At 39.6% G+C, this 114,175-nt stretch overlaps 7 protein-coding genes across 11 annotated transcripts; 3 read left to right on the top strand and 4 right to left on the bottom strand.

Annotated features, from left to right (window-relative positions):
• Window positions 1-701: 701 nt before the first annotated feature.
• gls2b (glutaminase 2b (liver, mitochondrial)) lies at window positions 702-12,708 on the bottom strand. The gene is made up of 18 exons (XM_079341555.1): window positions 12,246-12,708; window positions 11,373-11,466; window positions 11,139-11,260; window positions 9,416-9,545; window positions 9,031-9,110; window positions 8,154-8,317; window positions 7,166-7,224; window positions 6,119-6,151; window positions 5,952-6,010; window positions 5,733-5,799; window positions 4,902-4,952; window positions 4,581-4,757; window positions 4,307-4,438; window positions 3,846-3,938; window positions 3,681-3,742; window positions 3,338-3,414; window positions 1,850-1,913; window positions 702-1,341 (listed from the first exon to the last, which is right to left on the bottom strand). The coding sequence occupies exons 1-18, from the start codon at window positions 12,422-12,424 to the stop codon at window positions 1,185-1,187; spliced, it is 1,800 nt and encodes a 599-aa protein (XP_079197681.1). The 5' UTR covers window positions 12,425-12,708; the 3' UTR covers window positions 702-1,184.
• Window positions 12,709-13,866: 1,158 nt separating this feature from the next.
• rdh5 (retinol dehydrogenase 5 (11-cis/9-cis)) lies at window positions 13,867-18,853 on the bottom strand. Its single transcript, XM_079340645.1, has 6 exons — window positions 18,237-18,853; window positions 16,836-16,909; window positions 16,394-16,716; window positions 16,034-16,292; window positions 15,244-15,407; window positions 13,867-14,440 (listed from the first exon to the last, which is right to left on the bottom strand). Exons 2-6 carry the CDS (start codon window positions 16,865-16,867, stop codon window positions 14,220-14,222), a joined length of 999 nt encoding a protein of 332 aa, XP_079196771.1. The 5' UTR covers window positions 16,868-16,909; window positions 18,237-18,853; the 3' UTR covers window positions 13,867-14,219.
• Window positions 18,854-19,690: 837 nt separating this feature from the next.
• bloc1s1 (biogenesis of lysosomal organelles complex-1, subunit 1) lies at window positions 19,691-23,313 on the bottom strand. Of its 3 annotated transcripts, none has more exons than XM_079341785.1 (5): window positions 23,058-23,313; window positions 22,845-22,917; window positions 21,703-21,835; window positions 20,061-20,145; window positions 19,691-19,960 (listed from the first exon to the last, which is right to left on the bottom strand). In XM_079341785.1, the coding sequence occupies exons 1-5, from the start codon at window positions 23,116-23,118 to the stop codon at window positions 19,950-19,952; spliced, it is 363 nt and encodes a 120-aa protein (XP_079197911.1). In that variant the 5' UTR covers window positions 23,119-23,313; the 3' UTR covers window positions 19,691-19,949. The 3 variants fall into 3 exon arrangements, with proteins under 3 accessions (XP_079197911.1, XP_079197912.1, XP_079197910.1); XM_079341786.1 differs by having other exon boundaries at window positions 20,075-20,145; window positions 23,058-23,307; XM_079341784.1 differs by having other exon boundaries at window positions 19,691-20,145; window positions 23,058-23,311.
• Window positions 23,314-25,298: 1,985 nt separating this feature from the next.
• itcha (itchy E3 ubiquitin protein ligase a) lies at window positions 25,299-39,676 on the top strand. The gene is made up of 24 exons (XM_079342244.1): window positions 25,299-25,418; window positions 26,552-26,621; window positions 26,950-27,091; window positions 29,055-29,179; window positions 30,219-30,350; window positions 30,922-30,970; window positions 31,090-31,268; window positions 31,403-31,643; window positions 31,853-31,948; window positions 32,173-32,347; window positions 33,306-33,375; window positions 33,467-33,551; window positions 34,239-34,367; window positions 34,707-34,779; window positions 34,958-35,029; window positions 35,197-35,285; window positions 35,498-35,657; window positions 36,021-36,154; window positions 36,446-36,586; window positions 36,804-36,924; window positions 37,049-37,153; window positions 37,446-37,542; window positions 37,645-37,717; window positions 39,147-39,676. Exons 2-24 carry the CDS (start codon window positions 26,597-26,599, stop codon window positions 39,244-39,246), a joined length of 2,613 nt encoding a protein of 870 aa, XP_079198370.1. The 5' UTR covers window positions 25,299-25,418; window positions 26,552-26,596; the 3' UTR covers window positions 39,247-39,676.
• Window positions 39,677-42,360: 2,684 nt separating this feature from the next.
• On the top strand, window positions 42,361-44,102 carry pxmp4 (peroxisomal membrane protein 4). Its single transcript, XM_079341570.1, has 4 exons — window positions 42,361-42,547; window positions 42,803-42,865; window positions 42,972-43,170; window positions 43,299-44,102. Exons 1-4 carry the CDS (start codon window positions 42,435-42,437, stop codon window positions 43,566-43,568), a joined length of 645 nt encoding a protein of 214 aa, XP_079197696.1. The 5' UTR covers window positions 42,361-42,434; the 3' UTR covers window positions 43,569-44,102.
• Window positions 44,103-48,837: 4,735 nt separating this feature from the next.
• Window positions 48,838-54,402, top strand: tgm5l (transglutaminase 5, like). The gene is made up of 14 exons (XM_079342382.1): window positions 48,838-48,917; window positions 49,051-49,233; window positions 49,328-49,561; window positions 49,912-50,030; window positions 50,531-50,659; window positions 51,074-51,251; window positions 51,431-51,566; window positions 51,738-51,841; window positions 51,943-52,182; window positions 52,300-52,362; window positions 52,460-52,657; window positions 52,751-52,908; window positions 53,301-53,437; window positions 53,980-54,402. Exons 1-14 carry the CDS (start codon window positions 48,911-48,913, stop codon window positions 54,131-54,133), a joined length of 2,040 nt encoding a protein of 679 aa, XP_079198508.1. The 5' UTR covers window positions 48,838-48,910; the 3' UTR covers window positions 54,134-54,402.
• A 296-nt stretch (window positions 54,403-54,698) lies between these two features.
• eya2 (EYA transcriptional coactivator and phosphatase 2) lies at window positions 54,699-80,986 on the bottom strand. 3 transcript variants are annotated; one of them, XM_079342689.1, is made up of 16 exons: window positions 80,662-80,986; window positions 70,673-70,754; window positions 70,144-70,185; window positions 69,583-69,710; window positions 69,004-69,120; window positions 66,077-66,153; window positions 65,652-65,835; window positions 65,075-65,211; window positions 64,837-64,920; window positions 61,282-61,371; window positions 58,750-58,808; window positions 57,838-57,998; window positions 56,704-56,818; window positions 56,418-56,539; window positions 56,181-56,281; window positions 54,699-55,828 (listed from the first exon to the last, which is right to left on the bottom strand). In XM_079342689.1, exons 4-16 carry the CDS (start codon window positions 69,683-69,685, stop codon window positions 55,748-55,750), a joined length of 1,431 nt encoding a protein of 476 aa, XP_079198815.1. In that variant the 5' UTR covers window positions 69,686-69,710; window positions 70,144-70,185; window positions 70,673-70,754; window positions 80,662-80,986; the 3' UTR covers window positions 54,699-55,747. The 3 variants fall into 3 exon arrangements, with proteins under 3 accessions (XP_079198815.1, XP_079198817.1, XP_079198816.1); XM_079342691.1 differs by having other exon boundaries at window positions 65,075-65,208; XM_079342690.1 differs by having other exon boundaries at window positions 70,677-70,754.
• Between the last annotated feature and the right edge of the window lie 33,189 nt (window positions 80,987-114,175).

The following is a 114,175-nucleotide window of genomic DNA, read 5'->3' as shown; positions in this document are numbered from 1 at the left end:
TGTGTTTCAAAGATATAATATGCAAAGCAAATTATTTTAATTACATTTAAAACAATTTAGTTTTCTCAACTCTCTCCTGCTGCTTCTCCATCACCTATCACTACAGTCAACTGATTGAGAACATGCTGCTTATAATTTAATTAATGTATAATTTGAAAGCTGAAAGCATGAGTCACTGAGTAGCATTGGTAAATATAAACAAACATGAAACCATGGGTTGCAGATATATAAAACATGTTTAATAGATTCCTTTCAAGTCAAAACATTTCTAAAAATACATCCCTTGTTTTCTTGACATGACATAGAATCACATTTTTCCATTTAGGGAATCAAGGGTCCTTATTTACAGCTAAAGAACATCATATATAGTGCTTGAATTTCCCTCGGGATCAATAAAGTATCTATCTATCTATCTATCTATCTATCTATCTATCTATATACAACATATTTAAAACATTTTGATTCATGGCTGTATATAACATCCTTCAATTTTTGTACATTCAAAATGATTTGAGTTTTGGTTTGCAGACATTTCAGACCATGGAACATCTTGAAAAACGTTTCAACAAGGCACTAAAGCCTGATAATAACAGACATATATATATATATATATATATATATATATATATATATATATATATATATACTGTTCATAACACATTTCGTCTCGAGTGATGTTGTTCTCTCGCAGCTCTTCTTTCAATTGTTCAATTCAATTAAATTTTTGAGGCTGTTTTTTTTTTTTTTTTTTTGCCTTTATTTAAAGCAGAGCTGAAGAGAAACAGGAAATATTGAAAAGTGGGAGATGACATGCAGTACAGGGGCCGAGGTCGGATTTAAACCGAAAGCTGCTACGGCCTCTGCACATAAACAACAAAACCGCCGGGCTATCTGGCGCCCCCATGTGTCTGATCATTTAAGCAGCAGAGTTTACAATTGAATCTCTTGGCATGGTTTAGCTTGTTCCCTTTTTATAAGTTACGGTCTTTACGTCTAATTTAAACATTATACCGTCTCCACAGATGAATGGTGTCCTTTACTATAGTTCAGTTATTTCATGTTTTACCATATTCTGCTCTGTTATGTGCTACAGATGGACCCTCACATTTCAAACTTGACAGATTGCACAAATGCCCTGAAGTGTTACAGAGTGGGGACTCTATTCTATTTTTAAAAAAGAGACTTCACACCATTCCCTCGATGGTGTCCAGCTTCGGGGTGTGCTCGGCCTCAGCGCGCTGTCTTTCCAGCTGACTGAAGACCTGCTGGTAGTCTTTCAGCATCTTCACCACCTCGTCACGAGCAAACTGCAGGGCGTCATCGATGGGAAGGTTCCCCCACCTGCTCAACAATGAATGAAACAAAAGGGAAAGAGAGGAGAGATCATCAATTTGTGTTTTTTAAACTTTGACTCTGAGACATCCCGCAAATGTTCTGAATCCTGATGATACAATAGCCCTTGACTAGAGCCACTAAACGGCTCATTAATAGGATGTTTTCGTTTTTTATTTCGCACCTTTAAATCAGTTAACAACAAGAGCTGTGACAGTCCAGGCGAACGCAGGACGCTCATACATGCATATGATTAAGCTAACACGTTTTTAAAGACGCTTATTTGGCGTTATAGTCTTTACATAAGATGATAAATCTCATTTCTAAGAGATAAAAAAGAGGAAAAACATTCCGACTAATGTGTGTGACTGCTTTCATCAAGAAGACAAAGAAAGAATAACTACAGTTCAGTGATTTCATTTTAAAAAGGTTCAGCATTCAGAGCATTGAAAAAAAATCTCAAGGTCACAGAATAAAATAGAGACTTCTCACAAATCAAAGGAACCACTGATCTCACCTGTCTCGAACAAACGGATCAACTTTGCAGGTTTCGGTCAGAAACTTCACCACCTCTACGTGACCTGAGGATAAACACGAGATGACAGTTTATAGTTTTTACAACTTAGACGCACAATTTAGGGTGAAAAAGAACCGCAACGATCTGCCTCGATCGCACAGCTTCCGAGCCAAGATTTTAAACGCTTACTGTGGTGGGAGATAAAAAAAAGCTCCTACAAATATCATCAGCACAGCAAAGTCAACTGACGTATGTCTTTTTTCCCTCCAGCTTTTCCTATTTCACCCAACAGAAGATTTCTCCCCATTTGTTTTTGTCTTCTAAACAAATGGCTTGCTTACTGGCCCCTTCTTGAAAAATGTTTCAGTTAAATAAGCTGCAGCAGAGCATTAAATCTGTGCTGGGAATAAACGTAGATAACAGCAGAGGGCGAATAATGGACCATATGGTTCTCTGCGAGGGTTTGTTGAGCTGATTCATTAGTGGTTCAGAGGAAAGTGAGCCAAAAGGTAGTGTGTCTGCATCTACAGTTAATCATGAAAACAAATGAAGTGAGGGCTAACTTGGCACTCATTACGGCTGCGAGTGTTGAAACAAATCCTTTAACAAGTGTAAGAGCTGTCGTGCCTGGGTCGTGGATCAACACACAATCTCTTATCTCTGTCACCGACAACAGATAAACGCAAAACACTTTTGTTTACGCTCAAATAATGTGAGTGCAAACAAAAGGCAGAGAGGCATCATACAGGAGTAAGAGTCATTTTCTGTGACTGTCTTGGGGTTTAACGGAGGAGTTCCTTTTTGTGCCTTCGTTGACCTTTAAAAGCTGGTGATGATATTTTCTCGGTGGTCTTGCAGATATCTCACCTGACTGCTTATGGTGTGCCTGATTTAGGGACTGACGTAGCGAGTTGCCCGTTAAATAAATATTAGAACAGAGTGTGGCGGCCCTGCTGGTTGTTTTTGTTCGCTTGTTTGACTGGTTGCGCTCTCTTTGTGTTTGAGGTGTCGCTGGGTCATCATGGACGAAGAACAGCTGGGCTCCTGTGTTCCTAGTCCACGAGAGCAGGCCCCACTTCCTCGCTAACAGCGTTAGCCAGCAGTCAGCGAGAGTATCGGGAGCGCAGCCTGCATCGACAACAACGTCTCCCTGAACAGCTCCCAGACTGTCCGGGTCAACCGGCGATGTCACCGAGAGCGGTAAGAAGAAGGGCGGTGGGCTCGGGGGGGGGGAGACAGGGAGAAGGAGAGACGAGAGACAGGCTGCTCCCCAATCTAACCTGCTAATGACTCTTTCATGTTGAGTGTTGTTTCACTCATCACACCTTCACTCACGCATACACACCTACACAACTGATGAACTGACTTCCACGTGTCATAATGTTTGTTAAATAGAAGCAGAACATATTTTTTTGAGGTTTCCCTCCCATTATTTGTCTCGGGTTTTGAGTCGGCCATGACAGAATAAACACATCGTGTGGAGCTCACCCTCTGCTGCGGCGATATGAAGCGCTGTTCGAGAGTCGTAGTCTTTCAGGTCCATGTCCATGGAGGAGAGAGCAAACCTGAAGGAATACATCCACGTACACTTCATCATTTATTACCTCTTTGAGAATACGTAAACACAAAGATGTCAGGGGCTTTTAACATCACTGCCAGCATCACACAGATGAGGAGACGTCCTTCGGCAACATGGTTTTCATCTTACCAGCAGAGTTCCAGAGACTTAAAACCATCCATCCCTGGCTGTTACTTAGATAGCCACTGATGTTTCAGGTTTTCAGAGCAATGTTAACAAATCCAACAATTATCTGCTCGGCCGCTGATGTACCTTCTCAGGGCAGACACGTCTCCGCTGTAGGCTGCGAACATCAAATTGACAACAGACTTGTTCTGAAAATAAAGAGAAGCAACATAAAATCAGAGGGAGGAAACATCTCGAACTTTACAAAACAGAAAGGAAAAAACAAACAAACGTATGAAGCAATAAACGAACCCTCTCCTCTCCATCCTGTCTGCGAGGGTCCTGCTTCTTCACAAAGTGCCTCAAGTTGTCGTAGTTGTGGAAATTGAAGAGCGATACAAGCTCCTGGGGATGATATTAAAAAGTATGATTCATAAAAGAAGGAGAGCAGTGGTACAAGTCTTCATATATTCTATCTTACTATGGAGATGCTTAACTTTATAGTCACTTGGATGTTAAATCTAAACCGGTGAAAAAAATAAATAAAAAAAACTCAGCTAATGTGATTTTTGTTAACTTCTTTTTTTTTAAATAATATTTTTGCCTAATGAGCCAATTTTTAATTTTCATTTTCATTTCAATAGACGTGAATGGAGCAGAAATCAAACAGGTTTGGCACCATCTGGTGGCAACATAAATAAATAAATAAATAAACATAAATTTAAAAAAAAATCTCAGGTAATAAATAAATATAAGTGGCTCTTTGGTCTTGCCTGACAGAAATGGATTCCTCTGACGCTGTTTCCGACTCTGTCCAGCGGAGGAGACCAACACATCACTCCCATAACGTTGGGGATCACCAGCAGTATTGCACCAGACACCCCGGATTTAGCTGGCAAGCCCACCTGGGAAAAGATGTAGGATTTGTTTCAGGCCAAAAAAATGTACCAAATTTCAATCGAACAGAAGAGTAGACCGTCGGTCATCCTGTAGAAAATGTTACTTCTGTTATGCAAGTGAGGTATATTGCCTTCTTGGGTTACTCACATGAAAAGCCATCTGTCCAGAGAAGTCATACATGCCACATGAGTGCATCAGACTCAAGGTATTTCTCACTGCCTCTGCGCTCAGCACACGCTCGCCTGTGATTGGACAGATCCCTCCGTTGGCCAGAGTGGCAGCCATGATGCTCCCCGACTCACAGGTCACCTCGATGGAGCAAAGCTGAGGCCGAAATGGGATCAGTTCATGGTCAAAGCTAAAGGAACTATTTATACTTCAGATACATCGATACCAAGCCACGATAGAGAAACACAACAAAAACAAAAACATGTTTAAGGATCCTTCATTCATGGCAGAGGTGTTTACCTGGAAGTAGAAGTCCAGGGCATCGATCATTTCTACTCCCGGGGGGAAACACTGAGGAATGAAAACATGATCATCAGATTCATTTCATTTGATTGAGACTAACAGGCTCCCCGTTAGTCTGCACTCTCAAATGAAATCTCCTCTTTCACGAGACCTGTGCAAGGACTATTTCTCTCATAAAACACAGCGACTCATAACCGTCTAACATGATCAAGTGTAATACACACAGAGGTGGGAGAAATGCCTGAGAGGGTCACAGAGAAAGACCTCAACTGTCCTCAAAGGATGTGGATCACTAACTGATGGCAACAGCAGGATTCAAAGATGAAGGTTTTTTTACTGGAAACCTAAATATAAAATATACATGTTTTGTGTTCAGCGATGAGGTCCAACACATCAAGAATTTGTCATGAAAGCAACATACAGGAGTAATTTAAAGCGCTTTTTTCTGCTTCCATGAATGGAAAATATTTTTATTTTATTATGAAATCTAAATTGTAAAAAAAATATTGGCTTTTCATTTCTGGTTTGAATTGTGGTTCTACAATTGACAGAAAATGAACAAAAAAAATCTATTCAATCTCTGATTGTTCAGGAAACCAGTTTAAAGTTTCCAAATGAAGGATCAACTGGGTTTCAAAATATCTCAATCAAGAAGACACAAACTGACTTGACTTTTCAAATAGTATTCTGAGGCTTCAGAAATGAAAATAAAGCCAAAGTTTTCTTCGGCCCTACATATGTAGGTCAAACTCCTTCACTTCACACCAACACTTGAAGACAAAACTCTCAGCTTCATCTCAAGCAGCTTTCCAGCGTGCTGCTACTGACCTTCTTCTCTTTCATGTAGTATCCGATGGCAAAGTTTCTGTTGCCGGTTTCTTTTTCTGACTGAAACCTGAGACACAGAGGCAGGAGGGCTCAATATTGTAACATCAATAATTCAACAGGGCCAAATTGTCTTATACTGTGCTTCCACTTAGATGTGTTCCTAACAAAGATTTATTATCACAAAAGAAACACCTGACATGTATTTAACAGGACCCTCACATGGCATTGCTGAATCCCACAAACTCTTGACCCGCCATCTTTTTCACAAAGTCCATAACCTTAGGGGGGGAAAAAGACAAAACGTGTAAATGAGTGAAGTTACTGCAGCATAGCTCTGATCATATTCATGGTCTTACTGTATGAAAAGAAAAGGAACGGTTACTCACATAGTCAAACTTCTCGGCCTTATTTGAAAGAGGCTGGAAACAAAGACAAAGTTATCTTCCTCTATGCAAATGAGCTGACTGTGATTCTGACTCTCACATTCACGAAGACTGAACAAGACTTGAGCACGACTCAAACACAGGAGTGGAAAGTGTGAAACAAGGCATGAATGTGTCACTAAATGCATTATTTAGTCCCCTATTATCAACAAGCAAAGGTCGCCCATAAAGGAGGAAAGCGGTTTGTTTTAAAATGTATTTTGATTTAGTGACCTTAAACTTCACCGTTAGCTTAATGTCGGCTGGGTGCACAGTAGCTACGCCAGGACCTGCACAAAGTCAGTATGTTAGAAAGAAAGGAGGCGTTTGACCCCAAAACTGACGTGTTCACAAACACTTTGCAGTCAGCTCCAAAAGCAGATCAGAGCCAGGAAGAGGAGGCAAATGTTGGCAAGGTGACTAACGCTGCTGATCCAACAAGCCTGACATGATATTAACTACTGTTCTCTCTCATTGTATCTCTCTCTCTCTCCCTACTCTGCTCTCTCTTTTTGTTCTGATCCTTTTAATTTACAAAGAAGCATTCTCTATGAACACTACATGATTACTACTTTGGATTACTGTTTTCAGTTTGTCTGTGTATATCTGTCTCTATCGAATGAACAATAAAACATACTCAAGCAGATACAACTATACCCAGAAACATTTTTAATGTTTTAACATTTGTATTTTTTTTTTTAATTAAAAAAAAATGCTTCAGGGTAACAAGGAAAGTATTGATCGAAGTCTATAATTACAAATTAATTAACTTTCATTCATGCAATATAATTCAGTTGCACCAATTTACTGAAGACATTTCATTACATACTGTTCACACGTTCAAGGATTTGAGCTGCCGTACAATTTGAAAAAAAAAAGAAAGATTTTCTTCTATTACACAAACTGTTTGACCTGTATAATGGGATCCCTGGTAAATGTGAAGCAATTGACTTCACAGTAGAGTTTCTGCTCGGTCATCTTTCACACACACACCAGTTCAAACAAACTTACCTTGATAAGAGAGCTGATCACGATGGCTCCAGCGTTCACCATGGGGTTGTGGGGCTTATCTGTGAGAAAGGACAACAAGATAAGACTCAAAAGGATAACTTTGTGTTGAGGCACTTTGATAAAGCAACTCATGCATGAACATAGTACATCACCTTTATTTATAATAAAGTTCAAAATAAATGACATTATGTGTGTGTAGAGGTCGGTTTAAAGAAACATGCCTGTATGGTTGGACAATAGTTTAAACTGAAAATACATGTGATACAAGAGCAACTGTTGACGCATGAACTCAAAACACAGCTTCTTTTTTTTTTTGAATGTTTCTTGAATGTTAAAGGTCCCATATTATTACTTTTTGGGTTCAGATCTAATTTATGTGTCTTCTAAAGTACGTTCACAGTCCCTAACGTTTGAAAAAAAAGAGGGTCCGTTTTCATGTTCTGCCGCTCCATGCAGGCTCTCTCATCTGTCTGTATTTCTAACACTCAGAATCCCCCATGAAGGAAAAAATAAATAAAAAACGAGCAGGGTCCCCACGTGTGTCAAGTCTGATCTGATTGGTCGCCGATCTGCTCTCTCATAATTGATCAGTCATTTGGCTTTGTTACCGGATATGTCCCGCCCCTTTTACCATATTGGGAATGTTATGATCAGTCTGAGGGAAGCTTGCGCTTGCTACAACGAGCCAATAGGCTGTCTCTATCTTGTGATGTCACAACACAAATTTTCAGCAAGGGGGGGGCCAAGGGGCTGAGCGTTTCACGCAGCTATTGCTACTGCTAACAGGAGGAGGGAGGAGAAGCTGCGTTTCCGCTGACTTTGAATTTTTGCCAATAGATGTCCCTAAACATGCACAAAACACCTGGAAAACACGCTGAAGACAAGAGCATATAAAAGCAGAAAAAGAAGAATATGGGACCTTTATTTGAACTGCGCTCGTGTTGATTTGCGGACAGGAACAAAAGCTATAATATAATATAATAAAAACCATCATCATCCAGTGAGAGCATGTTGAACTTGAACCCGCTGGGCTCCATGCCGACATAACGATGAACATGTTCTGTCCCCGCCTCGTGGGCGGCGATGGCGTACTGCAGCGGCTTCACACAGGACTGCAGGCAGAACGGCTGCTTGGTGTCGCCCACTGAGTGTCTGCGGGAGATGAGAGGAAACACATCTTAAGCATTAAAACTCTGGATGTTTCCAGTCACACTCGGCACATTCACTTTGACAAACACACCTAGAAGGGGGTCAAAACAGTCTGGCGGCACGAACATGTTCACGTTGACTAATCAGGTGAAACGGTCTCGCTTACAGACATTTAAATGTTTTTCACAATAATGGGAAAGAGTGAGCACAACAGATGAATCTTCTTTTACCTCACGTTTAAAAACCTCATAAAGTCATAAACTGGAGTCTGGAGGAAAACAGGTTCGGCCTTTATTTCAGAAACTGCAGTTGACAAATCAACATCACACAGTAGGGAATCTTTCTCAGCATCAGTCAAATAAAGACAATCTCAGTTTTCAGAGGAAGAAGGATAGTAAGTCTGTAAATTGCTCCGGTTTGATGATTTAATTGTATATGGACTCGAACTTGCATTCATCTCCCATTCATACATACACATTCATACGCCACCAACGAAGCAGCAGGCGCATCATGTGTCTCGCCCAATGACATATCGGACAAGTTGCCGCAGGAGTTGAACCCCCGACCTCCTGGTTGATAGACGACCGACTCTACCAACTGAGCCACAGCCACAAGCATTTTAAAATGTAATATTTAGGAACACCATGTTGTACAGGTTCACAATAGCTCCTGAATGGTTTTTGATGTGAGTTAGTTTTGATCTAAGTAAGTCTTACCTCTGGCCGTCCACTGTACACAGAGACACGCCCCACAGTCTTGGGCTAAACTTGGCCAGCTGGGGGATGTAGTCTGCAACCTAAGATTAGACACAATCACAGTGTCAGAGCTTAATGAGTTTCATACGAAGCAATAAGATACACAGACTATGTATGAGTGTAACATTTCTTTGTATGGTCATTATTATCTTTTATTTCAAAGGCAGCCAGTGTTTCATTAGATGCATGCAGTATTCATTTACAGAGAGCCATGGCGTCCATTAAGTAAAACGTGTTCTTCGTTGTATGTACATAAATATGTATGAACGTGTCACTTAATGAAAACAGTTGTAACTATCGTCTACCCCAACTGTGCAAGGCTTGAACAATTCTTTGACCGACCTACCTTCCCATCACTGTGGCTTTGTACAGTGTGGTAGATTTCATTTATTTTCTGTGCAAACACATCAAACTCAGGGATGATGAATTTCTTTCTGAAGGCTTGGATCAGCAGGATGACATTTCCACCAACACACCTGAAGAAAAAAAAATACATAAAGAGAGTTGTATGTGTGTGTGTGTGTGTGTGTGTGTGTGTATGTGGGTGTGTGTGTGTGTGTGTGTCGGGGGGAGGCTGGTGACAGACGAGAGCAGCAGCTGTCTGTGATCAGTCTGAGACCTTTGCTTTGCTCAACATGACAAGAAATAAATCTGACACATCCTGTCAAATGCCACACAACACTCACAACATAACATCGAGGAATCGCATAATGTAATCCAACCTCTGAGTCAGTCGGAGTTTAACCTTCACAAACAATCGTATTTAACCTTTGAATGTGAATATGTTGACTGTTTAAGCCTCCTGTGGTCCCGGAGTCTACGAGTTACCACGCTTTACCGAAACCATAAATGCCTCGAAATCAGTCATGTTAAGTCGGCTGTTAAGAACAAAGGGAGAGAGTGAGACAAGCAGCCGTTCACTTACAACAAATCCTGCATTAAAATGGATGCTGGTGGGAAGGTCAGACTAAAAATAGTTTGGTCTCATGCCTGCACCGGTTGGTAAATGGAAAACAAACAGCATGGGAAGAACGTCAGGGTTGAGACACAAGTCTGTGATGACACGGGCAACAAAACAAGACGTGAAAAAAAAAAAACACACTGTTCAACTCAACTAATATTGTATACGGCACCGTTCATAGATAAAAGCCTGCAGCCCAGCGTGCTTTTGATTATGAAATCTGCCTGGAAGTTGCCTCTCTCTGCCTCAGTTGCTGATCTGCAGTACTGTCACACATGCACAAAGTACGGCTTTAGAGAAGGTGAAAAAAAAGGGAAAAAATCCCAGTCACATCAGTCGAATTTGAATTTACTGCTTTACATTGTCATCATAGGTCAGTTCAAAACAATGGCTGTATTAATCATCATTGGATCGATACCAAGTTGCCAAATAAACTGACACAATTACTAAAGAAATCTCTCTTTCTGTTTTGAGCTCTACTTTCCTCCATAAAGCAACCCCAAGGACGGCTAACCAGTGAAGAACATTTATTGTCCTTCAGGAAAAAAAAAATCAATTGCACTCTTGGAGTAGCTTTGTAGTTGAGAAAATGTATTAGTGAATAAAATGTGTTAAACTGCTGTCTGGAATTGCCTCTGATATGTGATAAAGTTTACTCAAGGGGTGTTAAATTTAAGTGTTAATAACTTGATAAGATGTTTGGGTGCCATTCAGTTGGATAACACCTCATTGCATTTCCTTTAAAACAATGTGATGCCCTTCAGAAGACAATTCCAGCAGTAAACACTTGATCAGGATGTCTCTCCAGTGCGAAATGTACAATAAAGGTTGCCCATGCCAGGAGATGTTCTGCGTGCTGATGTTCCAACAAATACAACAGGTGCAAATTTTCTATTTTCTCCCCCTGTCAGACAGCCTGGTCGACCGCTATTTCAATTACATATTAGTTCTGAATCTAAGAGTTTACAGTGACTGTGGATCATCGTGTGGAGCTGATACGGTGTGTTTTTGGGGTCAAACTATTCCTTCAAATCTGCCTATTCACACGCCAAGTCTACAAACTGCCAGAGTTTGTTGTTATCCGTTGATTGCTTATCGACCGGCTCACCTGTGGAAAAGGTCTCTGTCCATCATGACCTCACCATCTGATTCATTCACAGCCTTTTGAAGCTTCTCCATGCAGTCCTTTAGGCGAGGGTCAGATGGGTGAAGGCCAGTTCTCTTCAAGGCCTACAGACAACAAGCTAATTCATTATTTTACTGAATGGCTATTAAAATTGTGGACACTCAGCAGCTAGCTATAGATCAAATGTGTCTGCCGTGGATTGCTTGAAGTACTTACTGATGTAAAGTATGACAGAGGAACTTGCTCTTTTCCCTCTGTGATTGTGTAGAACAGCATGTCCTCCACTCCAGAGCTGGGGGACTTTACGTTCCTGATAAAGTAAAGAATAAGTGTGTTTTGTTTTTTTTTTACTCACATGGACACATACAATGTAGATACAATGATACCTTCCTATTCAATTTTGACTTAATTATTTTTTTTAAAACTGTCATTATCATGGTTATCCTTAAGTTAACTAACATCAAACACAAAGATAATGATTACATATCTACCTTATGATAACATTTGCAGACAGCTGTTTCTTTCTAAGCAGGGTCAATCTAAACAGACTGTAGAGCTCTGCATGAAGTTTTAAAAATGAACAGAGAGCTATATGTTCAGCTTAGGGGGAAGATCAACCTATTTCAATTATTTGGCAATAGAGCTTTGTGAAAATGTATTTTGCAACTATTTGGAGAATATCTGCATCCAGTCATTGACAAAATAACTGATACATTTAACAAGTGTCTGCACGTGCTCATTTAAGTGGTATTTTTTTAGAATTTATGTCTCTTTTTTACAACCATAAAGAGAATTTTAAGTGGTATCCAATGTTATAGTACTTTAAATAGCCTGCCTTTCCTTATTATCCTTTTTTAAGTAAGAATGTCAAAGCAGGACTTTCCCTTACACAGGACTGGAGGAGGCTATTCTTAGAGTGTGGTCAAATTACTTTAAAAGAGCAAATGAATATTTACCCCATTACTACTTTACGTGTCTGAAGTCTAATGTACAGTATCCTTAACTGAGAGTAACAGGAATTTATTAGGAATAGATGGCGTCTGTATCACAGCAGCACCAATCTGTTGACACTCGGCTTATCAGACTCACGTTTTCACATGGACGTGATCCAGGTGCGTTGGAGTTGTAGCGTGTTGCTGGGACGACGACGTCGATTTGGTGCACTGACAACATGCCGGCTGGATGAGGAAAACTTTACTCACAGCGTCTGTGTTTTTGACGAAAACGTGCGCAGAGGTCCACAGACGCAGAGCTTTAAAACAATGCATGACTGCTACAAAAATACAGCCCAGAAAGTGTGACTGACGCCGAGGAGTACAGTAGACCACGGCAGCAGTCGGTTAGGCCTATTTTACAACTGTTTACTGGCGGCTCCTGCTGGGGTCACTTGCTTTGAAGTTTTGATGCCTTCAGGTGTAATAGGGAATTTTGCTCTTTCAACTTACAGGAGCCAGTCTTCTTTTTGTCCCCCGTCAAACGTAACTAAAAACACATGCCTTGTTTTAATCAGTGACAAAGGTGGAGGCTTGGCCCATCTGAAAGTCCACTTGAGTAAATAAAAAAGCCCTGCTGTCAAAATGCAAGAACGTAAAAATAGTCTGTTACTAAATGTACTAAAGGAGTACTAATTTATTGTCAATGGACAATTATTATTGTTATTGTCAATGGACAATAAATTACTATGTAAACAAAACACTGGAACAAAATATTTTCATTATAAATCAATAATGTAAAATATATAAATAGCCTATTTATAATAATAGTCATCTGCAATGTCTAACCATATTGTCATGCAATGGTACTGTGTTAAAATTCAATAGTGCAGAAGAAGCAAGCTGTGTGATTCAATGAATAAAAAACAAATACATCTACCTTAAAATAGATTTCAAGTATAGGTCTAACTGTCTTGATTGTTAAAAACATAGTGATTACATTCAATGCACTTAAATGTGTATTGAGTATAATAAAATAAGCTTTGTTTTCTTGACCCCTTCATTGCTATAAACTAGAGACAAAACGTGCACAATATTCTGTCCCTATTTTAGAAGAAAATTAAAAATATATATATTACGAGGAGCACTTGAAAGCCTCAGGGGGGTCTGTAAAGATACACGAGTCACTGCCGGCCCACCACCTCCGGTTATAACTCAATTGACTGACACATACAGTAGCCAATAAGAGGTCAGGAGTGTATTTTGAGAGGAAAGGCATGCCACGAGGACTGAGTGGGTGTCAGTCAATATTGATGCATTCATCTTTAATACCTTATATCTAATTATAATTATGAATTAAAGTCCAAGCATCATATGAAATTCTTACTAAAATTATTAAATAAAATGTTGCTGCCTTTTCAGAACTGTTAGAAATTGCTTGATCTATTATGTAAGACAGTCGTCTGACTACAACTACTTTGTTCATTATTATCATGGTTTACCACCTGCTCGACATGAACAGTACACGTTCTTCTTCTGTGAACTGATAATTTACTGAACTGATAGCTAACATGAACTATTGATAAAAGCTGTTAGTGAGTGAGGTCATTTCAACGTGTGACTTTTTTTTTTAAACAAACTCTAAAAAACTAAAATGATTGTATACTGTCACTTCATGGCATTTTTTTTTTAATGTCAGAGCTTTTACCAACATTTTTTCTGTTGCCTTTAACTGTAAGCTGATCATGTCATTCTGTAAAACACTCCTGATAGTAAACTGATAGTAAACTTCTGTTTATTGAGCCTCTGGTGGTTAGCAGCCTCCATATCGAGGAACATAAATAACAGCATCAAAAGGCACAGCAGAGTGTTAACAAACAAACAAACAAACATAAAATATACAATTACGCTATGCAATTTCATAATTTTCTTTCATATTTTGTAACTGTGTCAATCAGATATTAGAAAGGATTTTTGTTGATCACATGGCAAATTGTGCACATAAAAAATAAAATAAAATGCATCATCTGATCACTGCATGGCCAATGTAGATAAGGAATATGGGCATGTTGATAGGCAAAAACTGTCCTGCATCAAACTGAGAGACTGACAACTTTGAAGACAGCACGAGTTACACACTCTTTAAAGGCCGAGGCAGCACCAGCCTCAGCCCGATATCAACCACACAGGAAGGCATGTAGGACAACGGGATCCACAGCAGCTTGGCGTCCCAGCCGGCGCTGTATCTGGTGCGAGGGTATGCAGAGGTCAGAGCGTGCTCCATGCAGTTGGTCACCTTGCTGAGGTCGGAGTCGCAGATAGCGTTCATGATCAAACGTTGGATCTTGATGTCTGAAAATGTATTTATGTTCAACATTAATAAATTAACTCAAATACATTTATTTTAACCTCATAAAGTATGTTAAACTGCATGCTAAATGATATTCATAGTCTTTGATTGTTACAGTCAACCTTCATTTTGACACTGTCTTGCAACTCCAATTGTGTGCACCTCCTAATGTACTTATTCTTTAAGAACACTAGTTATTGTGAGACAGCAGTGTTGATTGGTTGCCTTTGTATGCAGAAGACTGGCTACGACGTCAGTCGTTGTTTTTCATGTGGAACTATATGTTTTTTTTCTGGTGAGGCAGCTGTGGCTCAGTGGTAGAATAGGTTGTTGTAGGGTTATATCTATAGTTTCTGTCGTGAGATGATGGAGTGTCCCTGTACAAGGCACTGAGCCCTTAACTGTTCCTGCTGCTGCATCAGCGGCGTGTCAATTTGTATGAGTAAGTTAACATTGATGGACACTTCACAAAGAAGCTTCTGCCATCAGTGTGTGAAGGTCAGAAGTCTAGAAGACTGGAGAAGAAGTATGCATGCTCAGGACTTTAGCATTTTACAATTAACCAATCCTAAACAAGTGACTTTGTTTAATTATGCACACCAGCCCATTGCATGGTGAAGTTTGATCTGTACTCAAAAAAATTCCTGATTGAGAAAATTCTTTAACCATTGTTTCTTTGGCTTCTCTGGGAAAACAGATTGTGAAAGTAATCAAACTCAGATAAGAAAACAACATCTTTAAGTCAAATTTCAAGTAAAAGAAAACAAGAGAAACTAGGCCCAGTTCAAATGTGCATTCTACTCACACTTATCCAGGTATTTGTCTCCATAGCTGGCTTGCACTTCAGGGCTGAGCTGGTTCCAGAGGCGATGCAGCTCCCTCTCGAGGGGATCCAGGCTAGTTACCGCTGTCTTGAAAAACCCTGGCTCAATGATGCACACGTTGATTCCAAAGTAGTTAATATCTCTCCTGGAAACAGAAATTGGATGCAGAGTGACAGTTAGATCATAATATTATTGTTAAATCAACAACAGAGCATAAAACACATTTAAAACATGTTTTACTTCAATGTAATAAAAAGGAAGACTGTTGGGAATGACAGGTGGAAAAAGAGCCACAGATTGGACTTGATCCCAGATTGTACTTGGAGGATACAGTACATAGCCTCTGTGCATTGAGCCAACATAACCACTTGGACGTCAGTGCCCCAGCCAGGAATGGCCTGAGACTCATCCCAGGGACCGGGGACAATTATATACAGCTAACTTTGACCCAACAGTTGTGTTGGACTTGGCCCCCGTCAAATAAACTCAACTACAGTAAACTTTTACATCAAAGGTCCACTCACTACCTATGAGACTGGCTTCTTTCTTACTTAAGATGGTAAAGGTAAACTCTGTGCCGACCTACCTGCTGAAATCTGATTTACGAGAGATGAAGGATTTTGTCCCTGCTCTTAAATATTTTCTTCAAACATTCAAAAAGCTTCCTTCTTTGTGTGGATATGTTTTTTAATCATTTTGAAGGGGTAGCCAAAGTAATATAGTTTACCTTTAACAAATAATGCAATGTTAAGGACTCTGTGTTAGTCTTACCTGAGGCAGTCAGAGAAAGACTCCACTGCAAACTTAGAGATGCAGTATCCGCCCCCGTTTGCTGCCACCCTACCAAGCACTGAGGCTACATTCACAATACGTCCACGAGCCTTTTTGATGAGCGGCAGGAAGATCATCGTCATGGCAATCACTCCGTTCATGTTGACTTTCAGTGTGCTGTGGAAATCTTCCACTTTCATCCACTCTGAAGGGCCCATGGGTAATGAACGTCCAGCATTGTTCACAATACCCCAAAGCCCTATAAGGAAATAAAGACAGAGGATGGAAGAACATTTTTGTTGTGAGAGAATTTCTCTTGTCAAATAAGAGATTAAATAATCGAACGTGATCATCTCTCACCCTTTTCGCCAACCTCCTTCTTGGTCCACTCCATGGCTTTCTCGATGCTGTCCTGATTAGTCACATCCAGCAGAACGGTCTTCAAATGAGGCCCCGCCACCCTCTTCAGGTCATCTGCTCCCTTTTCTGTGAGACAGCCAGCAAGCACTCGGAAACCTTTGCGATCCAGCTTCTTACACAGCATGTTTCCAAACCCGGAGTCGCAGCCGGTTACAAAGACGTACTTTTCAGAGATTTGGTCAATCTCAATACTGTCTCTGTAGAGCCAAATGAGAATCCACAACACCACGAAGGTACCACTGATGTATAACCAGGCATTTTCCCTAAAAAGAGAACAGATAGGAAACATTGGATCTCGATTAAAAAGCTCAGAGATTAAATTGTGAGGCAACAGCGGACAAATTGCTGCCAAAAAATGTGGTGGGGTTTATGAATTTCTTACCCTAAAAGGTCGTAGACAACCTGCATATCCATGCTGCTTCAAAGATTAGAGTTTGGTTTTGATCACCTGGAGGACTGGAGGAATGAAAAAAAACACACAATGAGCGACTGTTTGAAGGTTCTACATGAGAAAACTAATTTTTATTTTGGATTGGAAAGTAGAGGACAAATACAGAGACTTATTTCAGGTATCCTGATAGGAAAAACCCTTATCAATTTTAAAATATTTGAGTTTTCCCTGAGTCACTGTCAACAATAGGACACAATGAGTTTGTTGTTGGAGGACCTGGAACAGAGGTGCCTGTATTACAGCACTGCTGTGGGCACATGAGAAATCTTTGGATAATACTCTTATGGAAGAAAGAATGGCATCTGACCCCCAAGGGAGGGAGGGGTGCATTGTGCATAAATTTAATGCCTGTGACAGAGCTGCTTAAGCTGCTCTTTGCTCAAAACCAATTAGTTTTTCCGGCTTATTAGATAGAAAACAAAAAAGACAGATACAAAAGATAATAACATCCATGATATTAAACTGCCTGCAGACTTCAATCACATACAGCATTCTTACTTTTGTCGCCTGGATGAGAACATAAATTATGACTGAATGATCCTGTAGAATTAGAACTCAGGTCAAAATGATTAAATTTAGTTTTACAGCTCTATTCTGCTAAACCTTGAAGGAAAACATCAGAATAATTAAAATATTCAAGTTCATACAATTTAAGAAGGTAACACACATCAAACTAAGTTTTACTTCATTCTAGAGCTGTCACATTAATTAACGAAGTATAGTTAAGATCTGAAATGAATCCATACATTTTTAAATTGCGATTGGTCACATACTATTTTGTCCCTTTAGGCGCACCGTGAATACTTGTCCGCAGTGTCTCCCTGTAGTCACAGTGATGGAAAAGAACGACACTGCTGCATTTTTGAAGGTGTCATTTCACTTGTCACCTTATGACATCAAACACTTGTACTTCTTTCCGTTCCTTTAAGCTGTTTTATTTTAGTTGCAGATTTGTAACCAGTTCCTTTTTCTGTGCTTTAGTTAATGTCATGACCTTCCATCTACCAGAAGCTCCATAGTTTATATCAGAATAAAAACACGGCTTAAGTTAAACACTGAGAACTAAAACAAAAAGCTTCAAGATTGATATTTATAATGTAAAATAATGGAGCTTCAAACATGCAATTTAACATTTGAATTGTTTGACTTAATTTATACTAATTTGTTCATGAATTAATTTGCCCTGAGATGTATTTGCAACAGGACAAGCTGACCAATGTCAGAGTTATAAGGTAAATCAGTGAAAAAGACAATCAAACTTGATTGAAAGACTGAGTAGTATAAACATGAATTAATAGTGACAGAGATCTTTATTCAAAGATATCATCCTACCTTTACCTCTTCTTTTTTTGTTATTGAAGCGATTGATCTCCAGACGTTTGCGGTCCTCTTCCCTTTCCCTTTCTGGTTATTCCTCTGTATTAACTCGGAGGGACTGGTCAGCGAGAGGCTTTATCCCTGCAGTTTATCCCTTAAGACAAGTCGGCAATTGGTAATCCCCAATCCGTAACCTCTTGTTTGTTTTTTTTTAAACATGTGTATGTGTTTAAGAAGAAAAAAAGAGTTGGGAGTTATGGGGGGAAAAAACGCTGAGAATTTTCTGTACACAATGTGAGCTTAGATTTCAAAGAGCTATTTTTAGAAACTCTTAACTTCTCACAAGCATTTTATACTTTCATATTACATCAGGTTCTTTAATTATTGGACTAGAAACTCTGTCCATTTGTTTTTTAGAAACTGCTTGTGTGAACAGGCATAATACTGTTAAGTGCTTTATGTTGTAAGATTGTTAAAAAAGAAACCTCACGTTGAGGCTTTGTGCAGCACTTACAAATGAATGTATGCACAGTCATCTCAATGGCTCATTGCAGTTTACTTATATTAGCTCTCAAAGAATTAACACTATATACAGTATAGTGTATGCTAAACAGTACACGATGCACATGTAGGTGCTGTACTGCTGTTCCATTTCTTGATAATGGTCTTCTCATATTGCAGCCATGTTGACAGTAAATAAGAAGTGACACTTGAACAGTTCCCTATATTGTAGCTTATCCAGGTTTTACTACAAAAAAAGAGAACATACTTTGTATTAAAATGTCTTGCTGAATGATTGACTTTATTGTTTTCAAATTATCTTTATCCTGTCAAAAGATCATCTTACATTAATACTGCAGACATTTATCTACAGTGATATGAGCCTGGAGAGCGACATTTCACAGGAAACGGGTGGGGGGGGGGGGGGGGGGGGGGCACTTGGAAGGATCATTTTTAATTCTTAATAGTTCACAGTCAATTGGCCGTGTAATTGCTTACCAAATACACGTTCTTTCACACGAGCGAAATCCGCAGCCTCGTGCAACATGACATAACTTCCCCTTCACATCACACATTCCCTCAATCCTCCAATCACTTCAGCCGGGAACATTTTTATCCAGTTGCAGTATTTAGAAGCTGTTGCGAAACTATATCCCCCATTTAAGACCTTAGAGGTCTAAATGTATTAGTCAGGGTGCTCACATATTAACCAGCTGCTGAAGGATAAAGTTTACGATGAAAAGTCGACTTTTGAAAGTTGTTTACGATGGTTACTTTAACATTTCATTTTTGCCTTGAGAAACTACTTTTCTTTTAAATGACGTGTACTTGATATTCCTCTCTTTTCTTTTGTAATGCGTCTCTAGTGAGCCTCTATGTATTACATATTTGCATTTTATAGAAACACAAGACGAAACAGATTGAATCTATTAGTCACATTTCAGGAAAAACAAAAAATAAACACTTCAGATTTTTTTCCCACTTTATTTTAAATAATGTTCCAACAAGTAACTTCAGGGTGACTAAAAGTTAAATTGTTTTACAAAAACAGTTCAGTCACCACTGCACATAAACACACATTACATTAACACCGACATGTCAGGTACCAAGTGAGTAGAAGAAGTCTTTGGCCCCTTAAGCCTACAACAAGAACATGAGCTAGGTTTCTACATGTGATGTCTTCAGATTTAACTGCACTGCAGAGATGTCTCTGAACAAAAGTAACCTTCAGCATTCACCTGATCAAAAGGGCATACAGAAAAACAAAGTCAACAGGATATTTGTTTTTCCAGTCTGCATCCCACCGTGTACTTCATGAGGATGCTGTCTGAAGCTGACCCTTGTGTACATACTCCAGAGCTGTGGCGATGGTCCTCATGTCCATCTCTATACTGCGGGCCCAGTTCTCCACATCGCCGATTTCCTTTCAAAAGACAGGACCAGAAACAGAATTAGACCAACTCTGTGCACATCTACAAATCTGACCTGTCATCCGGACCAGCATCATCCAACACGTTTTTACTACTTAAAGGTATTCTTTCACCCTGATTCTGCCTGTGAGGATGATAATGGCAAAGGGACAGGGGGCTCTTTATGAATCGCTTTTACAGAACCACCTTTAATATCTGCTAACATCCAGGACTGGTGTCATGAGCCTTTAATGAAACTAATGTGATTACTAGTGTATCTGATAGATCCATTGTGATGGTTAATGAGTCATTGCAATGACACACTTTAAGGTCTATTTGTATTAGGACAATGAAAACGGTAAATGAGATGCAAGAAGGTTCGTGCTAAACTTACTCATAGCAGCAAGTGAGGCTACGAGGTCGCCCATCACAATGATCCCATCGTTACTACAGAGTCGGACTTTGCACGTCACGATGCAAACTTTTTGCACACTTTTTAGATGATAATGAAACAGACATAATTTACTGCTGATGCCTCCTCATGAGCTCAGAAAGCTAACGAGACCATCATTAAAAATATGGATAAATTCCTATTATAAATGCCTGAACTCGCTGCAGGGGGGGTAGGAGTCAGACTAAGTGGTTTACAGCAGACTACAACAACAGCTTTTTTGAGAAGAACACAGGATGATCATGACGTTAAATCTAGAAGAGAAAATACATCAAATCCTTTCAAAACACCCAACACTATGAGAGCACTTCAGAGATATGTCAAAACAACTTCAGGAGGAAACGAAGGGGTCTTTGCTCTATCAAACCTCAACAGAGCATGCTTGTCTAATGTCTTAGAGGTAGACTGTTCCATAATGTCAGAGCACTGCATCAAAGGGACACTCGAAGGACCAGTGCCTGTTTAGGTATAAATGGGTTCACCAGGTCAGCCAAGTTCAATGGTGCACTACCAATTACTATACCATTAGGTAGCTGACAAACATTAAAGTCTGCTCTAAGGTGATAAGAGTATTATGTTCACATTTACATGACCCGGTCAGAACATCAGCTTCAGCATTGTGTACTGTCTTCAGACCTCGAAAACTCGTCATTGACAAAGCTGACAGATGGACGTTACAATAATCCAATCTAGCTGACATAAAGATTGATCGATAAGGACATTAGTGTCCTTAATTGACAGGATTGTCCTAATCTGTGCAATGTTTCTAAGGTGAAATAAGGTGGCTCACGTCACCTCGCCTCACATGTGAATCAGGGAAGTGTTCGATCGAAAAGCAAGCCGTGATGCTTAACTGTCAATGGAATGAGTTACACGGTCATCCAAAGTAAAATGATCATACAGATGACTCTCTCTCTCACTGAGAACAATTCAAGCTCAGAGGAGTTAAACTGTGAGACGTTTGATGATAACCAGCCTGCAACAGCAGCGGGACAGTTCCCAAGCTCAGCTAACTCACCTGCTTAACGTTTTGATTTGACAGCTGTAGGCTCAAACCATATAACCAATGAAGATCACATCTAAGACAGTGACATGGACTTATTTGTTGATTATACATTACCTTTAGGGCCTGATTGAAACCCTCCACCATACTGATCCACTGTGCAGTTTGTTTGGAGAACTGGCTCGCCTGCACTTGAAGAGTCTTCACCTCATGGTCCAGTTTACGTTGATTAACATACGCTTGGGCAACTCTAAACACAAAGGACAAACAATAGAAAGCAGTTATACGGGTACCAGATTAAACAAAAACAAAGCATGAGATGTCAGCTCAAGCACGAGAACACTTTTGTCTTCTTCCCTGTCACAGTTAGAGTCTTCACTTCTTTATTTAATACACGCAGGACAATTATTTTACATCTTATTTTTGTTTTAACAGTTTATTATGTGTGTTCATAGTCATGTTAAACATGCCATATCGACCCTGCCGAGAATAGGGTTCAGATGCCATCCTTTCTTCCATAACAGTATTATCCAAAGTGGATGAATTTGTTTGTATGCTTGAAATAATTGGGTAACTAAGGAATCTAAACACTTCCAGCAGTGTCGTCTTGAGAAGACAATGGCCTCATTTAGTCTTGTACATATTAATCTTTAATTAATTGTTTATATTTTTAGCTAATTGTTATTATTGAATGTTGACATTGTACAGAGAGAGCACAGTCTGCCGAAGTTAAATTCCATGTGTGTTAAACATATCTGTCCAATAAAACTGATTCTGTCAAGTTTTCACGTTTCAATTCGTCAAAAGTATTTTTATTTTATTTTTATTAAATGTATTCTTTGCTATTATTATTTATAAACTTTTTGGCTAATTGGTGAAACAGTAAAAAAATACATTTTCAACTCAAACTTTAAAGCTTATCAATATTTTGTTCTGTTTTCTGGTGTTTCACACCATCTTATAAAATTATAAAAACGATAGAATAATTTGTAGAATAATAGTAAATTCAGTCATTATTAGCAGGTTTAAATCACCGCGGGCTAAGCTACTTATGTATTATATTCGTCTCACAGATGGGGCACAGCTACACTCAAACTAAAAGAGAGACTACCGTCTTCTTCTTAAAAACCTGTAAGTCAGAGGTTTTAGATCTGAGTGCAAAAGTTTGTCTTCAACTCGCACACAGCTTTTCAATAACTAAAGGATACCAGGATAACAATCAAAGTCAAAGGAGGATGCAGGTAGCAGAACATTTGTACCCAACATTGAGGTGGTCGACCAGGGCTTCTGTCAGACAGGTAGCTGCTGTGATCGCTTCTCGCCTGCGTCTCTCTGTGAAAACAAAAACAACACATTGACACCAAAAACTTAATTATGTCGACACAGATAAAAATATCAAGCCCCCCCCCCCCCCCCCAGCTTTGTTTTTAGCATATGTTAGCACGTAAGCTAAGTAGGTAGCTGTTCCTCACCCTGCTGCTCCTTCCTTTCACCCTGCTTCGCCTGGTGCTCTTTCAGCAGACGAGACAACATCTTAGTTGGCCTGTGAGCTTTTATTCACATGCAAATACAAGTTGTTTTTTCCCGCTATCGCAATAACATGGCCATTATCCGCGAAGAGGTCGGACAAGCTAGCAGGTGACTAACGTAACGGCTATCACAAGACAGAGCTCGAGAACGAACAGGAGTGGGCGTGGCCAAAATGGCGATTCTCCATTTATCATCACTTTATAGTTTTAATGACGGCCTTATTAATGAACACAACACCAAGTGGGATAATCTGGTGAGCTCATAGAGTGCTCAAAGACACACGTGCTTTCGATTTTCATCATTTTTTTATTTTAGATATTTGTTTAATGGTGATGTCAGTATCAATTTCAACCTCTTTCCGTTTGAACCTTCAAAATAAAAGCTTAAAATGAGTGCTGATACTGTTATCACCACGTCCACTGATTCAGACCTGTCGCCAGACCTTAGTCTTAGGGGGGGAATATGAAATGCATGGGGGAACTTAATATATCTCATAACATGTATTCAATATAAATGCGTCCTTGATTTTGTGGCAATTATTTAAGCAACTTTCAAACAAAAATGTTTAAGATAGTATCTCATTATTTTGGTTGCATTAAACATCTTTATTTTTCTGTAATTCTAAATTAAGAGATTTTTTTTAATGAATTCAATTCAATAGAATTAGCCAGTTTTTAGCTGACGAGCACTTCATGTTATTTTGCGCCTTTTTTCTGCTTTTGAATTCAGCTATTGTCTGGTCACAAGACATAAAGAAAGTGTGAATAATTTAACTCAACAATTTCATTTGGTTGACAAAGGAGAGGTTTTTTTTATAATGTAATGTTAATGACAACTTGTGGGTGTATGCTGCGCGTAATATTTACAATCTATGATGCTACATTACAAAGCAAAATTAGCAAGCAAAGTAATCCAGAGAGACAGGGACACTGTTGAGGTAAATTATGCATGTTATGTTAATTCAGGCTATAGTGTGATGGTATTGCACCATGATATCTTTCTGATATCAAATATTTGCACTAAGAAAACAATAAGCTTTATTTGAAAGTTACATTGACAGCAATTGCTGTTAATCTACGACCAATTTTCAACACGAAAATACTGTTTTGATCTAAAACAGTTAAGAACTGTAATTAGCAATGCATTGCGATGCTCACCCTTAAGCAAACTGACAAAAGGCCATACACAGTATACTGATGTTTTAAATTGCAGGACACGACAGATTTTTTTATTTATTTTTTTTAAAAAGAGGGTGTTGCATTGAGAAGTTGGAGCGCGATCACTAGTGTGGTATGTTAGGTTGTTGGTTTTTTGTTTCTAAAAATAGGCTACTGCTTATTTTTCTCAGTTTTCTTTATTAAAATACCCAAAGCCATCAACTCCTGAATTGAGAATCTTTGGAGGATCATGTGAGAAATATACTGAGAATTGACCAGAAAATTATTATTGATAAATAGAGCGGAATGACCAGGTGAGCGCACACTGTTGACAAGATGTAGCATGACGCTTTTTGCATCACATGAAGAAAACTTCCAGGCAAAGAAAAACATATTTTTCTTGTCTCAGGGCAAAATGAGGGCTGGATTCATGACCATTCAACACTACTACCATGTTTCTAATGATACACAGCTTCATGCAAATGGGTGAAGTATCCCTTTAAGTTTTGCTGCTAAGAATTTTTTTTTTTTTTTAGTACTGCTATTTTTTTATTGCTATTTTTTATTTAATTGTCATTGTTTGTTTTTTTAATGCACTGCACGTTTGCACTGTGGGTTGAGGGGCTTGAAATTTCATCTGTGCTGTATGTTTAACATACAACATCAACATATTTGACAAATAAAGCATACCTACCTAGCCTAGCCCGAGCCGATCTGGTACCTACACCGGCAACCACCACAATGATTTCCAATAAACACGCCCACCACCAGAAATAATAAGATGACAAACAATAAACAAATCAGTAAACAAACCAACCAACTTACATTTATGGCCCCTACGATCTGTTTTGGTCATATTTGTCGACAGTCTCATTTTGTAAAATACACCGTGAGAGAATCGTGTTGTAAAACCCGGTATCGTGAGGTTGTATCGTGTCTTGAGTTGAGTGAACGTTACATCCCTACAAAGATTCAAGTGTCCCTTTATTTTACGCTTTTATTGTGAAAACTTCTTCCGGAAGAACCTGTTCTCCGTTGTGGCAGGCGGAACACGGGTCTGCGCTGATGGCTTCCTTCTGCCTGTCAACAACATAGGAATACCTGAAAGTGAAGTCTGTGTTGCCCTTTGTCGTCTGCCCCTGTCAGGTGAGGACGTGTAGTCATTTCCTGAACGACCTTCGTACAGATTAATCTTCCTGAGCGCTTTGAAGCAGCTCGACTGACCGGGCTGTGTTAGCATCACTAAACCATAGTTAATGCATGGTTAGCTAATCCCACGGTGTTACATTACGTTACGTAGGAGAATAAAGTTGCTCCTGGCAGTTAAACTTCTCACCTTGTTTTAGTAACTCCCATCAGCATTTACACACTAGTCAATATTACATCCTAGCATAGTGTCGTGTTGGAAACCCTTTCAATTGTGTAGGAAGTTGTCAACAGATGCTGGCTAACCCTGATGCTAACAGTACAGAAGCTGTGCAGCTAACTTTTGAGCCACACTTTAGCTACCTTCATGTTTTTAAGTTAACAGACAACACGTCGGCTCGTAGACAACGTTTTCTTACAGGTAAACAAACATTAGTGTGTTAAAAAAAATAGAAACGTATCTCCCCTTACCTTCATAACTGTCTTCCTGCCTCGACATAGATTATTGTCAAAGATTAGTAAAGTAGGTTTAGTGATACTTAATTTAGCAAAGTTAAGGATGAGATTTCCTCTTATGGAAGCTGCAGGGTGGTACTTTGAAATAGCTATGGTTAAATTATAGCTAAGACACTTGGGAACATTACGTTTCATGTAGTTCTCTGGGGCCCGAAATAATAATAATAATAATAATAATAATAATAATAAAAGATCTCAACCTACCTTCACTGTATGACATACACTTCGATGCAACTCAGTCGTGGATGTCAGTAGTTACATATGTATAACATGAATCAGGCAACACAGTGCACATTATGTTAATCTAATTTGATGCATACAAATATATCAATGTCATTGAGGAAATATGCCCTGAAATATCAAGCTTTCCTCAGGAGTCTAAATTACAAAGCTACATGTTAAAGTTGACATCACAATAATTATTATTTTAAAAGCTTTAGATACATGGAACTGTCATGCATACTGTAGATAGCCTCCTCCTCAATCATTACTTGTAATTATATGCAAAGCAGAGTTTTGTTTTCCAGTGACTGAAGCCACCTCACAGTCTAATCACTCCGTAAGTGGGTTAATTGAATAGAGTGTCCTGTGTTTACATCTGACGTCACTGGTTTCAGGTCCTTCAGTGCAGCCAAACAAGGCTGCAGTGTTATGGATGAACCATGAAGGCCCAGCTACAAGTCACTGGTAAGTTATTGTGGAACATTTTTATCAAATGTTTGAAACATTTGAATGTTCTATCAAATGTTTGATAAATGCATCAAGTGTATAAATGTTTGACTCTGAGTTTAGGGAACTACAGACTATGTGTCGTCACGTTTCTGGAGCAATATCCATACAGAAAGTGTTTGTCACAGCTGTGCTGCAGCTACAGGATGTGGTGTTTTACGTGTGAAGTTTCTGGTATTAGTTGTTGAAGCATCTTTACTACTATGTAATCTATGATACAATAAAATACTGAGAGTTGCACAACACAATCAGTTCACCATGTTTTTTTCTTCATTCTCTTCTTTAGTGCTTTCAGCCAAGCTGAAGGAGAACAAAAAGAACTGGTTTGGTCCCAGTCCTTACGTGGAGGTGGCCGTGGATGGCCAATCGAAGAGGACTGAAAAGTGCAACAACACTCACACTCCCAAATGGAAGCAGGCTGTTACAGTGTAAGTGTGACCGTTGTGTTTGTCAAAGAGGAGAAAGCACTCAAACCACAGAGCAAGTTTTGATTGATGGAGTTGTGGATGATTTAAATGTCATTAATTAAACTATGTTTAGTAAACGGTGTACGTTGTTTTTGGTGTTCACACATCTGTAACTCAGTCTGTTGTTGTTAGTGTAAGTCTGTTTGTGTAGATGTCTCAGAGTGTCTGCAGCATTAACTTACTCAACTGGGAATGTGTTGGTTCTGTCAACATGAGAACGATGATCATTTAAAGTATATCTCTGAAACAACATTAATCTTGTTGTTTCTTCTTTTTTCTTTGTGGATTTATGTTGTCCTTTTTTTGATGCATGTTCTTTTCTATGTTACTCTATGTTGTTTGCAATATGAGAGTAACTTCAAACTGGAGTTAAATGTCTTGTATGTGAAAACAAACTTGGGCCACTTCAGCTAATTCTAAGGGTGTATTTACACCAGAAAAGTCCTTTCGTCCGCTTTCTTTGGTTCGGACCAAATACAATGTTTCTTTTTTGGTTTGGTGCGGTTTGTTTTCACATTGCACTTTTCGCAAGAGGCCCAGAATTCATAAACAAAACCATGTGTACTAAGATCGTTCAGTCATTGGATAAAAAGGTTTAGGGTGGGGTAAAGCCGTAATCGCAAGTAAACAATCATTGAGAACTTGCATGCTGCACTCGCTGTCCTGGTATTAAACATTTTAGCAACAATTTCATCCATTTAGTACAGGTACGAAAATATTTAATAGTGTAAAAAATGTAGATCTATGTGTGGGCAATCAACCGGTGTTATGATGAATGTGGCCGAGGTTATAAATGAAGTATGTGGCGCAGGGGAGGATCAGACTGCCGTGGGGGAAAAGCGCCAGGAAAACTCTGCTGCAGCTACTGTTCTGTTCATAGTCCGTATGATTTAAATGTATTGGATAATAAAAGAAAAGAGCGATGAAGCACTAGTGAAAGTGTCAGAAAGATAGACTAAAGATTACCTTTAGAGTTTTAGTTCATTTCAAGCGAACCAAACAAGTTAGGTGTGAATACACCCTAAGTCTTGAATGAACAATTCCCTGTATATATAAATTACTAATGGGTAGAGCCAGTGGCCCACCACTGGGATACTTCATATAAAAGCTCTTTACCTTAAAACATGAGCACTGTGTCTTAAAATGTGAGACAGCATGGAATTAAAAACAAGTCTACTTTTACCGTCCTTAATTCTACACGTCTTGTCTTGAGCGTGTGAGAGGAAGAGCAGCAGTGATGATGTAACAAGGAGCGGTGTGAGTGAGCATCAAGCAGTGTTTCAGAGAAATGATTTACTTAATTTCCAAATAGTTTCAGTGCTACTGTGTGCTACATGGCAGTATATCTGCACAGCTGTGCTTTGGCCTCCTTATGATAAAGACTAACATCAGTATAACCAGCTCACTGTTTATTTTGAGTGCATCTACCTGCATGATGGAGGTAACACACTAGAGACTCAATGTTAGACTGAACCACACCAAGGTAACTAAGAAAGCACAGACGGATGGCACAGCCTGTGCAAATACAGACACCGCCACACACACACACACACACACACACACACACACACACACACACACACACACACACACACACACACTCGTGGATCAAGAGGGATTATTTTTAGTATTAATGTGTTCAAGAAAAAGACATTCACACTTTGTCTGCCTTTTTAAAGTAACTTGAAATGCTCTTGATTAACACACTGTTGAAAACCTAACTATGTACAGATGTAAAGAGAAAGGTTAAGACGTCAACGCCTTGCAAAGTAGATCTTCCCCCAACTGAAACTTTCAAAAGCACCAAAACAATCTTATTTTCTCGCTGCAGCTTTGTCGACTTCAGATCATTCCCGTTGAAGTGATGATTACACTTCATCGTTTTCCTTGATCTTTACTTATTTTCTCATTTTCTAATCTGCAGGATTGTGACTCCTGTCAGCAAGCTGATCTTCCGTGTTTGGAGTCACCAAACCCTGAAAGCAGACATCTTGTTGGGAATGGCTACACTGGAGATCAGTGAGACTCTAAAGGCTAACAACTTGAAATGTGAGTTCATCCCACATTCTTTCAACGTCATGTATTTTTTTTTTTTTTTTTAAGATAACAGACAAACAAATTTAGTTCATCCCAAACTTGAGACTTACTTTTCCGTTGAACAGCATTAAAAACTATGAACTTCAGGGCTAATCTAATCTTTGGACTAGCACGACCTGGACGATGAAAAACCTTCACAGAGATTGACACACACAGGTTATTTGTCATTGAACTCTGAAGTTCATATTTTCAGGCTCTACGAGTTGATTCTCACAAACTCATAAAAGTTATTCAAAAAACAGCGTTTTTTATTTACAACAAACATAACAAGGTTAATCCCTTGTGATCTTCCGCTCATATGCCTGTAGGTAGAATATGACACTTGGAGGTTGAACAGTCTGTAGACTGGACACACTTTCTTTTCAGGAGTACATATCTACCTGTGTTTGTTTTGAGAATGTTTTAATAAGCCTAAACATTATAAAGCACTCTACTAGTTTTGTTATTCCTTCATCTTGGACCCATGCCTCACCGAAGCGTATGACCTTCTGCTTGCTCCTAGTATGCCTTTTTTTTTTTTTTTTTTTCTTCAGCCTAATACAATGCCTCCCCTCATCCCCCGGTCAGCAACACTAAAGTACCATGTGACATGAAATGTTCTATGCAGCGGCTCTCTAAACTTTGCATGCCGCTCTTGAGACCATGGTGGTTGTTACACCTCATGTGACTGAGCTGATAGAGTGACTGACACAGCCATCACCAGGGCCCCCACTCCTACGAGCTGGGCTAAAAACTGCACCCAACAAACTTGAGCTGGAGGTTGTTTTGAATGACTAGAAAGGGGGCGGGTCTTAAAGGAAAAATGTTGTTTCATTTAATATCCTTTAAAAATATAAGTAAGGGTAAATCGTACTTCTCCAGGGCAGATTTAGAATAATCTGTTTTTTAATTTGACGTTATGCTTATATGTGGCTGTTTTTTTTTTTTTGTGATTCTTGTTATTTGTTGTCATTCAATCTCGTTGAAATATGATCCTCTGTGTCCTCTTCAGTATCTGAGGTGGTGAAGACACTACAGCTGTGCTCTGACAGAGACCCCCAGGATATTGTAGGTGACCTGTCAGTCTGTCTCGACGGCATGCAGGTGGACCCGGATACCTTTGCGACAGCTGAGAGAGAACAGGGTAAGAAAGGAAACGGAGACAGGGTCCCACGATACGAGGTCAACCACAGCAGAGAGACGAAACAACGTACAGATGTACTGAAGCCAACTCTCAAAATGTTGGGCTTTGTGGTCAACTCTTCAGATAACAAACGGATACTCAGAGGCCTTCAGACTACTTTTGATCTGAGATTCAAAAACTGTACAAAAGAGTGTTTCAGTCAGACCTGATTAAAACACATGACCCCGTATCGCAGGTTCGATGCTGTAAGCCAGCCTTGACATGCATATTGTGGGCTGGTTTCGGCAGTGGTTGGCCTACAAGCAATTCAGGTTTTAAAGTAGTGAGTGGACACATTTTGAGACTATTTGAATGACTGATCAGTGCTGATGTGTATTGAAATGAATGTAAAAGTCAGCTGTTGTAAGGAATCATTTCTTTATTCTTTCACAAGAAGGCAACTGAAGCCTTTTCCTTTTTCAAATCTCAAGATTTTGTTTTAAAAATGTTGAATGGGTGTTTTGATGTTGCAGCAACATCCAATCTTGTTTTCAAAGTGGATTTCACTGTCCTCCTTTTCTCCCTCTCGTAGCTTCTGTTCCCAACGGGAATGCCAGACAGAACGGAGACACTGGCAACAGGTCGAGTAAACTTTTCTTTATTGACCTACATGTGCCTCTTTGTTGAACTCTTGTTATGGATTTGATAAGCCAACGTTTTTTTTGTGTTGATGAACTAAGGTAAATGTTTTTATCCCCAGGTCAAGCAGAGACACTTCCCCCTCTAGTGACTCGGAGGAGTGGGTGATTGTACCCAACGGTCCTGCTGTTAACGGGAAGGTTTCACCTTCCCGATCTCCAGGGGGCTCCAGCGCCCCGCGTCCTCCCAGACCAGCTCGACCTCCTCCGGCTACTCCTCGCAGACCTGCAGCCTCACCAAGTAGGAAAAGCACAAAAGTGACACCAAGGGCATTACAGTATGACGCTGTAACCACATACCTTACATTTGTTGGAGAAGTCTGCAGATTTTAAAGCTTCTCTAATCCCTGTCTTTTAAACCTCTCCTCTCCACAGCCTCTTCTAGCAGTTCCTCTCCAAGTGAGCTTAGTGAAGGTCAACCGTCTGATGGCTCTTCTCAGGCGTCGGCGAGTGGATGTTCAAATCAGCCGGATGACTCAGGTGCAGGAGGAGCAGCAGCGAGTGCAGGCTCTTCACAGACAGCAAGTGGTCCAAAACCTCCAGAAACCTCCACCACAGCAGCTCTGGCCACAACGCCCAGAATCACTCCCATGAGCAACGGCCCCTTACCACCAGGGTAAAAAGAGCCAGGCACTATACTTTATTTTGCATTTTATGTTTATTACGCATATTGGCCTGCAGCTTTATTTGAAATAGTGTTTAAAGTGTAGAAAAGGTTTCGGTTTCTTAAAGAATTTCCGCTGACAGGATCTACTTCATCTTAATCCTGTTTTTCTTGGCTTTTGCTTCGCTCACTCATTTTTTATCATCATATGGTTTCTTTAGGTGGGAGCAAAGAGTGGACCAAAACGGACGGGTCTACTATGTAGACCATATTGAGAAAAGGACAACCTGGGACAGGCCTGAGCCTCTTCCTACAGGGTACAGAATCCTTTCATCGTCGACATTATTTCAGTCACCAAGCTTTGCTCTGAAAGAAAATTCAAAGATAAATCCCTAAAAATATACTTCAGACCACTTTTAACAGGAGCTGCTCTCTTTTTAAAAAAATTTTTCATTCAGAATGTTTTGTCATCACATTTGAAGGCACTGATGTGTGTAAGGAAAAGAACTCACCAGTGAGCACTGCCTTCTCTTTTCTCTAGGTGGGAGCGAAGGGTGGACCCCATGGGAAGGGTGTACTACGTCGACCACATAACCAGGACTACGACATGGCAGCGCCCCACGCAGGAGTCTGTGCGTAACTACGAGGAGTGGCAACACCAGCGTAGCCAGCTGCAGGGAGCCATGCAGCAGTTCAACCAGAGATTCATATACGGGGTAAGAGCCGCGCCTGTTGCAGCTCTTACAATCACTGCACATTTAGTCCATCTATTGATTGTTTTTTATAGCTTAAAGTCCCTTCCCAACACAATTCTATTAATGATTTATTTCTTATTACAAAACTATTTGCTTTTGTACGTCCTCCCACTCCTCGTGTCGTGAGGGAGTCGGGATGTAGCCGCTGTCTGGTTATGGTTTTCTTACAGGCAGTAATCAGAAAGCCAAAGAAATAAACATTGAAGTGCTCAACCATACAGCCAACTTTCCCAAAAATATAAGTATGAAACTCAAATGGTATTTTCTTTGTAAATATGACTTCCAGAGTGTTGTGGATTTTTTACCTGAAACTTGTTGGACAGTCCTGAAATGTTTCCAGCATTTTGGATCCTCTCCTGTAAGATCAGATCATGTAAGATCTTTGTTTTGGAGTGATAAACAAACCTAACTAGACACTTCCATCCAAATTCTCTCCATGTATGTGAGTTAGGGAAATTGCCTTCTTGTTATTTTTTTTCTTTTTGTGTTGAATATATTTTTTTTCATGAAGCCTTTTTGATTCTGACTCGAAGGCTTTTATTTACAAGTGTAATTATAAATATCTGTAGAGGTGTGGTTGTTCAAGGGCATATTGTCTCTTCAAAGTCTGAAACGTGTCCCTCATCAGTCTCTGACCGGGTTTGACACTTTGCATTATTGACAAGGGGCGTCCTATCATCAGTTAGTTTGTGGAATGAATATTTATTTTAATTGTCCTAAATGAACTCAATGAAAATAGAATAAAGAATATCCATGTTGAGGATTCTCCTCCAGTATATGAACAGTTTTTCTAAACAGTTTATTTTCTTCTCTCAGACGTCTTTGAACAAGTGACATGACATATGCTTCAACAAGTTTAAAAAAAAAAAGCTGTGCTTAAAACTCCATCAATGTTTGTCCCTCTCTCTCTCTTCCTCAGCTCCAGGACCAGTTGGCGGCCACGGCAAATAAAGAGTTTGACCCGCTGGGACCTTTACCTCACGGCTGGGGTAAATATCACTGACGAGGAGGAGTTTCTTTTGATTTCAGTTTGAACGCATGAAATGAAATGAAATGACTCTCTTTGTTTCTCAATGTCAGAGAAGAGAACAGACACGAATGGCAGAGTGTATTTTGTTCACCATTCGACTCGGACAACACAGTGGGAAGACCCGAGGACGCAGGGGTGAGTTATCTCTATAAGAATAAAGGACTCTTACAGACTTGGCTGTGATTACATTTAAATGCCTGTAGGAGGCGCTCACGTGTAGGCATCCTGCTCAGCTCCAGGTTTACTAAAACCTTTCTGAAGGGAATCCGTTCTTTATTCTGGGGAATAGAGTGAGACAGGTTTATCCCTCCTGCTAACCTCAAACAGGCTTTAGGATTGTCTGGATTCCTATCTGCTCGTGAACTGTGATGAGTAACTTACAGTTTAATAATGAAAGGACACATCCATGCCAACAATAGAGAGGAAGTGAATTTAGAGGAAGTTTAATGTTACTCAAATCCAAATGAGTGACAGGTTAAACTCTGTGCTATGAATTCTAATGAACCTGCGTATGATGAGGAAGTGTAACTGGAACATCTGAAGAAACAGTCTGTTACTTTCACTAGTTAATCAAAGGAGTCTCTTCTTTATCCATACAATTCATCTGAGTGTGTGTTGTTATGATAACGAGACAAAAGACAACCATTTCTTTTGTCCATTTGTCCAATATATAAGATAATAACCTATATGTTCAGACATTAGATCATGGATTTAGATTCTCTTGTTTTGTCACAAAGTCTTTTATAAATGGTTTTCATTCTTTCATTTTATTTTGTTGATAACGCGTTTGATGTCTGTTCTTTTTGGATTTCCTTTCTTCAGGCTGTTAAATGATAAGCCCTTGCCTGAGGGTTGGGAGATGAGGTTCACTGTGGACGGTATTCCATATTTTGTAGACCACAACAGACGAACCACGACCTACATTGATCCTCGCACAGGGAAATCTTCACTGTGAGTTCTTGTTTAAATGTAACGTTACTCTCAAGCAGAGGACAACAACTTGAAGTCATCCAGCTTCTTTTTTTTTTTGTCTGAGAAGGAAAGTTTTGTCCCTGAATTCAAACCCTTTCGAAAGGATTTGTCAGTCCAGTTTTTAAATGCCTGACATTAAGAGACGAGAATCTTTTCTGAAGGATTCTTACTATTATTTATCGGACTGGAGATCGGGAGCAGGAGCATGAGTTTAACTAATGAGTGTGCACTCTGCAGAGTCATCAAGTCCACACATGAACTAAAAGCTTGTTGCATCAGTAGACATTGAGTATTTTCTTCTGTGTGTTTTCTCCACAGTGAGAACGGGCCTCAGATCACGTATGTCAGGGACTTCAAAGCCAAAGTGCAGTACTTCAGGTTCTGGTGTCAGGTGCGTGTGCTGCCAAAAACAGGTGTTAAAATGATTTGTCATCACGCTTGAAGAACAGACGCATCACCATATACAGTCTGTCATCATAAGCTGCCTTAATGTGGACACTCGTGTCTCAAGGGTTCCAGTTGATTCACAATATTCACACACTGCACATGTTTGTTTTTCTCCCTCGCAGCAACTGTCGATGCCTCAGCACATTAAGATCAACGTCTCAAGAAAAACCTTGTTTGAGGACTCATTCCAACAGGTTATAATTATTCTCAATGATAATAATATGAGTAATGTCATTGCCGTGTTAGTGTCTGGGGTGTGACACTTTCTTACTTAGTCTCAAATGTTAACAAAGATGTTTGTGACTAAAAATCATCATCATCAGTGAGACTGTCCTAATAATAATTATGTCTGCATTCAAAGATCATGAGCTTCCACCCTCAAGATCTGCGGCGGAGACTGTGGATAATATTCCCTGGGGAGGAAGGATTGGACTATGGAGGTGTGGCCAGGTAATTATAACTGATTTAATTTTGTACATTTGCATGTTATTGCAGACAGGTTTGAGGTGTGTTTAGTTCTTAATTGATTATTTATTTATTTTTTATTTTTTTGACGACACCTATGCATTAAAAAAAACAAAAAAACACGAAACCTGTATTTCGAGCTGATTGATTGATTGATTCATTATCCTTTTAATGTCTCTCTGTGATTCCATTTCCAGAGAATGGTTCTTCTTGCTCTCCCACGAGGTGCTGAACCCCATGTACTGCTTGTTTGAGTACGCTGGCAAGGACAACTATTGTCTACAGATCAACCCGGCCTCCTACATCAACCCTGATCACCTCAAGTACTTCAAGTTCATAGGACGCTTCATTGCCATGGTACCTGCATTGTTTGTCACCGCTATTACTTCATGTGGCGTCAGTTATTTGGAATAAAGGTGGCGGCGTCACTTCTTTTGCCAACAGGATGAATCACACGTGTTTCAGATTGCACACAGTTTGTTATGTGGAACTATCACCTGCAGTCGTCTATACACTCTAACACTCAGGATCAGGTTAAAAAAAAGAAAAAAAAAGAATTTAAAATCCTTATTTCACGTAAAGGTTCACAGAAAATCTTTTATTCACTAGACTTTGTGAATCATCTTCTGATAGTGTTACGTGTTTTCTGTTCAGCTGATAGAGGGCTGTGGTTTTAACACATTTGTTCACCTGGCTCCGTCTTTTTCTTTGTCCTGCTAGGCTTTGTTTCACGGCAAATTCATCGACACTGGATTCTCCCTCCCCTTCTACAAACGCATCCTGAACAAACCTCTGGCTCTCAAAGACCTCGAGTCCATCGATCCAGAGTTTTACAACTCGCTCATCTGGATCAAGTAGGTTTGGCGATACAAACTCGAATGTATGAAGTAGAATGTGGCGAGCTTCAGGACAGGGCCGCTCGTGATTGGTTGGAAAGCGTTGAAAGTATTTATTGTATTTCAGTCCTTGTCCAAATGTTCTGTCGCTGCCATACAAGCAGTTTTGACAAAAGTTGAAAGAAATGTAAAAGACATGAGTGAATCTTTGAAGAGATAATCACTTCTTCTTTTTTTTTAAAATCTAATCACCAACCTGTTCGGTACAAAACAAACCGATGCTCATAATGACTTTCTGGCGTTCTGCAGGGATAATAACATCGAAGAGTGTGGTCTGGAGATGTTCTTCTCAGTTGACAAGGAGATCCTCGGGGAGGTCACCACCCACGAGCTGAAACCAGACGGAGGGAACCTCCAAGTGACTGAAGAAAATAAAGAGGAATACATCCGGTACGGCTGAATCCTCTGCTGCTTCTCATCCAGCATCCGTCTCAAACATTCATGTTTAACACGAGACGGTGATAGTCTGGTCCAGAGCTTTTTACAGACCCTGACAACATAAAATGTGTTTTGGTCTTCAATGAGGAGAGGCCTTTAAAGGAGAGAAATACAGTTATTTACCTTTCAAAGTGATTCATTCTGTTTTTCTTCGCATCTTTGTCTGCAGGTTGGTGGCAGAGTGGAGGCTCTCCAGAGGCGTGGAGGAGCAGACTCAGGCATTCTTTGAAGGCTTCAATGAAGTTTTGCCCCAGCAGTACCTTCAGTACTTTGATGCTAAAGAGTTAGAGGTATCTAATCCATGAAACATAATCTGTACAAGATTTATGATTTACAGGAATGTTTTATGCCTGGAGACCATGCTGGGTTTTTTTTCCCAAGAGCTCTGAATACTGTGTCCTCTCTCGCCTGTAGGTGATGCTGTGTGGGATGCAGGAGATCGACCTGGTGGACTGGCAGAGAAACACCATCTACAGGCATTATGCCCGAAGTAGCAAACAGATCCTCTGGTTCTGGCAGGTGGGTGAAACACAGCTGCAAACTTCACACTGCCCTGTTAGTGATCCATCCATGATGTTAATCCTGCTCAATAGTTTGAGTTCAGTCTCATGACTACAGTTAGTATTGAAGTTTGTAAATAGTGTACTATTGGTGTACACCAATATTGGTGACCTCGTGCTGATGCTTCAGAGTGTAAAGAGAGACTCGTGAATATGAGAATACGTCACATTACTGAAACAATAACTTCTATCCTGAAGAATGACGTGTCATCGGTGTGCTGAGTCCTTCTAACAGGGTGTTGTGTTGACAGTTTGCGAAGGAGATGGACAACGAGAAGAGAATGAGACTGCTGCAGTTTGTCACAGGGACTTGTCGTCTTCCTGTCGGTGGCTTCGCTGACTTAATGGGTACGAGGAAAGAGACGCAACACTCGCGCTGTGATCCACGCGTGTAAAAATTAATCTTTGGGATTAATTTTTTTTTTTTCATTCTTCCATTGGTTCATACAGGAAGCAACGGCCCCCAAAAGTTCTGCATAGAGAAAGTGGGCAAAGAGAACTGGCTTCCACGAAGCCACACATGGTAAGACCAGTTTTTGTAACCCGGCCCTCATGGAAGTCTCAGGCCGCAGGTATTTGACTAGATGTCAGCTCCCAATTTAAGCAGGATTTAACTTTCATGACCAAACCCTCTTAGTCAGTTCTTAATTAACCAATCACCAGCCTTTCTCTATTGTGAGTCTTTATTTGGCGTTTGACGTTATGTAATACTGTGGGAGAAGACATGGTTATTGTTAAGTAATACAGATTACCAAATGTTTACACAGCAGATTCATTCATGCAGCAGCGTGTCAAAGAAGTGCAGCAGTCCGATACGGCTTCGACTGCGGCGACACACTTTTGTATGAAAAAGCGTTTTTTTATCAAAACAATCTCTGCCTTGATGATCATTTCTCAATCCTTTTAAGAGTATACTCCAAGCATGCACCACACACCTCGATAAAATGGATGACACAACCTTTTACATTCCCATTCAGTGACACAGAACATGCTCATTCTAGTCTATGCTGGAAGCACGTTGTGTAACCTGCAGGGGGGTCTGAGTTCCAGGGAACATGAGGAACAAAGCAGCGAAGGCTGAAGAAAAACAAACCCTTCTTTCTGTGAACAAATTGCAGGTGTTTGCTGCAGGTTACCACACGACTATAATATGTTGTGCTTCATAACATTTTGAAAAATGTCTCTTTAGTTAACTTTTATAATGCATGTGAGTGTGAGCATCAAGTTACACTGTATCTGTACGTGTACAGTTAAACATTTAAAGGAAGAATGTGCGACTTCTTGTAGATGTGGCTTTTGAGCACGAGCATTAAACCGAAACATTTTTCTGTTTGGCGACACCTCCGCAATTCTGAAGCCTCTGATCTCCTCCAGTGACACACCTCCAAAGCCCTCTCCACGCGTGTTCACACAAAGTTATCAGCATCATAATTAAGCTGCATTGTTGTGCTAGCATGCTAATGTTAGCATACTTAGTTTAGCTCATAGCTTCATCTTGTACATACTGTAAATTGACACAGAATGATTTTGATCTAAAGACACTTGCATGACATCCTAATAAGCAGTGAGTAGCCCAAGTTATTGTTCTTTTCTCTCGTCCTTGACTGTTTTTATACACGTGGCCGTCCTGTCCATGTAAACGTGATGTAAACACGGCTCCACTGACAATACAGCTGCTGACTCGTGCTCCTCACTCATTGCAGACAGTCCTGACTCAGAGAGACATTCAAAGAGGATATACTTGATTTCTGCTGTGTTCATGTTTAAAATGTCACACATTCTTCCTTCAAGTCAGAATTGTGTATATTACACTAATTAGGAACCGAAGCAAAGTGTTCTGTTTGTTCTCTTTCTTTCAAGGGATTCAACGTAAACACGTGCCACACTACACATTCAATCACATCTATGCTACTTTGCAAGGTCCCTTAGTTTCTTCTTTGTCGTCTTTTCAGCTTTAATCGTCTGGACCTCCCTCCTTACAAGAGCTACGAGCAGCTGAAGGAGAAGCTCATGTTCGCCATTGAGGAGACGGAAGGTTTTGGTCAGGAGTAACAGAACTCAAGCAGGAGGAGCGATATCCATTTCACACTAAAGCACCTTTCACCAGATTTTCCTCGCAGCCAGGAGCTGCTTTCAAACTGGTAGATGGACGTACACTGTCAAACACAGTTCCAACTTTTCCCGTGAATCCTCCTCATCCTGTTTCACTCCTCACATGTGTGATCAGTCCCCACCCTCATTACTCAACCCTGCTAAGCCCTCTATCAGGCTTTGGAGGCCAAAGGGGACGCCTTTCTCACCCTGTCGTGTCTGCACTCGCTGTACATTGCATAAGTGCAGTTTCTACACGTAAATCAGTGAATCTGTGCAGTAGTAACTTCATAGGAGCTGCCTTGTCGAATCTTTACACTAGAATTATTATTTCAGAAGAAAACACAGATTTGTGCATTTTTAAAAAAAATAAAAAGGTTCATTATTTTAAGCTACAGCTTGACACAAATATGTTGTTTGGGTGAGACTCAAGTTTAGTTTGTTTAAAAATACTTTTTTTCCCTTTTTTTCAAACGGATGACTGACTCGTGTAGCACATATATAGTTACTTTAATAACTTTGATAAATAAGATCATTCTAATTCAATATATTCTTATTTTGACAGGTTGATTTCTTAATTTTATAATGAGTTGACAATGTTGAACTTTGCACATAATGAAGCGAACGGTTAGACGGATGTGATTGTTCTTAAGAGAGGTTGTATTTTTTATGTGCAATAGTTTTGTAGAAAACTTTCTTCCCTACGATAGAGCCGAAACAGTGATTTGTTTGATCATTTTGTAATGTCATGGTTTATGTCATTGATTGAGCATTTACTAATAATTTAAAATTCTAAACGTTGTGCTTTTAAAAGTGTATAAAAATGCAATTGGTCTGGTTTTGATTCAACTAACTTTGACTTCTCAAAAAGGTCTATGCTGTTCTCAATGTCAGCCTGATGGAACATGGATGGACTGAGGACTTGTTACTAATGAAGTGGGAGCATCAGGATGTGTTATGTAAAACAAAGGAAAAAAACAAAACAATATGTTGAAATACAATTGGCTGTTCCCACTGAATGGTAGCCATTTCTAGATGACAAGGACAAAGTATTATGCTCGATCAATTCTGAAGATATAGAATCCTAACTGTTAAGTTACTAATGAAGTTTGTGTAAATACTCTTAAAAAGTAGGACATGTGTTTCATATCCATAAACATTTAGTTCATCAAAACAGTGGACCCCTTTGATTTGATAGTAAGGATTTCAATTAATGTTGTATAAAATGACCCTAGTTTTATAGGGTGATAGGTTTCTGGATTTGTACAGTACCCTTCCCTCCAGAAATAGCTGCACTCTCATTATTATCTCTTAAGCTTCATTTAAGTATCAGGTAGAGTATGACTTCAAGAAAAACTAGGGGACCTATCTACCAAAGTCTTCAAACAAAAAATGCTTTTTATGACTAGTAGCTGTCCAGGTGTTGAGCTGTTCATTCTGGCGACGTTGTGTAAACGATGTATCATTTCAGTGTGCAGCTGAGATCATTGAAAACTGCAATTGTAAATTTTGTCTGAGCGACTTCCCTTTATTGAATATCAATGCCAGTACGACATTAAAGAATATACTGGTTGTCTCGTCAATGGTCTGAGCTCCACGTTGAGACGATGATGTACTTACACTCAGTCGATACCAGTTATTGATCATTTCATGAACATGCAAGATGTTTCACAATCCTCCACATTTTTCCTGTACTCACAGTGATTGAATACACACATACGAGTGAAAAGATCTTTGTAAGACTTTAAAAAAGAAACCCTGTTTATACTTAAAAGATACAAACTCTTAGTATAGCACCTCTACACTCCAAATGTGTTGAATAAACCACTTCACTGTTTTAATCACTGATGTGTTCCAGATCATGGAGCAATTAAATGTATAGAAATATGCAAACTGGTGTTTTGTTTTGATGTATGGATTGAAATGTAAATCATGTTGATAGTGTTATCACTGTTTTGTTTTGTTTTAGGCTCTTGACATTTTTTAATCAGGCAAAGTCAGTGGTTGAGGACTATTTATTTGGAAGATGGGCTTCGTGTAACATACAGTGGACAGGATTGATTGAGGGAAAAAAATAACAATAAAATGATCGAAACACTGGGCTCCTGCAGAAAACCTGAAAATTGTTCATTCCTTACCTCTGCAAGTTTATGTGACACTTTACAATATACAGCACATATTACTTTTGTTTTATTTCTTTTAGGTAAAAGGCAAATACGTTGTGTTTTTGCAGATTGTCCTTTTAATACATGAAAACACATTGAGCAGGTAAGTCAGTCTCACAACTTTAAATAATCACTGAGAGAAGGGCTTGCGGACAGATCGTGATGATAGGCCCTACACAAGTACATGGAAATACATTTACATTGTAAAAATGTATTGTACATTTTACAATACATTTTTTTTTAAATATTACAATAAAGATTGTTTTTAAAAAAATGGTCGGATGTGTTAAACGTTCTGTTTATCACCAAAGGCTGGTTTTAAACACTTATTATTCAATGACAGTAATAGAAATACTTTATTAATTACAGGGAGGAAATCATTGTTACAGTTGTACTAACACAGTATAGAGGTAGTATTTATTAATGTACAATCGAGATATGAATAAAATAAGGAACGTAAATAAGATATAAAGCAATAAGTACAAGAAATAGTGGGGACAAATGGGAAGATATTTCTTCTATCTAAAGCACAGTATCAACAAGCTGGTATTTCAAGAATATTGTTTCAGTACATTCGTTTCACATGTTTTTTTTGTGAACAACTTTTTATTGTTTCGAAGTTTCACATGTGATTAAATCTGTTTTCACTCTTTAAATATGACACAATGTCGTACACCCTCCAGCCAGCTTCTGTTTATGACTCATGTAGGCTGCTATCTGAATATAACAGTCTGTGTGTAATAATACAACCATTATTAAGCATCATAGTCTGGTATGAGACACAAGTATCAAAATACCCAGTTTCGTCTTAAAAACATTATTCATTAATTTATACAAAAACAGAATACATAGACTGTAACAGCAGTAAAGTTAAGATAGGAACCCGATGTATAATGTAGCAGCACGGCGAAGTTTAACTGTGACACACGATACGGGAATGCGGGTGCGACATTGTTTTATGTCCCGTCGGCTCCGTTGAAAGTCATGGCAGGTCCCGAGCTTGTAAACACTTTGCTGTATACTGTAAATAATCTACTACAACAGGAGAGATATAAAACGGCGTTGGCAGTGTTGAAGGGATTCAGAAATGGCGCCGTGTGAGTTAACAATATTCTTTCTAAAACCTTGTATCTAGCGGAACTAGGAGAGAGGGGGACAGAAATGACTTTTGCTTATCAGCTTGAAGTTAGTTTTACAGTGGCAGTCACCCTTTGGCTTCATGGAGCCAATAGGGTGACTTTATTCATGGCAAATGTTGATGTTGGCAGAAGGTCTGAGTACTGCACTGACCCTGTGTTGTTGCCAGTTTTGTTTCCATGCAGCATTAACACCTGTTTTTTTTAATTTCTCAGATATGGGGCAAAAATCCGAGCACCACATGCCCTCGTCATGACATTTCTTTTCAGAAGCGGCAGGTAAGAGCTGGAAGCTGAATTTAGACAGCACGTTGCTATGACAACACTCTCCCCCATGCCCCTGTTCTTGTTTTTCTGAACATGTGTTCATCTCTTTTTTTTATAGTTTGAAGGACAAGCTCAAAGCCATTCTGAAGGCTACCTACACCCACTCCCGCAACCTGGCTTACTTTGTGTTCACATACAAAGGACTGCAAGCCTTGCAGGAAAAGGTCCAGGGAAAAAGTTTGCAGTCTCACACCTTCCTGGCTGCCTGTGTCGGAGGATGGTTAGTTTTCGGAGATAACAACAACATCAATAGTCAGGTACGATGAGCCTGTTGTTCATAAATCTCCTCTTGTTATGATGGCTCTTCCTGATCACATTGTTCAAATCTCAGCCTGCTTTTGTGAAATGTCTCCATTTAAACTCTCTTTTTTCCCCCCTCTTCCAGATCAACATGTACCTGCTGTCTCGAATCCTGTTTGCCTTGTCTCGCTTGGCTGTGGAGAAAGGTCTCATCCCGCAGCCTAAACACGACCCTTTCCCACTCTTTGCCACGTTGGTGTGGGGCATTGTCTTGTGGCTGTTTGAATATTACCCACACACCCTCCAGCCGTCTCTGCAGTCCTCAATGAACTACCTCTACCACGACAGCAACGTGTGGCATGACATCTCGGACTTCCTTGTTTATAATAAGCCAAGAACTGCTGCTCAGAAATGAAGCCTTCGTTCTCCAGCTCTCCACAACACAATAATGCATCATTATGTATTTGTTAATTATTCCAATATTAATTGTTGCCTTTTGTAATTATTGCCAGAATTAAGTTTCAACTTTACTTGTTGAATGTTTAATATAAATAATGTATGTTCAGCAGCACACTGCTAAGCTGTGTGATCTTACAGCTGTATGTAGCAGTGTCCACTATGATTCCTGTTGATCTTTGAGTGATTGTGACATTGTGTGATTTAAATTACAGGAGTATGTTACCAAAAACAACAGACAAAAACAACATTTTTTTCCACAAGAGGCCAAAATGCTTTTACGTCTTGTGAACCTGCCGCTACGCAACGATCAGCCAATATCCGCACCATCATTGGTTAACAAACTTCCTGGGTTCCTTGTATGTAAATTAAAAAGGTTGAAAACTAAAATGACTGTAGAATAATGGCAGCTGTTTTATTTTCATTAGAAACAGTGATGTTCAAATGTAGCACTTTTCTATCAAACAGAATAAAGATTATAAGAAGACCTTGATGATTTATAGGAGTCTGAGTTCTGTTAGAGTTGAGCTTTCCTTTTGTGTGTTGTGACTAATAACGTCGGACTTTCTCTCAAACACCTGGAATCCTGCCCCTGCACAGGAAATACCGGACATGCATGTTGGAAGTTTTTGTGAAATTACTAATGTTTCCAACACTAAAGGTGTGACATTATTATATAATAAATGAGGGCTTAAGGAAGTCCAACTTCATTCCGGCGTGTAAGGTTCATCGATTTCATAATATCTATCCAAACTAAATTATGTAACATTGTGAAAACATATGTTATTTTAAGGTTTGTGCCGACACTAGTATGTAGTTTTAATTTTAGATTCAGATTCTTCAATTTGAGTTTGTTGGTTCGTGTGCATCCTCATTACTTCATCCCCCCATCCCTCTACCCAAAGCTGCACCTCTTCATCACTGAACCTTGAGCCTGTGCTTTCCTCCCGGAGCCTTGTCTGTTGATCAAATGTTTTAGAAACAGATACATCGTTCTTTTCATTTTCGCTCCGCCAGAAGTCATCATTTCATTTTTGACTGCTGAGAGTGCAGTTGTTATTTACTTTTTCAACTGGCAAAATAGTGTAGTATCTCATATTGCCCTGCTGAGAATGCGCTAAATTTTGGCTCAAAGGTGTGTTGAGGCTTTTATAAATGTAAAAAAACCCACATCCATTGTGTTTAACTGTTTTCCTTACTTTACAAAGTCTTGGAAAAAGTTTTTTTTTTTATTCGACTTCAAACTTTTTAAAAAACGACATGCATCCTTGAAGAGTTCTCATCTGGTTGTATAGCGCTGAAACTGCACTTTTTAATTACCTTTTAATAACTGCAGATTGTGGGGAATCAGCCATTCCTGTGTTTTTAGATCTCACAGCTGCTTTCAACACAATGGACTATAACATTTGAATTTATTATCTAGAGAGCTGTATTTGTTTTAAAGGAACCACTCTGCTCTGACTGGCCAAGTTTTCCATCCTCCCCGGCTGCTCTCCCATGTTAAGTCCCCCAGAGCTCCATTTGTGGACCTTTTATTCTCCATTTACATGCTTCCTGAATCTAGAGGTTGTATTCCAGTCAATTCTAAAATTGAATGCAGAGCTGAATCCCAGATCAAAGCATGTTTAAGGCCTCTGAATGTGTGTTTGGTGTTTGAATGTTTGTCAAATGTGGTCAATGTTTGACATAGTTCTATCAATCAATCAGTCAATAATAGATAGTGATTTTTAACTGGATAGAAAAATAACACTTTAATTAAGGGTAGATTCTAGTTTGGGCTTTGTTTTGGTTGGATACCAATCTCTCTTGAGTCTGCAAAGCAGAAAAAAAGGTCACGTTTTAGGCAAGATGAGCTACTGAATGACGCATCAGTCAAAACACCCTGAAGAAATTTACAGTGAGTAAGCCTTCAGCCAACCAACTTCAGCCAACATCGGTGTTTACGCACTAAGAATAACATCCTTTCTGTCTAGAATAGAGATAGATAGAAAAACTAGCAGGGGTGGTACACGAATTTGATTGCCCACAAACATTCTCACTGTAGTGTGTTTTTTTAATCACTTGTGGTTATACCTCTTCAACAGGCAGCTTTTATGGAGGAAACATTGTATTGGATGAATAATAAAAAGAAGGCAATAAATCAAAGCTCACATTTGTGACTGTGTAGAACCCCTATCAGCCAACTTCCTGTTACCTTGATGTTGATCTTCCAGAATGGGCGCAAAGTAAACATGGAGCTAATTCCTTCACAGTATCAATAATCTTGTTCACCAAAAGCTTGATTGTGCAATTCAAGTTCAAGGGGTAGGGCAACTGAAGACGCCGATAACAGGTTTGTATAGTATATCAAAGGGATCGCATTTTTGGAGGATGACCATCGACTGTGTCACACCAGGAGTGGTTATAGAACATCTGTCATATGTCTCTATATCATTGGGTTAAATGTCAGACTTTGTTACATGTACATTTTAAAGAACATTACTGAGAAATGTAATACCAAACTTTAGCTGCAGTTATCAATGATCAGTTGGCACAATGGACAGTTTCAGTCCATATTAACTTAAGAATTATTGAATGCACAGCCATGATTGTTTTTAGGCATTTGTCATCCAATTTGCCAAAGACATCCAGGATTAACTCGAATGACTTGGCATTTCTTTTGGCACCACCAGGGACAAATCTTGAACTCATCTGGTGAATGACTTTACGTCTACTTCATAGCAGATAACATCTGTTGTTTCACCAACATAGATCACACCAATAAAGATAGTTTTGCATTTAGCATGGTAAAGATCCAAATAATGAGCAAAGGGAATTGTGTTATTTAGTGTTGCTGTGGCAGTATGAGAGAAAGCGATTCTCCAATTTAAATTAACTTTAAAGTCATTACCACTATGGTGAAAGTAAGTAAAGGAAGAGGAGTTTCAAAATTGGTCTAAAATTGGAGAGTTTTTCTTTTTCTTTTTTTTTTAACTGGCTGCAGGATAACATGCTTAAAATGAACTGGATCTAAACCACAGGCATGGCTACTGTTTAAAATTGCCTTGATGTTTCTTTGGTGTTGGCCTCCAAAACTTCTTTTGGAGGCTTTAAATGGTTTAAAAGGTTTTACTGTGGATGATCGATTATTTGTTTCAACTGTTTAAAAACAGCAGAACAAGGGAAAGTGACGTAATGCAAAGAGAGTGAGGTGTGGGTCCCCTAAAAGTCTCAATCTTGTCACTAAAAACCTGAAAAATTTGTCAGCAGACATTAGAACCTGCAGGTTGGGCAGCATTAAAACCAGCATCTGAAAGATATACTGTATAGCTTCGATTAGTTATCATATCAATGATGCATTTCTTTGCATGTATGGACTTGCAGACTCTATTATCAATTCCAGGGTGTGCGTGTGGTTTGTTTTAATTTGCATATTTTATACACGCTTCATGAAGCATTATTTCTTGCCAAGAACGTGACCTGGTGACAAAAGAAAAACTGTCATGTGAACCAAAACAATGTTAGTTTATTGCACAGTATGTCTAAAATCGTAGAGGTTGAACAGCACATGGAGTAAAATGAACTCTACAGTAAAAGTATGTGAGCTTTTTAGATAAACATACTGTATGCCAGAAAAACATTGTCAGGTTTGTTTTTTCTAACCTTGAATGATACTACTCCTGCTGGTTGCCATATATGGCAAATAAAAAAAAGTGAAAAGTTGTGCATCATAGATCTATGATGCACAACTTCTCACTTTGCACGTGAGCTCGGGTGCCTTTTCTTTTGGAGAATATGATCGGCGTCTGCACACATCATCATTAAATTGATGGACATCAGCCAATGGGCGTTGTTCTGTGTTGTTCTGTGTTGTGCTGTGTTTTTTCCTCCATGCCTCAGCTCATACAGCACTACTTTGCCAATAACGTGACCTACAGTATACAGTATTTGTTGTCAACTTGAGAGAGACAGATGTTTGGCCCAATCAATACCTGAAGGATAAAATGTACTTATAACTGTGGAGTCTTCAGACCAGTACTACTATACTGTGATTCTGAAGTAGGTCCTGTTCAAAGTGTATGATTTGCTGTCATCTCAACCTGTCCGCCCAGTATATGTTCACTTCGCCTTTGACTTTGGTGTTCTGTGATGGTGTCTACTCAGGACAAGATGTTCTCTTCATTGAGAACTTCATGAATCAGCCTTGAATGTTTAACCGGACCCATTTTTGAAATTTAACTGGTGAAACCTAAATACACCCTCAGTAGGCTTGACTTTGGAACACCCTTGTCTACCCTGCCCCTCTCTTCCATTTTCAGAAGAATTGTAGTTTACTTATTCAGATTTAGTTCACAGTGATAGTTTGAAAGAACAAACCGGAGAATGTGCGGATGCTTAGTCCAAACAAATTGTGATGGTTGGTTATTGGTTATTAAGATTTTTTGCATTTTTGTATTTTAAAGTCTTAATTTTTTCAGACCTAGTTTCCCAAGTCATGATCATCTGCATCATTTCAACTGACTTCTTATGCATTATTGAAACAATCACCCGACAACAGACCAAGTCAAAAAGTCTGTTGAGATAACGAAATTCATGTCTGAATTAGCAAATAAGAACGAAAAAAAATGCAGGACTAAATGAGTCATTTCAAGCTTAATCAAAGGTAAAGGTGAAAGTTTAACAGGGTTGAGTGTCAAACAAAAGCTTTGATCACTTCCTGCTACATTTTTACAACCAACTTAAATGATATCAAGTTTTTATAAGATCAAAAGTGCAGATTTATGTTTCCATACGCTGAACTAATAACTCACTAATAGTGACACAAAGAAACAGAAAATATTCAATATGTATTATATATACAATGTAAAAGTGTTCCTGCTGGTTTCTATGTCAATTGTTATGAATTTGGGCTTTACAAACTAAGATTGTTTGATTGATGGATTGATTGATTGATTGATTGATAGATTGCTTGATGGATTGATTGATAGATTGATCGATGATGCAAATATTTTCATCATGTTACAAGAGTTTCCACTCACCAGATTAACGCAATTGCCTGCGGTTACTGTTCATCTGTTAGCCTGGGTGAGTCTGATTACTCATGCAGAGTCTATGCTTTTTTTTTTTTTTTTTTTTTTTTTTTTATTATGACACTGAACACCATGAACAAAGGAGAGGGGTTTGTCCTTAGGTGGTGCGTGCTTTCAAAACCAGTTCACTTTCACACCACCTGCTTTCAGAGGGCGCAGCAAAGGTTTAAATAGTTGGAGAGGGCAACAGAAGCGACATTAGCAAAGACACAGCCAAAAGAAACACTAACAGATGGAAGGTGAGGGTTTTTTCTTTTCTTGTTTTGTCACTGAAACTCAATTTATTTCTCTTTGATTTTCCAAAGAGGGATGTTTCCTACTCATTCATTTGCACTCTCCAGAAATGTAATTATATTTTCTCTTCTCTTGCAGACTTAATCATTAAAAATGTCAACCTGGAAACACTGGAGAACCTGGGGAAACACAGGACGGAGGACTTCGGTAGCTCCAAAGGCCTGGTGGTGCGGAGAGGAGCACCGTTCAGAATCAGCCTGCAGCTGGAGGGCCGACCCTTCAACTCTAAGACTGACTCCATTAGGATCAAAGTTATGCTAGGTAGGTAGACCTTAAAAATAACGTGAAGTTTTAAAAGCTAAAATGACATTTTAAGTTCCTTTGCCTAACTCTCTTTCTGTTTCCTTCTCCTCAGGACGACTGTTTGTAGTAATGCCTGTCACCTCCTCCAAAAAGCTGTCGTCCTGTCATTGGAAAGCCTACATGGACCCAGAGGGCCTGGACCTCATGAACCCCTCCATCTTCCTCTCCCCTCCTGCCTCCGCCGCGGTGGGCTGCTACAGATTCCAGCTGTGTGTGTTCACCCAGAGCAAACCGAAGAGACGTGTGTTTGGCAGATTCAACCTGCTCTGCAATCCCTGGTGTCGAGGTAAGGACGAGACCCTTTTCATTCATCTGACAGCTTCTTAAAGTTCATGAAAACGTTTAGTTCAACTTTTTTAGTGAGCTTACCAATCAGAAATATACTGTGGAATACAGTCTGAGAGGCAGAATGAGATCATGATGATGCTCTGCATTTATTTATCACCTCTATATGATCCTTTTATGAGAGTCAGTGTTGATATGTGCAGCTTAATGAGTCGTATACCTGAGATTTAAGGATTCATCACCATTTCTCAAAAAAGGGGGACAAAGTAAAAGTGTGTATGGCAGCAGAAGTCTTTGAAATAAATATAAGTATTCCTTTTGGATGAACAACGTTTTGGATGTTTCTTGCAGAGGACTCCGTGTACATTCCCTTTGAGGACCAGAGAGAGGAGTACGTCCTGAACGACTCGGGGTTGCTGTTTATGGGGACAGCTATGAACCCTGTATCAAGACCATGGTCCTTTGATCAGGTATGACAATCTAATCTGTCGATCACGTTTGTGAAAAAGCATTCAATGAGAAAGAAGCGCGAGAGGTAAATTCTGCGGGGATTTGTTTTTACTCTTGCTTTATTCAGCCTCTTTATCGTATTATTGTAGAGCTGTACGGAGGCCTGCAAAGCTCAGGTAAAAAAAAGAAAAAAAGAAAAGTGATTTCCCACGGTTTACAAATCCATGTGTACCAACAGAATAAATAATACTAGGAATCCACAGTTACGAAAAGTTTGCATTCATGTGTCCAAAGATAGTAAATCTTTGCACAGAGATCTGAAAACCATGGGAATGGATTTGCAAACAGCTTTTTTTTTTTTTTTCTACCTGAGCCTTCGGAGGCCTCACTATTATTTAAACTTTAATAGGCCAAGCCCACCTGGATTTACAAGACACTGAGAAACAAAACAGTCCATAAAAAAAAAATCCTCAAACATCAGAATTGTGAATTAATTTCTCTCTTCTCTTTCTGTCTGAAGTACGAGCCTGGTGTTCTGGAGGCGTGCATGAATTTGCTCCAAGTCAGCCCTCAGCACCAAAAGAGCAGACGAAAGGACTACCTAAAGCGCAACAACCCAGTCTACGTCAGCCGGGTCGTGTCTGCCATGGTGAGAACAACCACATTCAGAGCAGAATGATAATAACATTTCAGACTGACAAACAACGTATAAATCACGACCTCTCAGAGTTCAGTTTCGCATGTGTTTTTGTTTTCTCCACATGGAAACACAAGCACTGCTGCTTATTAAAAACATGCTGTGACTTGAAATGGACAGTTTGTTCTGCACATTGAAAAGACTGAAACACGCCTTTCTGCGATCTGAACTCAGAGTACACAGTAACCTGAAGGATCACTGTAATTGTTGCACTCTCACAGTGAAAAGAAGTGGCAATAAAGATGTCAGGGTGAATCAGAATCATCACAGGGGATGTGCGAAGTGTCCCTGACTGTTTTATGATCTTATGTGAACTCAAAGATGACTTTTTTTTTTTTTTCTTTAAAAAAATCCCCAAATGTTCAGATCAACTGTGAAGACGATCGAGGTGTTCTGAAAGGAAAGTGGAGCGGTAACTTTAAAGATGGGGTGAATCCTTCCCTGTGGACTGGGAGTGGGGACATCCTGAAACAGTGGGCTGAGTCAGGTTACAGCCCAGTCAAGTATGGACAGTGCTGGGTGTTTGCAGCTGTCATGTGTACAGGTAATTAAAAAAACCTTTTTTTTTTATCAGACAGTAAGAACAAAATCAGTCATTAACCTCAGCTTGAACTTTACGTCTCATCGTCACAGACATGTTCATTCTTTCCATGATGTAATGTTCAGATATTAACGGCATGTATACGCATGTATCTGTCTGGTTTTTTTTTTCACATCAATCAGTCATGAGAGTTCTTGGCATTCCTTGCCGCGTTGTCACAAACTTCAACTCTGCTCACGACACGAATGACAACCTGGTTATTGAGGAGTACTACTCTGAGCAAGGGCAGAAGCTGAAACGCAGCAACGACAGCATCTGGTACGTGGGGATTTTTATTTTGGATCAGTTTTTTTTTTAAAGGGAATCATCATCACATTTTAAGCCCCTTTGAAAACATTTCAAACACATACATTTTCTTATCATATAGTAGGCCTGTTGTATCATCGTCTATATGCCCTCCAATGTCTTAATGTGGTTTCTTTTCAACAGGAACTTCCATGTCTGGGTGGAGTGCTGGATGAGCCGCCGAGATCTTGGACCAGGAATGGATGGATGGCAGGTTCTGGACCCAACCCCCCAGGAGAGGAGTGGAGGTGTGTACAATAAAATCCTACCTCCTTAAGTCATCTCTGTGCTTTTTTCTTGCACAAACACTTCAATAAACGTTTTTTTTTTCTTCTCTTGTTTGTCATAGGCGTGTTCTGTTGCGGCCCGGCCCCGGTCAAAGCAATCAAAGATCGGTGTATAGACCTGCCGTTTGACGTGCCGTTTGTGTACGCTGAGGTGAATGCCGACATCCACATGATCATCCTGAGTGGGGATCAAGTGGTCGGATTCAACAAAGACACACAGAAGGTGGGATCCTTAATCTGCACCAAGGCGATCAACTACCCAAGACACCAGAACATCACAGGAGACTACAAACCAATCAGAAGTAAGAGGAAAACAAACAAACAGAAACATCTGTTTATCTCTAAATCAAAACACTCGTTGGATTAAAAGTGGTATAATCTTTATTTAGCTCATTTGTCTTTCAATTTTTTCAAATCAGGTCCAACTTCAACACTTTCATCAAGAAGTTCCTCAAGTTCAGGCGACTCAACTTCGAGTGAAGGTAATTATAATGTCTGAATACACTGATCACTCTCTGTATCTGTTTGAAAACACTTTTAATCTCATTCAAATCCCCCCCCCCCTCGGTTGTTTTACAGGTGTGCGTGTATACCTGAACCTGGAAAAAAACCCTGTTGCAGGAGATCCCATCCGCTTCACTGTGAGAATCATCAACAAGCTGAATGACATAAAAATGATGACTGTTCATCTGAACGCCCAGGCAAAGGAATACAATAACAGCCCCTTAGACACCTTCTGGGAAACCCACGGTATCATCAGACTGGCCCCCATGGAAGGTAAATCCACTTCCCACCTACCCCCTGACCTTAATGTGCACCTTTGAATCACTGTTGTTGCTTACATATCCGTCCTCTTCAATCCTTTTCCAGAAAAAGTTCTCCACCAGCAGATCCTCCCGGCCGAGTATGAGGACGTGGTAGGAGATGACCTCATAAACCTGGCTGTCGTCCTGGAGGACATGCACAGCGACAACCGAGTCCTTGCCTCAGAGGAGTTCAACATCGGAAGTGCGCAGCTCAACATCCAGGTACTTTATAAACCAAAACAGATCAAGACATTGTGAATAGTACTCACATCACTGATCTCCTTTTAAAAAGAGTGTATGATGAAGTGAAAACACATCTAGTCTTTGCCCTTTTTGATCCTGAATTATATCAATTATGTCGGGTTGAAACAAAGAACACAGACAACCAGCAAAGCAACAGAAATGCATCAAAATTCTGATGACAAAAGTACTAATAAAGATGCTGTTTTTTTTTTCAATCAGACTGGTAAGCATTAAAAGCTAACAGCCTTTACAGTTCAGAAGTGCATCTTTGCTTTTGGTTAATTTTCCAAATCACATAAGCACAATACAAAAAGTATTGACAGTTAAATTAATCTGAGGTGTCATTTCCTTTTCCTTTATTTCTCTTTCAGATTGTCGATGAGGACGCCATCGTGCCATACAAAAAGCAAACTGCCACAGTGACCTTCACTAACCCATTTTCCCACCCTGTGAGTGGAGTACTGACTGTGGTTGGGGCCGGGCTGATCCAGGGCAAAGTTCTGTTCAGGTAACAGCACTCGTCTTTTTTATCAAGTTTTTTTTTTTACCTTCTACGTCTCAGATACCCGGTGATTCATGCAAATCAATAATAGCTGCACAATGAATGAACGAAGGAATGCAGTCATTCAACAAGTATCAATGTGCGTTACAGGGCAGCACAGAGTGTCTTTGTTGAGGAATGTTACACTTGTATTGTTCTGTTGACGTTCTCGTTGAGTGTTTAAGGTGTGGCTATGATAAAATGTTCCCCCGCTGCATGCAAATTAGGATCAATGATTCTTCACAAAAGGGTCATGTTTAAATGTGTGCTAAGTTAAGGCATTCAGAGGGAATGATTTTCTCTTGACTGCCATGAACTAAACTGGGACAACATTTTCAATTGAATAAAAAAAGGAGCCTGTTTCAGTCATTAAACAGTATATAACTTAAATGGTTCCTATGTTTAAACTATCTATAAACCATTTGATTTTTAGCTAAACTAAAAGTACTTTTTTTTTATTGATCACGTTTTTTAAACGCTCTTCCATTCGTTTTTGTTTCCTCCTGTAGGATGCCTCCTCTTCTTCCAGGTGGAGGAGTGATGCAGAGAATCACCTTTGTCCCCACCATGATGGGAACAAGGATGCTGCAGGCGAGTCTGTCGTTGACAAACATGAACTCCACCATCAGAGGCTTCAAGATGATCTCTGTCAACAGAGCCTAAAGATGTTTTTTTCACGTTTCTGTACCTTTTTATTTGACTCACAGGGTCACATTTAGGAACATCAGATTTTTTTATACAGGATGTTGTCAAAATGTAAAAAGTCTTCAAACCCTTTACGCTAATACTGCTGTAATGGCAGCAGATGTGAATGTAGATTATATTTATTTGTGTTTTTGTATTTGTAATTTGCCATTTGTTTGAGCTGTTGTATTAAACATTGTAACCGATTATCTGGAGTTATACTTGAAATTTAGACGCTGCTGCAAAATCATGTAAAGATTACTGTACTCTTTCATGTGTGTGAAAAATAATAAACTAATTTTTCAAGATTTAAAAAAAAAAACTTTTGCATACGTGATTTTATATTGTTGCAATTCCTTTCCTGCCCTGAGGAGGGAGACATTTCCACAAAAAAAGATCATTTTCGTTTGAGACCTCTTGATAACTGCTATTTCAGAAGGAATCATTCAACGTTTTTTGTTAGTCACTTCGTCTGGTTTCATATTCCTCTTGGAGGAGTAGCGCTGTGAAATCAAATGAATCACCACACACATTTTTCCCACAATGCAATTAACTTATCTTTATTAATCTATCTTAACTGTCTGTCAAAACAAAGGGACAATGAAGCATTATATACAAATCAAAGCTAAGCCGACAGGCAGTGTGATCGGGCACATTCACGATCAGTTCATCTATTTTACAAACCGGTCATCAGAGAAATGAAAGAGGGACAGAAGAAGATGTGGAAACATGACAACATTTACAAACAGGAAAGTAAAGGAAGGATTCGAGTTCCAGTCATTAACAAAGCATCATCAACACAAGCTCTAATTCTTACAACCACATACTTTTGGTCTTTTCAAAGAGATTTTTATGGGGTTTTTTTATGCAGGGAACTTTGAGACCGTTTGGTGCTGTGAATGAAACGCATAATAAATAGATCACATTTTCATGGTGAAGATCATCAGGCTATCTTGAAAAGGAGAAAGTTATCTGACATTTGTCTCGAGAGTTATCTAATTTATCTATTACATGTTACAGTATTTCTTTAATTCCTGCTTCTAATTGATTCTTTAAAATACTAATCTCTCGGTGGAATATGAATAAAGTCTCATAAAATATAAAAATAAACAACGCACAACAATTAACCAACAATTTGAGTTTTAGTGTACAGCACTCTCTGTGTTCAAGAAACAAATCAGTGCATCACTTCTCTTGCATAAAATGTGGAACAAATTATGAAAAGATTTAAAGCAGAAAATAATTTTTAAAATATGCACTAATAGCCATAGTTCCTTGGAGTTAGTTGTGAAGATGTGTGAAGATTCGGTCCTTTGTGTTACTTTGGTCTCTTATTTCGGTCCTTTTTTGGCTCCATGTTTACGCGTCCTGAATGCAGACTTCAAAATCCTCTCATTTCTTTTGGCTTTGGCGTAAAAAAGGTCCACCTGGGTGCTCATAAGAAATCACCAGACCATAAAAAAAAAAAAAAAAATCAATTCTGACTCTGAATCAGTCTCTTCTGGCGCACACTCATCTAAGAGCTGCACTCATGAGTTCAGAAGCTTCTCACGTTTCTGGGTTGGAAGAGCAAAGAGGGACAGCTGGCGCCCTCTAGAGGTAATCTAGCTCCAGTGCATGGCTCAAAGCCTCCAGATCGGCCCGACAGGAAACTCTCCAGAACGGCATGTTCTTCTGAGAAAACAAAAAAAGAAAATCAAAGTCAAACACAGCTTTGATGTAAAACATGCAAACCTAACACAACATTCTTCAGCAGCTTGTTGTGCTCCTGTAGATGCACTGCAGATGTGAAATATGGGTTGTGGTTTGAATGGGGATTGTAGTATTTGACAAAGTATATGTGTTAGATAACATGTTGGCTTATAATGTACAAGGAGGATTTGCTGAACTGCCAAACCCAGGGAAAACTGTGTTTTAAAATATATGGAAACCTCAGACAGAAGCTTTGAAAACATGTCTTTAAGTTAACTCATCAGCTGAGGCCCATTCTTTACACAGATCACTAAATCGTGAGATTGAGTTGTACCTTCTTGGCCACAGCCTCTTCTTCTGCTCCGTCTCCTATCACCACATACACTGCTCTCCGACCAAACCGCTGAGAGACTCGCTCAAAACAGCTCTCCTTGCCTAGAAAAGACAACGTTTAAAAGAATCAATATTAAGTCATGAAGAAAGGTTTCATATCAGTTTACTTATTTCATTGGAAACGGAAACAGTGAAGAGATCGTCATTTTCTTTCTGAAAAGTTTTTATTTTTCCCCACCTGTCTTTGTGGCGCTGTAAATGTTCTCTATGGGGAACGCTGAGCCCAGACCGTACAGTAACACTTTGGAGAGTGCTGGGATGAGCTGTGTGGTGGACACCAACACGTTCACACAGTTCGGCCTGCAACAGGACAGGACACAAAGGTGTAGTTGAGTCATGACAGCTCAGAAGACAGATTGAGCTAAAGATTCCTTCAACTCATAGAGAGACATTGATTAAATGAATAGAAAACGTTTTACAGCTAATAGTTCACTTTAAATTAAGTCACGGTTGGATGAACACACCTGGAGTTGATGAGAGCCAGAGCTTTGAGCGCCTGAGTGAGCCACAGGTCAGTCAACACCTCCATCTCCCTCCTTAGCTGTAACCACTCCTCTCTCTTCGGGCTGCCCAGTAAACCTGCCCATCAGGGAGAAACACACACGACTCAGCATCAGTCTCAGTAAAATACTTGATCGATCCTTTATAATTCAAACATAAAGATCTCATATACTGAGCTCTTATTTTGAAGGCAAGACTGTCTGCTTTCCTTGGCAGGATAATTCTCAGACAACATTTTCAAGCCAAAACCTCGAAACCTTCGTAACAAAACCTATATTAAGGATCGGCTGAAAAACAAAGTGGGTGCTCTTCTCAGGGTGTGAACTGTAAGGTTGAATAGTGTTGTGAAACAACAGGATAATCTGGTAAATAATAGGCTGCCCTGTTTGTGCTTAATTCTGTTATAATGAATTCATCTGGGTTGATTTCTTCAGCATACAGTAAATAAGCATATACTGTATATCTCACTGTCGTCCCTATATATATTGAACAATTAAATGTAAGTTTGTTATTGTATTATAAAGTTTTTTGGTTGTCCCTGCCCAAAAAATGAAATGCCTGGCCACTTGCTTTCTTCTGGCTGGGCCCCTGAAGGCCCGCTGAATGGGTCCTCCCAGGATATGATTTAAATCAACATCTGCACTTTCACTCTAAGAAGAGGGACTTTACATAGAAACAATTAATGGACTCAAAAATAAATAAAACATGTTTTGCTGCTTCAACACGAAATAATCAGTATTTAAGTGTAGCATTTTATTTGGTCTTTATTGCCTTAAATTAGGAGGGACCATGCTTTTTTTTTTTTTTGCTAAGCTTTATGGGCCCTCCACATAGGCTCGGCTCAAAAAGCTTTCCACTTTATCCCCCCCTTTAGAGGTGGCCTTGACCAGGAGTGTTAGATTGTCTGGCAGGTGGAAATAAGAGTAAAGCTAGTGATCATTCAATTTAAAAAAAGATTCCCAATTTAAACACACACCTTCACTTTTAGGAAGCTAGAATATGTTTTATTATTCACTCAATTATTTGGAGAACATTTAGAAAAGCTCAGACAAAACAACTTACACAGATGTCTCACGTGAAACAAGAGCAGATCTTACCTCCAACGTTGTTCTTGTACGTGTTGTAGATCTCCTTGACTCTGCGATATCTAAAAGCCAGTTTCCTCATCCAGTCCACCCCTCCATGGACCCCTGACCCCAGGCACAGAGAGCCTGCCCCCGCTGGGCTCTGGAAGCCGTCCGAGCCAAAGTTGTAAGTGCTGCAGGATCACAATACAGGAAACAGTCAGGATATACATCATATAGACACGAGCTGCATTTTTTCCAGGGCTTCTTACGGTATCATCTGCGTTTCAGAGGGGACGCTTGAATAATCGCTGTAACTGCATTCATGGATATAGTTTGTAGCTCTAGGAATTTATTCAAACCATTTGGGTCGAGAACAAGAAGGCTTTGCTTAAACCATTCATCAAATGTAGGGGCTTTTGCCAGTGCTACCACAAACATTTCATGGACAAGAAAGGGTTTCAAGTTGAAAAAACGTAGACACTGACTTTCAGCTGTGATTAAAACTTTGTCAGTAAGATATCATACAGTATATACACCAGAGAGACATGGGTAAATATCGAAAAAGGCCCAGTTTAATAACATAAATACTTCAAAACAGTACAATCTGGTTCTTTCAAATCACTCCTAAAATATTCCAAAAGTGCTTCAACCAGTTTATGTAATAATAAAACGTCTGGACCAAGGGAGACAGAGGGAATGATAAAGAGAAATTTTGATGAGGAATGAAAGCGTTGGATAATCCTGTGACATATTATACTGCTGTGGAAGTCGAGGGGAAATAAAAGACATGCACATGCTTGCATGCATGAACACACACAGACGCAGAGAAACCCACACGCTCCTCGTCTCTCTCCTGTGCACTCAAACACCCAGAGGGCAAGTCTGGTTCATAAGCCGCAGCACAATCTGTCTCGAAGCACGGCAACACAGGAGAAGCTTTACCTCAGGTCCTGCCCGTTGTCGTCTGATGCCACGTCATCAATATGAACCTGGTCACATTCCTGGGAAATGAAAAGAAGAGCGGATATGTTAAGAGATCTGTTTCAGAGCGGAGCGCTGCACGGGCAGGTTGCTGCTCTTTAGGGGAGCCTGCAGGAGCGAGAGCAGCTATAGAAAAAAAAAAAAAAAAAAAAAAAAAAAAGCTTATATAAAAGTTAAGGAAGGCGAAATAAGGTGTCAGGACACGGGACAGTGAGGCGCCACAGACACAGGACCGTCAACATGGCTGTGAGACTGAGCTCAACCCTGTGGTACATTAACAAGGAGCATTTTTCATTGAGGGTCCGAAGAAAGGCCTATTGTTTTTGACAAGCACAACTGTGTGCGTGTTGTTCCTCTCTATTGGTGTAAAATGCATCGAACCAACACGACCGCAGGGCGAAAAACCTCAGTGAAGCTGAAATGCGTACTGAAGCTACAGAAAAAGCTGAAAACAAAGACGGGATGTGTTTAAATAAAAATAAAAAAAAAAACAAAACACAAGGAGCGGGGCAAAAAGAAACAAACACAAGCACGTCTACAACTTTCTCCTTAAAAAACATCTCCTCTTTCGTCGTCTTCATCCAGAGTCAAGTATGAAGTCAGTCCACACACATGACCATGCACACACATGTGGGAAAGCAAAGTGATAGTATAACTCGTAGTTGTCACACGGTGACCCTGGACAGAAAGGGTCTCCTATCCTCTTTCAGTCGTCTTGAGCCAGATGGAGACGCTACCTCATCTTCCCTCCATCTCCACATAACTCAACTCTCCTGGGCTTTCACCCTCCTCCCACTCAGGTGCCATCCGCCCCCACAGAGCCGCTACAACTGACCACACAATACACAACGCCCCTGCGCTTCTTCTACATACAGGATATAACTGTAGTAAGAATAAAAGGCATAATAACATAAAATACAAGCTGCAAATTAAAACTAGTGCAAATAGTGTGTATGCAAAGAAAGCAATCAAATAAATCATGATAGCAAAGGCAGCATGCTGTGATCACTAAGTTTTGTTAAACATGTGAAAAATAAAAAACACACTAAAAGGAAAGTAAATAAAATAAATAAAGGAACATTTGCAGTTAATGCAGTGAATTGTTGCAGAGTTTTGCTGCCAGATTTTTATTGAGTAAATTATTTGATTTGAATTTAGAAAACCAGCAGGCAGAAGATCCGAAACACGGCGACGGATTCTGAAACGCAGACAAAGATTTACCACCGTTCACCGGTCCCAAATCATTAAGAGCTTTATCAAAAAATGAAAAGAAGATTTCAATCAAGCGTTAAAGAAAACGAGAGAGTTCAAAGTGGACAGATGGGTTAGCCCTTTCTCTTGTTTTAGTTAAGACGTGACAGCAGAGTTCTGATATTATGTCGCTGATCGATGGATTGTTTTTTAAGATCTTTGAAAGCAGAATTTGCAGTAATATAATCTACTTAAATTAAAGCTGACACTTTTTTTTAAAAGAGAACCCTAAACGATTGAGTTATTGTTCCTGTTCTGTAATTAAATAAAGTTACAGAAGTTACCTTGTGACTTTTTCTAAACAGTAGAATGTCAATTCGAAGCTTTGACTTTGATTAAGCAGCCACAAAAATTACAATTATGCAGCCGTCTGATGGTATTACAGTTATGACAGCAGGAACAGCACTTGCAGCCACTGTGTGTGCTGACATGGGAAGGACAACATAATTGTACCTCCAGATTTAACAGCCGCTGTCAGCCCTCTGTGGCTGACTGCTTTAGAGATTTACTCAGCCCTGACAACAAAAGAGGGGATAAGGAGCGGGTTTGCAAATGGCTTCGTTGGCTCCTTTCCCTCCTCTCGACTGTTCCTCCTCCCATTTGACTAATTTTCCTCTCCGATACTCAGACACACACATATAATTACGGCACAATGTGTACTTGTTCTCTCTCCGCGTCCCCCTGTAATCTGTTTTTTTTCTTTGTCAGAACACTGTTGAGGAATGCAGCCTGGGAGACTTTTCAGTCACTCGCAGGTAGTAAAACTGCTTTTTAAAGGACTTCTTCATGAGTCATTCTTTTTAGCGATTGCATCGACGTCCATGTCAACAGTTTGGGCAGCAGGCAAGCTTCTACTGTAAGAGCGGTCTAGCTCCTTCTTCAAATGTTATTGCTCATCTGAGGAGAACAAATTGTTAGGAAAATGCTTTAGTCAGAGCAGACACAAGATACATTTGTGTGAGGGGATTTCTACAAAGACCGCCACTGTGCCTTATGCCAGGTTAGAAAAAAGGCAAAATGTCCGAACTCTCGCTCGGCTGTTTGGTTCTCTGCTCAAGAATATGCAAATATGTACCATTTGGTAAGTTCTCATGGCGGGAGAGTATTTTCACAATTATTCCAAAGAAACGCTGGAAAAGTGCTTCAAGGGGTAAATAAAGTAGTAAGATTTCTTTGGAGGGGAGGCATGATTCCTGAGAAATGGTTTAAAGAGAGGAAGAAAAAGACATTTTCGACACTTACCTCCAGGTCATTGAAGAAGAGTCTCGAGTCGGCCAGGTTAAAGATCATCTCCTCCATCCACAAACCAAGAGACACTGCTTTTGAGGAGTCCTGATAAACGCACACATAAAAAAATACATATTAATATCTTGCTTAAAAAAACATAGTTGTACTTGGAACTTCCCCTTTTTTTTGGACCATATTACAAATGTGTCTTTTATTCTTTGTGGTTTCTCGTTTTATACAGATATTGACAGGAGAGATTTGGATGAGAGACGACACGCAGCAAAGGGCCGACGTCAGATCTGAACCCACAGCCGCTGTGACGAAGACCACAGTCCCCCCGCACGCCGGGCACGCAATACATACTGTAAGCATCAGGCTATCCGACACCCCTCTCTCCAGCCTAATTTACAACAAGTGAATCCTTCAACACATTTCACTTCCTATTCATTAAATGTGTGTCTCAGTGTGGATGACATGTTTTTGTCCTCAGGCATGTGTAGTGTATATATGCTGCGGTAACACGTTTCCCCTCAGGCACAGTAAAGACCTTTATCTCTAAATCAACCTGAAACAGTAAACCTCAGCTTGTTTTTGACCTCGTTCATAGAATGAGGTCGAGACAAAACCTGGATCACTTCAGGAGTTGCACCCTTATTACTGTAATTCATTTATTCAACTATTGACTCTCAGGCGTACGAGCTGGCTGATGGTTTCAGAGTTTTGGTATTTAGAAAATTGGTTAATATTAGTTCAATATTATTTCACATCCTTGCTGCTGTTATTAATCTGGTCGTGTCAGTGCAGCCGCCTGCTTGTCTGCCTTTCATTCATTATCTGTGCAAACTCATCATATCTCAACTGACACAAACAGGTTTGAGGGAGAGGCAAGCGTGAATATTTATCTGTCAATCAAAGTCTCTGTTGATTCTCACCTTCACCAGCGTCCTTTTAAATGTCTGAACGGGACAAACAGTTTCACCCAAATCTCTCCAAGTAATTGTTATCTTATTCATTCAGTTCTTTCACAGCATCCTTTCACATCCATTCATTGTATTAACTGGAATTACATGACTTGAATAATTCAGTAAAACAGATGTATACATTTATCTCATGCTTTTCCATGTTACTGCAATGATTACAAAATGTACTGATGATCATATCAGTGAATGTCACTGTGATGGATTTACTTAAATTTTTTTAAAGATTTACTTTAATTCACCTCTGGGAGTAATAACGTATTTAATAGCTTTCCTTTTGTACGGATTGCCACACAAATGATCAGAAAGGGAGGATAACTGCAGCAGATGTAGCAGTTAAGAAACAACAAGTCTGCACCTGAAGTCAATCACAACCCTGTTTCCAAAGTAGTTGGGACACCCCGCATTAGAGATAGAAACAGACTTATTTGTAAAACATTGAAAAGCTGTAAAAAGCACGAGGACAACTTATTGAACTGTTTTAGGAAAATGAGAGGCCCAACGAAGCGACAGCTTTTAAACAGCTGGGACAGTGGCGACAAAAGATCGGAGAAGTTGTGAAATCGCATCTCACTATTAAAAAGTGGCAACGTGACTTGACAATATAAGAGTGTCGCTGAGTCTTTGTGCAGTAAAGATGGTGAGGGAGAGAAAAACAAAACAATACTCAGGCACTGCATAACACGAGCTTCATTTCTTTTTTTTCAATAAGCAAATTATAAATCATCACCCGCAAAAACACATTAATTACACTGTGGGCAGCCTGGCTGTCTAACTGCATGGGTGTGTTGTTCAAGACTACAAAAGCAGGTGTGTGTCAGTGTGTGTGCGCTGTATGGTTTTGATGGCACTGTTGGCTCGTCTTCGCCAGCTAGACAGGAGGAGAGGAGCAGTGTCAGCCAAAGGTGAACGGCAAATTAATGCGTCTGAAATGACAGGCAAATCTGTCCTCTGGCTTCAAAAAAAAAAAAGAAAATTGTATGAATGGGTTTGATGAGACATGAGTGGTAAACGATGACATTTACAAAATAACACCCTCCAAATAAAAGTCTGCAAGAAGAAAAGGTAATTAAGGACAAAGGGCGGACAAAGTTCAGCGTGGGAAGATGACAAGGAGAAATTGAGGAGTGGGGAGGATTGAGAAACCGGCCAGAAGAGGAAGATATGAATTGGAGGGGGGAAGGAGGAGGCATTAAAGGCTTAAGGAAGGATTGTCCTGCTTGTCTCACAATTAAAATAATGATCTGTAATCACCCTCCCTTCAAAAAACGACTACTGAATAAAAGACTTTTCCGGATAATCCCAGAGAGGAATTCAAGAAAATTCTCCCCCCCCCCCCCCAAAAAAAAAAAAAAGGAAAGGAAAAGACAATAAAAGCACCCAAGCATTCAGTTCCCACCTTTACTATTACATAGGGAATGTTTGATATGAAAGGCAGAGGTCGGGGAAAGAAAATTCTCACACTATAGAGTGACAGAGAGGGCTGCTGTATGATAGATGAGAGAATGGAAGAGGAGTTACAGGGGAGGGAAGTGGCTCCTCGTGTGGATCTCTGTTCACCTTTGGTGAAAACAACTGTCTTTCAACACACCCATTAGTCTTTCCTGCACGCTGGGCCCAGACTTGCCTTTACGTATAGCTCCAAACATTTGTTTATGATAAGAGTTTAATAGGCTGCGGATCCTGGGCTGGCAGACACAAAGCGGTGAGGTGGAGATAATTCATGCCAGAAAAAAAGTTCAACATGCTTGTCAAAGTAACATCAGTTGGCTGCAGATTTTGGATGAAGGGGTGTTACTAGCTTGTAAGCTGTCTTGATGATTTGGACTGTTCATCTGTTTTTCCACTGTCATTCATTTTATTCCTCTGCTACATGTCTGAGTTTTGATGTCAGATTCTATCCAACTGAGCTTCCCTGGATCCAGCAGCAGGGTGTTTTGGTGGAGGGAGGAATCAGGAATTTTTGGCACATGAGTCACATTTCAACACATCCACAATCCTTTCTTTTTCTTTCTCCCATGTTTCTCTTTTTGACCCCCCCCCCTCGCTGTGGCAGGAAAGTAAGAAAAAGAAACAACGTTACGCATGGCCCGCCGGGGGGGGGACAGAAGAGATCAGAAACTCTGCTCTCAAACTCCCATCAGCCTTGTGTCAACCCGCAGGGGGACCGTGAGAATTCAAAACACACATCCCCGGCCAAAACCAAGAAACGCACCGCTGTCCACCCCATCGTCAGCCCCTTCGTCAGCCGCCTGTCTTGTTATGTAAAGATCCCGCTGGCTGTCAATCAGGCTGCAGGGTGCTGGGGTAGCTAAACAACCCCGGTGCATTATGAAAAGAAACAAGAGGGCAGGAAGGCAAAACAGTCAGCGTGTGAAAATGCTCAGGGATGAGACCCAAAGGTGGAGGACTCTAAAACCTTTGCCTGTTATTAAAATAAGCAAAGAGAGAAAAGGATGGCTTGACCAGGGTGTAAGCACACAGGTGTTTTGCTTTGCCAACACACAAAGCAACAAACTGTTCCAGTGTGGTGAGCTACAGCACGTACTTCCTCTTACAGTAAAACACAAAGGGAAGGGTGATATCAGCCTACCTTGCCAAATCGTGAGGAGAAGGTTCCCGTGAGGAGCGAATGGAAAATGATGATGGTTTCATCCAGGTCCCAGATAAACACACGCTGCAGTAAAATAACAGATATGTAATATTAACCTCATGAAAGTGTGTGTGTGTGTGTGTGTGTGTGTGTGTGTGTGTGTGCATGTGTGATGGAGAGAGAGGGAGAGAAAGAAAGACAAATATTTTACAGAAAGACAGTGTGAGTGTGTGTTTACCTCTATGTCAGAGTCCAGAGGTGGAGCAGGGTCATTGACTCTTTTTCTCCCCCTCAGCTTCCCATCGGAACCCCTCCGTGCCTGGACCCCCTCTTCTTTACCTGGGGTGGGGGGGCTGGGCGGCGGGTGGTACTCTGCTAGAATACAAACATTTCAATCAAGGAGACTTGGTTTTAATTTAAAAGTACTGGTATACAAGAATAACAATTGTCTGCAGATAAAAATCTTGTGTATTTGTGAAGTAGCTTCAGTTTGTCTTAATGCGTATTTTCTTTAGAATTATTGATGAATTATTAACTTATTTTTATTTTTGGCCCACCTTTTTTTCTCTCTTTGTTTTTAGGGTTCCCCTACTTTTTATAGTGTTCCTTTGTAAATAGTACAATACAGTCAAAGTTAAGAGTGCTTGCTTTTGTTTATGGTATAGAAATAGTTAAGGTGAGATGTTACCTTATTATATCGTAATTCATTGTATGGTAAAAAAAAAAAAAAAGAGCAACATAAAAAACTTCAAACTAAAGTACATAAACAACCGAGATCCAGAGAAAAAAAAGCACATGGTTTTGTTATTTCTTACCTGTGTGTGATTCTGGGCTGTGATTGGGCAGCATGACGGAGTGTTCTGCATGCTGATAGGCTAACGGAGCAGTGATGGCAGCAGGGCTGATGTTGCTGCCTGTTATATAGGGGCTGTTGTAGTGATGTGAGTTGTAATATGGAGGGTACTGGCTCTGACTGTAGCTCGAGTACGCTGAAAACTCCTGTCGATATGAAAACAAAAACCTGATCATTTAGTGTAATCAAAAGATGAACAATTCCAATTCAAAATGAGTCAAGAAAGTGACCCACATTTAAAAAGTCAAGAAAATTTAGAACAGCTATGAAAACAAATGATGTTTGTCTAGATTATTGTAAGATACATAAATTAAGCACAGAAGCAGCTGCTGTGCATCATGTAAGATTGCATTTTGAGTACTTGTTGGAGTGGGTTTCATTACTCACTTGTTGGGTAGGGTTGAATGGCGTTGTACTGGAGATTGCATGTGTGCCCTGAAATATTCCAGATGAAATTCCACCACCTGGTAAATTATGTAAAGGAAAAAAAAATCAACAATTAAAAACTGTGAAGTCATGCAAGTGTGACTCTGATCTGATCTGTGGAGCTGTGGTGAGAAAGTAATGAAAAAGCTTTGACTCCTTCCTCACTGAGCCTTCACTGGGATATTGATTTTAGTTTGACAAAACAATGTAGGAGGGAAATTCCTCTGTTGCTGCTGCTACTGAGGCTGCTCTGAGGATCTATTGGTCTACTAAAGCCAAGGCAGGAATGAGTTTCTCCCTGTAATATTAAAGAGTGATGGGTCCTCACTCTGCATCTTTCATCTCATACTGTATGTCTCATTCTGATTATTTTGCAATAGTACTTCCACCGGCTGCAAAGGAAAAGTGTTTCTTCTTTCAGATCTATAGTTCCTGTTTGTTAGGAGGATGGATGTGTGAAAGGTTACACGTGGAAACTGATCATTGTAGAAAAGAGGAACAGAAACAGTACATGGTGATGATCTTCTCATAGAGGGCCTATATTCTTAACAGCTTCCCTAAGGGCTCTCTAGAGCCTAAAATGGCTTTGATTCACTGACAATGTGGGGATGTTTCAATGAAAATGATAGCAGCTTTAACAGGTCATGTCAGCTCCAAGCTAACTGCTAACATTAGCCTGCAAACTTAATCAGTTGAGTAAATTAACTGTTGACAGTGTAAATAAATTGAATAGGATTTAAACAAGCTGATGGTGCTAGATGAAAAGTAAAGAGCTATCCAGTTATAACAGTTCACTCTTTAAGGAAAGTGAATGTCAGGACCAAATAAGATGAATTTTGTCCAAATATTTCACTTAATAACACTGACCCCTCTAATCTGAGATCACGCAAACTCTTCTCATGAATCTTTTTGAAGACCCCCTTCAACATTTCTTTCCTCATTTTTATAAGGCTGCCACTGCTCCCTGTTGTTCGGCATTTTTTTCCCGTCTTCTCCGCGGTGCATGACAAACAGAAGAGTAATGACTCACTGGAAGAACCACACAGAAACCTCCCCGGACAACACAACAATCTTCAAAGCGGCTGAAGGAAAAATACAAGAGGTCTCTCCAGTAAACACCGAAAAGCTCCCATAGTCCCCATTTGGTTTGAGTTGTACACACAGTGTACTGTACTGTACGTGTGTGGAGTGTGTGCCTGCGTGTGCATGCTGGTGTATTGTGTACAGTATAATGGACGACATGGAAACATTCTGAAATCCTACAAACATTTGGTCGTTGTGGCAGTTTATTACCGTTTGAAGTTCGTAGTTAATGATTTATGCATAAAAAACATTCAAACAAATTTATTTTGTTTAGGAACCGTGTCTTTGAAAGTCAAACGGCAGTTTGTTAAAAAATGTTTGTTGGTTCAACAGACGAGTCATTGAAGGATCTGTGTTTTGTACGAGGTTTGATCCAAAATGGTTTCGCATGAATATTTACATTCTTGTATAATGTCTGACATCTGAATATTCTCTCAGAGAGGAAGTGACATGGGAAAACAGCATGAGGAGGCAGAGGGAACTATCTGGCTGTTCTGCTCTACCTGTGACCTAGGTATGGAACCATCGGTCACCTGATATAATTTTCATCATCTCCTAATATCTGATACATCTCATAATCCTCTGGATTAGAATCCCAGTAAAATCCAAACATGGACATTGAGTGGAAATTTGTCAAACTACTACACCAAGTTCAAGAATGAACTGTCATGCTCATGTATTGTCTTGTTTTGGTAAGTATTTCATATTTTTCAAGAATGAAAAAAATGGCTCGAAAATAAATCAACGATTTTTTCTGAACACTACATTTGCAACAACTCCTCTGAGGGTAGCGGATAGAGAGAGCGATAAATTGCAATACATTCAGATCCTTGCAATGTGTTTGTGGAACAAACACAACAAACTTTCAATCCTTTAAATGTTTCTTGAAATAAAGTCACACCGATGACAGATTTATGTTTAAAAGAGTAAAGAGGTAGTATGTTTACATAAGGGAAATAATTGGCCTTTTTCTTGATAAAAGGTTGTATTACAATTATTTATCATTTAAAAAAACTGAAACTTTATACTGAAAAAACTTTGAGAACAAGGCAGGTCCACACCTCATCTGTTTACTGTTTGATCCTGTTTGTTCTCCCTTTGTGTCATCCATACAGTGGAAACAGGGTCTTCCCCCCCGTCTGCAACTTTAAACCTGTTCACCCCCCCTTAAAACGCACCTTAACCTCTCCCCTCACACACACAAGGTCAATTTCACGCTGCTTCCAAAGCCATAAAGTCGCACTGAGCGAGTCATGCTTTGGGCGCCGGACGACTGAGGAATGTGTACAGCACTAATACACACACATACATACACACACCAAAGTCTTGCACACACACAGAGGGATGCCAGAGAGCTGCACAGACTCCCAGGCAAACCTCCTCTTCAGTTTTTGTTTTTCATCAAAGACCCTCAACCCATCTTCTGTTTTCCCCCTGCGTTCTTGTTTTTCTCTCCATTTTCATTCCTCTCTGTTTATGTCTCTTTTTGTGTCACGGTCACAAGTGCTGCCTTGCCTGCTGTGTTGTTGGTCTGAGTGGAGTAAGGGGGCCTGACCCCGAGAAAAGAGGAGGGGTGGGGAGACTTTTGACGCCAGGAGTCCAGACCGCAGCTAATGGAGAACAGGTGTGGTCGTGAGGAGGAGAGGAAAAGAGAGAAAGATGAGGAAAGAGAAGAGGAGAGAAGCTGTAAAAGAAGAAGGCAGCGCAACGATAGATGCTCCGTCCTGTGTGTGTGTGTGTGTGTGTGTGTGTGTGTGTGTGTGTGTGTGTGTGTGTGTGTGTGTGAGACAGTGTTTGAAACTCACCATGTGTGTGTGAGTAGCTGTACAGACTCTGACTGGGAGGAGTGCTGCTGAAGTTTGAGTAGCCCAGTAGTCCAGTCTGTCCTGGAGAGTGACTCAGGCCGTCTTCTGTTTTTATGTCTAAGCATGAAGAGAGACAGTTGAGTATCCTTTTGTTTGTTCTTACAAAACTAGCCAACATGCAACCTTTTTAACATCTAAACATTTTGAATGATATGACCAAATAAACTTTACCATAGTAAATATGTATTTCGGATAGTTTTTAATCAACTATGAACAACACCTCTATCTTCTGATATGCAACAAAAAAAAGATACAATCATATTTGAACATTCATTCTGGCGTCCGAACACAGTCACTGCATCTTGTGTACACCGGAAAACGTCTGTCGTGCTGAGATACCACCATTCCTCCATCATGTTTGTTTCTTATCTTTTGTAATTCTATTCTGTTCTTATGAGCCTAAACTGTTCTCCAGTCACTCCTGATTCTGTCCAATGATCTGTGATGTTGTTGCATCCAAAATAACACAACAGTGATTTAAATGCACACACACTAGCTTGCAGAATCTGATGTACTTACTGTACGACGGCATGCTGTAGCCCTGTGTGTGGTGTGTATAGGGTGTGTATGGCCCTGTTGGCTGCAGGGTGGGGCTGTACTGAGTCTGTCCATACGCAGCCATGACACTTATCCCCCGTCAGCTGATCCTAATAAGGAAGAGATAAAGAGGAAACTTTTCTCAACAAGTTCTTCTTCTCTTTATCTGTTACAATAAACCGTCTGTTTGGTCTGGTTTTAATTTTTTATTTTAATGAAAGAGCAAGAGGAAGAACATGCAGTACACAACTGTCAGACAGACACATGACATGCAAATATGTCTCAAACCAAAGTGAATGAAACGAATGCAACAAACAAGGCAGTTTCTCTTTCTCCAACTTCAAGCTCGAAACAGCAATAGAAAAACATTAAGCAAACAGAAAAAAGTTCCTTAAACTGCACAATTAAATTCACTTAAGGTGGAAAATGTTAAAAATCATTTTAAGGCTTTTATTTTAAAAGTATTTTAAAGAAAAAGTACAAGGTATAAGAAAGAAGTTCTGCAGTTCTACTTGAAATTGTTGTGACATTGTTAAAACTCACCTGAAGTAGGAATGAAGAGCTCTAAGTAGATAATGGGAAGCTCTGTAAATAAAACAAAAACAGCATCTGTAGGTAAGTTAACATTTCGACCAGTCAGGAAATGTAGAATTACCTTTAAAGTAGATCAAATGTTCATCTAATCTCACATTGTTGAAATGTGGTGCTTCTGACATGTTATTGTGTTACTAACAAAGGACGCATGTATAACTATTCCCAAATAATCTTTGCACAAGTCCAGGGGAGATTTGTAAAACATAATAAGAAACTCAAAAGACATACAGATATGATAAGATTTAATGACAAGTAATTGATGTATATATATATATATATTGCAGATTTAATAAAACTGATATATTTCACCTCATTTGTCAACTAATTATTTGAAGAAAAAAAACGGTTTCTCTTTTAGATGAAGTTTATTTTTGGGGCATTTAATCAGGTTTTTTAACTTCCACAGTGAACCTGGTGATTTCAGTAAATCCAGTCGCTTTCATCTGTCGCACTCTCTTTGTAGTTTTTGCTCTCTCACCTGCCTCTGTGAAGGGAGAGCTTTATCCTCTTTATCCCGTCACACTGCTGTTAGTCAGGTTCCTCTCTAGCTGTCAACTCTCCTGTGGAAACAATAGCAAACACACACCATCAGGACACAGGTATGCAGGTGACTGACACATGGAGACGTGCCTCAGGGTCTTGTTGCAGCAGGATGAGGAGGATGGAGCGAGTTTTTACTCCATGAACGCAGTTCAAGAGTTGAGAAAGAAATGTGGTTTTGGTGCGACGCCTGACATTGTTAGAGTCTCTGACAGCCAAATGAGTTTAACAAGTTTTAAGGGAGAATGTAATGCAAATGTAATTCTTCTCCGTAGGGAATTGCTGACTCACTCTGCTGTTTGGCACCATTGTTGTGCATACTGTGTGCAACTGTGGAGAGGAAATAAACTCAAGAGAAAAAAAGCCAGAACAAGCCTGGCAATAGTCCAAAAAGTCAAATTAGTTGTTCACAGGGTTTACACAACTCTAAGTTTGACTGGGGGTCATATGATGAGGGACAGGATGAGACAAAAGAGCTTTATGAGGGAGAAAGATTGAAAAAGGATAAGAGGTTATTCGACTTTGTTTCTCAGAGTATCTCTGTGGTGGTAAAAGTCTGTATTTGATTAATTATATTTTGCAGGATGTTAAAAATGCATAAATCAGGTATGTAATCCAATAAATTAGTTGTTTATTGCATTTCTAGAAAATGAGTTTCCCTTTAAAGCTCCTGTGAGGAACTTTTAGTTTGTGTTGATTTGGCGCCCCCTGTGGACATTAGGGTACATAAAGTATATTTTTTCCTGATCATCTCCAGTAGAAGAACTGCTTTACTACAAGAAAAATACATCACTCAGTGTAAACTTTGTGGCCAGTGAAGCACAGACTTTTTCTGGAGCGTGCTGCTAATCACTTTATCCGACGCCTACTCCATCAGCAGTCGATTCAGACACTAAAAGTAATTGTGTATGAATAATCCATCTTTACACTAAAACCATCTTTGATGATTTTATGAAACTTTGAAGGTCTAAAAGAGGAATCAGGATCCGTTTCAGTCTGTTCCACAACCTGATAAAAACTCCTCACAGGAGCTTTAATTTTCACACCTAGCATTTGTAAGGAATTATTACATACTTCGATAGATGTTTTTTGATTACTTGTATTACCATCCACATCCACAAAAAATGACAAAAGATAAAAGAGTGAGAGATTATGTGGCTTAGAGATGGGAGGGAAAGGGAGGTTTTAGCTCAGTGATCTGGAGGTCAAAAGGTCAATGCTACATGAATTAGTCTAAGGAGGAAGCTGGACGAGGTCAGTCTGTCTGACAGCAGCTCATAAAAGGAACTCAGAAAAACAGAAGTAAATCTGAAGCAACATGGACTGCATACATGTTAACTAAAGTCAACTCATCTTTATTTTTGAATCCAAATGAATTAGGACATAAACCACACTTCTGTTCACTGCTTCTGTGTGCACTTGGTTTCTAATATCCCTGAAGATAAATTTAAATTCCACAGAATTGTCAGTCATAACCCAGTTAAACCTACCTGTGAATTTTAATGGATCACTCCTGATCTCCTTCTCTCACTTGGGACATTATTGGGTTCAAAATATGACAGAAGGTTTGGTTTCTTTTTTCAACTTTGGTAGTTTTCAAAACCATTTTAAAACATTAGTCCATCATAAAACAACAAAAATAACATGTTTGTGGTTTCTTGTTTATTTTCCATCCTGATGAAGCTCAATACTGAACATGCTCTCTCTCTCTCTCTCTCTGTCTCTCTCCCTCTTCTATGTCTCTGTCTCTTTGCCTTTGGGCCATTCCAATCTGGCAAAGCTGCAGCTAACTGCCCGACCCCTGACCTCGCTGACAACACGCCGACAGAGACAGATGACAGTCATGAATTATGGGGGCAGAGGGGTTTTACTGCAGCAGAGATGAAGATGAGGTTGAAAAAAGTAAAGGCTGTCCGAGCACGAGAACAAAGTGACAGAAAGTGTGAGAAGTCCGCTGACCAACAGCAGCTTCAACAATCCAGCTCTCGGCATCCTTCTCTGTGAACTCGCATCATTACAAGCACAATCTCGGACTAAATAGCAAAGAAAACACACCAGTGTTGTTTCAGTTCCAGCTGATGGAGCTGCCCCTCTTGGTTTTAAAAACACCCGTGACAGCCTGCAGTGTTTTTTGAGTTAATAAATGCTTTCAACCATGTTCAGAAAAACATCCACCTGTGTAACTGACCGTAACATAAACTGCAATAAAACACACCATGACACTACAGAGGGGATCTACAGTGTCTCATAGCCGTGTGCACTGTGAAAAGACGAGAGTATACTATACAATTTGTATTTAGATTTTAATGTTCAGATTTATATAAGTGATGATAACTTAAAGTCTTCTTTTTGATCTTGTTTTAATTAAATCTGAAATATGACTTAGTATAAATCATGTTTTCTTGTGACTTTCCACCTCAGAAATGACCCTTGTAGCCATTGGAGACCCTGATCTGACCTTCATCACACGCAGACTGTGAAGCTCCAGAGAGTAACACTGATCCCTCAGCACAGAGGAAAAATAAGAAAAGTGATGTTTTTCTTTGCATTTCCAGGGATCAAAAGTAAGAGCAACGCCTGTTCTGAGTCCTTTTGACTTCAGCTGCATCCCAGCAACAGTCCCGTATGCACGGACACACACGTACACACAAAAAATTCGGCCTGATAGCAAAGGCACTTCCTGGTTCAGGGTGAGGCCTGGAAGGAGGGCGCACAAGGCCATGGGAACTGCAGGACACCGGAGGGAAGATGAGCGGGGCTCAGCAGTGATGTGGAGAGCCGAGAGCTGAAACCAAAGCTAAAACAAACCCAGCAGGGCCACAGGGGGCCACGAGGGGCTACAAGGCTAGTCCCACCAGCTTCACCTGGGTCTCAGGGTTCTGCAAGACCACTGCTTCTTTCACGGATATCAAGTTCTTGCCTTTGTGCTGATTGATGACATCACAGTGCTTTAAGCTGACCGGCTATTGGAGACAGTTAAAGGAATACACAGAGATTTACCTGCTGCTTAGCTAAGCTGTTGAGTGAGCAAACTTCAGATGTGCCAACAAGCTGCATTCATCAGCCTGATGCTCAGAACACGATGTGTTCAAAAACAAGGCTGTTCGTACAACCTGTCATCTGATCCCATCTGAGGGCAGGTTTTTTTTAGTTGTTTTTTTTTTATAGTTGTTTGCAAGAGCAATGGACTCAAACGATTGAAAGAAGCAGTTATTGTTTGAGTCAGATATGACATCATTTAATATTATAGAATAGGAAGTGATTTAATGCTGTATGTTAGGATTAAATACAACAGAATAAAAAAATCAAAAACTTTATCTTTTATAGCATTATTAGCAGTGGACAGAAGGGTTACAGAAATGATGACGGAGGGAAGCTATTTCAGGTTTTGTTCAACAGTCTAATAAGCACTTTGTTTTTGGGCGATGGACTGTGAAGTATCGAGACTGTTAGCAGCAGGGATATCGATGAAAGAGAAGAGATCTTCTTGGGGTTCTGACTCAAGGCGAAGAAATAGACACAAACTTTCTACAAAACTCACAGAACTGTCAAACTACTACGTGAGTGTCAATGTGTCAACATTTAGTAAAACTGACTACATCTTGATTTATTAGCTTGAGGAACATCTAAAAATATTATCTACAACAAATGCAAAGAAACTTGATTGTTTGATTCCGAAAAAGCTTGACATGAACCTTTTCACATCTGTGTGTCATCAGGTTCACTCGAAGCGGAATTATAAGTTATGAAAAATTTAGTTCAGACCATATCATAAAAAAACACACACACACAAACAGACAGATAACAAGGTCTGCTGTCTTCTACTTGGAATAATGTTTACAGACTTTGGGATCCACAATGGACTGACTCATCACTTTATCTTCTTCTTCCATCAGCTTTGTGTAATTAGACCCTCGGTTTGATGGCTAGTCAGGCTTCGCTGAATGTGAAGGGTGTGTGCCTCTTATCTCATTTAATAGTAATCACAAAGTTATTTATCGAGTGCCTGCTTTGCTCGTCGTGTCAATATGTCTGCTGTGTCGGTGTCAGTCTTACTCTTAAAGACACGTTGGGATTTCTCCTCACAAACTGCTGTGGTCCTCTGATGCTTTGACCTTTTATCGAAACATTTTGGTTCTCAATCAGCTGCTTGTTGAGGTGACCTGCTGGCCTGTAATCGTGCCATATGGGACCCCACCTGGAGTCCCGCAATTTGGACAGTCTGAAAAAAAAAAAAAAAAAAAAGTGCCCTGGGCAAGGATGGGGGTTGATTTGTTGCTGCACAAAAACCCCTCTCTCTCTCTCTCTCTCTCTCTGATAAAGGACTACGAACAAGGGGGCCCACTATTTGGGTTTTCTGTGACACTATTGGCCAAACATCGGTGCCATCTGCCAGCTACTGCCCTCTTCGGCACAAAATATCCCAGCTGTGACTGCAGTTATACCGCACTTTCACTCTCAGCATTCGAGTTGAATGTCTTCATCTATTTTCATATAAAAAGCTCAAAGAAAACCTTCCCAGTTGACATCACCAAAACATGACGATAAGACAGAAGATGAGCCAACGGAACAACTTGTTGAACTAAACACAAACTGCACACATACTGGACACTGGAGAGTTATGTGAAAGATGTTTTATTTGGCACTTTGTAATCGGTATAAAAGCCGAGCGGAGACAGAGGCTCAGGCATGCTGGAGTGATAATCTCAGAGAATTCATTAAGAGGGGAACACATCCCAAGTGTGCGTTTATGTGTTCGGTTTCCACATATTTTAGCATCACACGGATCAAACACTTAAAGACCTGAGCCTGTGTGCTATCACTCCCTGTGAGTCAATTATCAGATTATTTCTGTTTACAGACAAATATCACCTTCAGAGGAAACAAAGCAAAAAAAAAAAAAAAAAGAGCAACATATTCACTTTTCTTGTTGGGCAAAATGCTAATCTCACCAGCAGCCTGTCTGCTTTCTGTCGACTCCGCAGATATTTGCTTCGACAGTAATAAGCAAAAACACAGGAGTCAGACGTTTCCACATTTCTGTCGCTGGTTTTTCTATCAGAGAGAAACCATCTCAGGAAGGTTTCACACAGCCGGCACGCTAACGTCCACAGCTTCAATGTTTACATGCAAGCAACACAAACGAAGAAGCTCGGGCAACCTGTTTTAGACAGTACGCACAGGAATCAATGAAACCCCATCACTAAAAGAGTCACCAAACATTCTCCCAGGATTCTTCTGTGAATTAAAAAGAAAATGTTTGAATTCAATGAGAGGCTCTGATTCATCTCTGGCATCGGGGAGCTTGTCGCCAGCTCTCTCTCCACTCTGTAACTTTACCTCTCAGACTCGGTGGCCTTTCCTTTCCACTTGACTAACTCCCTCCAACAAGGCTACTTTAATGCCAGAAGCCCCCCTTCTCCTTCTGCCTCCCCCTCCCAGTAATCAAAACCGCTTTATTCAACAATGCCGGTGCCTTTATTTTCCTGTTTTTCCTCCAGCAAGCTCGCCCTCAATACTTGTTCGGAAATCTTTCTTTTGCTCCTCCTCGCCCACTTTCACCGCCCAAACCCCGACACTCGCACATTTAATATATCTAATAATCTCAGCCAGTTCCAAGAAGGACCACCTACCCCAAGGCCCAGACTGTGACTCCCCTAGAACCAGTGCCCCGGGACGAGGGTCAGAGTGGGGGACAGCTGGCAGACCTCCCTGCAGACTGGAGGAGCGGCTGTGGGGTTGCAGGACTGTGCTGACCCCAGTCAGATGGTGGTCTGGCTCCCAGGTACAAAAAAACAAAAAAAAAAACATCTGGTCCAGTGATGGGGAGAGTGGTCACACACACACGCTCGCACACTCAGAACTGACACACGCCTGACTGCATGAGTGCCCCTGCTTTCGCTAATGAATTTTCACACACACACACACACACACACACACACACACACACACACACACACACACACACTGAGATGGCTGCTTTATTAGTCATTAGGAGAAAAAAGGTTTGCCCTCCACCAGTCTCCTCAGCAGATACAAAAAGTGGCCGCCCTAGTTGCTAACAGCTGGCCAGACGGATCTCACTGGTAGCTGAAACTCACCGGCGACACAGACGGGCCGAGGTCCAATTACTTCTTTACTGTTAGATTTACTGTGCGAGCCAGTGTGTGTGTGTGTGTGTGTGTGTGTGTGTGTGTGTGTGTGTGTGTGTAAGAGAGAGAGACAGACAGAGCAAGAGATTGACTTATGCCTTTTGGAGACATAAGAATGAAGGAAAATTTAGAAAAGAAGGATAGAAACTGGGGAAAAGGAAATTCAGGGAAAGATTCAATGGAGAGAAGTGAGGCTGAAGAAAACATTTTGACATTTAAGAAAATCGTCCCAGCGCAGCAACAAATTATTAAATTCTCCTTTCGGTGGGAAGTACCCAAGCGGTTATTATAAAGCAGCAAAAAATGAAATATGGTCACTGCTGGCAGCGATATGTGTGGCTTTACAGTTCTTGAGATGAGATAAGGGAGAGGGGAGACGGACAGCTGTTGTCTGCTGACAGCCCACAGTTAATACACACACACACACATCATTTCACAAGGCCTCCCCAGGAGCTCCCTTGGGCTTTAGGGTATTAAAAAGAGGAGGAACGGGGGGAGAACACATTTAGGGAGAAGTGGGATAACTTTCGAGCCTAAGACTGTCAGAGATTCAACGGAGCAACTAATACTTTCTAATCCTGATCCTTAGTTTCACTCAATGTAACGATATGGATGCAGATGGACACGCACACAGACGTAACACTACACGGACAATGAACTACTTGTCAATAAGTTCTAACACACACACACACACACACACACACACAAACAACTGTAGACAAAAAGACAAGTACTCCTTTAAGAAAAGTCAGTGAATCTTGGTCTACTTGATCATTTTCGTTGCAGTCTCACCTATTGTTGTTGCTTTCATGAATTTCATTGACGAAAAGCTTGAACAGTGTAAAGCTGGAGCGTTGTGATCTGATCAGACGAGCTGCTGTTTAAAAAGTTGCACACACCGGGACTCATTCATGTCTGCTTCACTCTCAGACTGGATCAACATCAGAAGCGGGTTTCCATTAAAACTTAAAAATCAAAAGAAGATTTTATCATGTCTGAAAACAACTATATAAAAATGTTATTGTTTTATTTTGCTGTTCAGTGTTGCTCCTTATTTCTTATTGACTTTGTCATGTGTTACTTTCCTACAGTGACAGCTGACATAAAATCTAAAGCAGAAAACAAATGGACAGTCACATCAGGAGGTGTGACTTGGTGTCGCCAAAAAAAACCCAACAAGAAGTAAAGAATACAAAAAATAAAAGTCTGTATAGATGAAACGATTCCAGAGAATTGTGTCATTTTTTTTTAATTTGGTGCGTTTAATTGTGTTTCATTAACATTTTTTTAACCAGGAAGTCCATGAGATAAAAATGTCTTACTTTAAGATTTTCACAAATTTACTCAGATTTAATTTCTATTTTCTTTCTTATTAAATAAAAACTTCAGTGACTTATTGCTACAGTGTTTAAATATTTACACAAAAATGTATATATTCTTTACTTTAAGCACTTGACAAACATCGTCATGTAAATATCTTATCCTTATTAGCAGGCTATGATTAACAGTTAAGGTAAATTAAGACAGACATGTTCTGTATATGTGGGCTGAATAAAAACAGGCAGTGTGTGTGAATGAATACCTCCAACACTGTGTTTTAATACCACAACAAAGTAGCATGTAACTTTAAGAGACTTTCACTTTGACATGCAAATTATTGAAGGAACTCAGTTCAGGTTAAACATTTTAGACTGAGATGATGGACTGAATGTTTTTTTTTTTTTTTTACATTATACAGGTTTACATGAGTGACCTGGATGAACCCTGAGTTAAAGTGAGCACGGCTGTCTGACTCCTATGATAAAGAGAGGCAGAGACAGCTAGTGTGAGGGATGCACAGGAGCCTAAAGACATCACGGCCACTGCGGCTATGAAGAAATAGAATTAAACCGGTGCAGATAAGTCAGGACGAGCAGAGCTTCCTAAGAAAATATTTATCATTCCACAAACGTTTGGCTTCAGAAGGGCTTGGGAATTAATTTGTGTTTTCTTAGGAAGGGGTGCCTTGCGCTACAGGATGGGGAATTCTACATAGCCAGAGACTTTTTGGGGCTGCTGCTTATTCACAATTTATTAAAGGCGGTAATAAGAACCTTGAAGGCTGAGAGAGAGAGAGAGAGAAAGAGAGAGCGACTGAGAGGGCCCGAGGTGGAGAGTCAGGGGAGTCCAGAAATGAGGCCTAATGTTATTAAGAGACGAACCACAGTGTTAAATGAAACACGCCCCAAAAAAACATGCCTGCAGTATGTGGTCTGAGACACCTTTCCAAACCCCTGCAAGGCCCTGGGATGATATTTGTGGGGATTGAAATACAGGTATATAAAGGAGATGTACTTACATTTACAATCCGTCACAGACTTCATATGATACAGCGACTACATGAAATTTAATAAGACTCCAATTTAGGAATACCAGTTCTGCTGCAGGTATTTTTCAGGTTAAGAGATATATGAACGTCGTTTTTATTTTATACGTCTCAAAAAAGAGGGACGTTTTTATAGAGCTAATTCATGGACACATTTCGCTTAGATTAACTTCAACTCCAAAAACAATTAATTTTAATTTAGAAAACTTCATTGTTCATTTATTAAGATGCAAAATAAATAAATAAATAAACGTGGATGTAGAAAAACGTTCAAATCTGAATGTCACAACAAACTTTTCCCCTTATCTTAAAAATGTCATATTTTACAGGCTTTAATTTTTAAAAACAGAAAAGTTCGCCAAAGGTCTTTATAAATCAAATTTCCTACCTCCATCAATTTGTTTGAAAACCAAAGGGCCCCATTAATTCTTGCACCTCTGTGTGTGCAGCTGATAGAAATAGCTCAAAGGTGATTCAAAAGGTTGGCAAAAGAACACAGTGTGTGAGATTTCAGTCTGGAGCCATGAAGGGGTCCTTGAAAAATATGAATGCCAGCCTTTGAAAAATGCTTAGCGAGGCTCCCCTAATTTAGTTAATGAGGGTCCCTGCATGGCTGCAGAGGGGTGTCAGTGATTTGGGTGTAATCTTCTGTACTTAAGGCAAGCCAAAAAACGTTGCACGGAGTCAAGCAGCACCAAGAAAAACAAAAGGAGCTCAATCGAAGAGAAGGTGCCTCACAAAGTTTTCCCCAACCCAACATATTTTCAAAAGGCTTTACAAAAATCATGTTTATCTCATGAAATGAATAAAAAGTTGGGTGTAAGACGTAGAAGATTTTGCACAGGAAATTAAAATCTCAACTGTTTAAGAAGCATCTGAATGTTTTCCTTTAAGAATAATTAGGACATATTAGTTTTCTAAACATATATCAGCCGAGTTTATAAACATAATATAATATAAATATATTTTTGATTGGTATTTTAAATTAGCTATAAAGGGAGCAGGTTGAGTTTGGTGGGGAATAAAACAGAAGAAATAAAAAAAAACATATAAATAAATATTACAAAAACGTTTTCTTTTTCTTTTAATAAGCCTTAGCCTACATGTCTCTCGCGAGACACTTACAAAAAAACTCTGCAGGATGATAAATTTTAGGGTGTCAAAAATTATGACCTACATTTAATTTTAATGCAATAAATTTATACAAATGAGCTTGTAATTTAATTAATGTAACATCAACAAATGATGTGGGTTACGATGGCCAGTATTTGCTCGTAAGTCAGACAGGCTGAAACAATATTTAGTTAGGCTTTTAATTGAGTTTAGTAAATTTACTGAGGAGAATAAAAACCACGCCATATCACAATCCACGACCAAAGAGTACGTGACTCTTTAGTATTTCACACTTACCATTTTTCGGTAGGAAGAAATTTGAGGGAAAATCCAACCATCCGTCAGTGCAGTTGTGTCTCCATGCCGAGGAGACTCCGCAGACTTTCACGAGCTTCCCGTTCACGACAGTTGTAAAGTAAGCGCGCGAGAGGAGTAGTAGAAGAAGCGCGAGGCTCCCAAGAGCAGACAGCTGACAGCTTTGTGCAGATACTCACTCCTCTTCCTCTGCAGCTTCGACAGCGTGTTTGCTTTCCCGGCAGTGGGGATGTGATGTTAAGCAAACTAGAAAAGATTTCTGGTTCCTCCTTCTCCTCCTCCTCCTTCTCCTGAGAGGTGCGCGCGCGGCTCACAGTCAGAACGTGTGTTTGTGTGCGCGCGTGCGTTTTAGTGTGTATGAGCGCGCTTTCCTTATCTCCACCTCCACCTCTCAGCTTCTTTCGCTTCTTCCTCCTCTATCTGGGCTTTAAATCTTTGTTTGTTGAAGGGCTCCTCTCCTCGTCTGTTTACACAACGACCCTCACACTATTCAGCTGCACCCTCAGAAGCAGCGGACCCTCTGTATGCTCTACAGATAGCAGGATTTGTTAGTTTGTGGTAAACAACTGCAGGCTATCGACAGTCCTATCAGTTAACTGTTACAGTGTGGAAATGAGGTGGGAATTCTTGATTTCCATCCTCTCTTTCTGGCTTAATACAACGTGTTCATGTTGCAGGTGCAAGTTTAGAATCAGTAAATACACAGCACAGCCTGTTTTCACTGATGCATTAATTAATCAGGCCCACAAGGCTTTACAAGAGGCCTTTATGTTATAACTTACTGACAGGAAAAAATGCAATCACATTTATTTTAAATTTGTGGAAGTGTTAACATAATTCATAAAGCAACAGTCATAGGCTGCAGTATCTAAATGTCTGTTAACTTGGTTGAATACAAAAAAGTCCAAAGATACTAAGAATTAAAAGTAGAGCTGAAAATCATTATGTATAACGATGACATTTAAAGTGTGACATTGTCAAAATAGGCTGTCCCCGGTTCACTGAGTTTTATCTTACTGATTTGTTGTGTTGTATGCCGCTTTAAAATACTGTAGCTGATCAAGTAGGCTAAAGCCAATTAAAGTATGTCAGTGTAATTTATATCAAACAAGGCATTATATTAAGTACTGTGCGTAAAATTGGAAGAAAGAAACAGTTAACTTTTTAGGCAAACATAGAGGTGTTAAAGTCAGAATATTTCAATGATCTGTAAATTTTATGTACTTGCCACGACTCATTATTTTATTAAACTTTAAAAATGCAAGGCAGTGAACTTTAGAAACACACAAGTACTCCACATTTCCACAAGTGTCAATCAAATTCCTCTATCTATCACATAAAACGTGATATAATTAGTAACACTAAATCAATCCACTTTACACATCTCCTTTGTATCAGAGCTTTATACAGCCCCAAACATGTTTTTTTAAATCATTTGAGGCTAAGGACATATTATCACTTTAGTTTTCTATTATGATGTACTGTAGATATAACACACTCTTTTTGGCATTTCCAATATAGCATCACACACAGTTGTACATTCATTCATAGTTTCTAGTTTCACATCCAAGGCCTCGAGTATATCACCTGCTTGTGGTTGTGTATGTGGGACAAGTCAAAGATCTTTCAAGGTTACAAAAACAGGTCGTGTGTCTGTGTCGTCTTTACAACACCTGCTGAGCCGAACAAAAACACTTTCTGACAGAGTGCAACCATCATACGTTCCTCTGAAATGCAGGTGTCTCATCCTCTGCCTGTCTGTTTGTTTAATATAATAAGAATATGTGTTTGTGCGTGCGTTATGTTTGCCAAACATGTGTGCCATTGTCTCCCTGTGTATTCAGTAACATGAGGAAGAGTGTGTCTGAGCGGGGAGCAGAGATGGAGAAGGAAACAGGTTCTCCTGAGCGGTGGGACAACAGGATGCCCTCGCTGACACCGTCATGACACCCACAGACATGGATACGAGAGGGCACCTGAGGGAGAGTCATGCTTTTTCACCTCATGGGCAAGTGTCTGCATCAGTGACCTTTTAAAAGAAAAAGAAAAGGACAGCATTAAGGGTGAAATGACTTTAAAACAAGTTTTATTACAACTCGTGTTCTGGGTGATAAAAACAAGTTAAGAACAGAGACAGATCAAATAATTGAATTCCTGATTGCAACCTCATTAATTTACATTTTAATCTGTCACATTGTGCAGTATGTGTATCTCGTTAAAGAGGATAAAGTAAATAACATATTCTTGTTACACTGTAAAGATCGTCTCCTGTGAATTTTAAGGGAACTTTTATATACTCTTATTAATGCCCTGTGTTGAATTCCAGTTGATATGACTCTGGTTGATTTTTGTCGTCAGCCTGACAGATGACAATGTTTTTAGTCTCTTTATTATTTCTCACCTTCCTGATAGTTAGTTTAAAAATCCCCCGAACAATGTGCCTCGACCTGTTGCATTTGGCACACACCTGCTGTGAGAGTGATGGTGACAGCAATGAGGAAGAGGAACAATTTCAAGTCATGAAAATGATTTATGGCTCTAACTTATCACACAGCATGCCTTGTAGCAACTGCAATGCATTCTGGTCTATAGAGGCTAGACATAATCTTCTTTTTGAGTGAACACGAAATGTAAATGATGATCATCTTTTGCAACAGTTTTAGTCACAGTGTTAAGAGCTGGTTGGAGAAGGGGTCTAAGGTTGTCTGACTTTATATATGTATTTGCAGATTTACACCTCACAATTGTTTACTATATTAACCTAAATTAAAAACAAACAATTCACAGAGAAACAACTATTTTTTCCCCAATTCTTTTTATTTACATTTTCCAATAAAGTGACAGAAAGTGCTGAATAACATCGGGATACAACTATATGTAATATTTCCACATACAGGAGTTTATGCTCTGCTCTCTTTGATAGCATGTCAGGGCCGTGTAATCTGTTGGAATACTGGATTTGGACGTTTACTCTAAGGTCTATACTTAGTTATGTACATGCTTTAGTTAAAACTATTCAACACGGTCAACAAAAATACCACTTTGAGACATATTTTTTGTACCAAAAGTGTGATATAAATACTTAATACTTAAGTATTATTTGATCATTTTTGAGGCATTTGCGTTTCCTATTAAAGGTAAAGGAAGGATCTATGACATGCAACAAAAGACGGTGGGTTGATTGTTCTGTTCTGTTTGGTCTATCCAACTGTTATATTGTCATACAAACATACCTTTTTATTATTAAGTAGAATAGATGAGGTGAATGTAGGAATAGAAAATCTATTGATTTGACTGTTTATTTCCCTTTTTATCTCGTTATTTTTATAATTCTTTTGATTTATGTACGAGAATGTAACAATCCGCCCACCTATCCATCAGTTATCGATACTGCTTGTCCTGTTGGGGGTCGAATCTGATCACAGCTGCCATGGGGCGAGAGGCGGGTTACAGCCTGGATGTTCATGTAAAATTCAATAAAATACTCATTACAACAATAAACCAATGTTTTCATTAGTGGTTTTGATATAACACGTTTGACCTTGTGAACTCAGATGCATTGACGTGATGATTGATGAGTAACAGGAATATCACGATGACTCTTGCAAAACTGAACATGTTACACTTTGCCTGTTATTAACTTTGTCAACAACTGATAATGATGATTGGGGTGAAATCTGATCGTAATGTGTGTATTCATGGAAAAATGTAGGCTACTATAAAAATACAAAGACATCCTGGAAAAACCCATCATGGTGACATTACAGTTCTGAGGAACACAATGACAATAGCTGTAACCCAGACATTGTGAACCAGCCCGCCTCAGGTTTAAACAGCAGGCGGGCAGGACAGCTCCTCTCTAACGCTGGAATGTGCGGTGGGGAAATAAAAGCTGCCATTGTCTCTCTCTTCCTCCGAAGTCCTTAGCTCACTGTCTGTCTGTTTGCCCTCTCTGCCAGCTGGCTGCTTCTGCTAACACACACTTACTGTCACATGGTGTTTCATCAGGGCTGCTGCAGTCAGGATGCAGGAAAATACTGCTTCGAACTTTGAATCTGCCGTATGGGAAGGAAGAAGTCAGCTCAGCTGTAATTTTTAGCTAAACTTAAAGAGAAGAATGTCTGTGCTGAAGCTGAGAAAACTTTGAAAAGAGAGGGAGAGACAATATAAACACAAGGAGAAAATAAACAGAATATTATACTTTGTGGGGCTTGTCGCCAAGTGAAAGAAAGCAAGGACCCAATAATAACCACATCTGGGTTTAGATACCCCCTCCCATTCATCCCCAGAAGGATAAACCTTAGCCCCTCTCTTGGCCTATATGCATCCCATCCACCCAATAGCGTCATCTGCACCTTCAAGACCATTAACATTTGAAGTTGTCTTGACATCCTCAACATCTGTCCACTTTTTTCTCCTATTCACATCTCCTTCCATCTCCTAAACTCCTAGACACCACTCTTATGTTTTCTTCACAAACACAGGAGAGCTCACTAAATAAGCATCATTAGAAAAGAAATCACTTATTACAGTATTCTCAAATAGTCCACTATGTCTTCCTATTCAAGTCTTGTAAACACAAACATTTGTTGTTCTTTAAAATAACTCTGAAACAATATTTAAAGAAATGTGTAGGTTTGATGTTATCTGTTAAAAGTAAGGCCTTTACATTGACAAACCAGGAGATAAATCCGCCTTCCACTGCTCTAAACGCATTTTTCTCTCGCTCTGTCTCTAATAAACACACCCAGCATCCCTCCATCCTTCCCCACTGGGACCAGTGATGGAGCAGCCCTCCCTCCCAGTGAGACAGCTCTCACCCGGGCCGCTTATATGCTGTGAGTGTTATTTAACTGACCCTGGCCTCTAGCTGTACAGAGAGGAGGCCCTTCAGGAACACACATGTGCAGGGTTTGTTTTTCACATTAATATATTACAGATTTCTTTGACAAAACCATCTGAATATAAAAACTATAATCCAGGTTATTATTGAGGTAACGGTCAAATTAGACGTTAAAAGTTGATATTTTAGATGCATCCACATTCCCTCTGAAGTTTTGTGAAGATAATCACAGATTTCTCCTGTCAAACCCCAACCCGTGTTGCAATCCTTTCCCACAATTCCCCATGAAGAAGTGCATGTACTGTATTCATGCCCACACATGCATCTGCACACATGTATGCTGCCTCCCTTTCATAGCTGCTCTGCACCCCCTCTTCGCCCTCTTCTGTGCCCCCCATGTCTCAGGAATGTGGGAATGATTGCCTTAATTTTATAAAGCACACGGCTTCCTTTGGTTCAATTTTCACCAACACCATAAAAAAGAAGCAGTTGTAAGGTCAGCAAGAACCCATCTGGTTTTGCTATTGCTGCGGCTTTAATGACCAGGTAATAAAAGTTCAATTTGACAGAAATTACAACAGATGTTTGAGGCGGAGAGCCTCAGACAGACTTGGTTCCACAGCGGGATGAAACCCCAGCCCGCAGGAGCTGCCTCACTGCTCTGATATACTGTATGAAGTGACTTATGTTTGTGCAGCATGTGAAGGTGCATGAAGCATGTGCATGTTATATTACAGAGTAGAAGCTTCCAGCTTAGTAGGTTATTATATCAATGCATATACGTCTTCTTAACAATCTGCAAGTCAAGGTTTTTTTTTGAAAGGCACCTCTCAATAACAGAACAAATTCTTCATATGAGATATAATAAGCACAAGATAGAAGTTAAACAACAAACCACACATACTGCACAGATTAGTTGGATTAATCAGAGTACAAATTGAAATAGAGAAGAACAGATGAATGAGAAATGAAGTGTGCAGACATGTGAGATGATCTGAGAGGACCGACAGCAGATAAATCAAGATTTCAATGATCTGTACTGCAGGTATACCGGGCACACATCGCTAGAAAAATGACCCAACTAATAAAAACTCGTTTGAATGTTATTTTACCCACAGAAGGAGGCCAGAACAACGCAATATACGAAAACTACCTTTCAATAAATGCTGCCTTTGCGTCACTGAAGCGATGGCTCATCCTTGGTTGTCAATGATTGTGTTTTTGCTGTGTTGTTAGTTGTACCAAGTGTTTTCGTTCTCACCTGAGATATAACAGTTTCTATATTGACTGTGTGTTACAAACTCAGGAAACAATGTAGGAAGATTGTATTGTGTTGTTGAACTTTTCATCTAACTGTATGTCTGTCCTCGGCATTTGTCGGTCAATGGATCAGTTTTGACAAAGTGATTGAAACAATTTTTAAGTTAATACAGATGGAAATAGGAGCCTTAAAAACACATCATATGGCTTATCAGAGTTTTCTTTTACTGTAATATCAAAATATCAAAGGGTCAAATATTCACCTGGATATTTCACTGATATTTGGTCTAATTACACAAAATCCCCCGGCACTTGTCTGTTTTATGTTTGAGAGGACTTTGGCACTCAGTGATGTTGTACTTATGTCTATTTATTATATTCTTGTTATTTTATGTTTGGGTTTTTGTTCCATGTTTTAATCATCTTAAATAAAAAATGTCACCCTTAATTTTGTTTAAATGAATACTTTCCTTTTTTCTAATATCTCTCAAGTCATTAACTTTGTAAACTGGATAAAAGCCGTCACCCACACCTGTCCTTCAGTCCCATGAATATTAGCTGTTTATTCAACCAGCAGGTACAGTCAGTCTGTCAGACTCCACGCACGCCTCTAGGTTCAGAGGTGAACCGTGAGAAAGTGTTTCAGTCCGCTGACACCTTTCTCACCGAACTGACACTCAGAATCAAACTTTTACAGGAATGTCTCAGCGGATATGCAGAATTAAACGTCTCCAGGGCAGGTATTCACCTGACTCTTCTCTATGTTTTCCCATGTGTAAAAAGAAACAACAGATGACGTGCCAACCTGTGTGAAAGTAGCTTACATTTCTGCTTCGTGTTTTACACAGCGTGTGAGTCAACACTGGTGCAGCAAGATGTCACTTTCATCAGCGAGAATCTTATCAAAAGTGTAAGTCTAAAATAAGCTTCTGTCAGTCTTGAAAAAACAAACTTTGAGAAACACAGCTGGTGTTTCTGCACAGATGACTGGCACTCACTTCTGCTGATTTATAATTCCCACCTGATTGAAAATAAAAGCTAAAACCTCAGACAGTCTGCTTCTTAAATATGATGGATGATCTCCTGAGAGACTTCCGCAGTCTTATTGCTTTTTTTTTTTTTTTTTAAACCTTCACACACACAGAGAAACACACTTGCAGATCCTGCGCACAGGCCCAGAGGTGACACAGATACGTTCACACATAGCTTTACTAGTTCCCACGACGGAGCACAAACCATCAGACTTTGGGATCAATGCCTGAGAGTGAAGGGATTTTTTCAAAGTCCCTCTTCCTGACAAAGACAACGACAGGGTGGGTTGAAAGTATTGCGTTTCTTTCCTGTCCATGTGACTCAATGGGCTGGTGTGGAATAGTTTCAGCCTTTTGTTTTTTTCAGAATTTTAAACGTTACTTGAGGTTGTTGGTGTTGACAGAGACACAACATTACAACAGGTTGATGATGATACTCTCTGAAGGGGCTTTCCACAGGTAATTGTTATTTATGAGGGACAAAGACAAGGGAAGAACCTTCACTAAATTATCACCCATGTCTTGAATAAATGACACTTGTACCCTAACATTGATGATAGAAAGAAACATGGAATAAACTTCTTATTGACAAATATGTGTACGATACTTATTTGTTTGATGTCATGAACCAATTTACACATTTTATTCCCATTTTAATATTATTGTTACTACAATATTACCTTTACCTAGTACATTGAATAAGACATGTTGTGAATATAACTTTATAACATTTTGAGAGGGAGCTGTCTCTGCTGAAAACATCAGAGAATACAGTCATTACTTTTGGACTTTTCATGCATTTATTTGAGAGAGGACAGCAGATAAAGTCAGAAGTCAGGGAAGAAAAAGTGAGGAATGACAAGAACCAAAGGCCGACCAGAACCCGGGCCGACTGTCCGGAGGACCACAACACCATCACATGGGTCGTGCGAAACAATGAAAAAAGAAACAGTTCCTTGATTGTCCACTTGAGGCTGTCTGCAGAAGCCCAGGAGGTCACAAACGAAACCATTAAAATGCCAGTTTTCACAGCAGAAACAAACATGTTAAGAGACTAGTTCAGGAAACTGGATGGCACATCTATTTCAGCACACACTGTACGGCGGTGAATTATAACTCATCTGTTTTGACTGTATGAAGGATAAGAGTTATTCATAATAAGGTGCAAGGCTGACCCCAGCTCTTTACCGGATGATAGGTTGAGACAGCATATCCAGCATGGCAACCGATGTCGGCGGGTTTCAGTAACCAGTGGATGATGTCACTCAGGCTTCGTCCATGTTTATTTACAATCTGAGTCCTACAAGTCCTCCCAATTGATTATATTAAAATACAAGAAATGGTTGTATAAATTGGTACCAAAAGGTTCTGGAAAGTCATCAATACAAAACTTCATTAAAAAGAAAAGAAAAGAAAGCTAAATTATAAACAGCAGGATAAATCAAAGCACATGTTTTTACTGACGACACAAACTGACACAAATCATTTTGAACATTTTGGCATCATGCACAGCTTCATAACCTCACAGAGTCCTCTCTGTTTCATAAGAACTCGTACGGCAGATTGTTAAAAGAACCTTCGAGCATGATTGTGAGGAAGTTCATTTAGCTCAGTAAATATAAATATAAAATGAAGGGGAGGATGTCTGTAACTTCCACTCGGTTCTCATCGACGTGATTCCTATAAGCACGTATCTCACAAATATTAAATTTCATCACGCATTGTATTTTGAATTGCACTTAAATCGTCTGCCCTGTGGCACTTGTATCGAGCATGAAAAAGGCACAATTTCTTCATTTGATCTCATCTTACTCATCATATCATCATGCAGAGCAACACACTGCCAAATGCAATCACCTATCCACTTAAAAACATAGGAACACAACCCTCATTAAAACTGTACCAACTGGCTGTGTTGTTATGGCAACACAACTGAATAAACAATCACAATAACATAAATGAGCATCGAACACAATAAACCTTTAATAACTCACATCAGACACAGAACAGAACAGCAGCTGTTCCTTTTAGAAACAACTCACATTAAAATTACACACTATTTTATGAAATAATCCGTATTATAAAGCTGTACATTAGTTGTCTTTGACATTATAGTCCTTTGCAAAAGTTCATAATTATATACCCCTTTTTTCTCTGTGGTTTTCTTCTTCTGTTATAGTAAAGATAGGGGATGACCTGGGAGGGTACAGCATGATGTCATATCTGCCTGCGCTGAGCCTGATTCCCATGGCTGCAAGGCTCGAGGAAGCAAGAGTTCATTTCATGACCTGTATGTGCATGTCTGCGCGATTTCAAGCAAAGGTTTTAATCATTGTCAGCAAAAGGAAGTGAGTTAAAGGGAATGAAGAGTAATAAGATCAGGGGAGAAGATGGGATGAAAAACCAGACAAGGAAAGGATAAAATAAAACTAAAATGAAGATAAAATGAGGACACTGAGGGCAGAAAATATTTTCTCGTCTTGTTTTCACCTGCTAGTGTGCTGACTGACAACATGTTTTCTCACTGGAGCCAAACTTGAGCAACATCTACTTCTCTTCTCATAACTGTTTCATTTTAAAATGTTGAAATCTTTATTTATTGGGACACAAAAGGACGTCACAAAAAACCCCCAAAACAAATTAGAGCTGAGGTTCCCAAAGTGGTAGTCGCGAGATGCCATAAAATAAAAAAAAATAAAAAAGCAATACAAATTTTAAATACTTTCAAATTGTATAGTTTGCCCTTCATTTTAAAAAAGTGAATTAAAAATTGTAAAAATACCTGAAGGCCTCCAGACTGGAGGACCGGGTTAGAGTCTGACCTGTGAATCCTTACCGCACGTTGTGCGCTCTCTCCTGCCCTGATTTCTGATGTCCACTCTGCTTTCTCTTTGATCAAGGCAAAGAAAGCCTCAAAAATAAACCTGTACGTGTGTGTCTAAGTTTTGTATGTTCACACACTGCTAAAGTCTATGGAAACTGCTTGTATTCTAGTTCAAGCCTTGTCTTATGATAAAATGCTATATATAAAATAATCTTATGGCGCATTCTTCTGTGTTGTTCTTTTGTGTTAACAGTGTTAGTAGTGTGTTTAAAGGTCACAAGCTTAAAAGTTTCGGAACCCCTGAGTGAAAGTAAGTCAAAGTCAAAAATACCAAGAAGCAAGAGGTACAACATGTTTGTTTTTGTATAAAAAAGGACACAATCTCAAATATTTTCCCATGGCTTCCCAAATTACAGAACCCTGCTGCCTCACAATTTAAAACAGGTTTCAGACTGAAAGCAAGATTGCATGGAGAGAGTGATCCTTCTCTCTGCTGCTGCAAGAACGAAAGAAACAGGAAAAAAACCCTAAATCATTTAAGTCAAAAATAATTTTAGTCTTCAGGCTTAAATGAAGTTTGCAGTCATGAGACACACCCTGACATGTCATTTACTTTACACACTTGCTGTTACTGGCACACAGGGCTTCCTACCCACCATGTTGAGGTTAATTATTTTTGATTCATGCTCTGTCATAACAAACTCTTTTCTAGATTGTGGTTTGATTTATCATTTCTACATGTAGTTTTTAAACAATTAAAAAAATATATATTTTTGTAACTTTTATTGAAGTGGAGTCATGCTTAATAAAGTGCACTTTTACAGAGTGTCTGTCTCAGAAATATGAAAAACGACAACTTTTATGAGGCTAATAAAAGAGACCCCGCCATGTCTGGGTCAGAAAGGTCGCTGTCAGTTTACATATCGGACACACATAAAGCAGACAAACAGCGTAAATCAAGTTAAGAATTTTATCCCCACCATCACTTTCGTATGTACAGTATTTGACAGATCTCCGCCTCTTCACATTCTCAGTAAAGCATTGACTTTTGATTCATATTCATCTTTGAGTAACATGATGACAAACAATGTCTTTTAATGGATTATTCATGGTGAAACCAACCTGGACAAATTGCTGTCGCTGTCTGTCTTTGTTGATATTGATTGAGTACAAATGAAATGTTCAAGGGTGACCTATTCTTGACCTTTTGTCCCTCCCAACCAAAGCTAACAGAAATCCATCGAATTTATCGCTGCAAATCAATGAGTTGTAAAGTGATAGCTGAAGAAGCAGCTAATGGATTGAAGTTGAAATTGCAGCACTTCAGGATGATTAGAAAGTTGCAATTGTGAAAAGTTTTGATTTTCTGAAAGAGAAAACACAGAAACATTAATAAAGCTGATTCTGTTGGGGTAATTACTTCTACATGATACTTTAACATCACTGCTATGTTTCTGTGTTCACACTTGTTTGCACTATGATATAAGAAACCAGTCACCTAAAAAGTAATAGATACCCTAAGATTTTCTAAATGCTTAATCACCACCTTTTCAGCTTTACAAATGAAGAGAAAGATCTCACGGGGAAGTGATGTGGGTAAAAACTAAAAAGGAGACACTTGTTCGACTCCCTGCTTTACCTGCCCGAGGTGGTCAGGAATGAAACTCCCTCAGGCTTGTTTTTTTTCTTTTCTTTTCTCATTGTAGCAGAGAAATAGAAGGGAGGGGCGAGAGAGGGAGGCCACAGGTGACCTTTTGGATTATCAGTTCACAGCCTGGGGTGAACGAGTGGGAGAGAAAGAGAGAGGGAGGAGGGAGAGGTTGAGGGAAAGGTAAAGGTGTGAAAAAAGGAGCGATGTGTTCATTTCCTCTCTGCTCTGCTTGGTGGCTCCAGGCAGTGGATTTTCACCGAGGTCTCACCTTGATGCATATTGCCTTGTCAGTGCAAAGTGTGTGAAAACTCCACCCACAATGAGAAGAGAGCGAGGAAGGCTCAGTGTTAACACTTTATTGTAAGGTGCACAATTCTCTGAGTAGTTTCCAATGAATTAGAACTGAGCAGATCAAGAAACATCTTCTTTTGGGTGAACGTCATCAGATCACAAAGATTAAAGGTAGATCTGATATAAACATAATAAGACAGAAATAATTGAGTTGTTTGATTTATGCCATGTTCTTTTACAATTAAATAGGGTTTGTTAAGAAACTGACCAGAAGCAGAATTAAAAATGTTTATGAATTCAGCATTACACAATGACAGAAGACGATAATGTTTATTTTGCCATGTTATAGTTAAGGGTCATTGAATGACTATTTCTATTATTGGAATATTTATATTTATTACTCAACCTGCTGCCACAGGATAGATGTGTTAAGGTGATTAACAGTTCAAGATAGAAACATGCTTGTTTTACGTTGTCCAAAGCAAAGTATACATATAGATACATCTTGACTCTTAAGAAATAGAGCTTAATCGATCGATAGACAGGACAAAATTAGCAAATAGGCGATTGTTACTCCTCGGCCAATAGTGGTGGCACATAACCCAATACTTCTCACAAGAACCTTAGCTAAGACAGAACACCAGCAAGAAAGTAAACTAAAAAGATTCCTTTCTTAAAAACCTGGACAAATCCATCTACTGATAAGATTTCAGGTCTAAGATACCGCACATTTCTCCAGATTAGGGAGTATATTGAAAAAAAGATAAGACTGACTATGTATGATTTACATTGGAAACCTTTACAATCTGAAGGCACAGTACAGTATAGTGTCTGGCTCTCAGGGTCTCTTGATCTAAACAAAGGCAACATATGTAGTTTTGTAACAATTTGTTAAGAAGCAAGTGTTAATGGGAGAGTTAGTGAGTGTCATAAAGCAACCAATATTTAAAACAAAAAATGTTCAGCGGTGACTCAGGCAAAAGTCATATTCATTTAGCTAATTTAACATAGACATCCAGTAACATTGGTGCTGTAACATTTAACCCTGCACACGCTCCAAATGCACTGCTCTTAGTGTTTTAGCAAAATGCTAATTTGCAAAAAAAAAATCTAATTTGCTTTAAGCGAAAAGGTGAAGTTATTTAAAGGCTTTTCAGTGCAGATGCATTAAACATTTTACCAAATACTCTTTTGTTCATGTGATGTCTATGAAAACATTTATTTGTATGTAATAGTGTGTCTTGGGATATCCACGCAAATAACGGCTCCATGGTAATGTTGTATATATTTTGGAAGACTTGATACATCCTGGAAGCATTAACGTACGAGGATGTTTTAAAAGGTTTATGGTTTTATACCAAACATTGTCTGAGGGCGGTTTGTCATCGTGTCAGTACAAAGCTTCAGTCCAGTTCCTCAGTTTGTCATTTTGCGGACCACATAAAACCCAAAACCTCACCAGTCAGGAAGATTCCAGATTGTGTGGGATATTGGGTCAGTGGCCATAATTGAGCTGCAGTTGCAGAAAAGAACAACAATTTCTTAAATTGACATCTAAAAAACATGCAAATACATAAAATGAAATGTTTTTCTTGTTACAGTTGAAGAAACTGTCGCTTCTTAGTTCTTTGGACAAAATAGGCAATTTTGACGTGATCTGACTGATCCAAGTCATGTTTTTAAACACAATGGCTTTCAGGTGCATTCATTATTCTGAACTTATTTTATACAGCTGGACTATATTGTCTTCCTCCACTCTCTCTCTTATTCACTCAATGCTAACTTGTGATAGTTGTGATTACTGTCCCTCCACTTTTAAAGGAAACCCAAGAATGAAAGCCTTATTGGATCAATCTCTGTCCTGAGAAATATGCCATGAATCCACAGAGCACTGAGGCCTGACGTGTTTATGGTCATGTCTGTGAGCAGTTGACAGGCGCAGGACCGCCACACACAACCACACTTAATTAGAACAAGACTGTTTGACTTACTGCATTACTCTGACTGGGTTCTGAAGGACACAGGGCTCGGTTTTAATGACTCTGCACACAACTGAGGAAAAGTAAAAGTAAATCAAAGTCAGGTCAGAGTTTACAGTCTTGGTTGTCTTTAATGCTTCTGGATTCCTAAAAGTAAAAGGTAAATGGAATGGCACTTTTTGACTTCTCTTTGACTACTCAATGCGCTTTTATCCTAAAGGTCACACTTAACCAATCTTACCTATTCACACAATGATGGCTGAGACTTCTGTAAAATGTCCATCTGTATTAACAAATCCATTGATAAACATTCAGACAGCGCTGACGCAGCAGCAGGAGCAATTTTGGGTTAAGCTTCTTGCCCAAGGAAACATTAATGCTGGCTGCAAGAGCTTGGAATCGAACTCTGACCTTCCGGTTAAGAGGTGACCGACAGCTTCATCTGCCCCATTTAACACATTGGATTCGTGGATGAATGTTGGATATATGCAAACATACACACATTCATCGAGATGGAGTTTATCAATTATTAATAACCCCCAGAAAATCCATCGGCTCATTAATAATTCAAATACCTGATCAGGAGAAACAGATTCTTTATTGGCTGATTTAATTATCTGACAAGTAAAGAGGCTTTTAAAGGTAGTGTTCTTTCTATTAAGGTAATCACTTTATTGATAACCCAGAAGGATGGTAAGTAGACCAACTGTCTGGGGACCACAACTGATGGATGCTGAGTGGTTTCTTAACATTGTGACTGACCCTCCCATCCCCCATGGTTTTACCAAGTGTTGTCTTACAACCATCAAGCTGTGGCGAAGAAATAAAGAATAACTCAAAGTCTGCTCCATTAAAAACAACAACCCAATCCTTTCACACCATGGAATGTACAAAGACTTAAACACCAAGGTTGCTTTAAAAAAACTCACCCAACACGATTGTGCAATTCACCACATTATCATGGCGGACATTTTTTCAACTACATCATGCTTGGGATATGATATCCAAATCCTGTTAGAATTCTTTTCTGCTGGGTTTAAGGTTGAAAGTTGTGAGCGAGAGAGTATCTGTTTTTTCTTTGCTTGCTGATTTATGGGCAACTAAAAAGTCAATATCATGAGAATTTGGGGAAACACACTTTATTCACAACATTACTGTTGGCCAGAACTGTTCACCTATCCCTTCCTTTTCTATCATATCCTGTTGACTAGCGCTGGATAATGGATTATCAATGAACCTCCTTCTTTTAAAATCGCGAAATTAAAACATTACAGTCTACATGATATTTTCATTGCTAATCAGTGTAAAAGTAAATAGATAATGATTCTGATTCTTCTCAATTACATGATTTTCATCTTGGAACACCTGGCACAACATTATACTACAATTGAGCTTCTGACCCTGGACATTACAATGGCTGCTCTATGAATATGATAAGGGACTTGAAGATTAACTTTAAATCTGCAGTATATTATTTAAAGTTGATTTATCCTGTGATCTTTGAGATGAGTACACCAGGCTATATACATATACTATTTGCTGTTGAAGGGCAGCAGATCATTTTCTTTAACTTTCTCTGAGTGGCACTGTTTTAATATGTACACTATTTCCTTATCTCCTTTTCATCATTTGCTAACTTATCATTTTAATCCTGTGTTTCCACTCGCTGACAAAAGTGACTTGGCCTACATATCCAGTCTAACCAGAAATTATGGTTAACAGTTTAAACAGATTTGGAAGCAGCGTTCTGCTCAATGGAAAAGCCAATATTACCACTGACTCACAGGGCCCATGTGACAAAGCTTTGGACAATATGTGCCTGTTTCAGGCTGGAGAGCTGTGATAATGGGACTTTTGGGATCCATAAAAACTGACGGCTGCTGGGGTATCTGCATGTCTCAATGTGTGAATCATGTTTTCTGCTCCTGAACACAGCTTGAGCTCCACTGTAAGGTCTAAATTTGTGAGGAAATGTTTCTGGTTGTCTCTGTCTTTAATAGAGTCTTCAGATAGTGTAAAGGAGCTTGTGAACAAAGGGTCCTCGCTCTTGTGCTTCATGGTCTGAACACTTAAGCAACAACAGCACTCGATAGCATTCAAAGAGCTTCCCAAGTCCACTGTTCTTGATCTAAATTTATCAAAAGGAAGGCAAGCATTTTGCAAAGTATTGTGTTTATGTGTCATAAGTCATATGTTAATTTTAGCTGGGAAACAAGCTAAAATTAACGGTCTTACGGTGGCTCATGAGAGATCAAATATATTTGTTTATCTGGAAATGTGAGTTCATTTTTCACTATTTATTGTCTTCATTCGTTGTCATTATGGAGTCTTCTCAAATTTCCTATGTTTGCAACTGGACACCTAAAAAAGCACTGAAACATAACAACAACAAAGGAGTTACATGAGTTTGCGTCAGAGGAAAAATGGCCGCCATGTAAATATGATGAGTGGGCTGACAATTTGAAAATAATTTGATGTTGGACCCACTTGTAATTTTTCATATTGTTCATTTACTGTATATCAAAAGAGTATTTATAAATTGGTGGGCTTTACTATCTGATCTTTAAAAAACTCAGAAAGCCCTAAAATGACAGCACAGCTCCCCTTAAAGCCGAACAGTCACCTCAAACATGGATTCCATGAGAGTCCATATGTTAAACCACACTGGGGCATGCCTCTCTACTCTTTGTTCTCTTTGTAGTTCATATCAAGATTTAAGCTCCAAACAGCTGCTGCTACACTTTCTCTCTGTGATAAAGTGGAGAAACCTGAGCTGTGCTATTGATCAGACTTCCACTCATAGGTAATTAGCTTGCAGCTTGATGTCTCCAGGATCACTTCATGACCTTAAATGACAGTGGGGGTGTGATGAATGATCAATACACATATACAACATCAATCTTACCAGTCGGATTTCAGTGGTTCCAACTTTGAGGAAAATTGCCTTTTTTGAATATTTTCTTGTTAACAGTTAGTATTCAATTAAATTAAAAACTGTATTCGTCCCCAAGGGGCAACTAAAATGTATGTCCTTAGACCCTCTTCCTATTCTTACCATTTATTCTATTTTATGATGTATATTTGATCTTCATTATTTAATTCATGTCTGCAAATTCTGCTAAAGATTCAAACCAAACACCACTACTTATTGAGAAAGGAATGCTTCCTCAATATCACCTGAATGTTCAAGAAACAGGCAAACCAGACAAATTCAGACAAACCAGGCGGCCTTGGGATTTATTTTTTTCATACTTTAATGATTATCTGGCTCGCTTTATTAAACATAATTTTACTACCCTGTCACTCCAGCCTGGAGACATGGCTGTTCAACTTGGCCTAATCCTGCCTCAGAAACAGAAAAAAAAAAGACACTAGTCCAGTGAAAAGATAGGCATAGAGCAGGGGGGATGCTGAAGGAAAATATCTGAACGGCATTTTGCAAAAGCACCTCTTAAGTTAAGAAAACATCAGAGTTGAGGAGAAACAGCTGTGTGCACTGAAGCCTGGCATCCCGAGGACGAAAACACAGGCCGTTAATAATAAAAATAATAAGCCTGCTGAGTTCCTAATAAAAGGACCCTGATGAGATAATTCAGGAGAGTGAGGGGCCCTTGCTGCATTGCAGACTGGCCTTGTCACCACACCAGATCCAGCACCACAGAAGAAGAGAAAAGGATAGGAGTTGGCAGGGATGGTGGATGCTGCTGGCTACAGTCATACAGCTTTACCACAGACGAAGAAGAAAGTTGGCAGAACGACCTTGTGCCACACGTGGGTATGGACTGCGCCATGTTAATGTTGGTCCAGAGCCAGAAGTCAAAATCAAGTCTGGATTGAATAGTTCAGCATTTTTGTGTGGGTTTACTTGTGAGTGTGTGTGGTTCATGTGCATGTTTGTGTTCTCAATGCAGTGCCAGGGGAACCCCGAACCACCCAGTTTTTCATCCATGTCCTTTTTCCTACCTACTCTTTCTTTATGCCACATTTCTGTCATCTGTCTCTCTGTAACTCCCTCTCTCTTTCTGCCATCTGGCCTCAGTGAAAAGACCTCTGACAGAGGCTCACAGACAGCTCAGACTAACACGTCTTTGCAGTGTTAAGTTGGTTCATTTTATTTGCCAATATCTCGACGTGAAAACACAGCTTTCCTCATAAAAACTTGGATTCAGGTAATAAATAGAGCAGATTTCTTGTACCTTTTTTTTCTCTGAATGAACCACACAAAAAGTTTTGAGCGTCAGTCAATGTCTTTCAATATACTGTAAAAAGATGAGACTGGATGCTGGCATGATTTGTCTTGCATGCCCTTGTGTTTTTAGCCCTTCCATTTCCCTTGAAGAGTGTCTACTGTGCCATGAGTGGCATGTAGCCAAGCTTGGCCCCATATCTGCAATGATTTATTGGAACCCAGGGAGCCACGATAAATGAGAGAGGAGTGTATTAGAACATAAATCATAATAATCACAATAACTACGTCATCATAAAAGAGCAGCCAAACCTTAAGTCCAGACTGAAGAGAAATCCGTAAAGACAACATGAAAAGGAGAACTGTGAGAAAAAGGAGAGAGACCAAGGACCAGATATGGTCAGTAAAGTAATACGGCCATGATTAGTCATGCAGTAGATGGCCTTTTGAAAACAAAAAGTGCCCTATATGCCATGCACATCTATAAAATAAAGCTGTAAAAGGATAGTGTTTATTTCTGAAAAAGAAAATCAATTGAAGTCTATTATCTGAAAAAGGGATTTAATTCATCCATGTCTCAGCATTTTAATGTACTAAAGACTTTCTAAATGATATGAAGCCTAAGGACAAATAACACCAAACTGTAAAGTTTCTCTCAGGTAGACTGAATGTGTTATTGTCTTGTAGGTCTTTGCTGTTGTTGACAAAAATATTAAATGATATAAACCAATAAGAACGAAAATACTAGCACTCACCAGAATGCTGACTGTGAGTAGTGGTAGCAGGTTGTAACGGAACTTTTAAAAACATGGTCATTCCATTTTATAATATTGGGGTTTACAAAGAACTTGTTACCATAAGAAGATTTGAAGGTACCAGAAGCAAGCTCAGAGGACTTACTATTGATTTGAAAATGCATGGTTTCATTCTGTGTCACATTTTTATCTTGGATTACAACTGGAGATGTTTCAGGCTTTAGACCATCCAGGAAGCGTCTCTCATTTTGAAACACATTGTTACACGAAAAGACAAAAAAAAAGGTGGTCATAAACACACTGATGCCAAGCTAAAACTGATGTGGCAACAGTGAAGTTGAATGGCCAGTTCAGCCTCTTGGGCTGTGATGGTATTATTGTTGAAGACAGTACAGGGAGTTGGCCAAGGTGGAAGTTAATTTATTACATCCATCCACTCACACACACACACATGCACAAACGCGCAACTGTGCATACTGTATTAACACACACACACGGACACATGAATGTAGTTCTCACGTATCCGTTTCAATTTGCCATCTGGTTTAACTGCTCAGAAGTAGGCGTGGAGAAGGTGTTAGTTAGTTAACACTGTTTATGGTTCCTCGGGGCAAAATGTGAGGGAAAAAGAGACATGAAGAAACTCTCTGTGGTACTTAACTGTTTGCTGTTGTTATATTTGACAACAAAAGGTTTCTTTGCCAAGTTCTTTAAAGTGCTTCCCTAAGTTATGATTTAAAAAAAAAAAAAGAAGCTGATTACTGATTTTAAAACAGTTGCTGGGTGCACAGGTGTACAGAGGCTACAGTACTCAAATGGCAGCCAGGGTTCAAATGGCTCTTATTCTGCATGTCATGCCAGCAAGTGTTAGGGAGCTTAGTTCAAGTGTGAAGGCAAACTCACAGACTATTTTATCTTTTTATTATTGTGTTTTACTTTTTTTTTTTGATAATATTGCGCTCTCATTGCTCTGCTTTGACAGACTTCTGGTTTGTTAGACCTGCTGGGCCTTACCTTGATTAGATGACTGTTGGGTTAACAGGATTCTTCAAAATCATTGCTGTGTTGGAGATATAACAAACTCTTCCAAAGTTAAGTGTTAATCACAACTGTTAACCTGAAGCCTCAATGTTGTTGTTTTTTTTTAAGTGGAACACACCTTTCTGCATCAAGCTAAAACAGAATGACCATGTGGTGTTGTTTTAGGATATAAAAAGATATCCTGAAGTTCTGTGTGTTCGGACTGATAGCCTGACCAATATGTGTGATGTCAGTGTTTTGAAAGCTTAGACTGGAAACTTGCCTTCCCGTCCCCCCACCCCCCCTTTCCCCTTTATCCCCTTTTCCCCTTCCTCATATACGGTTCATGTGTTGCTGATTACCCACAAGTCCAAGTCTGGACCCAGAGCTTCCACCTTCTCCAATCATATGGTTTGAAGCAGCCGACTCCTTTGCAATAAATCCCCCAATGGACTCCCACCTTAAAACCCCCTGCATCAGATTTGTGTGCACAGGTACGCGTATACGCAAGTCCAAAATGTAGCTGGCGCACAAAGGTTGCGTGTATATGTAAACACACACAAATGTAGAAGCAAACTCCCTTGCATACACACACACGCCTTCCCCTACCCTCTATCCCTGGAGTGATTTTGATTGACAGTGCCCGCTTCTGCAAGGGATTATGGTAAAATACAGGGGTTGGGGGTGGAGGGGTTGTCGGGTCCCGTGGAGGGGTGAGGGGGTTTGAGGCCAGGGCGAGGGAGAGTGAGAAAGAGGGCTGAGGATTAGGCCCACAGAGCTTCATTAACCTGAATGTTTACACAAGCTGATCTCTCGCAATGAGACCCTTTTCCTTCCCACAAGTGTACCCTTCAAGAATCTGCTGCCCCTTCCTCCATCCCCTCAGTCCCACTGAAGCAGTGAAGCTATGTCCACATGCTGCAAGTCAGGCATGCAGCCTAATAAGAGCCAGGAATAGGGACAATGTAGTTGTGAGATAATGTGTGACATTGACCTCAAATGTGTGCTTTAAAAAAATGCATGTGTATGTGAGTGGAGGCTTTTCTTAGTTCCCCTACCAGCTTAGCTTTAAAATAATATTTGAATTCAACACACAATTTTCAGCTTTTCTCAATGTTTTGATAGCTAGCCCATGAACGGATTTCTAAAAATGTCATGGTTGTTATAGTGTGGAGAGAAAACGGTCTGGAAATGATACAGAAGCAAATCTTCTTGTATTTTGAATGACCTGAACAAGTTTCCTTTTCCAAGGGTAACACTTCTTATATACTGGATTTTTTTTAAATGTGTATACAAAATACTGAAGGGCCTTTGTTACCTGAGGAAATCTGATATAGCTCCCGTTAGCAGAGCGCTGTAAAATTGTTTTTCCTTTAAAAACTGGAAGCTAAGATGGGATATGTTACAGACATTGATTGGCATTTACATGTGAAAATATTCAAATGCAGACACATCCAAGAAGTGCGATCAAGCTCATAGGTTATGTATGCTACTCAGAGGAGATGTTCTTGAAACCCACCATCCACAATAACAACCAGCTTACTGGTTTCACCGCTGTTATCCTCTCCTCCGTCCATTCCACACAGTAAAGCCCAACGTCAAATTAATCAGACTTCTTTACAGGACAAGAGATGATTACAGCTATTCCTCTGTAAAAAGAGATACACATTATCTACTCAATAAAATTGAGGCAACAGATTGCACACATTATTATTGATTACATCTAACTTTGTTAAAAGCTGAGTTAATATAACTCAAATCCGTTGCTAAAGAATAACCTGTTTCAATTGAGTAGAGTCAAACAAATTGACCGAATTTAAACAAAAATATTAAATAGAGCTGGCAGCAGAGACGCCACAAATATATCAAGCATTTATCTTGATCTGGATAAAAGATGTCAACCAGTCGAGGGATGATGGCAATAATAATGATACCCCTCTGTTTTTTTTCGGGCATCCTCCGCTGAACCCGTCTGCCTCCCGCACCCACGATGGAGGGCCGGCAGGGAGGTCGGAGGTTGTGGCGACTGTAAAGAACTTTGATGTTACTTAAATTTATCACAGTTTACAATAGATACACTATCGATAATAAACGAACTAAATTCAGCATTTTAAAGATTTATAATGTCAGTGCAACTAAGAATACAATTTCATTATTCTGTGGGCTACACACAACTGCCTAAAACAGGCTTTAATGTGATATACAATAAGCAAAACAAACTTATAAACAATTGAAATAAAGTTAGTGTTATTTGTAAGGGCAATGTCAGCATGAATTATATATAATTATATATATATATATATATATATATATATATATATATATATATATATAATAAATGGTTTTTTTTTGCAATAACACAAATTTAGTTATTAAACACACAGATGTAATACACAGATATTTTTCATTCTAATATTACATTTTATGTCCAAGTGCACTATGTAGTATGGGGAAGAGATCTTCTTCATAAATTGATTGATTTTATGACTGAGCAAACTAAACAAGCAAATTGTCTTTAAAATATGCATCAAAACATTTAGGTAAGAAAATCTAGTAGGTCTAGTAGGTCCATTGTCACTGTGAGCTAAGCTTCATTAGACCTTTTAAAAAAGTCCTGGGACCAGATTGTCATGTGTTTGACTTCCAATTGTCGTGTGACTTAATGTAGCAAAGTCAGACAATCGAAACAACACATGGAGAGAGAAATGAAAGAGAGCAGACTGACCTGTATGAAGTCCCATTCAGAGTCAGGGGGTTTCTTCAGTAGCATGGCTGCAGGAGACTTCTTCTGGACGATAATGTCTGTCTTCTTGGAAAACCTTTGAACCAAATCAACAGGACATGTTAGTTCAGATACAACAGCCAAAGTGGTCTAACTACACTTTGATAAGACAAGCATGACACTTGTTGAGCGTTTGTAAAACACCAACAGCAATCTGGCAAAACGTAGTTATAATTCAAATACAGTATATTTGTATGTAATCTCATGTGCCACAATTGTGACACAGTTGTTAAAACAGACTTGGAGGAAAATTGTCATTTTTGATCAAAAAAAAAAATAAATCCACTCCACCATGTGTGTCATGGCACATTCCCCCACTCTCACTTATTTGAATGGCTCCCCACCATGGTGCGACCCACCGTTTTCTTTAAATGCATGTTTTTAAAAGAAACAAAAAAAGAAATGGAGTGCAGTTTTTATTAAACAGACTTTACTAGTTAAGGACAACAAGTGAGCAGCGGAGAAATGTATGCGTCTCTTTGATAATTGGACTTTTTGCAGTGGGTCTGCACCATTAGAAGATGTTTTCAAATGACTAAAAGACAAATCTAGAAAACTCCAAATTCTCGAGAAATATGTTGTCATGCTGCTCTGTCTGACGGTATGATCAAACATCTTAGAGTTCTTTGAATATTAAACTCGCTCTGAAACGCCTCGATGGGTTCACAACGATAGAAAGCCTCTCAACTTGACTCTGCAGAAAGTGTTTTAAAACAAGTTACAGATGGCTCTTTAGAAAACAGACAATAAAAGTGATCACAGTGTACCACACTAGGACCAGATGTCCCATAAAACTGGACAAACTTAAGTTTAAATGTTTTTTAAAGCTGAAAGTTGTAATCTGTCTTTAAGGGGGTGCTACAGCACCCTAAGTAACCCCACTACCACGTATCCGAAGAAAGGAACACGACTACATTTATATTATAATACTTTAAATTCTATGACCTAAAGGACTAATTAATGTCTGATGGCCATTGTTGTGATTTCTCATGTATAGGAAGGTAGATCATGAGGATATGTCAGATTTTGTTGGATTTGTTCTGCGGTTTCTGTGGTTTGCATAATGAATGACTCTAAGAAGTTCAACTAAGAGCATACCATTTGACGCTTTTGACAGAGCAGTTCCTGTTTTTCATGCACAGAATAAATCACAGCTAATTCTCTGATGCATTACAACATAATGTATTACAAAAGTACAAAAGGGGCTAAAGAGCCAGTAAATTAGTGCCAATCATGAGGCTGACTTCAAACGCCGACTTGTACTTTTGTTGCTGCTCTCCAAGGACCTGTTGAGCCGTCCAGAGTTGTGCCTGAGCTCTTAAGACAACACCGGGGGCTATTTGCTTCTCAGATTAAAGAGGCTGAGCAAGACAGCGGCAGCAGTAGGAAGACTAGTTCCAGGGGTTCCCCCCCTGAAGAGCAGTTAACTGAAACGGACTGCCCATATTGTTTAGCATCTTCAGGAAGGGGTGTTTTCATTGAGGTGGAAAAGTAAATTAGCGTTCACTCTGAGCCTGGCTCCGGCTCTGACAAACTGAGAATGGTGTGTCGACAGCCTCAAGACCGCTTTCTTCAGAGGGCTCGAACTAAAGGGACATGGCTCATACTAAAGTAAACAGAGAGAAGTCCAGAGCTCTCAGTGAGACAGGCAGGCTGTGGCATGTATTTCACAGTTGCCATCACATCAAATAGGCAGGCAGTTCGAGAGGAAGTTATTCTGCAAGAGGCACTTCTTCATCTTGCCATGTGGGTCTAATTCGTAACCTTGAATGATTGTGAAAGCTGTTGAGGGTCAGCGTAGGTCCAAGCATGCTTGACAAGATGCTGATCGAAGACAAAAGAAATCGAGAGTTCAAGAGCTCAGGATTAAAAGCAAAAGACACAGAGACCAGCAGAGAACCAACAAGAGAGCCAAATCACGACTTCTGAGGAGCAGCCGGCTACACAATCTCAGACAGGAAAGGGAATGTGGGGGGGAAGAGAAGGGGAGAATGAGCGATTTGAGAGAGGGGTGCAGTGAGGAAAAGAGAGAAATAGTTTTTGAGGAGACATCTGGTTTTGATTTAGAGGGGCAGCATGGACAAGCAAGCCTTTACTGCTTGTTTTGACTGGGCTTTTCAGGGGGAAGTTGCTGTTGTTTGTTTTCTAATAGCAAGTGGCTTCTTAATTGATGGACACAAGCCTCAAACACTGACTGATAAAAGATTAAGCATTTTAATTTTAATTATCTTAACCGCTTTTGTTTTCACATGCGTTTGACCAAGTACACTATGTATTTGTGGGAATAACTGTGGGGGAGGCTGGAATATATACAAAGCATAAATTCTCCTTGAAATTGTAAGCCTTTTTTTTCCAGATTTGGCGCTCTAATACTCTTTGATGTAGGAAGGACAAGAGCCAAATTTGTTAACAATTCTTTTTCCAGGGTCGCAGGAGCTCTGAAAACCACAGGAATTCAGGGAGTTCATGCAAATGAAGAAAAGATTGGAAAAAAGAACTGGAATGGATGACGAAAACAAGAATAGAGAAGAACTGAGGTGAAGAGAAGAACGCTAATGAAAGTCATGAAAAAAATGATTTAAATATAGAGTAAAATACAAAATAGTTTTTAAAAAAAAATTGTTGTAGGAAGCCTAATTTTAAGTCAATTTCCCCAAATGAAGGTTGTTCTAATCTCCAGACGACGGCAAAAAACATTTCAATCACTCATTCAGCAAACTGTGATTCAGACCTCCTTTCTGTTACTTCTTCGCAGACGTATTGAGTGTGAGAGGAACCTCATGGCACAGCGTTGTGCACCGCTGAATATGAATAAACCATCAAGTGCAGAGACTTGAGCCAAGCCAAACTCAGCACACAGGCATCACAGCAGGGCAGGAGGCCCCAGAGCGCTAGCCCCCCACCCTCCCCTATGCTGTTCCCAGAGTCAATTGCCCATCAAAAAAAAGATAATGGTTTAAAAAAAAAATCCTACAGTGGGTTTTTTCTGCTGTTGAATTTCCAATTATCTTTACAGTGAGAAGACATGCACTCAAGACTCTGTCGGTTAGAGGGAACAACAATCCAAAGGAGGCTGGTGGGGATTTTGAGCAGTTTCGTAAAAGAAACTGGAGACCTGGACTCAGACTGCATGTTCTCTGAGGGCTCTGAGGCAGTGATGATGATGATTGGATGTGATGTGTGTTTGGTAGCTGCTGCTGCTTGAAGGGCAGCTGTATAAATGTCAAAGGGGTTTGAACCTTGTTCCCTGGCTCAGAAAGGTAAACTTAAATCCTAAACTGTGTGAAGGATTGATGAAAGATTAAGAGTGGCGTTTAATAGCCTTAGATGTCTAAAGGGAACCAGGTAGGACTGCTACTTCAACTGTTGGTTAGAACAAGCAGGTCTGACTGAGATTGGACAAAACTCACTAATTACATGAACTACTAGTTTTAAAGTCCACAAAAACTTTCAACAGGAGGATGGCGTCTATCCCATTTCCACAGAGCACCCCAGTCCCCTGTTTTCTGCACTATGTAACTTTGATAGCAGGCCGTGGTTCTTCGCTCGGCCTCAGGCTCTACAGCTCTAGTTCACACTCCAGCCTTCAGCTAAAAAGACGCCAGCCTGTCTCTTTGCTGAATGGCTGAGGCTTAAAGTGTCATAATATTCATTCATTTCATTTCTTCATAATATTGCCTTAAATCCCGAAAAAGTATTTGACAAGACAGATTTTTTTCCCAAACAGGCTTTTGCATGTATGTTATGCTAAAACACCTTTTAAATTTTATTTAAGATTTAAAGTTAAAATTCCTCTCATTATATTCTTAAAAGGTTGCATTTAAAAAATACCTTCATGTCAATGTTACTTGTAATTTGAGCAAACAGAGCAAAGAAACACAGTATAGTGATCTCCCACATCACATGATAATTGTCTTTACCATTTCACCTGCTTGTTTATCTGACCTCTACCTGCTGTATTCCCACCACAGCCAACCTCATAAAGGTCAGAACAGCTATTACCGTTTTTGATCAGCACACAATAGATTAATAAAATAAATGTGGCTATTTTATACACATTGTATCATGTAATGTATTTCCTCCTAAAACATGCCAAAATTCAGTTCTTAATATAAATCATGACACATCTCTTTTTACCATCTCCAGTCCATAACCCTTTATAGCATATGTAGTAAAGGCTAACACCAAGTTGAAATGTTTCTGTGGACACACTTGTTATCTTTGCTCTGTTTAATTGTCTTGGAGCTCTTGAACCTCTGGCCATCACACCTTGGCAGCAGCAGCAGCAGCAGCAGCAGCAGCACGATGTGTCAGGGGATCAGAGAAACTTTATCCACAGGACGGGAAACCAGCTGCGAAGCAGAAAACAGGAGCGACTTGAGGATGTTCTCTCTGCTTACCAAACAGAAACTCAAGAGGTTCTGTTCCAGGGGCGAGGAGGAAGGTGTTAAAGAAAGTATCAATATCCTGGAGCTTCTCTCGTATCTGCAGGGCCTTCTGTTGTGTTTGCGGTTGAGTGTGAGACTGTGTGTGCATGTGTGTGTGATGGAGAGGGATTTCCTGGTCTTAGAAAAATATTTTACACCGCCCATCATAGCCAACACAAAACAGAGCTATAGGTCTTATTTTTACAGTGGGACCACTTATTATGATCATTTGCAAAGTGAACATACGGTTGGGGAAAGAAATAACGGGGCATTAAATCCAAGTTTTTATTGTTACGTCTGATGACTGGGAGGTCTAAAAATTCAATTTCCTTTAGTGATTAGGGAGAGAAATAGGTGGTATTGGTTCAACACAGTTCACTTATAGGTTTGCCTCACCATAGCCCCAACTTACATAAAGCCTCTGAAGATTTAACTTAAATTGTTTGCAAATCAAGCAATTATCCACTTACAGCAAAAGGACAGCTTGACATTGAATCTGCTAGTAGAGGCATATAAGATCAGTGAACAACAATTGCACTCTTTATGAAAATATGGGTTAAAAGTTAACAATGTGAAAAACACAAGCCTTCTGTAAACATTTTCGTCACAACCGTGTCAGGTCAACGTTTTCTCTCACAGAGTTCTGCGTCTCCACATAATCAGCCAATCAGTGTTGGAGCACTGAAACAGGCGACCACAGGTGAGACCTGTGGCTGTCTGTCATTATCTCATCAACCCATCAATCAAACAGAAGCACCGGCCTAAGGGGAGTATTTGCCTATAGGTACACAGGTGAACCCTTAAATCAGCTTTAATTGGGCTGCTGAGTAACAAGCGTGCTTGAAAGGTGTGGGAAACTGAGACTGGTGTCGGAGAACTTTATGGAGCTCGGAAAAACTCTGAGCCAACTGTGTAGGCAGAGCTGCTGATAATAGTCCCTCTATCATCACTCTCCAACATGCCTGAAGAAACAAACCAAACAATGGCTCGACCAGAATAGTATATCATGGATTTCTAAATACAACGCTATAATAAAAATGATTGATCTTCTCCTAAAGTGTTGTGAAAGATTTAGGATTATAATAATTTGTTATTATTTTTTCCTTCACTGCCTTGTGTAATGTAGTATTATATGAAAATATGGAAAGACAGTCATCAGTTTTATTTTTCTCCTATAAAAACAGCATATACAGCTAAAGTTGATTGCATTATTTGAATTGCCTGCCGGGGACAAATGACATTTTTTTATTTGAATTGATAGGACATTGACATTGATACATTGCTCTCAATGGATTGATTACCTGGTTAAATTAAGGTTAAATAAAAAAATGTGTGAATGATTTAGCAGGGATGACGTGCTACATGGGGCCAAGGCTGAGAACCAAACCTGGGGCTGCTGTGTCACTGTGGCCTCTTCATATGGGGCACTTGCTCTACTGAATGAGCTGATGAAATGCTATTGAAATTCGGCGATACGTTTTAGTATATCTGTCTCATACTGCAAACATTGGTTGCGGAATAATTGAAAAAAACAAAAAAAACAAACAAACACTTTTTGTACTTGGAAAAATGCATTTGAAGTCTCACTGGAGAAGGAAAGACACAAAGTTGAAGAAAACTGCAACACTTCTTTGTAAATTAACACATTTGACTTTTTATTGCACAGAAACTTGGAGTAAATGTTAGTAGATTTCAAATGGAAGGTTAAAACTTTCTAAATTATATGGCTGCATATTAGTCTTTTGCTTGTTTTCAGCTGATATATTTATTTAGAAAGAGTTGTGCAGAGGTAGAAGAATGAATTAAATAACAAACATCTGAGGAGAACTTGTACAGGAATACTCTTGCACTTTCTTTGAAACAATACTTAGTCTTGAAAAAGAGGTAATAGTCCTTTAAAAGGGCTCCAACCAGGCACAGGAGCCCAATCTCCACCCTTGATACTTCACTCAACTCAACACTACAAATTTATTGACAGCTTTTAAAAAATATTTACTGCCCGACTTCCTCTCCCAGCGGGCACCTAGCCTGTAATCTACCAACCCGTTTATTAGATCATTTGTCAAAGCCTCAAGCTTTTTTTCTCTCTTTTTGTCATCATCCCCTCCTTTCACTTTCTAGATGGAGGGGTGTGTGTATCTTTAAGTGTGTGCGTGTTGTGTGTGAGAGAGATAGAGATAGAGTGAGTGTGAGCACAGGGTGAGAATGGGAGTGCAATGGGCCTGAGGATTAACTCCTTCCATGCTTTCCTTTTTCTTTTTAAAACTGAATTTACAGCTGATTAGCCTCCACAGTAAAGACAGGCCCCAGTTCCCAGAAGGAACGCTGCTAAACATTTATGCAAGGCCAGACATAAAGACCCTCATTAAAAACATGTGTTCTCCAAAAGACCCCTCAGAGAGACATTCAAGGGACTGCAGACTGAAGCCCCCCATTTCAGCACATCGTTGAAGAAACGTCTGTTGTCTTGAACCTGACACACTGACATGCCAACAATTACACATCCTCAGTTTTCTGGGGCAGTTACATGCTTAAGAAAAGTAGGAAAAGGAAGATAAAGTGTTGTCATATTGAAGAAACGGGTTTGCATTTTGGAATCATGCTTCCTTGTTGTTTCGAAGTGGTCTTGAATATATCTTCTCTGAGAGCTTGACCTAGCAGCTATTAACATCATAAAAGCAGCGCTCAAGGTTTTATCACATTGAAGGATCATTTCTGGCAATTTTGGCATTCTTTCAGAGAAGTCTCAAGCTAGCAGCTGTTATCTAAAAGGCTTGAAATATTGGAAACAAGCTTGCTTTCTTCAAATGTAATTAAAAACACCTGCTAGTGTGTCTAAAGCTCATGAACAAACACCTTATATCTTGCTTTTTTTAACATCAACAAAAGAGTAGAAAACAGGTTTTGGTTTCATAGAGGGAAGACTGGACTATTCTTGGCTTGGAGAAATCATTTCCACACTTCTCGTCACCACCTTAAGACTGCCAGATAATCAGCAAGATTTCTAAAAGGTGAACAGATCTCAATGTCTTTACACTAAGCTAACTAGCTTAGTTAGCTTTGAATAATCTTGACAGACAAGTGACACAAGTTCTGAACTTCAAGAAAAAAGTGGGGAAAGCCTTTTCAAACCCTCAAACAACTCCTTCAAAGACTGAGGTTAAACCATGAAAAAAGGTTATTAAACATGTTTAATAAACTTAAAATAATTACTGAACCACAAATTGAATTTTGGCTATAGCATTGAAAGTTAGCACTGAGATCATCAAGGTCACTGTGGTTCACAGAATCTCCCTCTATTTCCATTCAAATGTGTGTAATGTGAGTGTGTCTGGGCAGGAGAGTGAGAGAGGGCAGTGACGGTGAAAGTGAGACTAAAGAAAAAAGTGAGAGTGAGTTTTATTATTGCTAAAGACGTGTACAGTGAGGCGGCGGCTGGCATGGACACCCAGAACCTTAGCTACTGTCGCTGCCAGGCCCCAGCTGCTATGTGTGCTTAATCTTTACCACGTGCCCACAAAGTACACACGACAGCCACAGGTATGTTCCCATCACCCGGAGCAACACCAATCACAGCCAGCACCCTGTCAAAACCTTTCGGGTACCTTGTCCACGTAATGAGATGTGACTGAGCCTGTGCTACCAGCGCTAAAGTGATTGTTCCTTTCATAAAGCGTCCACTGATGTATGGAGACTTTCCTTCAAGTCACAACAATCAATAAGAACATAAAACAAGAGTGTGTGTGCGTCATATGGGTGTCTGCCTATACAGACTGTGAGTGTATACATATGTACGTGAGCTATGTGTGTCTGTATGGGTCTATTTATCTGTTTGTGGGTTTGGGTGTTCAGAACTGGTTTACCACAGTGGAAAAGATAATCATAAACCGGCTGATGGTGGAAATGTGTGCAGGTGGGCTGTGTGTTTGTGTGTTCACGTTACTTGGTGTGTGTCTATGTGTGTCTCCGTCCCAGTGCTCCATGGAGTTTGTGGTAAATAAAATGTTGAGCTGTACACTTTAGCGTAGACAACGTTGGATTAAAACTGTCACACAGCAAGCTGGGGCTACAAGGAAAAATGGTCTGCAATCATCAACTGGTGGAATCATGGCAACATTGAACATGTTTTTTTAACAGTAATACTGTGGAAACAGCATTACAGACAAAACCTGATTTCCTTGTTGCTTACTCATCGAGTGTGTTTCCAAATCCAATTGTGATTCTTAAGAAAAAAAACAAAAAACCCTTATCCTTTAAATTCAGAATTTTTAATGTCATAAACAATGACAATAAGAATACAACATGTGACTTTGACCATGCTTTCACAGGATATTTTTTCAAAGTCAAAAGCCTTTATTAGTGTGAGTATGAGGGGTCCAGTGGGTTAATCACACTCACATTGTTCCAAGTGGATGGAGCAATTAGTTTTGGGCAAAGTTTCCATCTGACATAATTTCAGCAATGCAAGGTTCAACATAAACAGAAAAAGGAATGAGAAAATAATTGTGGTCGACTGGTGTGTGTGGTAACTGGTTGCAGTCTTCATGTTGGATGTGATGTGCTTTTTCCAGGGTTTTGGATTTCTCATTTTATGTTAGGTGCATGAACTTACTATGGCTCCATACATGGTGTTAGAGCTGATTGAGCGCAGTGGAGTTCCCCATGCAACTTAAAATCACAAATAAAAAATACTATTTCATACAGTGGGAGTTTGAAGGTGAAATATTGTGGTCGGTAGAATTTGCTGTTAAATGCCTGACCTGGGGGCTTCTATGGTAACCCTACGTTCACCGCAGATTACAGGAAATGATGGGGGTTAGGGTCTTACAAAACTCGCTATGTGATATTATTTTTAATTATAAATGTACATGTGCTTTAAGATTAGGCAATTCTAATGGTGCAACAATCAATTATTTTGACAATGCTAGAATGGATACCTATAAACTGAGACTGTCATGATTTGGCTTCAAAAGTAAGTTCATCTATTATTTGTCCATTTGTATTTTTAAATTATATTATTAATTGATGCTACAGTCACAAATTTATCAGGAAAAATACTTACATTTTTATATTTTTCAGATTTTTATATTCAGAGAATTTGCTTCTTTCTCCTGCCTTATAATTACAAGATTGATATATTTTATTTTCTAACTTGAGACATCTACACAAAAACTCAAAATTTAAACACATTTTAAAATAACTTGTTGTTTTTTTTTAAAAACAACGTATACATAAAATTTTCCTTTCATTTTAGGGACTGATTAATAAGTGGAAAATGTTCAATGTTGTCTGAAAGTTTTTCTATTATGTCTCTAAATGTCCTGTGTAGTTTTAAATCACTTTATTCTAAATGCCCCATTTGAAAAATATATACTTTTCCTTTAGTCTTATAGTATTTATTATTTAGTATCCTTTAGATTTAAGGTGGAATCTGACAGAAATAAAATATAACTTGTTCACCATCCAGCTTCATAAATCTGAGTAAATATACTCTGTTCCAAGTAATTCCCTTCCAGCTTCGTCCAGAGAGATTTCAGGGACGAGGCAGTTTGGTTTTTCTCTCTCAGAGGGTTTTAGCTCAGTTGGATACCGGGCTAAGAGTCCAGCTCTATCAACTAGCTCCAATGTAAACATAGCAATTCCTTCCCAATTAGAAACGCTAAATGCATTGGACTCGGTGCACTAGCAGGGCCGGTCCGTGCAATTAATGCAGCCTTGGTCTCCATGGGCTGCTTCGGATGGCTGGGATGGTTAAGATGTATATGGTTTCAGTTCAAGGCTGGGCAGGGGAAGTCTGATTGGGCAGGTTGGACTCATCATGGAAGTATAAACATTTGGTTGGATGGGCGCTTGGCGGTTGGGGTTTTCTTTGGGTCAGTCGTGCTGGTAGCTCCACAGCAGGCTGGGGAGATATGTGTGGTATAGGGAGGTCAATCAGAGGGGGAGATTAGGGGAAGAGGAAGCATTTCAGCTGTGCAAAGACTTTGGCTTCAACATTAAAACTGAGGAAGATGATGACCAAAACATTTGCACTGGGTCCATGTTGACCACAGGCAATTCTGACAAACATTACCCTGTCATTCATCTTCGAAAACAGAGCTCATGTGAGGAACTCTAGGATTGTTTTCATTGTTTGAATATCTTTTTATCCTGCTGTCTTTAAAGTCAAATGCATCACTCATCGTGAGTCTTCACAATGGAAGATTAAAAAAAAGGCAGATTTCTAAAGCATGATGTTAATCACTTCGTCTTACAACTACCCAGTGGCAGCAGTGTCAGGCATTAAAAATATCTATGTACAAATAATCTGATAGTCTAGCACTGATAGTCTAATTTTACCTCATAAGAGATACACATTAATTGTTATTATTCTCAGTCTGTTTCAGGATCAGATAAAATAAACCCTCACAAGAGCTTTAAAAGTGCTTCAAAACCCTATCTGAACAA

The sequence above is a fragment of the Symphodus melops genome (genome assembly GCF_947650265.1).
Source record: "Symphodus melops genome assembly, chromosome: 4".
Taxonomy (NCBI): Eukaryota; Metazoa; Chordata; class Actinopteri; order Labriformes; family Labridae; genus Symphodus; species Symphodus melops.
Note: the sequence above shows the minus strand (reverse complement) of the source record. Positions and strands in the feature narration are given on the sequence as shown.

Coding starts and splice junctions, on each gene's coding strand:
- gls2b (XM_079341555.1), bottom strand. CDS start 12,424: ATGCATTGTTTTAAAGCTCTGCGTCTGTGGACCTCTGCGCACGTTTTC. Junction 11,261..11,372: donor CTCTGTCATACTTTACATCA/GTAAGTACTTCA, acceptor TGTTGTCTGTAG/GCCTTGAAGAGAACTGGCCT. Junction 3,415..3,680: donor GACGTGTCTGCCCTGAGAAG/GTACATCAGCGG, acceptor GTATTCCTTCAG/GTTTGCTCTCTCCTCCATGG.
- rdh5 (XM_079340645.1), bottom strand. CDS start 16,867: ATGGATATGCAGGTTGTCTACGACCTTTTAGG. Junction 16,717..16,835: donor GTTGTCTACGACCTTTTAGG/GTAAGAAATTCA, acceptor TTCTCTTTTTAG/GGAAAATGCCTGGTTATACA. Junction 15,408..16,033: donor TCTTTCTCTGACTGCCTCAG/GTAAGACTAACA, acceptor TTCTGTTTCCAG/GAGAGATATTAACTACTTTG.
- bloc1s1 (XM_079341784.1), bottom strand. CDS start 23,118: ATGTTGTCTCGTCTGCTGAAAGAGCACCAGGCGAAGCAGGGTGAAAGG. Junction 21,836..22,844: donor GTCGACCACCTCAATGTTGG/GTACAAATGTTC, acceptor CTTTGTGTTTAG/AGTTGCCCAAGCGTATGTTA. Junction 20,146..21,702: donor GTTTCAATCAGGCCCTAAAG/GTAATGTATAAT, acceptor GTCTTTTGAAAG/GAAATCGGCGATGTGGAGAA.
- itcha (XM_079342244.1), top strand. CDS start 26,597: ATGAAGGCCCAGCTACAAGTCACTG. Junction 26,622..26,949: donor GGCCCAGCTACAAGTCACTG/GTAAGTTATTGT, acceptor TCTCTTCTTTAG/TGCTTTCAGCCAAGCTGAAG. Junction 34,780..34,957: donor ACTTCAGGTTCTGGTGTCAG/GTGCGTGTGCTG, acceptor TCTCCCTCGCAG/CAACTGTCGATGCCTCAGCA.
- pxmp4 (XM_079341570.1), top strand. CDS start 42,435: ATGGCAGGTCCCGAGCTTGTAAACACTTTGCTGTATACTGTAAATAAT. Junction 42,548..42,802: donor GGATTCAGAAATGGCGCCGT/GTGAGTTAACAA, acceptor TTAATTTCTCAG/ATATGGGGCAAAAATCCGAG. Junction 43,171..43,298: donor ACAACAACATCAATAGTCAG/GTACGATGAGCC, acceptor CCCCTCTTCCAG/ATCAACATGTACCTGCTGTC.
- tgm5l (XM_079342382.1), top strand. Junction 51,842..51,942: donor CCCCCAGGAGAGGAGTGGAG/GTGTGTACAATA, acceptor TGTTTGTCATAG/GCGTGTTCTGTTGCGGCCCG. Junction 53,438..53,979: donor CAGGGCAAAGTTCTGTTCAG/GTAACAGCACTC, acceptor TTCCTCCTGTAG/GATGCCTCCTCTTCTTCCAG.
- eya2 (XM_079342689.1), bottom strand. CDS start 69,685: ATGGCTGCGTATGGACAGACTCAGTACAGCCCCACCCTGCAGCCAACA. Junction 65,836..66,076: donor CATTCAACCCTACCCAACAA/GTGAGTAATGAA, acceptor TCATATCGACAG/GAGTTTTCAGCGTACTCGAG. Junction 56,819..57,837: donor GTACAAGAACAACGTTGGAG/GTAAGATCTGCT, acceptor CCTGATGGGCAG/GTTTACTGGGCAGCCCGAAG.